At 33.1% G+C, this 144,179-nt stretch overlaps 1 protein-coding gene across 3 annotated transcripts; it reads left to right on the forward strand.

Annotated features, from left to right (window-relative positions):
• Positions 1 to 19,109: 19,109 nt before the first annotated feature.
• LOC126889348 (ionotropic receptor 75a-like) lies at positions 19,110 to 99,742 on the forward strand. Of its 3 annotated transcripts, none has more exons than XM_050657584.1 (9): positions 19,110 to 19,367; positions 43,069 to 43,235; positions 48,817 to 49,137; positions 52,070 to 52,191; positions 53,926 to 54,096; positions 79,864 to 80,099; positions 89,368 to 89,579; positions 95,959 to 96,233; positions 99,365 to 99,742. In XM_050657584.1, the coding sequence occupies exons 2-9, from the start codon at positions 43,095 to 43,097 to the stop codon at positions 99,639 to 99,641; spliced, it is 1,755 nt and encodes a 584-aa protein (XP_050513541.1). In that variant the 5' UTR covers positions 19,110 to 19,367; positions 43,069 to 43,094; the 3' UTR covers positions 99,642 to 99,742. The 3 variants fall into 3 exon arrangements, with proteins under 3 accessions (XP_050513541.1, XP_050513542.1, XP_050513540.1); XM_050657583.1 differs by lacking the exon at positions 19,110 to 19,367 and adding an exon at positions 25,303 to 25,503; XM_050657585.1 differs by lacking the exon at positions 43,069 to 43,235.
• Positions 99,743 to 144,179: the final 44,437 nt, after the last annotated feature.

Consider the following 144,179-nt stretch of genomic DNA (forward strand, 5'->3'; position numbering starts at 1 on the left):
AGAATGGGAATTAACTATTTTTTTTGGAAATCCATTAAGCATATTTAGAAAGATTAAAAATTGGTTTTGAGGAATACTGCGAATGAGAGTTGGTGGTGGAAGGTTGATTTGTGAATCTGGAAGGGATATTTAGAAAGTAGGGGAATGAATGGAAAAGATAGATCAGAATGTTAGGAGCTGTCGAGAAGTGAAGTCCAGTAGTAGACGGTAGTGTACGGAGAGTGAGAAAGCCGGTGTAGTTCCGTGAGTGTGGAGTATCTATCGTGGAACGAGAGGTAGGCCAGGTTGAGAGTAAAAGAACCTCCTTGAGTCAAGAGTGTCCCGGTAGCTGATTGCAGTTTCGAAAAAGGTAGAATACAGCATCACGACAGAAGCAGGAACGAGAGCTATACGAGCTAGTTTTCAAAGGAGAACATTACTGAAAGCCAGGACGAGGTTTTGATCGCAGCCAAGTATAGCAGGAAACGGATCTTGTGTGAAGACATTCTCAGTTCACCAGAAAAAGGTCAGTCTCATTTGTTTGGACATGAATGTATGGGTTTTTCGTATTAAATACCACATTATAAATTGAAGAACATAATAAATAATATCAGAAAAGCTTCATCAAACTTAAATAGAATTGTTGCTAATAAATCCTAATAGTTAAATGTTAATAAAAACTGTCAATTGGAAACCAAAAGGAAATAAGATTCACATTTGTAAATGTTATGTTTAAGAATAATAAGATCTAGCAAATATTAAGCAGTGATTGCCATTTAAATAAAATAAACAATATTTTGATTATAATTGTAACCCATATGTGTGTATTATTTTACTCTTTTCTTTCCTATCCCGATTAGGAACCATTGAGAAATACTTAGAAGCCACGAGAGTAAGTAATTAATTTTATAATTCGCCCTGAGATTGAAAACATATTGATATGTGATCTGGTAAATTAATTAGATTATGATTAATGCATTGATTAAATTAAATGACATATAAGAATATCATCTCATATCAATAATCAAGATCACATCAACTGGCGCCCAACGTGGGGCATTGTAAAGTATTTCTAGTGGCAAATTTGAAGGATAGAAAGAGTAAAGCCGGTATTTGAAAATTTATATGCCTGTGGTAAAAAGTGAGATACTTACATTTGATAACATAAAATTTTAGATCTCTTTAGGTACAAATTTTACATAACTGATTTAATATTTTATTTTTACGATATTTACATTTGATATATTTATTGACAATTTATAATATTTGGGTGAGAAAAAGTCGTCTTGGTAACATACTAGTAAAATTTCATATTTGGCGGGGACAGTACTTTTTGAAAACAAATGTCTGTGACAAGAAGCCAAAGCAAGGACAACAAAAAACAAAAAGAACATTCAGACCAAGAAGATATTTTAGACACGACAATCATGGCATCAGAACAGCAAGAATTATCAGGAATAGATAAACTATTACAACTTATGCAACTCCAGTCACAAAAAATGGATGAAGCAAAACGAACAATGGATAAAAATCAGGAAGAAACATCAAAGAAAATGGATGAATCACAAAAAAAAATGGATGAATCACAACAAAAAATGGATCAAAAAATGGATGAAACACAACAGAAAATGGATAAAGTGGATCAAAAAATGGATGAAACACAACAAAAAATGGATGAAACACAACTAAAAATGGATGAAACACAACAAAAAATGGATGAAACACAACAAAAATTGGATCAAAAAATGGATGAAACAAAAAGAATAATGCAAGAAAATCAGAAGGAAACAAAACAAGCCATAGAAGAGAACAACAAGAAAATGGAGGAACGCATAGAAAAGTATGAAATGAAAATTCAAGATAAAATAAAGGAACTAGAAAATTTGGAAAATGCTATTCAAGTAGACAGAGAAGAAGTGGAAAAAAGAATCACAGAAATAGAAAAACAAGTCACCGAAAATCGGACGCAACAAAATGTAGGAGAAGGAAGAGAAATGGTTATACATAGCACATATGACGTGAAGATAAGGTTTGGCGGGGATGTAAGAAGATTACACCCAGTGCCGTTCATAAATAGCCTGAAAAAGAAAATACAGCACATCGGAAATTTCGAAACAGCAAAAGAAACTATCAGAAACCATCTAAAATATGAAGCAAGCCTATGGTTCGATTGCAAAGAAGAAGAATTTGACAGTTGGCAACAATTTGAACAAAAATTTTTGAATTATTTCTGGGGAAAAGTCCAACAATTGGAAATTAACAACGAATTGCAAAATGGGAAATACAATGATAGGATGGGTATATCAGGAAGGACATATGCATTACAAATTTACTATAACGCAAAACATTTACAATATAATTACTCATCGGAACAATTAGTCGAACTGATTGCAAGACATTTCGAAGAAACGCTGGAAGACCATGTCACATTGCAAAACTACAAAGACATAGATAGTTTATGCCAATTCCTACAAATAAGAGAATCACGTTTAAGAGAAAGAAAATCAAGAAGGTCGCGAGAAGATTACAGGCCCCGAGAAACACAGGATTACAGAGATAGAAATCAAAATAGGAGGGACTATACAAGACGAGATTTTAATCCCAGAAGGGAAAACGAAAATAGAGACAACGGAAGAGGAAATTATGAACAAAGAAATAGGCAATGGAATGAGGACAGAAATCGAGAATACCAGAATAGAAACACCACACTCGCAAATCAAGAAAACAGAAATAATGGTAGACAAAATGAACAGGGATATCGAGAAAACCGAAACAGATCCGACAGACCAAGAGAAAATAGAAGAGAAGTAAATAATACCCAGACAGATGAATATGACGGAGAGAGACATTATGACGAAAATATAAACAACGATGAGCAACCGGCGTCTTTTCACGACGGCGCTCACTAAAAACCAAAAATCAAACAGGAATCTTTTGTAACCCCAAGGAGTTTATTAAATTGGCAAGAAACAACGAAAAGAAAAATGGAGTTAATTTAAAATTTGTGGATGGATTTATCAACGAGAAACCAATTAAAATTATGATAGACACTGGATCTGAAATAACATTGGTCAACAGAAAACTAATAGAAGAAGTTAACTTAACAAATTTAATTTACAAAATACCTAGGGTAAATTTAGTGGGCGCAAACAAACGGACATTGGCAACTATAAATGAAGGCATACGAGTAATGGTACGACTGGGTAAGAAGATGTATGCACTACAATGTGTAATAATGCCAAACATGTCACATGACATGATAGTAGGAGTTGACGAATTGGCAGAAAAACATGTAGTGATAGATTATAAAAATAATACGATGAAACTAACAGAAGAAAAAGAAAAAGAACAGGACAAGGAACATGAGAAACAAAATACGGACGAATCAGGTAAAGAACAAACAGTGGAAATGAATTTGGCAGCGAAGCAAGGACAAAGAAAAAAAAGGAGAAAAGGTCAGAAAAAGATAAAAGAAAATGAAACCTGTGGCTCCTCAAAAGAAGAGTTGAGCCCAGAAGAAGAAAATTTGAGAGTATCAGAAACAAAGGAAACCTGGGATTCCTCAAAAGAAGAGACGAGCTCAGGAGAAGAAGAAATAAAGCTAAAAAATGAAAGTGAAAAGAATATGATTGAAACAGTGGTATTTGAAGAGGAGGTATATGCAAACGAGGATGCAGAATGCACGGTAAACATGTGTGAATAATCTGAGAAAAAAGACAGAAAATTGATATGTGGAGAAGGGAAAGAAAAAGAATTGCGGTTGATGTTAAGAAACTACGAAAATTTGATCAATGAGGAAAACAGAGTGGCTAAAAAGTACGAACATTCATTTGAGGTGAAAAACTTGGGAAATTTTCGATCAAAGACTTACCCGATTCCATACAAGTATCGACAAGAGGTGAAAGAAGAAATAAATAAAATGTTGGAAGATCAAATCATCGAAAGATGTGATTCACCGTATGTTACCCCGATTGTGATAGTAAAGAAAAGCAATGGAGAATTGAGATTATGTTTAGATGCCAGGAATATCAACCAGCACACGGTATCACAATATGAATCACCTCTAAACATCGAGGCCATTTTTGGAAGAATCACCGGGTCACACATATTTTCGAAAATTGACTTAAAACACAGTTTTTGGTTGATACCGTTAGCTGAAAAGTGTAGAAACTACACCGCTTTTTCTATTGATGGTATTGTCTACCGGTTTAAGGTAGTGCCATTTGGATTGCAGAGTGCTTGTGCTGCACTCGTCCGAGCTCTACATACCATTTTGAATCGCCATGAAGATTTCATAGTTCATTATATCGATGATTTATTAATTTTTTCACAAGATACTCAGAGTCATCTGGAACACATAGAAATAATTCTGAAAGAATTGGACACAGCGGGATTGAAATTAAACATTGAAAAATGTCAATTTTTTCAAAAAGAAGTCATTTATTTGGGTTTTCAATTGGACACCAAAACAGTAAGATTAGCCGAAGACAGAGTCAAGCTCATAGATGAATACCCAAGACCAACGAATTTGAAAACATTGAGAGGTTTTCTTGGCACGATAAATTATTTTAAAAAGCTGATTCCCGATTTGAGCCAAAGGAAATCCCTCTGATAAAATTGCTTAAAAAAGGAATAAAATGGAATTGGAAAGAAGAACAGGAGGAAGCTTTCGAAACATTAAAACGAGAATTCGCAAAAGGAACGAAAATATACCACCCCATTTACAATTTACCTTTTATACTCCGAACTGATGCGTCCATACAAAAATTTGCAGGAGTTCTGTCTCAAATACAAAACGACCAAGAAGTGCCGATATGTTTTATATCTCGAGTGACTAAAACACATGAGAGAAAATATAGTGTTACAGAATTGGAGTTTGCCAGTGTACTATATTGCGTAAACAAATTGAGGTTTTACTTATTGGGAGCAAAATTCACAATCGAAACAGACCATGCAGCTTTAGTACATATCATGAAGAATAGATTAGTAAATAATAGAATACATAGAGGCATTCTATTATTACAGGAGTATGATTTTGAGTTCCGATATATAAAAGGGAAAGACAACATAATAGCCGACGCTCTAACAGGGGATGAGGACACCGGAAAAAAGGAAACAATTACTCTACAGGTGGGACTAAATAGATTAATACAAGAAGAAGGGATATATTCGTTAAATGAGATAAGGACAAACCAGGAAGACCTAGAGGAAAGAGAAAAAAGAAGAGCGGAAATAGAAAATAACATATATTTTAAGAGAATAGACGGAAAGGAACTATATTTAGTGACACAGACATTGGCCGAAAAGATAATAAAGAAATTACATGAGGACAATGGGCATATCGGTAGCAGAAAAGTTTGGCTCGTTTTTAGGGAAAATTACATCAGCCGACAGGATTACCGCATTGCAAAGGAAATTACCCAGAAGTGCGATGTATGTCAAAAATATAAGAGTCGAAATTTCAAAAACGAAAATGTTGCCAAAAATATTGAAGCCCGAAACAAACTAGACATTTTAGCAATAGATATGTTAAGCGATCTAATTATGACCACTAAAAGGAACAAACATATTCTGGTAATGGTGGATGTGTTTTCAAAATACATAAAATTATATAGTTGCCGCACCACAAAGGGGGAAGAAATATTAAGAAAAATCGACAATTTTATAGCCATAGTAGGAACACCAAAAAAGATTCTACTGGACAATGCAACGTATTTCCGAAATGATCGTTTCAAGGGACAACTTCGAGAACGAGGAATAGAGACAAATTTTGTCAGCATCAGGCATCCACAGAGTAATCCTTCGGAACGATTCATACAGGAAGTGACGAAATTTCTTCGCATTGCAACAGATGGTCAACATCGCCACTGGGACCGGAAAATGGCGGAAATAGAAAGGTATCTAAATACAATTCCGAGCACAGTAACAAAAGAGACCCCAGAATACATCATGAAGGGTGTACTGCCGATAAGGCCATGGGAAGACCAAGAGCCAAAAGAATATCAACAGGTGATTGAAACCGTACAGAGAAGATTACGGCGAAGCAACGAAAAATATATCCAAAGACAGGAACAAAATAGAAAAAGAAGACCAGTGACTTTCCAAAAGGGTGAAAAAGTACTCGTGAGAGCATTACGAGTATAAAATCTTCCTGGTGGCATTTGCGTAAAGTTGATGCCTATTTTCGAAGGCTCGTACATCGTGAATAATGAAAATGGGATAAATAGTTATGAGTTGAAGCACAGGAACTCGGAAAAGATCCGAGGAATTTATAATATTCACGATGTATACAAATATCACGAATAAAAGACAGAATTGCATGAAGTAGATAGTAAGTTAGGGTATAATACGTAGATTAAAGTAAGGAAATATACAGGGAGTTGGTTTTGCCTCGAGAAAATTTATTTAAAAATGCAGATAAATTTTATCGAATACAAGGCGGGGATTTGTTATATTTCTATTTGATATGAAAATTAAATTTTGATAATTATAAACAAAATTCAATTTAATATAAAATATTTTCAATTTTCTCAACCACGGGCATATAAATTTAGAACAACCTGTATACAACAAATTGTTATATGTAATTTTAAGAATTGATTAGAAGAAGCTTACGAAACTCGGGACAATGCGCCGAGAATAAACAAAGTGAATGGGGCGTACCATTATCGTTGTTCGCGGAAGGTTCGATCATTAGCCTATGCTAAATAAGACTCAAATAGATAATAGTTCATTATCGTTGTTCGCGGAAGGTTCGATCATTAGCCTATGCTAAATAAGACTCATTTGAAGTAGATAATAGGTCATTAAATTTTGTAAATAGTAGAAAGTAATTTTAGAATGGGAATTAACTATTTTTTTTTGGAAATCCATTAAGCATATTTAGAAAGATTAAAAATTGGTTTTGAGGAATACTGCGAATGAGAGTTGGTGGTGGAAGGTTGATTTGTGAATCTGGAAGGGATATTTAGAAAGTAGGGGAATGAATGGAAAAGATAGATCAGAATGTTAGGAGCTGTCGAGAAGTGAAGTCCAGTAGTAGACGGTAGTGTACGGAGAGTGAGAAAGCCGGTGTAGTTCCGTGAGTGTGGAGTATCTATCGTGGAACGAGAGGTAGGCCAGGTTGAGAGTAAAAGAACCTCCTTGAGCCAAGAGTGTCCCGGTAGCTGATTGCAGTTTCGAAAAAGGTAGAATACAGCATCACGACAGAAGCAGGAACGAGAGCTATACGAGCTAGTTTTCAAAGGAGAACATTACTGAAAGCCAGGACGAGGTTTTGATCGCAGCCAAGGATAGCAGGAAACGGGTCTTGTGTGAAGACATTCTCAGTTCACCAGAAAAAGGTCAGTCTCATTTGTTTGGACATGAATGTATGGGTTTTTCGTATTAAATACCACATTATAAATTGAAGAACATAATAAATAATATCAGAAAAGCTTCATCAAACTTAAATAGAATTGTTGCTAATAAATCCTAATAGTTAAATGTTAATAAAAACTGTCAATTGGAAACCAAAAGGAAATAAGATTCCCATTTGTAAATGTTATGTTTAAAAATAATAAGATCTAGCAAATATTAAGCAGTGATTGCCATTTAAATAAAATAAACAATATTTTGATTATAATTGTAACCCATATGTGTGTATTATTTTACTCTTTTCTTTCCTATCCCGATTAGGAACCATTGAGAAATACTTAGAAGCCACGAGAGTAAGTAATTAATTTTATAATTCGCCATGAGATTGAAAACATATTGATATGTGATCTGGTAAATTAATTAGATTATGATTAATGCATTGATTAAATTAAATGACATATAAGAATATCATCTCATATCAATAATCAAGATCACATCAATATATCTGCATGAGATAAACTGTAAAAACGCTCTAATAGTCCAGGAATCGAAGCTTTCCACCTCGCAATTTGTACAGAATTAATCGATTTGCTTGAAAATTTGAGAATAAATAGTGAATAGTCCAAGGATTAAAATCTATATAATGCCGAAAGGCGCTTTTACCATGAGGGTCGTTGCCACCCCATCCCGGGGGTGGAAATTTTTTATTATATTTTGACCGCAAAACTTGATAAAAATATTCATTCTAAGCAAAAAATGTTCTATACATTTTTTTGATAAAATGAATAGTTTTCGATTTATTCGCTATCGAATGTGTTAGTTTTATATCGAAAAAATAAGTGTTTTTCAATAATATACTAATTTACGATTCACTCAATTTTTGCCGTAGAAAAAATTTTTTCAAACCAAGTTCTTGGCAATTATATAACCTAGAATTTCATATTTAAACATTTTTTCGTATCTCTGATGCTGATCTTTCTATTCTGAAGGAATCGACATTTTTACCGAACTACAAAAATTCGTTATTCGCTTTTAACTTCAGTTTTTTAAAAACTAATCTTTCTATACCAGTCAAACTTCTAGCATCTATTAATAATACATAAATAAATAAGAATAAATAAGACCAATGACTAAAAACGCCGCTAAGTTACATTATTATGCTTCCAATTGGATTTCTCCTTTTTTTTTCAAAAAAATATATTGATTTTTTAACCGTAACTTTTCTATTTTTTATCTTAGACAGTTTGGTAAAAAAGAATTTTGTAGGTTTTTATAAGATCCATAGGCCTATGAATATTAATTTTTTTTAAAATCGTCAGTCGCGAAAACAGGTGACTTTGAAAGGGTTGGTAAAGGTGGTTTTTGCATGTTATTACAAGTTTTAATTTTATCAATAGCTCACTCAATTTTTGCCGTAGTACAAATTTTTGCAAACCAGTTTCTTGGGAATTAAATAAGCTACAATTTTATATTTAAACATTTTTTCGTATATCTAATGCTAATCTTTCTATTCAGAAGAAAAGGCCATTTTTTCCAAACTTCAAAAATTCATTATTTGCTTCTAACTCCATTTTTTTTAAACTAATCATTCTAAGCCGGTCAAACTTCTAGAACTTATTAATAATATACAAATAAAGAAGACCAAATAAGGTTAATGACTAATTTTAATTAGGGTGGTGATTAGTAGGTTGCTCCGGATCTCTTTTTCGCTGAAAAAAGTAGGGACTAACATTCTTTTCAATATACGTCACTTAATTTTTGAGCTAGAGACTTTGTTTTTATTTCTGGTGATAGATATTTTAAAATGCTTTAAATTAGTTTAAACAAGTTATCCTCGAAAAGTGCATAGTTTTCCCGTCTTTGGACTTTGAAACTACAGTATTTAGCATTTGACGAAGAAGAGCTAACATTTAATAGTGTATAGCTCGATTACTATTAATTGGTCTTAAAAAAAATTAAAAGAAACGGTTTTGTTTATTTTTTCAAAAGGTACATTTTTGTTAAGTAAAGTTGTTTTGATAAAACGAAAACTTTTTATTACGAAACGAGTTATTAGCCGAAAACTTATTAACAACATTGATTTTTTCGATATAAAACCAACACTTTAGATAGCGAATAAATTGAAAACTATTAATTTTATAAAAAAAATGTATATACCCTATTCCACGAATATACGACTGTATTGGATTATTTCGACAATGAATATTTTATTGTGCAAAATATGAAGAACGAAAATAAATTGGAAATTACATTGCTGTTTATTGGAATAATTATTAGAGCCATTTACTTTCGTACTTCTTATGTTGCACACTGAAAAATTCGTTGTCGCGATAATCCAAAACAGTCGTATGCTGGTGGAATGAACCATAGAACATTTTTTGCTTAGAATGAATATTTTTACTAACTATTGCGGTCAAAATATAATAAAAAATTTCCACCTTCTAGATGGGGTGGCAACCACCCCCATGGTAAAAGCGCCTTTCGGCATCATATATATTTTGATCCTTGGACTATCCACTACTTATTCTCAAATTTTCAAGCAAATCGATCCATTCTGTAAAAATTGCAAAGTTTTGAACTATTTTAAGCTTCACTACTTGGACTATAAATCGACAAAAACCATGTATATCCTATTTCACGAACATACGCCTATTTTGGATTACTTCGACAACGAATATTTTACTGTGCAAAATAAGAAGAACGAAAGTAAATTGCAAATTACATTGTTGTTTATTGGAATAATTATTAGCGCCATTTACTTTCGTACTTCTTATGTTGCACAGTAAAATATTCGTTGTCGAAATAATCCAAAACAGGCGTATGTTCGTGGAATGGCCCATATAAGCGTGTGTTCGATTCAACCGATTGTTCCATTATTACCCTCACAGTATTAATGTGGTATATGCAGGAGGAATCTGGTCTAAATCCGGCTTGATTAGCTCGAAATTTAACTTTGTTAATCTTTTAGTACGATGGTCGTGACAATTTTATTTATAAGGTTATTCCTTTCCAATTCTTGCACAGTGTAAGATTGCGCTTATTTGGAAGCTTGATAATGTTTCCTTTTTTCCAGACAGCTGGAATACGGTTTGTTTCCCACAATCCATAATCTCGTAATATGGGGAGCAGAAGTTCAGTAGTTAGCTGCGGATCAGTTTTTAGGAATCATCTTAAAATAGAGCCTTATTTCAGTTCATTGAAATAGCACTATATTTCACAAAAGACACGAGATTGAAAATCCAAACGTATTGCCACAGAAGAAACCATAGATATAGAGTATTATATATCTATGGTTTCTATATATCTATGGAAGAAACGAGTCAATTATTAACAACATCACATAACGTATAAAGTATTCTCTAGAAAAAAAAATTATACATTAGGTTAAAAATGTAAAAAAATCTGGCATACACAGGATGGTCTTCTAGTAATTCTACAAAAGGAAACAATAATTCTACCATTTCAAATAACGATTTAAGTCAACAATAAATTAAACGTTAATATTAAGAAATATGTATATAGAGTTTTAAAGTTGAAATTTAAAGATTTAAAGTTTATTAAGATTGTTGGTGTGTAAAATATTAATAAAAGCATACATAGTTCGCTAAGATCTTGACACTAAACTTGCTTAAAACTTTGACATTATACTGTTTTTATAGTTCCAGTTGCTCTCTTACCATTACCAATATGAATTTTTCTAATTAACATAATAAGAAAGTATAAAAAATGTGCTAATAGCAATAATATTTTATCTTCAGCAATTTCCTGATAGACGATAACTCGGAAGAAAAATTTTGCAAAGTTTACTAAATAATATGCTCTTATAATACTGATATTTGAAAATATTGGATCAAAAAAAAATTTGGATCTCCTATTTGTCTGAAAATTGGTATGTAGCATCTGCGGGATGTAAGAATAAAACATTTAAGGTTGAATTGTCTTTTTCTTCTTCTCTTTTTCTCGAAATGTAATTTTAAGCGATTTTACAGTGATTTTTTTACAGTATTTAAACAAATTTGCATTTTCTATCGTAAAGTATAATGAGGGGACAAGTAGTACCAGCTACTACAATTAATTGTTCAGGGAAAAATAATAGGTAAAAGATCCATTGGTAGAAGAAGACATTCATGGTTGAAGAATTTAAGAGATTGGTACAATTGCAGCAACCGCCAATTATTTAGATCTACGGTATCAAAAATACGCATAGCCTTGATGATAGCCAAACTTCGGAACGAGGACGGCACCTGAAGAAGAAGAACATCGTAAAGTATCAATAGAAAACATAATATTTTAATAGAAGGGACTCAAAAATGTCATTATATGGCACTAAAACAAGTTATTTTGATTCAAAACAAGTTTTTGATCAAATTGTATAGTGTAGAAAACGTTAAAATACCGTTTTTTACATTTTCCTCCATTCCCGAAATATGTCATAATCTATTTGGCTGAAAATTTGCCCACAGATTGCCAAAACATAGAACTTTAAGCGGTTTAAGTGGTTTAAGGATTTCAATTATATTACAATACTAAAAAAGTTACATGCAATATCATAGTAAAAATTTAGGGTACCTACTGCAAGTACAATTAACTCGGAAAATATTGACCTCACGACAATAATTGTTAAAAAGAAATTGTAATAATTGTAAACACGATTTATTTGAAACAATTTCAGTTCCTACCATTTTTGTCGAATAATTAAAAATGGTGGAGTTATTGAGCAAAAACGGTTCTCCCTCAAAATCAAGATGACGGCTAACATAACAAAGGAATTCATTAGCGATTTTAAATTTAGGCTACTATTGACGCCCCTAAAGATTAGAAAAATAAAATTTTGGACAGCTCGACATTCAAGATCAAATGCTATCCCGACTGGACTAATATACTTTTGAGTCTGATCTTATTGCATGTAACTTTTTTTGTATTGTAATATAATTTAAACGCTTCTAACCACTTAAAGTCCTATGTTTTGGCTATATGTGGGCAAATTTTCAGCCAAATTGATTATGATGTATTTTGGTAATGGAGGAAAATGTAAAAAATGGTATTTTAACGTTTTATGCACTATAAAATTTGACAAAAACTTGTTTTGAATCAAAATAACTTGTTATAATGCCATATAATGACATTTTTTTAAGTCCCTTCTATTATAATATTATTTTTCCATTGATACTGTAACAAAATAATTATTGACCGACCCTCGTATACCAGCTCCCGTCTCCGCACAGACAGAACATTATCGATGTTTCTAGATACGCCGATACAGCGCCGATAAGGACGTGCGAGTGGTCGAGTCTCATGGACATAGCTAGAGATATACCGAACATTCCGGAATGACGGCTAGAGTATATAAATTGGGACGGATTTTGTAAATAGTTAGTTGATAATATAAATTCGATCGGTAACTTGTATAAATAAATGTATAAATGAACTGAGAGTATTATTTTAAACAGTAATCACGTTATATTGATGTCCGGTGTGGGAGTGTAAATAAATGAAAAGACTTTTGAAATTTATTCGTCGGGAATAATCGGAGTGCGTTAATTGTTCGGTATTCGGAAAGACTTTTAAAAGACTTTTGGACTTTATTCGTCGGAAAAAATTAAAGTGCGTTAATTGTTCGGTATACGGAAAGACTTTTAAAAGACCTTGTGATAAGTGCGTGTGTGCCGACCAAAGATGCTGCTACAAGAACTTTCCGTAAAACAGCTCCGTGAACAGCTAGAGAAACGGGATGAAGACAGCAGTGGAACCAAGAAAGTCCTACAAGCACGACTTGAGGAAGTCCTCACGAAGAGCGGGTATGATCCAGAGACGTTCCACTTCCAATCAGCAGAACAAGCAATCTTATCGAAATTTAAAGACGTTTCTCAAAACATCGATGAAACTTCTAAAAAAAGCGACGATAAATTCGAAAATGTTGCTAAAAGATTCGACGAGACTTCTCAAAAGGTTGATGAAACTTTTAAAGAGGTCTGTAGACAAAACAACGAAAAACTTGAAGAAGTTTGTAAACAGAACAATGAGAAATTTGAAGAAGTTTTTAGAACAACCGATAAATTACAGTAAAGTGTAGACTACAATAAAGAATTGTTAGAAGAGAGGATCAAACAATTAGAGACCGTAGAAGGGAAGATCAAAGAATTAGAGAGCATAATAACTAATACGAAGATGCAACCACCAGTTAATGCAGTAGCTTTAGATCCTGTAGTGAAAGATGAACTATCGAGAGACGAAACGTCGCATAACAGGCGATTTAAATTACCACCATTTGATGGAAAGTCACCTTGGTCCATATACCTTAGACAATTCGAAGCTATCGCGACCGCCAATCATTGGACCGAACAAGAAAAGGCTGTTTCCTTGACGGCTGCTTTACGAGGTGATGCTGGAGATATATTACGGTCAATTCCTAAGGATCAAGAAAAATGTTACCAGACCTTGTTCACTCGTCTAGAAAAACGCTATGGAGATGCCCATCTACAACAAGTATACAAAGCACAACTGCGAAGTAGAAGTCAACGAGCAAGTGAGAATCTGCAAGAATTTGAAGCAGATGTGGCTCGTGTGGTGAGGTTGGCTTATCCAGAGGTACCAGACAGCGTTTTAGAAGAAATTGTAGTAGACACCTTCGTCAATGGGCTGAAAGATAGTGAACTACAGAAAGCTTTACGACTAGCAAGACCGAAAGTTTTAGACGAAGCACTTGCTATTGCCTTGGAACATGAAGCAGCTAGCCAAGCTTCACGAAACAATCAAGTACTAACCGTGGAAAAAGGCGATAAGAGAAAAGATGAACGTTTGGTGGAAATTGTACGAAAGGTGATTCGTGACACGATACCGAAGAGACGTGTGAAGAGGGCTGGAAAAGTTCGTTCAAATACAGATGCTTCCTCGATACGGCCATGCGGTGAAAGTTGTAATCACCGGCTTAAACTAGAGGAACAGCTTTGCCATGTGAGACGAACCACCGTAATTAATGAGCAATGGCAGTCCCAACAGTTACAAGACGCCCAGGAGGATGATCCATGTGTAAAAAGAGTATTGGATTGGATGCGGCAAGGTGAGAGACCAAGTTGGCAGAACATTAGTGCATGTAGTCCAGAAGTTAAGGCCTACTGGAGCCAATGGAATTGCCTGGTACTAAAAGATGGTCTTCTGTACAGAACCTTTGAGAACCATGATGGTACAGAATCGAAGCTTCAGTTGATTGTACCTAAAAGTAAAGTGTCAGAAGTATTGCGTCAGTTGTATGACGGTACATCAGGTGGACACTTTGGTATTACGAAGACTCTGCAAAAGGTTCGAGAACGGTTCTATTGGGTGAACTGTAAAGATGATGTAAGAAGATGGTGCCGGAAATGTGAACTGTGTGCATCCGGTAATGGTCCAGTTGGTAAAAAGAGAGCACCCATGAGACAGTACAATGTTGGCAGTCCTATGGAAAGAGTAGCAATCGACATTGCAGGTCCATTTCCAGAATCCGATGCTGGAAATAAGTACATCTTGGTAGCCATGGATTATTTTACAAAATGGACCGAGGCCTATGCATTACCGAATCAAGAAGCTGCTACGGTTGCAGAGGTACTTGTTAGAGAATTCTTTAGCCGATTTGGTGTTCCCTTGGAGATCCACTCCTACCAAGGGCGAAACTTTGAGTCAGCTCTTTTCCAAAACGTTTGTAAATTGATTGGTGCCAATAAGACCAGAACAACACCCCTGCATCCTCAATCAGATGGGATGGTCGAGAGGATGAACCGAACGATGGGTAAACACTTGTCCAAAGTTGTATCTGAACATCAGCGAGATTGGGACCAACACATTCATTTATTCCTGATGGCCTACTGCTCGGCTGTGAGTGAAACTACAGGTCAAACACCAACCTGCCTGATGTTGGGTCGTGAAGTTCATTTGCCCTACGACCTAGAGTTTGGCTGCAGACCTTCCGAGGGACATGTTGCAGGCGAAGAATACGTAGACCGCCTAAAGTTACGAATGAACAACATTCATGAACTTGCCCGACAACACATCCAGATAGCCAGTGATAGAATGAAAGATCAATATGATTCTCGCTGCAAGAATGAAAGCTTCGAAGTAGGTGATCTTGTCTGGCTTTATAATCCACAACGTCGTCGAGGCCTGTGTCCTAAACTGCAAAGAAAATGGGAAGGTCCGTATGAAGTTAAGAAGAAAATAAATGACGTAATTTACAGAATTAAGAAGTTACCAAACGGTAAACCAAAAGTTATTCACATAAATCGTCTTGCACCATACGCTGGCTCAAATGAAACAGAAGAAGTCCGAGTCCTCCAACAGAAGATGAAAGATGCACCACAGCCAAGTTTTAAGGAATTTATGTCAAATTACGCAGAAAGAAAGAGTGCTAGATTCGGCGTGGCCACAGAAGTTCAGCAAGATCTGTTTGGTATTCCAGAAAACGTCTCTCTAGCCCACTGTGTTGCCCAAGACCTCGAGATGACTAAAGGAACCTCGTCCGTATTCAATAGAAAGTTCGGCCGCCTGGACGAGTTAAGGAATCAGCAGCCTAAAATTGGAAGAGTACTACGATTGGAAAATGGTCCTCGATCTTTGCTGTATATGGTGACCAGGAAGTTTTATACGGACACGCCAAGCTACGAGAACATATGGCGTGCTCTAACTAATTTGAAGAAAATCGTGTGTAATTATGACATCAAAGATTTGGCTTTACCAAAAATTGGCCATACAGTAGAAAATCTGGATTGGAAGATTGTGAGAAGCATACTGGAAGTGATCTTCAGAGAAACTGGCGTACGAATTACTGTGTGTTGCATGAACCCGAAGATGTCATACCCTTCAAAGACAGTAGACTGTTACTTCTTTTCTAGGGGTGTATGCAGAGCTGGAGATTCCTGTAGATTCCGCCATCCTGGGCCATCTAGAGTTGCTGATCGGGACGCTCAGATCTTAAGAAGGGAGCCGTGTAACAAAATAATTATTGACCGACCCTCGTATACCAGCTCCCGTCTCCGCACAGACAGAACATTATCGATGTTTCGAGATACGCCGATGCAGCGCCGATAAGGACATGCGAGTGGTCGAGTCTCATGGACATAGCTAGAGATATACCGAACGTTTCGGAATGACGGCTAGAGTATGTAAATTGGGACGGATTTTGTAAATAGTTAGTTGATAATATAAATTCGATCGGTGACTTGTATAAATAAATGTATAAACAAACTGAGAGTATTGTTTTAAACAGTAATCACGTTATAATACTTTACGATAGAAAATGCAAATTTGTTTAAATAAACACCAAATTACTGTAAAATCGCATAAAATAACATTTTGAGAAAAAAAAGAAGGAGATCCAAAAGTTTTTGCCTAAGTGATTTGACAAGGAATGTACCTATAGTGGGTGATCATATTATTAGAGCCACCTAGTAAAATTCAATGTTTTAGAGGAAGGGTATATAATTGAGCTGTATCATATATTAATGGATTTGTTTCCATTTGGCTGTCTTGTTACACTTTATGAAGGTGCAATAATAGTCTGACAATAGTGGCAACAGGCATGTGTGGCAATGCGTCACTCAGATGCCATTGTTTGTCAGTGCTGCCCAGCCTAGCTTGCAACTCGTGTGCGTATTATTGAACTTTGCGAGTTTCGATTGCTCTGTAGTGATATTCTGACAGGCCTATACTGTTTTTTCTGAATTTAGTAAAAATTACGCGTTCGTTACGCTAGTGGTACCAGAACATCATGGGAAATCCAAAGACATCTCACCAAGGAAAATAGCAGAAATAAAAACTTTAATATTCAATAAAAATCCCTCCAACAGAGACATAGCATCCATTTCTAAAGTTTCAAAAGTTGGACCGTATAAAGAAAAAACTTACATACCATTATTAAACAAAAGTAATATAATATTTTCAGAGGTGGCTCTAATAATATGATCACCTACTGTAAATCAGAATTTGTCAAGTTCTCCGAACAGAAATTTTTTTAAGATTAATTTTCTCGAAAATAACATTTTGGTAGGGGAGCCCAAGGGAATTTTTTTAGTTACTCGAGCGCATCAGATTATCACATGGGGAGAAACCTTGTACCCTGTAAATGTAGGGGAGGAGGGGACTAGTTCTAACAATTTTCATAAAATCAAATATATCTTGACAGCTATTTTCCCAATTATCACTAATTAAAGACTCAACGCTAGTTTAACCCTTTCTGAATCAAATTGAACTGAAAATAAGTTAAAAAGACTGGTATTTTTTAATCAACTAGCATTTTACGAAAAAAAGTGCCTTGTTACAACTTACCCCACGCTTGGGGCTAGTTGTAACATCTATTGGGGCAGGTTGTAACAGTATGATAATTTGAATTTTTTGGTATATTTCGAAGAAAATAAGAACGTTGCTTCTTTTCAAAGATGTTGCTCGACTTAATAGCTTGGCTTCCGGTGTTCTTAAATATAAATGTAAATTTGTACGCATAACATTTTGAACCCAATCTCGACCAACTCTATAATTTTGATACTAATAAGAAAGAAGTTGCTTAGCACTGAGTTTCACGGCACATTGGTAAGGCAGTTTTCGCATCTTCATGTGAATTAATCCAAAATATATTTCAGCTCACTTCAGAATATACGAAGCCATATTACAAGATGTTACAACAAGCCCCAACGTTTTGTTACAACATACCGCGTAGCAAAATTTTGTATATTTATTAAAATAACTGTAAAAATATCTTCCTAATCGTAAAATTGTTAAGCAACATCAAAGAATAACTAAATTTAGAAAAGAAATGAACACCAAAAGTTTCATTTCAATTTAAAACAATAGCGAGAACCAAAATTTTATGAGTGTCAAATTTTATATTAATTCATCCAATTGAAGCTAGTGCACAAAACTACTATTTGCAACTATGGGAGGATGACTGGCTAGACGGTGTCATTTGCAGGGCGATAAGAGAATAAGATTGAGCCAGCTAAATTAGTTAACAACGGTCAAATAACCTATGAAAAAGCCGTGTTACTACTTACACCTGTTACAACAATCCCCTTTTTCCCCTACCTATACCATATATTGGCTCTTAATACAGGGGAGTTCGTTAAGGGGGGCCCAAAAAAAATCTATCCTTAGAAAAACTCGAAATCGTCAGATTAAGATAAGGTAAGTTCAGTGCATACAAAACAGTGTATATTTAAAAAATCTGACGATTTGAATGGGGTATAAGGAAATGGGTGAGTCACCAAATGTCATAAAAAACAGCGAATATTTGGCGAAATGAACGTCAGATTGAAAAACTGAAAAATATTTAGACGTATTCAATATTTTTGAAAATTCTATCGAATGACATTAAATACGACCCCCCATGGAGGTGGAGTGGGGTGTTACTTTAAAATCTTAAATAGGAGCCCCCATTTTTTATTGTAGATTTGAATTCCTTACGTAAAAATAAGTAACTTTTTTTCGAGATATTTTTTCGAACTATGGATAGATGGCGCTACGATCGGAAAAAACGATTGTTGTAAATGGAAAATTAAGTTAATAAATGGAAAGTCCCCACTAAAATGGAAAACTTATCTTAACTTTATTTGGTCTTAGGACCGACTTTTCACAACCCAATAGGTCCCCATAACGTTCGAGTAACTGCAAATTTAGCATATTTTCTTTCCCTACTATTTGTTGAGATCAACTTTTTTATTGCCTACATCTCATATATTTCTTATCTTATCGATACAATGTATTAAGTTTCTTCTTGGTATTAAAAGTAAGATAAAATTATTAAACAAATATTGCAATTTCTTTTTTAATCAGTAATATTAACAACTAGTTACTCTCATAAATTTTTAGAACGGCATATTTTCTGAAGTTTGTTACGAGAAAAATGCACAGACCGCACCAATACAGTAATCATTATATACCAAAGATAAAACAGGGAATTAAAGATAAAGATAGAAACCATCAAAACTCACCACAAGTGGAAAGTTCTAAGTGTGTGATGCTATAAACTTTGTGAACTATAGAATGTATATTTTTTTTAATAATCAATGGTAAGTTTTAAATAGTTGGAACCTTTATCCGGGCAACACATTTTACTTACGTAACCGGGCAACTCGGGTCCGTTGGACCCACGACTGTTCGTGAATGTGCTATTAATATTTACCCATATATTTCTAATATTCTTTTTTCATTTTTTACTAAAGTTATATTTAAATTGTCTAGATTAATAAAAAGTTCTACTATATTATGCGGTCTACCTTGAGGGTGCGATCTACCTGAAGGATTTACCATATTTTCATGCCATACTTGTCTGGCTTTGAAGGCTGCTTGAAAGGAGACCTACGTCGATACGTTACAAGTTGCTCATCTACCGTTATGTTTTTTCCTGGTAACTAGTATTTCTGAAAGTTTTGTTTGACTTGATTCCACACATCGCGTATTGCTGCTAATTTGTCGTTCCTTCTTCGTTCAGATCTCGTGTCTTTATGGTCAAATCGAACAAATCTTCGCAAATTTTTGAATCGTTTAATGGATGTTGGCACTCAGGTACCCTGCAGTTAGTAGTAGTCCAATAAAGGCATATAGCTCTGTAGAGTCTCAATATTTCCAGTTATCTATCCCCAGGACTTTTTCGGCTTCTTCATTTGTACACTTCACTATTTCGTTCACATTTTTTTGTCCACAAACAAACAAAAGGAATCAACAGGATCATCTACACTTTGACGAGGGGCTAACATTACTTTGTGCGTTTTGCTTTTTATTATGTCGTTAGATCGCATACGGCCTGTCGGTTGTTGTTGACTCTTCCAGTTAATTACATCCTTAGTTTCAAAAATTACACACTCTGAAATCTGAGAACTTGTAACTACACATTCTTATTCATTATTACTCAATACTACTTGCTGATCATCCTCTTCATTTGCTTCCGAAAAATGATCTTGAATTTCAGAGTCACTTTCAATGCCACCTACTTCAGGAGATTCTTCATCATGGAAATCCCAAAAATTATTAGCAATGTCTTGTAGTTCTGCAACTGATAATGGTTTTCGGGACATTTTATTCACACTATCTACTTTCACTGTAATTCAATATAATTTTAGGAGCTTAGTTGTCGACACTAACATCGATATCAAACGATTGATAACAGATGCATTATTTATTTCAAAATATGTATAGGTACCTACCTAAAAATATTATTGCATTCCAACAATGATTATCAGTTTTTAAAATTAATTTAGAATTGATATAACACCTATTGTAAGCATCTCTTTGATGTTCACACCAAAGAGATATTTACATTGTTTGTTACAGGTTTATACTTTATTATTGGATTTCCGGAATCATAAAAGTCGTTTATATAATCCACGAAAACATTACCTGACTGCCAGATTAACTTCTGTGACAAAGATTTAGACTTTAGGTATAAATAAAAATAGGGCCCGACGGGCCCGTGTTGCCCCTTTAGTGACAAAATTCTTTCGACGCAATAATTTCAAAAATGGTAATGAATATTTTGAATAGCTCATGACTATGTAGAAGTAAACATACTTCTAAACAAATTCAGTGATGCATAAAACTCAATAAAAATTTTTTTATCAGTTTATGATAAAAGAATTGGTGTCTCGGGCCTGTTGGACCCACCTTGCCCGGATAAGGGTTAAATAAGTAAACTAAAAGTCAAACAATTAGGAATGCACGTCATAGATTGATAGATTTAATGACATCATACCCCACCAGTACAAACTTGACGACAAACAAATTCAACCAACGTTTCCTCATATTATTAGTTTTATGCTACCGTTAGGTTTAGCAGGAAAGCACTGTTGCCGAATAAAAAACATATGTGTATTGTGTGTGTTGTAAAACAACTGCCGACTACACTGTTTCTCTTTTACTTTAACCTTTAGCTACCCGCGCATCAAGTTATAACGTAACTACACGCGTGGCTTACTTTATACGACACAAGAAAATACACATAAAAACAGCGGATTTGTTTTTTTTTTGAAAAAATACACTTAGTTGTTTGTTATAAACCTTATTCGGCATCAGTGAATACTTGGAGTTCCTTCTCAGTAAGCCAATTGGGATTTATAACTGGAATCATGGAATAACTGGATTCCATGATAAATAAAATTACTAATAAAAAATTTTTTGAAATGTGATTTTTTACAGGAGAAAAAGTATAGTTTATAAAGAAAAATATATTTTGTGCCATAATGACTAAAAAACAATTGAAATATGTACTTATATTACGACTTATATTATTATAATCGTGGCGTATATTGTCCACCACCGGAAACAACAAATAATAAACTGTAAATTACGATCTTCCCAGAACGCCGACTATAACGAAACTAAAACCAAATTGTAAAGCACATTCCACTGAGAAGTTAGAGAGATAAACAGGGTTAAAAATTAAAATTTTAAATATGTTTCCAGTAGAATCCTTATATCTGGCGTATAAAATACGCCAGCGCGTGTAATTAAAGGTTAAGAGTGTGAGACATAGGTAACGATCTGTAATATAAGTATCGATGTCACGTTGTAATAAAGAAGGCTATGTTAGATTTTTGTTTGCTTATTTTTTTTTCTTCTTCTTTTATAGCCTTTGGGAGCTGTGTCCATTTAGCCAGCAACATTTCTTAAAATTAGCCTAACTAAACCTACCATACAAAAAACTATTACGAACCTAATCGACCAATCAAGGAGAGGGAAGGAAAAAGGTTAAAAAATATACTGTAGCTAAAATAATACACAAAATAAATAAAATATAATTTAAAAACAATAATTTGACGTTATATTTAACCTCCAATATTGCGGCAGACATCAGTTACCATTTACAATTTTTCCAAATATAATGATGACGTCATTATATACTCGTCACTAACTCTACCCAATGAAATACTCGCTGTAATAGGAATGGCATGTCAAAAATATCTGATTATTCTCTGTATATTTTTTCAAATTTAGAATGTGGCAACATGAAGAAACTTAAGTGCATTCCTTATTTTTGACTTTCCCTATATATGTACCTACCTAATTAATAATAAAAAGGAATTTATAATACGTTCAATCATATAATTTTATCTGATTCATCCATTCAAAGTCATTCATTATTGTCCTCATTTGTCCTCATTTTCGGCAGTAAAGTAACACTGTATTGTACTGAAAGAAGAATTTGACTTCTTTGAAGAAGAGGTTGAATGTAATTGGCCGATAGCAGTAATCGATTATTTATTTGAGTGAACTTAAAGTTTATTTACTTTAAATATTAAAAATATTGTACAAAATTTACGTCGTTATTGGTTAAATTTATGCCAAAAAGTGAAACTCTGTAGTATTTTGGAATTATATTTCTACAACATAAATCAAAAATTTACAGATTTAGTAATGAGGTATTCAATATTTTTATCGATTAAACATCGAAACCGGCCATCATGCAAAAGCATTCTGTCATTAATGTCATACGAAAATTTTTATTTCGTCTAAAATTAAAAAAATAAAAGTACTGTTATTATATAAAATTATTTCAATTCAGTTCTTGTATGTTTGTACAATACAAAGAATAAACAAAAAATGACCATTTATTTAGATTTTCTACGATTCATCAAGGGAAAAGCAACTGTGAAAGGCTACTGCTCATAAATAGTGACGTAACTATTAACGGTATTTTTAATTTTTGGTATTATTTTAAGTATTAAAATTAGTTATAATATTTAAATAAACATAGAATTAAACTGTTTAATATACAGAGAGAGTCTGTAAGTTGGAATAAATTCAATATCTCAAATACTAATTGTTTTTTTTAAATAATGCTCAGACCCGTCGATTAGTATTTCAAATCGTCCTTCTTGACATACAATAATAATGTATACCCCAATTAATGTCCCAATAATGTCCCAATTTAGAGATATGACGCCATCGTTGATTTTCTTAAATGGCAACACTGTCATTTTGATAGCTATTTTGATAGGATGTGTAAAGTTTTACACAACTGCAAAATATCACATTTTTATTCTCTACCATTTACAAGATAATAGAAAATAACAAAGTTATATCTGTAATTTGGAATAAATTCAATAATTAAAATGCTAATTGTTTTTTGAAACATGCTTAGACCCGTCGATTAGTATTTCTAATTGTCATTTTTGACATACCATAATAATGTATACAGGGTGTCCCAATTTAGAGATATGACGTCATCGTTGATTTTCTTAAATGGCAACACTGTTATTTTGTTAACTATTTTGATAGGGTGTGTAAAGTTATCCATAACTACAAAATTTCAAATTTTTATTCCCTACCATTTACAAGAATAATTGTGTAATACTTGAATATTTGAATACTTGAATATTTAAAAAAATAACAATGTTATGAAAAACAAGTAATCAAATAATAATTGAATTTAATTATTTCAATTAAGCAAATGCTCATAACGTTGACCATTGACAATTTAACAATAATTGAGCAATAATTTAACAATAATTTAACAATAATTTAACAATAATTTAACAATAATTAATTTTATCAATATTGAATAAATAATTATTTTAAATAATTAAATTCTTTTTATTTAAATATTTATTTTTTATTATCTTGTAAATGGTAGGAAATAAAAATTTAAAATTTTGCAGTCGTGTATAACTTTATACACCCTATCAAAAAAGCTATCAAAATGACAGTGTTGCCATTTACGAAAATCAACGATGACGTCAAATCTGTAAATTGGGACACCCTGTATACATTATTATTATATGTCAAAAATGATAATTTGAAATACTTATCGACGGGTCTGAGCATTTTTTAAAAAGACAATTAATATTATAATTATTGAATATATTCCAAATTACAGACACAACTTTGTTATTTTATATTATCTTTTAAATGGTAGAGAATAAAAATTTGATATTTTGCAGTTGTGTATAACTTTACACACCCTATCAAAATATGTATCAAAATGACAGTGTTGCCATTTAAGAAAATCAACGATGACGTCATATATCTAAATTTGGACACCCTGTATACATTATTATTGTATGTCAAAAAGGACAATTTGAAATACTAATCGACGGGTCTGAAAATTAAAAAAAAAAACTATTAGTATTTGAGATATTCAATTTATTCCAAATTACAGACTCTCTCTGTATATTTATTTCGTTGAAATCATAATAATAGAAGTATGTAGTTGAATATCTCGCGCATATAATGAGAGGTTGCAGATACATGATCCTTCAGTTAATACTCAACGGAAAGATCGACGGAAAAAGAGAAATTTGTAGGAAGAAATATTTATGGCTCCGAAACCTTCGTCAATGGACTGGTTTATCAGCAGATCAACTATTACATACCGCGCAAGATCAAGAACGATATCGGCAAATTGTCGTGGAAGGTACCCGCGCCTAAAATTTGGCACGGTACTTAAAGACGAAGATGGTACTATAGGACAGAGCTAAAAATGCAGAGAGGAGATGCAAGGTGGACTTCACTAACAACTGGGTAAGAAAGAGAAGAGTAGAATGAAACGACCACATAGCCGAAAGAAAATAAATAAAGTAGTAAATACGGTTCTCCAATAGGAGAACGATCAGTGGCAAGACCACATAAATGATGGGATAAAAAACTTACTGGAGGCACATTGAAAAAAACAGACAGGGTCATATCTGCACACAAAGAAGAAGAAGAAAAATAAGTTTCAAATTATTTATGTAATTAATCTAACAAATATTTTAAAAATTTTCTAATTACATTTTTCCGACAGTAATACATAATTAATTATTTTATTTTCAAACATATCAACTATATTTTGTTACGTTGAATTATTATAAAAAAACCCTCTTATCTAAAATTGCTTTACTAAATGGTAATAAATAATAAACCGAGAACTGTCAGGTAAATAAGCCCAAATAGCAGTAAAATTATTCTAAATTAGTCTAATAGCTGAATCAGTTGTAGCGGAAGCTAAGATTGGAGAAAAACGAGTTCCCTCACGCACTTTCATTGTTTCGGTGTATGAAAGTGATTGTCAAAAAATGATCATATCAGAATGTCGGTGCGTTACTTATTTACTATACCTTCTAGTTTTTAATTGTCCAGCACTAGCGTATTTGAACTGCAACCTTATCACAAAATTTAGCGCAGCAAAATATGTTTCCAGAGGCACAATATTTGGATGTTTAAATCCACGAGGTAATTTATATTTTACATACAAAAAGTATAGAATTATTTTTAAGTTTTACAAAATTGGTTAATTCTGTTTGTAAAAAAACACAAACACGTACATATACACTTACACATGCAGTATAATGAAAAGGTATGGAATAAATTCATTATTTCAGAAACAGACGACTTAAAAAAAATTAGCGGAACTCAATTTTTATTTTTGGAAGGCCATCAATTGCTAAATTGCATGTGTTGGACGTTACGTCGTCAGTATTGGCGTAATGACGTATGTAATCGATGATTTTTTTTAAATACAAACGGAAGTCATGGGACACTTCAATAATTTGAAAGGTCTCCTAATAACCTGCTTTGCAGCGATGTATTAGTCTAATATTTATTTCTATCTTACTAGTCACTGCAACTTATTTGAAAACTGTTGGTTTATTATTGCAATTAGCTTATATTAAATGTTTAGTAATATACCTTCATTAAAATCGTTTTAATGTAGGTAATGTGACCGATCATATTACCCGTATGCACGCCAATGGTGAATATAACATTCTTAATTGTATGTCAAAAAATGTGCAATAACAACGTCTTAAAACCCACCAAATTTCATTTGCATATCTCAACCGGTTTTCAAGCAATAAGTAAATCGTCAGTTTGTATGAAAAAATTCAACATCCCGTATCTCGGAAACAAAGCATTTGAGCACATATGTTTATGAAGCAAACGGTTATTATTTTTTGCCCGCTATAACTTCTCCCATGCGTCACGATTCATTTTCAGACAAATTAAGTCAAAACATAAAGTTAAACGTACGCCGATGTGTGTAGTATATAGTATGCAGTATACAAAATGTATTGTTATGATCTGCTTTCTCTTACTTTTATATTATATATATAGTGACTGTACACCCCGATATGGGGCTAAGTCGCGTAAGCTTTCTAGATCCTATTTCTTAGGGAGGATCAGTCCCTTTTGCTTATGTTATCTTCTTAACGATTTCTCTCCATTTTTTCCTATCTCTAGTTTTTCCCCGCCATTCTCTGACTCCTGCGTTTTTTAAGTCTTCTTCAACTTCTTGCAACCACTTTGATCTTGGTCTTCCTCTTTTCTTTCTTCCTCCTGGATTCCATTCTATCATAGCATATGTCACTGCTTCATCTCCTGCCCGCCAGATGTGACCTAACCATCTAACTCTGCATTGCTTTATTTTGGTCACGATATCTTCTTTTAGTACTTTCTTAATCTCTGCATTTGTTCGGCTTCGATATTCATTTTGCTCTGTTCTGATTGGTCCCAGTATGGTTCTCATGATCTTTCTCTCCACTATTCTTAAGTTTTCTTCATCTTTTTTAGTCATCGTCATTGTTTCTGCTGCGTATAATAATATTGGTCTAATTATGGTGTTATACATTCTCATCTTGGTTTTAATAGACAGTATTTTGCTTTTAAGTAGTGTTTTATTTGCAAAATAAGCTTTATTCGCTGCCAATATTTTTTCTTTTATTTCTGGTATTCTTTCACCCGTTTTGCTTATTGTCACTCCTAGGTATTTGAAATGTTCTACATCTTCAAACTCTGAATTTCCTATTTTGGTTTTTCCTTTTATTGCTGGTTTCCCTAGTCTTAATATTTTCGTCTTTTCTTCATTTAATGTGAGTCCCATTGTCTCCCCTTTCTCTTTTATTTCTTCTAGCATTTCTTTCATTATGTTTCTATTTTTTGCAATAATAACAATGTCGTCTGCATATGCAATTATTTGTCCACCTCTTGTTCTTAGGTTTCCTTTGTTTATATTTCGTAGTACATATTCTAAAGCTAGATTAAACAGTGTCGTGGATAAGGCATCCCCTTGTTTCACTCCTTTATTTATAATGAATTCATCTGTCTCGCCTCTTTGCGTCTTTATGCTAATTTTGGTAGTTCTCATTGTCATATTTATTAATTTTCTGAGTTTATATGGGATTTTTAATTTTTCCAGGGCAATCATTAGTTGTTTTCTCTTAATCGAATCAAATGCCTGTTTGAAATCGATGAATAGCATTTCTAATTGCAGTTTGTATTCACTTGCTTTTTCCATTATTTGTTTTATTGTGTGTATAGCATCTATTGTTGGTCTTCCTTCTGTGAATCCACATTGGTACTGTCCCACTCTCTTCTTCGTGATCTTTGACAATCTTTTTCTTATTATCGAAGTCAATATTTTATATGTTGTGCTTAGTAGTGTTATTCCTCTATAATTTTCACAAATTTGTTGGTCTCCCTTTTTATGTATTGTTATTACCTGCCCTATCTCCCAGTCCTCTGGCATCTTCTCTTCCTTCCATATATTTTTCAATAGTGATAGTATTTTTTCCTTCAGTTCCTTTCCTCCATATTTTATAAGTTCCATGTTAATTTCGTCTTTTCCTGGAGCTTTTCCATTTTTGCTTTTCTGTATTACTTCCTCGAGTTCATCTATTGTTGGCTCTTTTGAGACTGCAATGTGTATTTCGTCTGCTTCTTCGTCCACCGTTTCCTCTTCTTCGTACATTTCTTCTCCAGTGTATTCCTCCGTCAAGAGTTCTCTGTAGTGATCTGCCCATACCTGCCTATATTCATTGTCTTCTACAATGACTATTCCCTCTTTATTTTTTATTCCGTTTGTTTTACCTTTGTATTTTTTGGTTTGTTCTTTAATATTTTTATAGAAATGTTTCGTGTTTCTATTTGTTCTTTCCTGTTCTATTTCTTGCATCTTTTCATCTGCCCATCTTCTTTTATTTTGTCTTATAATTTCCTTAGCGTCCTTTCTTAATTTTTCATAACTTTCTCTGTCTTCCTCTTTATCCGTTCGCAGCCATTTAATTCTTGCTTGCACCTTTTGTGCTGTTAGTTCTTTACATTCGTTGTTATACCATTCGTTTTTTGTTTTCTTCTGGTGTTTGCCTACCTGCTTTTTTGCAGCTTCTTCTATTGACTTTTTGATCATATCCCATTCTGATTTGATGTCCTCTGCTTTATATTTCTCTCTTATTTGCACTGTTACTTCTTCTTCATATTTTTTTCTAATATCTGCATTCTGCAATTTATTGACATTCCATTTTTTCTGTTGATTTTTCTGTTTAGTTTGGATTTTAACTTTTTGTCTTATGGTGGCTGCGACCATATAGTGGTCTGAATCCGCACACGCACCTCTGAAAGTTCTCACGTCCTTCATTGAAGATTGTTTTCTTTTGTTTATTAGTATGTGATCAATTTGGCTATACGTTTTCTGATCAGGTGACCTCCATGTTACTTTATGCATTTTAGGGTGTTCAAATTTTGTTGAGCTTACTATCATGTTTGTTCTTGTTGCTAGGTTACATAGTCTTAGACCATTATCATTAGTGTTTTTGTGTACGGTGTGTTTTCCTGCAATTTGCTGTAAAAAATCTTCTTTTCCAATCTGGGCATTGAGGTCTCCTAGTATAATTATAACATCTTCTTTGGGTATTTTTTCCATCTCTTCTTCTATCTTATCATAAAAATTGTCTTTATCGTCTGTGTTGCTTGTTTCTGTAGGTGCGTATAGGTTTAATAGTGATATATTGAATGGTTTATTATTTATTCTTACATACGCAATTCTTTCACATATCGGTTTAAAGTTTATGACTTTTTCTCTTAGCTGTCCTAGAATCATGAATCCCACTCCTTTTTGTCCTTGCTTCTTTCCTCCTGAGTATAATAGTGTAAAGTCTTGTTTATCAATCTGTCCTTGTCCCTCCCACCGTATCTCTTGCAGTGCTGCAATATCTATTTTATACTTTGCTAGTTCTTTGCTTATTTCTAGCATTTTTCCTGGTGCCAACATCGTTCTTATATTCCATGTGCTTATTTTCAGTTCTTTATGTTTTTTATTTTTTTGTTTTCGTCTTGTATTTTTGTTTCCTTGTCTGCTCTTATTTATTTCTTTTTTGTGATACATCAATTTATCTGCACTCATTTCCTTTTTATTTGCCTCGTCCGTCGCCAAATAAGTATTGTCTTGTATTCTCTCATCAGTTGCTAGTTTTTTGAAACGTTTTGAAAAACCTCATCCAACTGATTCTTGTTCTTATTCCATTTCCTCTCCCGTCCATCTATTATCAATTTGTTGTGCTTAATTTGGACGCGTTTTCCTTTCTTTATTTCATCATTTGCTATTTTGACTATTTCTTTTTGTATTTGTAATTCCTCTTTCGTTAAATCATTGTTTATATATATTCTTTCTTCTTTTACTTCTTTAAGTTTTCTTTTATTTTCCATTACTTTTATTTTTTCCTCTTTGTTTGGCAATCTGACTAAACATGTTTTGTTTCCTAATTTCACAGCTTCTTCTATCTTTATATTAATATCTAGTTCTTTTTTCATAAAGTTCTCCATTGTTTCTTTTAGTAATCTTCTATCTCCCGTATCTATTGTCATTCCCTGTACTATAACATTATTTTCTTTTCTTGCTCTATCGAGTCTTTCAAGGCGCACTTTTACATCTTCCAGTTCCTTTTTCATATGTTCATTTTCTCTTCGCACTTCACCATTCTCTTGTCTTAATTCTTCTAATTCAATTCGGAGTTCCCTCATTTCTTCTCTGTATTGCCTTTGCTCCTCTTTAATTTCTTTTACGTGAATTTTCAGATCTTGTGTCTCTTTCGTTAAGTTTGCCATCATATTTAATATTTGGTCTAGTTTGTCTTCCTCTGTGTTTCTTTTATCTGGGGTTCTTGATACTTTTTTGCTTTTCGAAAAAGGCTGCTCTTCATTTTCTCTATATCTTTTCCGATTATCGTCGGATGTGTAATCGTCGGGGTTCATTTTCTTACCGAAATTGCTCGCGATAAAATCACCCTCCCCACCTATCGCGCCGGAGGAAGATGATTTTCTCAAGCAATATGTTTCTCTTTCGAATGTGTTGCCCCTAAATTGAATTAAATTAAATTAAATTATTTTCGTTATTTTGGAGCAGTTCGATTCAAGAGTTGATGATTTTCTCAAGATGATTTTCTCAAGCAATATGTTTCTCTTTCGAATGTGTTACCCCTAAATTGAATTAAATTAAATTAAATTATTTACGTTATTTTGGAGCAGTTCGATTCAACAGTTCCCACCTTTAACTTTCAAAATTCCAGTTTCTGGAGCTTGTAATCAACGTTCTAATGATCTACTTTTTTGGCTTGATGCTGAATTAAATTGTATTTGTTGTTTTAAGTTTATGTATTGTATTTAATATTATTGTACTTGCAGTCTGTTTCAAAAGTTTATTTCTATAACTTCACTTAACACTAATCGTCTTTGACACACTGTAACTAAAATCACTTTAGAAACTATTTCTTATTCGCCAAAAAATTGAATTTTTAGAGAGCCTGATTTTTCACGTGTTGATCTGCCCACACTAGAGATGGGAATCTACTTTTATATTAATTAGTATTTATTTAATTAATTTATAATATTAGTTTATAATATTTAATTAAAAAATCTCAGGGTGCCTTTTTGTCATTAAAAATTAACTAAAATTATTTTAGGTTATACTTATCCTTTCTCGTGGCTTCAGTATCTCTTAGTTGATCCATCGGGATAAAACAGGAAAAGGAAATAAATAGAAAAATCATAAATAAGCACATACAAGTACCTTTATTATCAAAAGCAATGCTCTGAAAATCTATCAATTAAATCCTGTGGGCATACTTGTCCAAATGAAACTTTTACCATTATAATTAATCTAATTTAAACAAATATTTATCGCTTTGTTCCTGATACCATTTATAAAATAAGCCAAACAAACAAATTAAGGTATTTGGAAAACTGCTATACTTCCTATTAAATTATTGAAATGTTGGAATTTTAATTCATATGCTTTTACGAAAATATTTTAACTTCTGATTATAAAGAACATCTATCACATAAGTTATTGACTGACCTTTTTGATTCACACACAATGATGTCTCCTCTTGACCCAAACAGCTCTTCCTTGTTGATTATGTTAGGCTACCAATCAAAGCCCTCTCCGTTCTCATCATCAATCCAGCAGCATACCAGCAACTATTTCTCCAAAACACAAGCCAGGCCGCTTTTGACCAGTACTCGTTCAATAAACTCCAAAACTCTCTCCTCTCTTTCTCTCAATAATAATCTCCTGAGACCCAAGTATCTTTTTTACTTGGTGCCACAAATAATTTTAATAACTATAGTTCTTGTAACTTACTCTCTTGGACTTTACAGAATCAAAGAGGTTTTTCTTCTCGATTTGATTTGTCTCTTGTTCTACTTTTCAGCTACTCTCCACTATCAAACAACCACTAGTACTTGCTTCTGAACTATCCGCGAAAACTTTCGACTGCCTCTCTCGGATGCCGGCCACACAATGATTTTTCTTTTCCAAACTGTCTCAACATTCAAACTTCCCGTTCCCCATTCTAAATTGCCAAGCCAATCAGAAACATTTCTCTTTCCACATTCATCTTTTTCATTAAAAAAAAACCAGGCATTCTTTCAAACAATACTTCTACTCATCCTAATCACTTTCCGGAAATTATACAAATATTCTGGTGCTTAAACAAAACAGACTTAAAATTCCAAATATATCTACCTTTATTTTCCTAAAAACTAATAATTACAGCTAGCTGTGGATCTTACCTTTCCCGTAACAAACAATCTTTTTAAATTATAATCCGAAATAAATTGTATTTTCACTTCACATTGTTTACAAATGTCTTTAAGTCTTCAGGGAAAAACTCATTAGGATAGACCCACTGCGTAAAAGCTACCTTCTACTAAATAGTTACAAATCAATATACAGGGTGTATCAAATTTATGTGCCTGCGTTATAATTAAAAAAATTTAATTTTTACTCTATCTTTGATTGATAAAGTGATACATAATATTATATACACACCGACGTTCGTTTCACTTTATGTTTTGACTTAATTTGTTTGAAAATGAATCGTGACGCATGGGAAAAATTATAGCGGACGAACTATACCTTTTCATGCAGAATTACCCCTTAAAGTTTCTCGCACTTATTTAGAAACACTCTGTACTGATGAAGAACATGTATAGTTGTTAAAGTACCTAACTTGTGTATTAACCAACATTAGCGAATGAATCAAAAAATAATATGTTAATAAAACCTGAGGCTACAGTTAGGTTTTAATTTTCGTATTTTACAAATGCTAGAATATTCCACAGGGTGTTGCGAACTTTGAGATAAAAACACAGTTTGATTCGTACACCCGGTATACAATAAAAATGTATTTACTTAGCAACAATATTATAACAGCGATATTGATAAAGAATAGCGCTATCACATATTAAAAAAATACTTAAATCGGACAATAGGTTAAGGAGATACGAGACATCAAATATGACCCATTTTTTTGGGGTGCCCGTTTTCTCTGACGTGTAGCGTATTTAAAAAGGAAAGCTTTCAACCAGTGCATTATATCAGTCCCCATTTACGGAGCAGAAATCTTAACTCTCACCAAAACATCAAAGGAATTAGAGATATAACGTAAAATGGAGAGATCAATTCTTGGAATAAGCTTAAATAAAATTAAGAAACAAGAAAGTTCGTAAACGAACCGGAGTGCAAGGTATTATCGGACGTTTTATAGGGCAAAAATGAAGTTGGGCGGTACGTGCTGCAAGAATGAAACACGACAGCTGTACAAAAAACTGCTTGAATGGAGACTACTTGCAGACAAGCGAAGCCGGGGAAGCCCTAACGCGATGGCCCGACGACCTCAAAATAATTGTGATCTTTTGGATTTCAGAGGCACAGAACAGAAGAAGATGGAAATATCTGGAGGAAGCTAATCTTCAACAACGGACAAATCAGGAATGAATGATGATGATGATAATCGTTACTTTCCATATACTTATAAGATCCAAGATTGATCTAGAATAGTTGCGATTTAATACAAACTGGTTTAACAGCTCAAATTTTTCTTATAAAAAATATTGACCTTTTTCTGGCCAATTACGATTAGGAAATCGTTAATAATTTAAAAATTATTTGATTTTGGTCTATGCTTTCGTGACTTTTAGTAATATATTTTAAAACTTCAGTATAAAAATGACATTATTATCATAATTCTCATCATCACGTAATAATATATTATATGTAGGTATAAATATGGCATTAACCTTTAAAAGACGACCCCGACTTATTCAACTAATAGTACGAGATCAGAATATATAGACCTGGATCCCGCGTAAGAAAAAAAAGTTGATTAATAGCAAGCTGAAAATTTGTTAATAGCTTAACGGTGTCTAGTCGGACAAACATTGATGCACGGGAACACTGGAACAGGGGAAGTTTTAACGGTGGAACATGATAAACGTGTCGTCCTGACAATTTTATGATGGTGAAAAATAGCAAGTTGTTTTTAAGTTTATTCAATAGCCAACGTTATATAATATATGAAAAAATGTTTATCCGACAAAAAGATTGGGCATTTTAACGAGTCCGACACGTAGAACATGTCACATCACAGGAACTATGTTGGTGATGAATAGCAGTCTGATTTTTGCATGAGAGTTTAATGAAAGGTTAAAAAAGCAATTGAAAGTTCTGTCGGACAAAATTAATGGGAAATTTTCCTAGTCGGACATTCTAAACATGTAAGATATAGATAAAAATGTTGGTGATAAATAGCAAGCTAATTTTGATTTGTTTATGTACAAATTATATTTTGTAACGCAAAAAGTTATATGTCGGACAAAAAAATTGGGCAAGTCGAAGGAAATAAATAAAAAACATTTTTTCAGAATGACTTAGTCACATATTGATAAAGCTATTTTAGTTGTATATTATTATTTATATTCACATATTTGCATGTGCATATATATACATGCACACTCCAAAAACAGTGAGGTAAGTATCAATGCATGTATATATTGCAAAACAATTATTTTTTGGGTGGAGTTTGTTCTAGATATTCTCAAAATGACAATAAAAAATGGCAAATAAGATGTGAAAGCAATCTCTTAGGGTTTTCTAATTAGGCGCATCAGAAAGTACGGAAAATTTCCTACAAAAAACGTTGTATACATTTTTTTCCATACTCAAATCTTAACCCTGTAAACGACATTGAAAAATGTGAAGAGTCTAAAACTTTGGTGCTTATAAGAATATACGTAAATATGACACATTATGCTTAGAAGTATGTATTAGAAGGCTGCATTTGTCAGTGTGACACTTTGTGCTATACAAAGTAGTATTTGAAACTACATGGTCTCTGAGTTTCTGTTTGCCACGTGTGTTGGAAATTAAATTTTATATTAACTATGGAGTGTTTTTGTGTCTATTTTTGAGTGTCAATAGTTTAAATTTTAAGTCGCCAAATCAAAAGTTAAACCATTCAACGGAACATTTTTGAGTAATTTTCGAACATTTTACAAAGTTAGTAAAATACTTGGTCATCAATTCAATGATATTCAGTTGCCAGATAAGATTGAAAAAGGGTACCTAAATAAATTATTACTAAAATTGTATAACGTAATTTTTCTCAACTTTCTACAAATGAAATAATAATGTAATTAATATGTCACATGGCTAGAAATAATTTGCTGCCAAAATAAATCGATTAGTTTAAATTTGAAGTTAGGATTGCAATCTATTATGAATTATTGTCAAAAGTGACAGTTTTTCTTAAATGGAAATGTATTCATAGACATAAGGGTAGACAGGGAATACAGTGCAAAAAGTCGATAGGTGGTCTATCTATCTCTTTTAACCAAGCGATCCCGCGCATGTGGCAGACAAAGATAGCTAGACCACTCAATCCATAATATAATTTGCCTGATCTACTATAAATGTATTACAGTGAGGTATCTAAATGTTGTTGAGATAAATCGAAAGAAATCGATTGTAATTGATTGCAGGTACTTTTGACATAGAATAATCACCCCTTATTGAAATTCCAAAAATTATTTTTTTAAATTGTCCGACTACAAAATCTACCCCTTATTTTTTTCCGACAACAGTCATTCTTGGTAAGGAATAATTTACTTAATTAAATTTCGTCTTTGTTGGAAAGCTATTTATCACCAGCATTTTTGTCTATATCTTACCTGTTTAGAATGTCCGACTACGAAAACTTCCCATTAATTTTGTCGGACAGAACTTCCAATTGCTTTTTTAACCTTTCATTAAACTCTCATGCAAAAATCAGACTGCTATTCATCACCAACATAATTCCTGTGATGTGACATGTTCTACGTGTCGGACTCGTTAAAATGCCCAACATTTTTGTCGGACAAACATTTTCTCATATATTACATAACGTTGGCTATCGAATAAACTTAAAAACAACTTGCTATTTTTCACAATCATAAACTTGTCAGGACGACACGTTTATCATGCTCCACAGTTAAAACTTCCCCTGTTCCAGTGTTCCCGTGCGTCAAAGTTTGTCCGACTAGACACCGTTAAGCTATTAACAAATTTTCAGCTTGCTATTAATCAACTTTTCTTTCGTACGCGGGATCCAGGTCTAATAGGTCGACCTGCACCCATGATGAAACATTTTTTTTTATTAAATTTAATACATAGACAAATATTTCTAGCATGGGTTGCCTACCAAAATCGTATCATAGCTATCCTTAAGGGGGGCCGTAGGGGTTGAAATGAATAACTCAAGCACATTTTTTTTAAAGTGTGGTAGAATTATTTTATTTTTAAATTAAATAGGCATATTCAGTACAATCCACAGATTATTCAAGAAAAAATTCAAGGAAAAATATTGAAAAATAAGCCAACGATGGCAAATTTTTAGACACATTGAAAAACAATGAATTTTGCGATCAGAACTTATCCTTGGATCATGGTAAACAAAAGATTCAAAAAGGTTTTATTAGCTTATGTGTTTCTCGAGGTAACGCTGTTGAGTTTTTTGAGTTTTATTGAATTTTGACTTTTTGATATCACTCAGAATCAAAACAACGATTTTTTTGCAAAAAGGGTGAAAATCAACATATTTATCATTGTTAAACAAAAAATAAGCACAAAACCAAAAATATCTCGACAGCGTTACCTCATAATTACAGCTTATTTAAAGCAACTAAAAAATTAAAGCAACCCAAAGATCATATTCCACCGATAAGGAAACCTGATGGAAGTTGGACAAAAATAAATAAATAGAAAGCAGAAATTTTCGCTGCACATCTTGAAACAGTTTTCAAACCTCTCTCAACAAGAGAAGATACAGATGACGAAATTATAGCGTTTCTTGATGAACAAATACCATCAGATGAGCAAATACAACATATTACACCAAATGAGGTACGGTGCATTATAAAAACAGAGCTAGACCCTAAAAAAGCTGCAGGATACACCTAATCACTGGAAGAATTATGAAAGAACTACTGCGAAAAGGAATACTTATGTTAACTTACCTTACTAACGCCGCCGCCGTCATAAGACTCAAATATTTTCCTGCGCAATGGAAGGTAGCGCAAATAATACTAATCCCTAAACCTGGTAAACCTCAACACGAAACAACTTCATACCGACCAATAAGTCTACTGCCTGTCATGTCGAAAATTATGGAAAAATTATTAGCTAAGAGACTGATGAAAATTATTGCAGAAAAAGAACTTCTACCGATACACCAATTTGGATTTAGAGTCAAACATTCAACAATTGGACAGATCCATCGACTGGTAGAATTAATCCAAAACTCTTTTGAAAGTAAGCAATATTGCTCAACTGCATTCATCGATGTGAGTCAAGCTTTTGACAAGGTGTGGCATCAGGGACTACTCTATAAACTAAAAAGGGACCTACACCAGAACATGTATAACATACTATACTCATACCTAAAAGAAAGATATTTCCAGGTAAAATATGAAGACGAGATAACCGGTCTACATCTCATAAAGGCAGGCGTTCCTCAAGGTAGCGTTCTTGGGCCGATCCTGTATCTACTATTTACCTCCGATTTGCCTACGAACAATAAAGTATATACAGCCACATTTGCAGACGATACTGCAATAATGGCGGTACATTCAGATCCCGTTGTTGCAGCAGACCAACTCCAAGAAAACCTAAATAAAGTCCACAAATGGACTAAGAAATGGAAGATAAAACTTAACGAAGCCAAATCAAGTCACATAGTATTCACTAAATTTCATAGCGATTCTCCTCAAATATCACTCAACAATGCTCCCCTTCCAACGGTAGTTACTGTAAAGTACTTAGGCCTACATATGGACAAGAGACTCACTTGGAAAACTCATATATGGAAAAAAAGAAAAAATCTTGATACCATATATAGAAAATACTATTGGTTGCTCGGAAGAAAATCCCAGTTGTCGTTGAGAAATAAATTACTAGCATACAATGCCATACTCAAGCCAATTTGGACCTACGGAATACAGTTGTGGGGCACTGCTTCAAAATCCAATCTAGCAATCATAGACCGGTTTCAAAACAAGGTGTTACGAGCAATAACTGATGCGCCGTGGTTTGTAAGCAACAAAGACATCCTACAAGACCTTCAAGTGCCAACTGTGAGTGAAGTGATATAATAGGGTCACACAGTGATAAATATTTACAGCGACTAGAAAACCACCCAAATGTGTTAGCGCTAAATTTATTAGACAATAGTCAACAAATTAGACGCCTTAAGCAAAAATTTCCATTAGATTTACCAGGAAATCTTCATCAGGATTAACTTAGGAAACACTAATTGTAAACGTAATTTTAATACTCATGTAGAGTAAATATTTATTGAAATATTTCTCTTCGGGCCATTGTAAATTTCAACAAATGTGTTTATGGTCTGTTTTTTTAGACTGATTGCACAGTAAACAAACAATAAAAAAAGCGTTATCTCATGAAATGTCTAATGAATATATATGGATAATTTTTAGGCAGATCGGTCTCGTAGTTTTTGAGTTACAATGTCCATCGTCTTTGAAAAAAGCATTTTTGTGAAAAACACTTTTAAAGTATTGTCAACTTTTATTTTCAATTTCATTTTGTCTGTCAAATCGTAAAGTGATGCACACCGAATATTTTTTTGAATCTCGGAGTAATTTACAAAAGAAAATGAGAACAGCTGTTGACCGTTTCTCACTATGCTCAAGTGCACTTGTGCAAACTTGCTGCAAAGCGAGTCGAAGGTAGGGAGATAGGTAGATAGTGTTGAATATCCCTACCGTCGACTCGCTTTGCAGCAGGTTCGCGCCAGCACGCTTGAGCGTAGTGAACAACGGTCAACAGATGGTCTCATTTTTTTTGTAAATTACTCCGCGATTTAAAAAGATATTCCAGTGTGCATCATTTGACGATTTGACGGACCAAAGGAAATCAAAAATAAAAGTGAACAATAGTTTAAACGATTTTTCCTCAAAACTGCTCTTTTCAAAGGCTATAGACACTGTAACTCAAAAACTACTTTACCGATCCATCTGGAATTTTGTACATATTTTCTTTAGACATTCCTTGAGGTAACGCGGTCGAGATATCTTTTGTTTTATGCTTATTTTTTGTTTAACAATAATAAATATGTTAATTTTCACCCTTATTTGCAAAATAATTCGTTATCAAAAAGTCAAAAGTCGATAAAACTAAAAAACCTCGAGAGCGTTACCTGGAAAAACTCATAAGCTAATAAAACCTTTTTGAGTTTTTTGTTGACCGTGATCCAATGATGAGTTCTGATCGCAAAATTCATTGTTTTTTGAGGTGTCTTTAAAAATTTGCCACCGTTGGCTTATTTTTCATTATTTATCTTTAAATTGTTTTAATATTATATTCTTTGAATTGTACTTAATATGCATATTTAATTTAAAAATTATATAATTCTACCATACTTACAAAAAAAAATGTGCTTGAAATATTGATTTCAACCCCTACGGTTCCCTTTAAGGGGATGGGTACGTATTTTCGGTTGCAATGGTATTTAAATGGGGATTCATTTTTTTCGAATCCTGAGAAAACGAATAAGTATTTTTGAAAAATTTAAACGCAGAATGAAAGATTACGTTCTTACCGAGGGCCGAAAGTCCCTGAAAACTTCTATGATGTTTATTTTAATAAGTTACAGGGGTGAAAAACTAAGAGCAAATGTAGTGTGATTTTTAATTTCAAATATTTCCTTCAAAAGAAACTTTTTATTCATTCTAAGGGACTTTCAGCCGTCGGCAATAAAGTAATCTTTGATTCTGCGTTTATATTTTTCAAAAATACTTATAGACCAGTAAGGATCTGTTTTTAGGTGGATGTGAGAGGTGGCATTCAGATTTTTGCGGATAAAGTTAGGTGATAACTATGTCAATAATAATTCATTTATGCTCCTTCTCAAATATGCCCGGAACATTAATAAAAAAATAAAATATTTAAAAATTTCAAAAAATTTCGTTTTTTTTCTATTTTTTTTTTGCTTATAACTTAAAAACCATTCATTTTAGAGCAAGGTCCTATAGGAATAAAACAAAGTTAATTAAATTTTCTATTAGATGCGATTGGTTAAAAATGTCTTAATTTATCACCCTTGCTACAAATAGCAATAAATATAAAATAAGGGGGCAAAACAAGCCTGTCTTTATTCAATGATTTTACATCACTTAGGTTACACTTGGAACCTTCCTAATTCGCTTAAAAAATTTTTGTAATGTGCTAAATCTGTACACCAAATTTCGTTAAAATTGACTTACTAGATTTTGCATAATAATTTTGCAATCTAAACTTTTTTTAAAATCTTGCACAACAAAAACTAGAATATACGAAGATTTGTCAATGTTTTAAAGTTATAAACAATTTTTTGGCTTATAAACAAATTAGTGCTGTGGCCAGAAGGGGGTGCTACGTGCTCCTTTATTTAGATGGGCTTACCCAAGTTATTTTATGTATTTTGACCCGTAGAACACGAACCGATTTTTCGCAAAAAAAAACATTTTTTGTTCTTGGGTAATTCTAAGCAAAAAATGTTCCTACAAGTTTCTTCGTAAGATGCATACTTTTCGAGATAAACGAGGTGGAACTTTCAAAAAATTGAGAAATTGCAATTTTTGAACGCGAATAAAGTTTGATTAAAAAATAAAATAGCAATTCTGCTGACAGCATTTGCAAGTTTAAGTCAAATTATACCGGTTTTAATTATTTACATTGCTAAAAATTAGTTTTTTTATTATTAAACAAAGCTATTTTTTTATAAGCCAAAAAAATATTTATAAATTTAAAACATTGCTGGGGCCCCTTAAATCATCCGATTTTAATTCTGTAAGGTGTATTAGATAGGTAGAGCACCTCTTTATATGTAAAAAAATTAGTCAACTTCTAAATGGTCTACTTTTTGTTCAGAAAGATTTTAAAAATTTGAACTTTTTTAAAAACATTTAGACTGCAAATTTATTATACAAAATTTACTCGGTCGATTTTAATGAAATTTGGTACACGATTTAAGTATGTTACAAAAAATTTCCTAAGGGAATTACTAAAGTTCTAAGTGCCACCAAAGTGGCTAAAAAATATTGAATAACAACAGACTTATTTTGCCCCCTTATTTTGTATTTATTGCTATATTGCAGAAAAGGTAATACCTTAAGACATTTTTTACCAATCGTATATCATATAAAATTCAATTATCTTTATCTTATTTCTCTACAACTTTGTTCCAAAACGAATCGTTTTAAAGTTATCAGCAAAGAAAGCAGAAAAAAATCGATGTTTTTCGAAATTTTTAAATATTTTAATTTTTTTATTAATGTTCCGGGCATATTTGAGAAGGAGCATAAGTCAATTATTATTACTGAAGGTATTACCTAACTTTATCTGCAAAAATCCCAATGCCACCTCTCACATCCAAAAACAGAGGTTTTTTGCAGATCTTTACTGGTCTATTATATTATTAGTTTTCTCAGGATTCGAATAAAATGATTACATCTAAAATACATTGAAAATTGTGACAGGCGTCAAAATGTTCCTTTCCTCTTAAGGATACCTATGACACGATTTTGATAGGCAACCCATGCTAAAAATATTTGGCTATGTATGAAATTTAATAAAAAAAAAATGTTTCATCTGGAAAACAGATGGGTACATATCGACCTATATTCGGATCTTAGACTACAACGAGGCATTTTCTGACGCGATCGATATCAAATTGTAGATAGATAATGAGATTTATATAATTTTCATAATTCTCTAGTTGTTATAGGTTGTAGCAAAGTTATTTTAACTTGTTACACTTGTCTAAATTAGGCGATAGTTGACTAGTTCACTGCTCATGACTCGGATCCGACTCGGCTGTGTTTATTTCTGTATGCTAATGACTCGTATCCGAGTCGACGGAAGACCCGAATTAAAAGTATCAGTATTCTTTTAGCGTTTGAGTAAGATTCTTGTATTTTGACGAGCGTGTTTGTATACCCTTCTACAATTTAAAAGTGCTTTTCGTTTGTGAATCGTAATATTATAAATATTACGAATATGGATGAACAGCAGCCGGGTCCTTCGGGAAATAAAAAATCTAAATAGGCGAGAGGCAGCAAACTCTAAAATTACGTTATCCCGACCACGAAAATCAGCTTTCAGGTGAATGACCAATTTTGGTGGTTCTTTATGTACGAAGAGAACCATTCTCGTTGGAACTTTACCGCGCTGAGCAGATGGGACGTGAATTATAAATTGTAAAATTCCCTCATCTTCTTTAATCTCCGCATCCGTTATGGCTTGCAAATTTTAGAAGCCTCGGATGTGTAACCAGAGAAGGTTCCCATTGTTTTCAATATGGTGGGATAAAGGGTAATATTTTTAATGTTATTTTATGTGCTATTACTTACTTACTTAGTCTTTTGCTAGCAGTTGCCGCTAGGGCATCGTTCGTTGCGATCCGTAACTGCTTGGGGTTTGTCCTGGTTGGGTCAGAGAGAGCAGAATATGTGCCTCCTGATGAGAGACTAATAAGTTTCGAAACCGGTAGAGGTGCTTGCTGCACTCTCTGATTGAACTATAATATAATGCTGCTATAGTTTCATGTTACAACGAAATTAAAAATGGTTCTTCATTTTTGAGGAAAATTAAAGATTTTAATTCTAGAAAGAACGAATTTGCTTGTCACCACAACTTGATTCCAAGAGTAGAATTCTTTAGATTTTCGGATCTAAAACTTCTAATTATTATAATTAGATGTCGCTACATCGTTTAAAAGCAAATTATTGTTTCTAATTTTTCTTAGAGACAGTTTATCTTATTTTTGATATAGAGCAGATCATAGGCTTCTATGAAGATCTCAAAAGAGTGAAACGCACATTAGAGGATGAGGGTCGCCTCGGGAACAGAATGAAATGTTAAATGTCTTTCATTTTCTATTAGTTTTACTCTTATCTGAGTACAAGAAACCAAGATTTGATGGAATTTTACCTAGATAAATAAACGGGTTGTGTAATACAATCTTAGATTACCCCTAGTCCTCTTCTTATTTATCATTCGTTTGACTTGCAAATTTTTGAAGACACACTGGGGGAAGTACAAACAATTTAATTTCACACGGCCATTTCAAATTTTGCAATATTTTGGTCCGTGTGTATTATTTAACCAAAATGTCTTTTAGAATCTTTACTTTTAAAAACCTTTACTTTTAGAATCTATCGAGTTATCAAAATGTTTGATGAGCCATTATTTAATATTCTTTGTGATAGATATAAAACATGTAGATGATAAATTTGAGAAACTTATGAGAATAACTCAGTCACACTTGGGAATTGTATTAGATGGAGATTGTAAAAATTGGACTTCAATTATAAACCAGGTAAAATTAAAAAACATATTACTATTTATTGGTTATATTATATTATTATATTATTGGTTATATTATTTGGTTATACTTTATACCATCATCAGTGATAGCCACTGTGATACACCATGCAAGTAATTGCGAAATTTATTGCACAAGTTCTTGCAGCAATAGAAATTGCATCGTGTCATACGAAAATTGCACAGAAAAGTTGCTGCAACTTATTGCATCAAGAAGTTGCAGCTAAATAGAACCTGCGCTATTTTTCATGCATTTTTTTCTCCAATTTGATTATATTTTAGGAACTTTTTCTTTTAACTTCTGTCAACTTCTGATGACATTGACATTCTGTCATCCTACCACGCTTGATCGTTTACCAATTTTATTTTAATAAGATTGTAATAATAACATAGGTAACGATGAAAGTGCAATAAACTGTTAAGTAATCAATATAAAGTTACATTTTTAACCGTTATTTAAGTAACAATTTAACAATATTATGGTAATTATGGAAAAAAGGCGGCTGACAAGGAAATGGAACAAATGTAAATAAAAGCAGGTTAAATTAAATAAGACTTTTGGAGTTTCTCCCAATGAACTGTCCAGATTGCGGCCAATATACAAGTGAGAGGTCCTAGAGAGAGACAGAGCTTGTTAGGGAAAATTTGTTACAACACACCATCAGAGTTGCCAGATGTGATTTTATAAATCCCCGACTTAGAAACTGATATTCCCTCAAATTGAAGCTCAAACCCCTTAAATTTAAATTGTTGTCGCATTTTAATAAATTAGTAGTCAAATGTAGAGAACAGTAAACCAAAATTATACTACTTATCAACAGAAGGCCCTGGAAATAATTCATAGGTCCTATCGTCTTCGATTATATGAGAGTATAATTATACAGTTCTATGTATATACGCAAATTTAATTTACCATGACCCCTTAAAATATCTCATAATTGTCTCTTCCCAACCAATTCTGCTTAGAAAAATTCCTCTAGACGCTTTCAAATTACTCCAAAATTATGGAAAAGTACCCCAAGCTGGCAACCCTGACTACCACTATCAATTTTTTGTTTACGAAAGATGGCGATTATCTTCCTTCCTTCCCTGACTAGCGCTATCTCATCCTGGCGGCATTAGATTCACTTCTTGCCCATTCCATCCGTATTGACACTTCATTGGTTTCTTCTCTGTTAACTGTCAAAGAAATTTCTGTCTATTTCATGTCAGTTTGTGCAATTGTTTGCACCGTGTAATCACTTTATTGCAAAAAGTTAGTTGCAATTTATTACAGAAGTTCTTGCACAAGAAATTGTGCAGTTCGTGTGCTATGATAGCTTCAAAGTTATATGATGAGTTATATTTAAAAAAAAAAATAAAAATGTGAATTTACAAAATTGAGATTACATATAAAATTAAGTAAATGTGAGTAAATCTCATTTAAGTGGCTATTGTCAGATTTTGTGTTTAGGGTTTTATCAGTTTTCCAATATTTTTTTTTTTCGATATATTTCTATTATGGAAATAAATCTATTGTACATTCGATGAACATAGAAAAAAATTAGATCGAAAATAAAATAAATGGGATGGCTAGCAAATGAACTCGGATTGCTCGATCAGAAGTTAAGAGTCGTAACCAGTAAACCATTTCGTCGATAAGTTCGGCGATAATGGTTTATGCTGTTTATGCAAAAATAAAATGCTGGTTTTGTTTTAAAAGATTTTTCCATAATATTTGCTAAATTTGAAGTAAAACGCGCCACAAAAAAGTACTTTTGATAAAGTTTACAGTTTGAGACTCGTTTAAAGCGCATTTTACTTCAAATTTTGCAAATATTCTGGAAAAATCTTTTAAAATAAATCAAGAATTTCATTTTCAATCAATGTAATATTCATCTCAGTTATTTTGTAGCTGTAAAACTGTTTGATACTCATTTTTAGCGTATTTAGCGGTGTTTTATTCTTGTATCCATCGTAATTCTTATATTACGCTTCTGGTAGCTTTATTTTAGCGATTATTTTAATTCTATCCATGAACTTTTAGAATAGTTGATACTTACTTACTTTCCGTGTCCGGAACACCAACAACTTTAAATTCTGTATTTCCAATAGTTGGCCACATAGATGGCCCTGTCATTTGCTATAATTAAGTCTTGTTCTGTGCAGGTCTCTCTCATCTCTGTGCATGATAGTAGATGCCGGCTGGTCTGAATCGCGCCACAGTCGCAGGTATCGTCCTCCTGGTATCCCCATTTTCTCAGGTTACTAACACAACGTGAAACGCCGGTTCTTAGTCTGTTTAGCGCTTTCCAAGTCGGATACGGTAAATTGTGTCCAGCAGCCACTTCCTCCGAGGGAGGAAAATGTGTCGCGGTAGCTGACGCTTGCCATAGGTGTATTCGGCGCGTCTCTGGCGCTTCGGGGATGGATCTTGATGTTTTCAGGAAGCTTTTCCGAGATCCTAGTCTGCTTGGCTGAGTTTGGTGGTCATATAAGGGGTGTCTTCGGTCCGTCTCCTGCTTTTTCCGTTCTACCTCTGACGTGACCTTCCTCCTGATAGGTGGTGGAGCAATTCCAGCAATGGGGTATACCTCTTCGATAGGTGTCGGTTTCAGGCAACCCGATATTATACGGACCGTTTCATTTAGAGCCACGTCGACGTTATTTGCGTGAGCAGAGTTTGCCCATACTGGTGCTCCAAACTCCGCGGCCGAAAAACATAATGCCAAGGCAGAAGTGCGGAGAGTGTATGGTTGTGCTCCCCATTTTGTATTAGTTAGCTTGCGGATGATATTATTTCTGGCACTTACTTTCTTCTTGACATCTTGACAGTGGTATCGGTAAGACAGCGTTCTATCCAGACGGACGCCAAGGTATTTTGGCGTCTTGTTGTGTTCCAGCATCTGACCACGCCATTCCACCTCCAGCGACCTTCGGGCATGCTTGTTTCTCAAGTGGAAAGCACATACCTGGGTTTTTGTGGGATTGGGTTTCAGATGGTTTTTATCATAGTATAGAGCTAAGTCTCGCAGGGCATCTGTCAGTTTCACTTCGACTTCATTGAAGGTTCTTCCCTGAGCTGCCACCGCTGTATCATCAGCGTAAATAAATTGCCTTGTTTGTTGGTGTATGGGTTGGTCGTTGGTGTATATGTTGTATAGAATCAGCGCGAGGACACTTCCCTGTGGTAGCCCATTTTTTTGGTCCCTCCACCGACTGTTCTTGGACTGGAGCGTTACGTAGAAGCGTCTATTCTGGAGGAGACATTTCACTAACCTTGTTAGTCGGAAATCCTTTGTAGTTTCGTAGAGTTTTGCGAGTAGCCGTTGATGGTTAACTGTATCATAGGCGGCAGTTAGGTCTATGAACGCTACTCCTGTTATTTCCTTCCGTTCAAAACCATCTTCAATATGTTGGGTGAGATTAAGAATTTGACTGCAGCAGCACTTTCCGGGCCTGAATCCTGCTTGTTCTGGAATAGTTAATACCTACACTTCTTACCTTAAGAGGCTACAGCAGCGCGTCGTCAATATTTTTTTCGAAAGTTATGCGTAGTTTCAATAGTGCGTCAACATTGTGTCGACAGTACGTGACACTATCAAAAACGAAGGCACAATATTGTGTTAATAATTATACTCAGAGGCGCGCTAAATTTTGTCAAGTCAGCCAGTTTGATTTCTTGTGATAGATAACACAGGCCTACAGAAAAAATAAATTGTTTTGGTGCCCTGAATCCTTAAGCTGATTTTTACTATATTAGGGGCGATAAATCGAAATATGGATTTCGTTTTTTTGTATCAGCTCTAGTTTTATGGATATGACAAAATCCGAAATTAGAGCTTTAATATTTGAGATAATGAAGAATGTGCTATTCAAAGGAATGTACATTGTTAATTAAACTTATTCCTCAGTATATATTTGTTGTCCTCACTGTATTGTGCCTTATTTATACAAGAAATTTGTAATACTTTAACATCGTTACATTAAAATTTTATAAGGAAATAAAACAGCTTGGAGAGTATTTTTAAACTTTTAAAATGATACATTTACCACTTGTAAACCCATTCAGCCTCCACCTAATAATGGCTCATAGCCCGTGGACCATGCTCCGCCTACATAGGAAGGAAGCTTCCCCAGATATGTATGGAAAAACTTAAAGCTGGAATTTTTGATGGACCACAGATCAGACTTTTTACAGAGGATCCGGCTTTTGTGGGGTCAATGAATGAGGTAGAGAAAAAAGCTCGGCTTCCGTTTGTGGATATTATGAAAAATTTTCTGGGAAATCACAAAAGTGAAAACTATGCTGAGCTTATAAACCGTTTGCTGAATAATTTCCAATCACTTGGATGAAATATGAGCATCAAAGTCAACTATCTTCACAGCCACCTGTACCGTTTCGCTAAAACTTAGATGACACAAGTAATAAACAAGGTGAGAGACTTCACCAAGAGATAAAAACTATTGAGGACCGCTACCAAGGAAGATGGGGCATGGGCAGCCTATGGAAAACTCAAAGACATCTTTAAAAGCGATGTACCAATTTCTTTAAAACGTAAAACATGTGACCAATGTATGTTGCCTGTGGTGACTTATGGTGCCGAAACTTTGACATTGATAGCTACAACTTCTAAAATGCTGCAAATAGCTCAGAGGAAAATGTAAATGTCAATGCTGAGAATATCGCTTCGTGACCGAGTTGGAAATTAAGACTTAGACGAAGAACATGAGTTACCGTTGTAATTTCCCGAATTGCCACCCTGAAATGGAACTGGGCCGGGCACGTCGCCCGAATCAGTGATTGGAGGTAGACAAAGAGATTACTTGAGTGGAGGCCGAGATTAGACTAAAGAAGTAGAGGAAGACCCCCTACTCGTTGGACTGACGATCTCAAGAAAATGTCAAGAAATTGGATGCAAAGTGCTCAAAATGGAGCACAATGGACAAAAATGAGGGAGGCCTATGTCCAGCAGTGGACGCAAAGGGCTGGATGATGATGAAATAGCTTAAAATATACGTATTTTTTAATTGTTTGGTTTTTATTTTAATTAAGTATATCCATATCAGCATATTCGTATTTTAATGCATAAAAGCTGGCATGACCTACGTTATCTTGGAAACCAGAGCTGATAGAGCAAAACTAAGGCCATATTCGGAATCAGCACCCCAAATATACCCAAAATCAGCTCTAAACACTTCGGCACCAAAAACACTGTAGGCCTGTGATAATCAATTTTAGTAATTCCAATGTGATACAATATCTAGGCATGGGATAAAAAAAGATTATTTGAAGAAAGTGTTTTGTTTTGTTCTTCTTAATAGTGGTACAGACTCGTTTTGTCATATTGTATTTAATTATATAGTAATTTCCACATACTAACATATTTCTCAAATTGGGCTCTGTTCTGCCATTCTTCACTATATTGCGTACATGTGTGCCCAATGACTCGACAAAATATTTAAATTAAAGCTGCAATCTTGGAACGCGTTTTTCGCGCTCTGATCTAGCCTCTTAAGGTTAATTGTAACTTGCATCAATATATCTAAATATTAATTTACTAACTTATTAATATTGATAACTACTCTATTTTTAGGAAACAGATAAAAAATACTTTTATGAAACTTATCACTGGCTAGTGACAAGCACTTCTGAAAATGTTACTAATGATCTAAGTCAACTAAAGTTAAATATCAACTCTGATATGCATTTGGTAACTTTGGACAGCTTCAACGAAACCAATGAAGCTTATACAATATACGACGTCTACAACCCTGCATCGGACCATGGAGGAGAATTCAAGATGTTTAATATTGGATTTTATAACGAAAATGTTGGTTATGTCCTGACTAACTTCGAAAATAAGTACTGGAGACGAAGAAATATGACCGGTACACATTTTAAGTCTGCTGTAGTGGTAAGATATTATACAAAATTATAGAAGGTAGAATTTTTTCATTTAAACTAATGATCATGAAATACCTACCCTACTGAATATTTTCTCTAGGATAAAATATTATGCTGCAATTGCTTTCCCATTTTTTATAGTCCAGGAACCGAAGCTTTTCACCTTACAATTTTTACAGAATGTATTGATTTTCTTGAAGATTTGAGAATAGGTAGTGGATAGTCCAAGGATCAAAATTTATATGATGCCAAGAGACGCTTTTACCATGGGAGTGGTTGCCACCCCATCTCGAGGGTGGAAATTTTTTATTATATTTTGACTACAAAAGTTGGTAAAAATATTAATTCTGGACAAAAAATGTTCTATACATTTTTTTGATAAAATTAACAGTTTTCGATTTATCCGCTATTTATAGAAAGTGTTAGTTTTATATCAAAAAAATCAATGTTTTTAATCAGTTTTCTGCTAATAACTCAAAATTTTTCGTTCTATCCAAACAACTTTATTTAACAAAAATGTACCTTTTGAAAAACTAAACACAACGGTTTTTTTAAGACCAATAGTAGTCGAGCTATACTTTATTATATGGTAGCTTTTCAAAGTCAAAAGACGGAGAAACTATGCATTTTTCGAGGATAACTTATAGAAATTAATTTAAATTATTTAAAAAAATATATCTCCAAAAATAAAAAAAGTCTCTAGCTGCAAAATTAAGTAACTTATAATGAAAAGAATGTCAGTTTCTATTTCTTTTTTCAGCGAAAAAGTGATCAGACACAACCTTATAATTATCACCCTAATTAAAATTAGTCTCTGACCTTATTCGGTCTTCTTTATTTATGTATTATTAATAGATTCTAGAAGCTTGACTGGCTTAGAATAATGATTTGTTTTATAAAATGGAGTTTAAAGCGAATATTGAAATTTTGTAGTTTGGTAAAAAATGACCGTTTCTTCAAAATAGAAAAATTTGCATCAGAGATAAGAAAAAATGTTAGATATGAAATAATTGTAGATTACTTAATTTAATTCCCAAGAGCTTGGTTGACGAGAATATTTTCTACAGCAAAAAGTTGAGTGATCTATTGACAATTAAAACCTGTACTAACATGCAAAAACCACCGTTACCAACCCTTTCAAAGTCATCTCTTTTTGCGACTGAGGATTTTAAAAGGGTATAATATTAATAGCCCTATAGACCTTATAAAAAACTATAAAAAACATTTTTACCAAACTTTTTAGGATAAGAAATAAAAAAGTTACCGTTAAAAAACCAGTATATTTTTTTGAAAAAAAAATGAGAAATCCAATTGAAAGCATAATAATGTAAGCTAGTGAAGTTTTCAGTCATTGGTCTTATTTAGTCTTCTCTACTGATGTATTTTTAATAGTGTCTAGAAGTTTGACTGGCTTATAATGATTAGTTTCTAAAAAAAAACTGGAGTTAAAGCGAATAACGAATTTTTGTAGTTTAGTAAAAAATGCCTTTTCTTCAGAATAGATAGATTAGCATCAGAGATACCAAAAAATGTTTACATATGAAAGTTTAGGATATTTAATTCCCAAGAACTTGGCATCTGGCAAGATGTCACTTCACCCAGTAAATGGCGTATAAATCTGATAAGTTTGGAATTACATTCTGGCTTACAGGAAGCTAATGTCTAGTCCAAATATTTATTGAACAAATTTTCTTACCTAGGAAAAGATAAACAACGACCAGACAATCAACTTCTAGGGAACATGTAGTTGTCCGTCTAAGAGGACCATTTATGAATAAAGGAAGAAATGTCACGACGCATAAAAATTATTACGAAAGAACGCTACCAGCAATGTTGGAACAATAAACCGAGCAAGAAAGGACATTCCTCGGTCAATAAAAAACGAAAAGATGAAGTTGTACAAATCAAAAACTTTCATATAGGAAGACTGGAGCTAACCAGGGAAGCCAGGTGTACCAGAGAAAAATGATCAAAAATGTTCTAGCGCTGAGTTCTCTATACTCAAACAATATTGAAATAGGTGTAGGTAAAAAGGAGAAACCAGAAGCAATGACCTACTACAACCACACAAAATACGGAATAGACGTTGTAGATCAGATGGCCATATAGTGTTCAACCAAATCAGCTTCAAGACGAGGGCCGTTGCAGGATATTTTAATATCATAGATTCGGCTGGAATAAATGCTTGGATTGTATATAAGGACGTTACTGGCTGCCAAATATCTAGGCAAACTTTCCTACTTCAGTTAGCAGAACAATTGCGACAAGATCATAATATAACTAAAGCAGGACAACGTCAACGGATACAAATCAATGATACAACCTCAATCAAATAATAAACGTAGGCAGTGGCAAACAGGGAACTACAACAAAAATAAAACATGTGAAATTTGTCATATACCTATGTTAAAAATTTGTATGTAGGTCTTGTAGACGCAAAATTAAAAAATTTGCTACTACATAAATTGTGCTTAAGTAATTAAACAAGTTATTTAAATTAACTAAATATGTCTTTCGTTAGTAGGTATTAACTCAGTATTATAGGTTTTTCTTAAGTAAAAAAGGATACAAAAATGACTGGAGATAGAAATGTCTAATACCCTTCATCTTGACCGCTCAAGTGCTTTTAGGTATGCAAAAATGCTGGTGCTTCTAGTGTTAAGGGGATTCCACGTGTACAGCTTTCTAGGTGGTAATTTGAAGAATATATTGGCGGCACCTATTAAGTTCTGAGTCTTCTGCAAATTTTAGAAGGTCTCCTGTCTAAAAGCTCTAAACAGGAACAGATAATACTGGCGAGCTCTGCCATGCCCCGAAGGCTAGACGCCTAGCTTTAAGATAATCCGCCAACGCAATATAGGTGCAAAGCACTATGAGAAGAATTACATAGTACATGAACTTTCTACTGTATTATTGAATATCATATAACATTTAGTTTTTAGGTTCCAGTGCTTAACCAATCCTTACACTCATATCTTGCAAGTGATGATAATAGGCAGATAGATTCACAACATAGATTTCAAGCAGTAACTGTTCAACACTGTAGACAAATGTACAATTTTAGGTCAGTACCTTTTATTGGGGTTTCAATAACGGTTTACTGTAAAGAGGCCGAAATCTTTAGACCCAAAGCAGTAGACCGAACTCATTAGACCGAAAAGCACTTTACCGAAACCTCACTAGACCGAACAGTAGGAGACCGAAAAGCAGGAGACCGAAAAGCATTAGGTACATAATACAGAGTGCTCAAATAGCACAAAGTATTGGCGAGTTTAGAGGTTGTTCTTTTTTTGCTTTGTTTATTTTTTTGTTTTTATTTTGATTTTGGTTTATTTTTTATTTAAACTAAAAGGGAAGTTCCCTAGGTTGGCTGTACACCATATAGTTAAAAAACTCTAACATGAAGTAAAACCACTTCTATGTAAATTGGTATATTTATTAAAACTTAAAAAATCCCAATGGATTGAGTAAAATATGTTCAATTCAGAACGTTTTCAGACCTATCGGTCCATCATTAGTGAATGTGCATACTTGCTAAATAGCCCCAGAACCAAACAATTTGGTTCTGGGGCTATTTAGCAAGTATGCACATTCACTGATGATGGACCGATAGGTCCGAAAACGTTCTGAATTGGGCATATTTTACTCAATCCATTGGGATTTTTTAAGTTTTAATAAATATACCAATTTACATAGAAGTGGTTTTACTTCATGTTAGAGTTTTTTATTTATTATTTATAATACTAAAAATTAAATGCAATACTATTCTCTCTATTATATTGTATTATAAATTAGATTATATTAACGTCACTCCACCCTTAATTTATTTTTACCTTCACTAATTTGTTTAACGGGTGAAAATTATTTCATATCAGATTGTACAGAGTAACAATTTACACAGTATATATTATAAAATAATATAAAAAAATACAACAAACCAAAAGACATATATACAAGATCTTAGCATAATTTACTGCATTTTTTTTTAATTTATGTACCATTTCGGTCTAATGCTGTTCGGTCTAGTGAAGTTTCGGTAAAGGGCTTTTGGGTCCAATAAATTCGGTCTACTGCTTTCGGTCTAATGATTTCGGTCCAATTGTCGTGTACCTTCAATAACAGATAGGATATAGTTACAAGGAAAGTTAAGCTACCCGCCAAGAGGTAGGTATGGAGTATTTTTAATGGCAGACTAGATGTCAATCAGCCAGTCACAACAATAGAGTTAAGAGTTTGTATTTGGAAAGAAAAATGTAGTGAGTTTTATAAAGGCCAATAGACTCAGATGGGTAGGGCATGTAGACTCAGATGGGTAGGGCAATGCGTTTTGTAATAGATGGGAGAAGGTGTCTAGGATAACCTAAAAAAGTTGAAAAAAACAAGTTCATTCCATGTACTCGAATTAACTATCGTTTAATAAAGTTGTCCTAGGAATGCAAACTCAAAAATGTTGACAATATATATCAATTTAAAGTCTTCTAGTTTATGTCTAAAAGATGTCTAAATTGTCATTGGGAATGAGTCAGATATTGTAAAATTAAATTATTATGAGATTTTTTTACCAAGTAACAAAAACAAAATTGGTTTAATTTGTTAATTAGCATTAATATTAGATAATTTTCCGTATAAATCGGAAATCTGTGAAAAGTGGAAATCGAAACATCAAATAAACTTATTTTATTAAAGTAAAACTAAAAGTAAAGTAAAGTAAAGTAAAGTAAAGTTCTGGTTTATTCCCAATAAAAATAGTATTACTTAGCTGCTGTTCATTGGTATGTATCTTGAATTTTATTTTTAGTTTAAAAATGCAAAGAACAAACTCATGGGGTTATATTCAAGATAATGGTAGATTCGATGGTTTAGTAAGTTTATTAGAACGGAGATTAATAGATTTTGGAAGTTCTCCATTATTATTTAAGTTAGACAGAATGCCGTTCGTGGATTACGGCTATGGAAATTGGATCTTAAAGTAAGTACATTGCATCTAATATTTTGATTTTTTAAGTTGACTTGAATGTAAACCTGACGTAAGATGTAAGGCTGATGGTTTCATCGATACCACTAAATGTATTAAAAATATGTATCAAAGTGAGTAACTAGCAGCATCTATTATAAAAATGCCAACTTGAACATATTTATTCAAGCCACACATTATTTGACAATAATTATTCTTTTACTCATCTAAATACAGTAATAATAAAAAAATACATCTCTGAAGGTAGAGCTCTACAACAGGTCCTGACAATTTGTTCCTGTGCTCCCGCCAAAGTTTTAAATAAACAAAAATTGCCTGGTAATTATTTAAATACGCCATCCAATAGAAGCAAGAATAGGTATTACCTCCGAATTCTATCCTACTGCATGGATTTTAATGAAATTTTGGGCCTAGCCTTTACTTATTTCCTAATTCAAAGTCTACCCTATGCCGATGTGTGCTTTTATCTTGGGGGTGGCTCCCACCCCTTCTTATGGTTGGAAAATTTTTTGATTAAAATTACCACGGAATTCGCTAGAGAACCTAATTCTAAGCAAAAACTGTTCTATAATTTTTTTTTTGAAAACTCAATACTTTTTGAAATTTGGCCATTTTCATTGAAACATAATACCTTTTCGAACGGTTTTTTGCGAATTGCGAATACCTTAAAAACTATGCATCTAACTAAAAAAAAACTATATTAAACCTTTTTGTAGGTTAAAAAAAAACAAAGAGACACTTTCCTTCATTAATCTTCTCGTTATACTCGTAATATAAAAAGAGATATGGTAGGTGAAAATAGTTTGTTTTTTGGTACATTCTCAAATTGGTGTATTCAACTTAAAATAACAGAGAAACGGTCGATTTTAGGTGTATAATGCTACTAATATCTTTTGTAGTGCTTGAAACGACCCTTAAAATTAGCTATATTAAAGATCCATTGCGTTAAAACTAAGCAATAAATGCTGCAAACAAAATTGATAACTAATGTATTTTACGAAAAAATGAGAAGTAATTTTAACCCCCATCCACCAAAATATAAATGCATCATTTTCCTTCCACAATGCCTTTTATTATAGGTTATTTCTATGTTCAGAAAGTTGAACGGGTTTAAAATGAACGGTTTTGAAAAAAAAGATCAAATAGTAGAGCGCATTTTTAAATTTTCTTAAAAATCTTCCTTTTTCTCCATGTAACTTGAAAATGATAAGAGATACGGTAATAAAAAATCAAAAGCAAATTTTTATCTGAAAAAGCCATACATTTTTGTGTGGTATCTTTTTTTTTCGTATCTCTTATCTTTTTCGAGTTACATGGAGGAAAAGAAGATTTTTAAGAAAATTTAAAAATGCGCTCTATAACTTGACCTTATTTTTTTTTCAAAAACCATTCATTTTAATCCAGACCGAAACTTTTTGAGCATAGAAATAACACTATAATAAAAAGTATTGTAGAAGGAAAACAATGTATTTCAATTCTGATGGATGAGGGGTTTAATATACTTCTTATTTCTTCTTAAAATACATTAATCAGCAAATTTTTTGCAGAATATCTCGCTTAGTTTGAATGTAATCGACATTTAGTATTGCTCATTTTAAAGGCCTTTTCAAGAACTACAAAAGTTATTAGAATCATTATACACCAAAAATTGACAGTTTCTCTGTTATTTCCAGTTGGATACAGCGATTTGAGCATGCAGCAAAAAAATAAACTCTTCTTACCTACCATATCCCCCTTTGTATTTTAACTAGAAGACTTATGATGGAACGAATCTCTTTTTTTTTTCTATAACCTACAGAAATATTTTATACATATAGTTTTTTTGTTAGATGCATAGTTTTTAAGGTATTCGCAAAAATCCGTCCGAAATGTGTAATTTTTCAATTAAAATGGCCAATTTTCAACCACGAAAACTCAAAAAGTATTGAGTTTTCAAAAAATAATTATAGAACAGTTTTTGCTTAAAATTAGGTTGTCTAACCTCTTCCGTGGTTATTTTAATCAAAAAATTTTCAACCCCCAAGAAGGGATGGAAACCACCCCCAAGATAAAAGCGCAGGTCGGCATAGGGTAGACTTTGTTTCTTGAGCTATTCCCTACTTACTGTGAAAATATCAAGTAAATCGATGTAGTAGGATGGAATTCGGAGTCAAATACCCTCATTGACTGCCCTAAAAAAATAATGCTTTTGTCTAAAATATTATTTTATAATTTGGCGGGAGCGTAAGAACAAATTGTCAGGACCGGCTGTAGGGCTCTGCCTTCAGATCTATTTCAAAATAATAATCATTACTGTATTTAGACGCGTAAAAGTAAAATAATAATAATTGTGAAATATAATGTGTGGCTTAAATAAATAATTTCTAGTTGGTATTTATATAATAGATGCTGCTAGTTACACTCTTTGATACATATTTTTAATACATTTAATGGTATCGGTGCAACCATCAGCCTTCTTATTCAGGTTTGATCAACATGGAAATAATGTGTCTATTTCTAGGTACTGTAAACATTAATAGTTTACTTTTCTTGTTCTTCTTCTTTTTCTTTTATCTAGGCAGTACTGCCTGTCTTTCTTCAACGGTGCCTTTTATTCTACCCCTAAATTGTCGTTTCATCTTTTCCTTGGCGTCCTATACTTGTTTTGCCTAACGGCGACTTGTTCCTGACTATTCTTACTATCCTTGATTCAGACATCCTGCTTATTTGTTGATTTCACTCTTCTTTTCGGTTCTTTACCCAGGTATTTATATTTTCTACCCCACATATGCTATGTCTATGATTTCCTCACTTCTTAGCCTGTCCTGTAGTCCTTTTCCAGTAATCATTCCAAAGATATTCATTTCCTTGGTCTCCAGATGTCTTTGTGTGTTGTTTGTGTATCCTGCGTGTTGCTTGTAAATCCTGAGAACAATTGGTACAGAACGACAACTGCTATACACAATTAAACAGAGAAAAACGGCATACCTGGGGCACCTAATTAGAAACGAAAGATACCAGTTTCTGCAAACCATAATTGAAGCAACGATCGAAGGAAGAAGAGAGTGGGCAGGAAGAAAATGTCATGTCTCCGTAATGTCAAACAATGGACAGGACTAAGAAACATAGGAGACCTAATACATACTGCAAGGGATAGAGAAAAATGGTCAAACGTGATCGCGAACATCCATTAGTGGATTGCATAAGAAGCAGAAGAAGAAGTTGCTTGTGCCTGGTCTTGTTTCGGCCGTGTAAGTCATAACTGGCCTAATAACTGACTTATATATTTGGGCCCTTGTTTCCACTCTTAGGTGTTTGTTTTTCCAGATTGTGTCGTTTAGGCATCCAGCCGTTCTACTGGCTTTAATTATTTGGTCTTTTACCTCTTCTTCGATATTGTTATCGGGTGATAGATTAATTCCCAAGTATTTGAAAGTCATTACTTGTTGTATAAGTTGATTGTCCAATTTGCATCTTTTTGGTTCTTTGGCTATTACAAAGCTTTTTGTTTTTTGGGCTGATATCTTCATACTCATTTCTTCTGCGTCTAATTCCCAAGTATTTGAAAGTCATTACTTGTTGTATAAGTTGATTGTCCAATTTGCATCTTTTTGGTTCTTTGTCTATTACAAAGCTTTTTGTTTTTTGGGCTGATATCTTCATACTCATTTCTTCTGCGTTAATGTTGGATTCGTGCAGTACCTAATCTTTGTAGGTCGTCTTCGCACTCTGCTACTAACACGGTGTCATCAGCGTAACAGAGTATTTTTATCTCTCTATGGTCCATTTTGTAATCTCTTTTTTTCTTCATATGTTTTTTTACTGCTCCCAACATTATGTTAAACAGTAGAGAACTTAGTGGATCTCCTTGTCTGATTCCTGTGCTTCTTCTATGGGTTCTGTTATTATTCCATTGACTTTCATTTTTATTTTAGTCATTACATATATGTTTTCTATCAGTTTTATGATATCCAGTGGTAGGTTTTTGTTATATAGTTGGGGTACCACCAGTGGTGTAGTGGTAAAATTAGCTGTGCCGGAGCTATACCTCTACCGGAAAATTTTTGAAAATTAGCCTACTACCCAAATCGTGAGTTTTAAGGCCCTTTGGCAAATGTTTTGAAAAGTTTAATAATTAAACTAATTAATGATCTTTTAGAGTGATAGTAGTTACAGTAGGGCCTCCTACACATTCTCCTCCAAAGAATAATTTTAACTTTAAAATATGGTAAGACTTTCTTAAGGTAGATTATTACAGTTTGATACCTTAAAAACTGTTTTTAAGGTATCAAACCATAATAATCTACCTTAAAAACTCTATAATTTAAGTTGGAAGCCTTGCTGACAAAAATTAAAAAAACACTGGTGTAAGTTAGGCAAATATTGTAAATGACTATGTTTTCATTTTCAGTAGTATTAATTTATTATTGTGAAAAAATACACCCACAAGTTACATTAGTATATATATTTTTTATTATTTAACACACACAAACATTATAATCTGTGCCAAAAAAATTAAGAATTATTTGAAAAAACTACATACAGTACAAATAACTTGTGTATTTAACAAAATACATATAATAAATACATCAGATTAATTATAACATACATACTCAAAGTAAGTGCCAAAATGCATCCTTCTTTGCGTTCTTTTTTGGGTTTTCTGCAACTCTTGTCCTGGAATCGTCTGCAGACCGGTGGCTCCTCAGCCATTTAGTGACGTACGTCTCAGGCTGCCATTCTTGGAGAGGTGGACCTTGGATTTTAATGAACATCAATGATGATACATGAGCAACAGTCAAAGCGTTTCTTGATGGTGTAACCATATTGTTCATACAACTGAAACCCCGTTCACAATCAGCTGAGCTGCAAGGTATTATTTTAGTGCAGTTTAACAGTTCTTGCAATCCATCAGGCACTTATCGGCTGCTGTCCAAATAGTCTCTGTAGGCAGAGACAGCTTTGTTGACGTTCAATTTAAATCTCTTGCACAGTTGCTCTACTTGAGTTTGACCAAAACTTGGTGGAATGCAGGTTGGCCAATACTCAGGTTCTAATACTTTAAAAGAGTTTATAAGATCTTCATATTTGGCTTCCCCATCAAATGTGGTGACAAACATTCTTTGCTTTAGGTTATTTATAACACTAGAAATAAGTTGCTGTCCATTGAACGATACAATTTTTGGATTAGTTTTTAACACAACTGATGCAAAATTTCCTTCTTTTATGGCGATTTGTGCTTCCAGAACTTTCGTGCCTGGCTTCTCCTTTAAGTGCTCTAAATATCTTACGGATCTGTTTATCAGTTTGTCTGCATACACAATAGAAGTGTTTCTATTCTCTAAGCTCTCTGATAACAAAGCCAATTCAGCAAGAATGTCAAACATAAAGGCCAAGTTTAGTAGAAAACTCTGAGATGTTAGCCTATTTAATAAACCACTATATTTGCTTTTTTCAGTCGATGTTCTGTCAGGATCGTTTATGGCTTTAGAGAAATGGTTTGCCAAAGCTTGAAAGCCAAACCACACAGCCGAAACGGTACGAAAGCTACTGGCTACCCATCTTGTGCTCAACACTCTTCCGATTTTGTTCATCTGAATGTCAAGTTCTTGTGCACAGTCTTTTAACTCACGCTTGTTTTTTGGAGAGGCGCTGTACAGCGAGTACAGTTTGTCCATAAATATCTGGAAATGATTCACTCCGGCCACTTCGCTGACTGCGTCCCCAATAGCCGAGACGCAACTACAACTGAGCAGGATTAGCATGGCCGGGTGGGCTGGAGATGCGCAGTAGCTACGGAGTGGATTTCAGTGGTGGGGGAAGCGACTCCGGCGACTCAGTCTGTTGCCGCTCTCACTGCCGTGTGTATCGCTCCAGTCTACAGTGTACAGGGCCAGCTCGCTCCGCTACCGCTCCTCGGGCGGGGCGCGGGTGATCGGAGCGTCGAGTGAGCTAGAGAGAAATCGAGGGGGAGAGGCGAGAGATAAGAAGGACACAATATTTCAATATTGTTGTGGCTATTCCTCCTTCCGTGGTGGGGGGAGGGTTGTGGTGACACGGACACGGTAGTGCTGGGCGCGGACCGCTGAGATGTCTATCATGTCTATCCATCAACTATCCTGTCTGCCAGTCGCTCGCTCAACTTTTGCGCTTACAATTACGAACTACCTAATCGTAGCTGCGTATGCCTTAACTGATTAACCACGATAACTAACGTGTAAAAATTACTTAGTAAAGGACAAAACAATATTTTCTAAATAAAACAATTTCAGATCTATTTTTGTCCTATATAAAAAATTCGATTGAAAAAATCGTAGCCGGAGCGCCGCTCCCCCTTCAAAAGCTGTGCCGGAGCGACGCTCCGGACCGCTCCGGCTCCACTACACCACTGGGTACCACCCCAAGAAGCAATTGGACGTAATATTACGACGTCTTAACGTTGGATTAAATGCCCCAACGTTAATACGCGACGTTGCGACGACGGTCAGAAAACTGCTATTTGCACCTAAGTGGGGAATAGAAATACGGGTTGCCTCGACGTCCCCCTCTCGACTTCTCAGCTTGAGATATTTTATCGTCAAATTACGTTAGTTTTTAGGACTTTGGTCTTGTAAAGTAATAGCATAAAATTCTCTACCACAGAAGTACGGCCGACACACTTCATTTTTACCAAATAGGTTAATAATCTTGGAGGATATTAAATCATCAAAAACTAAGATGCATGACGGCCTATTGATACTTATTTAACCCTAGGATGCATACGCAAATTTTTCTACGTTATGGCATAACATGAGTCTCGCAGACTCGCTTTGTAAATAAAGTACTAAAATAGATATTTTCTTTAATTGTTGTTAAATATTTATTTAATATTTCTTTATTTATAATAATATAAGCATAAACAAATAATAAATACCTGGTAAGGAACTACTCAATAAAATTCTTGCATATTAAAACACTGTGTTCTTTGCAAATTGGACACTTACACTTCTGACAAATTTGTGTGCTCATTCTTGCAATGTGTGAAGGGCACTCGGAACATCTCCTTTTCTTTCTATGAGCCAAATCTATCCCTAAAATTTCTTGAGGAAACTTGATAAAATTACCCATATGTCTTCGGATTGTGTTTGTAAGTTTAGGGTTTCTAGCCCTTCTTTTCATAAATGGTAAAACTAACTCATTTACTAAATCTTTGAGAAAATATCGTCTTTTATTGGTTTTTCCTGCAGAAAAATTTTTATTTTGATTTGTATAAAGGAGAAACGCGTTAAGAGCTGCTACATCCATAATATTGTACCAAACGACAAGAGGCCAACGTCTAGTTTGACGCTTTACCGTGTAGTTACCGATTATCTGGTCCATTTTATCAACCCCACCTTTTGTTTGGTTGTAAAATTTGATAATTTCGGGCTTCTTTGCTTGACTCTCAATATCTACAGATTGATCATGGTGCTCAACTAAGAAGAATGACAGCTTTATTTTTCTTGGGCACGTAACTTACCAAAGTCAAATTATCATTGAATCCAAAAATAGAGGAAAAAACGCATCTTTCTTTTGAAGCTTGAAATTCGTAGGGGACCTCTTTCTTATTTTTTCGTAATGTCCCAACACAAATTATTCCTATAGACAGTAAATGCTGTGCTAAAGGGATGCTAGTAAAAAAGTTGTCAATTGTCAAGTTGCGACCAGAATTTTTTATGGAAGCGGTCAAGGACCTTACAACTTTTTCCCTACATTTTGTTGAATATTTTTACCAGGTTGACGACCTAAGTATATCTGCCCATCAACTGCATATCCTGTTTCACTTTCACAAAGCCAAAAAAATTTAATATCATATTTTGCAGGTTTCGATGGCATGTATTGAATAAAATTACAACGACCTCTAAATGCAGGTAACTGTTCGTCAATGGTTACATCCAATTCTGGTACCATAACTGTTCGGCACTGTTTCACAAACAACTCCCATACATACCGGACATAAGTAAATTTGTCAGTTTTCAACCTAGTTGAACGTGTTAGTCGGTCGTCAAATCGTATAAATCGTCTTATATTTTCAAAACGATTTACTGCCATTGTAGCTTTATACAGTGGACTTGATGATTTATCTAAGAACAACTCTCTGACAGGCGTATCCCAGATTTTCGCGACACCAGCCAGTAGCAGCAGGCCAAAAAATGCGTTCATTTCGTCTTTTTCAATTTTTGGCTATACCTTTCCCTTTATCTCCAATATTCGGTTGGCTTCTCTATTGGTATATATTATTATTTCTTCAACCATTTCAGCAGTCACAAAATTATCCCAAGCATTTTTCGGAGACAACATTTCGTTTCTTACTTTCGGTCCCGCCGTGAAACGATATAGATTGTGAATTTTTGTTCTTCCTTGCAAAAGAAGCGTGGATCTCCATTCAAAATTGTTTCTGCTAATAAATGATGTACCTGCTGTTTCAATTGTTGAATTATTTTGATTCAAGTTCATATCATCATTACTCGAAGAATTTTCGGAATACTCATCTGAACTATCTTTACTGCAGGCTGCTCGTATTCTTGATCAGCTTCAGATACTTCACTTTCACTAGTCATGGAATCGTTGTCATCCTCCTCATACCACGTACGTAAGATTTCCTCATAACTATTAGGGAGTTTTTGTTGCTACGTGACGTAACGCATCTCCGTATACGTAAAGCAACTAACGTGTCGTAGAGGATGAACGTTAAATAGGTAGTTTTTGTAACTGCCTTAACGTAACGTAAAGCAAATCGTAAAGTCATTTTTAAATTCGGTTGACATTAAAAAAATAAAACAATGTTCACACAATATACAATTAATATACAAATGTAAAAAAAGATAAATGAATGATGAAATTGTATGGGTTTAATTGCTTCTATTTAGATATAAAAATATTATTTTTCCTTAGGTTAAAATTTTTTTATTTTTGTTTATACCTACTTTTTAGTTGTAAATTATTGTACCTACATCAGAATTCCAGTATAATGTAAATAGTTTGGTCATATTTATTTGAAAATTTTACTGAAACTAGGTCATTTGTTTATCTAGTTATTAATTGTGGTGATCACTGTATTTCTTAAATTAATACAAGATTTGTTTGTTTTGCTTTATTAATAGACAACTTAAAAACAATAAAATTTTAAATCTATTATGAAGTTCCAATTTCCAACTAAAAACACAGAATAATTTTACTCAAATAGACTAAACCAATAACCAATATAACCTTAAAATGTTTATAAACGGGTAGTACGCTGATGAAATGTTCATTTGGTAGGTAATCGGGCAAGATCCTGGTGTGCATTCGGTGACTTTCGTCTCGATAGGGATGCGTTCTCACGTACGTATCAGAGCGTTACTTTAGGTAATACGTATCGTGATACGGGAGTTCAACCATTAATGCGCAAGCGTATATGTCAAAAAGATGCGTTACGTTTACGTATTTGTGTGCACAAAAACTCCCTATTATCGTTGGGGTGAACGGATCTTTTTCTACTCGAGGATGCCATAATGCTGGCCTGAAAATATAGAGTATTTTACTTGAAAGCCACCTTTTGCATTTGAAAATACAATTTTTGTATACTACTTCTGTTTTGATAATCTGTAAAAACAAAAACACAGAAGTCTGTCGCGAAAGAGCACTCGTTATATAACATGATTTTCCTTTTTTGATGAAATGTGTGAATGAATTTTTGTATACTACTTCTGTTTTGATATCTGTAAAAACAAAAACACAGGAGTCTATCGCAAAAGAGCACTCGTTATATAAAATGATTTTTCTAAGAAGTGCGCCCAAAATATTTTTATCAATATTTATTATCCATTTTCTACTACCTCACTTATAAAAATAAATTTTACTTTTTTATAAAAATAAAATTGTGGATGAAACTATTGACTAAGTAATAAACTGATCCAAAATTAGTGCATTTACTTGAATAATGATGCGAATAACACAAATATAAACTATGAAAGAAGACAACGTACTAACGCTAATACCTTGACACTTCAAAACGTGACTAAATTCCTTTTTCTTAGCTTTACAGTTTAGGCAATAGATAAATATGCGTAATGGAATAGTACCGAAGGATCGCGGTGATTCACGACAAACCTTTGACCACTAATTCGATAAGAGTCTCCCGGACTCATGGTATGCATTATGGGGGTATGAATGGAAATTATTTTTTTTTTAGTTTTTTTGTGCATACTATTTAAATTTGTATACACTAACAAACAGTCATACATGTCAAAAACGAATTCCTAAATCGGAAATGATTGGTATGGATTTAATCACATTTTACGAAGATGTAAATGTACGCTCGAGTCTCTTAGACTCATGTTATGCATCCTAGGGTTAAGTAGGTTCCTACTCTATTCAGAATATAACCTAAGTGAATTATTTTATTAATCATCTGCCTCATTACATAATGCGGTCGAAAATTTACAAACGCAAGAAAGTGTACTGTTAAACTAGGTATAAAAATTGCTAAAAACTGAAAGCGCCTCAGAAATTTACAGGTTAAATCGAACAAAACGGTAAAAATAGAAATAAAAACCATCGTAATTAAAAAAAACATATTATTATGTCTAGACCCATACAAAATTATCCTTGATTTATATATAAATAAAATTCGTTAATTAAAATCAAATATTCATTAAAATCTAGCAAAAAAATTGCCAAACATTATGTTTCAAAAAATGGCTGAACCATGGCGATCTTTCATTAATGGCGGATTTGACTCGCGACCTAAATTGCACTACATTTTAACTGATTTGGACAAGGACACCCCCTGCCGACCTTTAGTATAACCTATTTTTACCTTGCACACCTCGAATTTACCTATTGGTATACCTAATACGTCCTAAAGAAAAACCAAGTGTAAAAAGTAAGGTTATGGTATGCAATGTAATATCTGTCATATTATAGTCATATAAGTCAAGATGAGTCAAGTCAGATAGGCCCTAATCAGCAAATTTTTACGTCGTTTTGTAGTTGGAAACTAAACAACCAATTGTCGAAAATTTACTTTACGACGTTGGATAGTCGTCGACGTTTTTTAGTAAATTACGGGTATCTTATAAAAAAACCTTGACGTCAGGTTAACGTATACAACTTTACTTAAGTACTACGTTGTTATTACCTACGTTGTATTGTCGTTCTTACCTTCCCGCAAGTACACGCAGCAATCTACCATATACCTAGTGAGAAAACACCCAACGTCTCCTGAACGTTGGGTTCGATACTAATAAATACTCTGTAATCCCCGACGTTGAGCAGTCGTTAAATGTCTTCCAGTAAATTACATTGTAGTATAGAGGTTATACCCGACGTCAGCTTAACGTTAAACCTTAACCTAATAATTAACGTTGGTATTCTCAACGTTGGATTGTCGTTGTCGTCTTCCCGAAAAATACGTCTACCATACTCGATAAAATACCAACGTCCTCTGAACGTTGGCATCTATCCTAAAAAATACGTTGTAATTCCCGACGTTGAGTAGTCGTTGATGTATGCCACTTAATTGCACTTATACTACAGATAGGTTAAGACCGACGTCAGCTTAACGTCAAACCTTATCCTAATAATTGACGTCGTTATTCCCAATGTCGGTTGGTCATCAGATTATATTACTTATTAGCAGCAACGTTGGTCCATAGGAAAAACAGACGTTGTCCTTGGTTAAGGCTTATTGTGAACCAATTTTGTCCTTAAATTTAACGTCCCATTAGGACAAAATTGGTTGCAGGTCGTAAAATTGCTACTTGGGACATCTTTTAATTGTATTTAATCAAAAGCTTTCTGTAGGTCTATGAAACAGAAAAAGGCTGGCTTATTATATTCTAATGATTTCTGCGCTATTTGCCTTATCACAAAAACTGCATCGTTACATGATCTTCCAATTTTAAATCCTTGTTTATCATCCGATATATTTGTGCACGCCATTTTTTTCTCCATTGCACGCATGGAGCAAAAAATATTTTAATTTTAATCATGTAAAATTTATTATTTTGCAACAGCTATACTTAGTTATTGAAGTTATATTTCTTTACGATCGAGAGGGAAATTTTATAAATGCCGGGCGCATGCGCACACAGACAGCATGTAGTTCGTTGCTAATCTTTCAAGATATGTATGTATCAGCGCTGTCAGCGCAAATAAGTCATTAAAAGGATATATTAGTGTTTTTAGTAAATGTATTATTTATTATAATTTTTGTGTCTTTGGATTTGTCTTCCTCGGGAATAAGATATTGTATAATAATAGTAAGTATATTTAAAGTATTTTTGTATACTTTACTTGGTCTATTAAATTTGTCAGTATTTATGAGAAATCTTGTAACCTGTTAAAGCGAAGGGAATATAGCTCAGTGGTAGAGCGTGTGAACCGGAGATCGAGAGGTCCCGGGTTCAAATCCCGGACGATTCATATTCTTTTTTTTATTTTTGGTATCGTTTTAATAAAAAAAAATTTTAAAAGTGGTAGGTAAAAAAGTTAATTTAAATAAAACGGGATAATACCCGAAGGTTTGCTGTATACCGTCTAGTTAAATAAAATTTAACGTGAAGTAAAACTCCCTGGTGTAGTTGGTATATTTAATAAAAAACTAAAGAAAAATTTAAAAATCCAAAAGGATTACGTTCAGAACGTTTTCGGATTTATCAGTCCATCATCAGTGAACCTAAAAGTAAGTAATCCCCCTTAACTGTATTTAGAAAATAAGTAAAAGTTAAAAGTAGTAAAACAAGAATAAAGTTGTAAAGTTAGCAATATTGGAGTAGCTAGAAAGTTAGATGTCTGAGATTAAATTTTTGAATTTTAGAGATAAGTAAAAAGAAAGAAGACCTGTATAAAAACAATTAAATTAATAGAGAAGTAAAACAATTTGGAATAGACCAAAGAACGAAGTGAAGACCCAAGTGGCGAATAGGCAAATAAATAAGGTCAATGATCTATAAAGGAAAAGTAGGGTAAGAAAAGGGGCCAAGGGTGAGTTAGTTATGTGGATGTTACAGGGGGTCTGTACAGTAAGACTGATCAGTGTGTAAGGAGATTTTGGAAATAGAAGGGAGTGAAGTATGAAATGGAAGATAAGTTAAAGGTTTATGGGTAAAGTAAGAAAAGTTAGTATGTATGAAGGATAAATTGAAAAAAGAAGGAATTTAGGAAAATATCTGGCGGTGAATGGGAGTAAAATTACAGTTAAGGGAGGTTTGTCTATTCACACATTTGGGACTGGACCTCAAGTCTCGGATAATCTCCAAATCTTCATACAAGTCCAATCGGAGTGTGCTTTTCTGCTGTAAATTGTGCACCAACTGGACACCCTCAGGAATCTTAAGTTCCTGTTTATTGACTTTAAGCTGATGTGAAAAAGAGAAAGTAGTATCACTCTTACTATGTTCTAGGGATCCGGTCGTAAGAGATCAGCAGGTTCTACCGATGTAGATAGCATCACAATCTAAGCAAGAGAGTTTATATACACCACTACGCTTCATGTAGTGGATTGGATCCTTAGTATTGGTCAAACTCTTGTTAAGGGTGTTATTAACTTTAAAAGAAATTTTTATGTTTTCACAGGAATTGGTAATAATACAATTTAACTCTTTCAGATAAATTGGGGTTATGGAGAGGTAATGAAGCATAAATCGGAATTATTGTAGATGAAGTAGAAGAAAAAGCGGACTGTTGAAGTAATCTGAGCTCTCTTTTATATTGGAGTTTATGGATGATATCTGGGTCATAACCATTGTTCATAGCAATCTGTTTAATGATGTTTAATTCGTTGTTAAATTCAGTAGATTACGGAGCAATAGAGTTTAATCTGTGGATAAAACTACGGAATGAAGAAAGTTTGTGAGAAAGAGGATGATTAGATGATGAATGAATTACATGATCTGTCTGAGTGGGTTTAGGGTAGATCCCAAAGTTGAAATGGTCATCTAGTCTGGTGATAGAAAAGTCTAAGAAATTAATGGAGTTAGAAGTTTCTAATTCCATAGTGAAAGTGATTTTTGGATGGATTTGATTAATTTTATGAAGTAAATTGTGTGCTGAATTGGAATCGCCCGAGATAAGAAGTAAACAATCGTCTACATAACGGAACCAGTGTAAAATCTCAGAATTTTTTGTGATATAGTTGGATTCTAAATGATCCATAAAAACATCAGCTGAGAACAGGGATAAGTAACTACCCATTGCTAGACCATCAGGTTGTTGGTAAAAGTTGTTACTGAAAACAAAGTAATCTTGAGATTGACAAATTTTGACAATATTTATGATAGAAGAAGTGGTATTAAGAGTGACAGATTTATTTAAAAGAAGTGAGTTAACCAGACTAATAGATTCATGTTTGGGTACTGAGGTAAATAAATTGCTAACATCAAAGGAAAGCATAGTAATATTCGGATTCAGATTAATAAGTTGAGTTTTTCAACTAATTGGCGAGAATTCAAAACTGTAAATTGGTGAGTGAAGTTTATAAAGTTCTTAATAATTTTTAGAATGCATTTAGATAAAATGGAAACTGGGGTGTTTATGAAACTATTAAGTGGGATTACTTACTTTTAAGTTCACTGATGATGGACTGATAAGTACGAAAACGTTCTGAACGTAATCCTTTTGGATTTAAATTTTTTTTTTAAATTCTTATTAAATATACCAACTACACCAGGGAGTTTTACTTCACGTTAAATTTTATTTAAAGTTAGTTTAATATTTAAGTAAAATACAAATAACCTGTTAGGTATATTTATTTCTTTGAAATTATATAATAGAAGTACAACTTCTTACGTGCGTACAAAGTACACACACATTCTTTTTTTTTTCTTAATAAGTCCAAGGCATTCAAGTTTTTTGAAGTTATATGTCTTTAGACGCGATTGAGAGTAAATTTTTATTATTCTGGGAGCATAAGCACATAGACAGTGTGGAGTTCTTTGCTAATCTTTTAAATTATAGATGTTGCAGCGCAAATAAGGTATGAAAATAATATATTAGTGTTTGTAGTAAATATATTATTTATTATAATTGTTGTGTCTTTGGATTTGTCTTCCTCGGGAGTTAGATAATATAAGTATCTACCTATTATAACATCTATATACTTCACTTGATCTATTTGTCACCGTGATTTGTAATTATGTCCGAGATGGCACATAAACAGAGCGATGATACATTCGTTGGTAGAGCATTCTACCACAGATCGAGGGGTCCCGGGTTCGAATCCGGACGATTCATATTTTTTTTTAATTTTTAGTATTGTTTTAATAAAAAATTTTTGAAAGTGGTAGGTAAGTATTAAAATTAGTTTAGTATTTAAATAAAATACAAATAAACTGTTTAGTATATTTATTTCGTTGAAATTATATAATAGAAATATAACTTCTTACGTGCGTACAAAGTACACACACATTCTTTTTTCTTGTTTCGGGTGTTGACTATTTCTTTCGGATGTTTTCAAAACTTCTTCTTCTTTTAGTTCCTATTCGTTTCGAATATTGGCGATTATTCTGGCTATAATTATTTTATTAACTGATGCTTTAAATAGATTAGTTGTTGTTGTGGAGAACCATTTCCTCGGGTTCTTTAACCATGATATTCTTCTTCTCCCAATTCCTCGCTTTCCGAATACTTTACCTTGAAGGATTACCTTCAGTAATCTGTATTTAGTGCCGTTTCTCATTATGTGTCCGAGAGCCTCTAACTTTTTTCCTTTTAATGGTATACATCATCTCTCTTTCTTTGCCCACTCTTCGTAATACGGTCTCGTTTTCAAAACAGTTGTATCTTATTACATCTGTTAGTCGATACTATTTCTAATATACTTTGACAACATCAATTCTCTAACCTCTTAAATCTATATAAGTCGATCGCTTATAGAGTCCATGTCTCCTAGTCGAATAACAAGGTTGACAACAAAAAACAACATATATGTACTTCCACTCTAACTTTTCCCATGCACGAAATTATTCACGAACTACTTTTTAACTCTTTTTAACTCACAGAACTCTAGGTCTCTTTTTAACTCACAGAAACTAGTATTGCAAAATTAAGCCGCTTTTCCATAGAAAGCGCAATAAGTTGAAAGAGGATACACAATATCGAATGTCTTTGATAGCTTATGAATTTTGAAGTTTATAATTTTCAATGACAGACAGTTTTTTAATTTATTTATTGTTTATTTGGTTTTATAAACCAATAAAGTTTTATTTATTTATCAATACAGTTTATTTGGTTTTATATTTATAAAAAATAAATATAATATTTCAGTGAAATAAAGGAAGAGTTGCGGGACTGACTTTTGGGTCCCCAGACAAGAACGAGTATTAGTAATATTGTAGTGTTGATAACTCAATTTGTGAAGAATTTGAATTTGTATCACTGTTTCCCCAAAAGTTTGATATATTAAAAATATTAATTGTTTTTAATGTAATTCGCTCGATAGTTTTGTATTTTTCAACCTTAGGTAATAATAAATCTTCTGAACAATAGTAGCTTTGTTGCTGTGACTTTTTTAAATTTATTTATTAGCGTTCCATATTTATCTTTATATTCGTAATAGTCTGTATGGTGTTCAGGCTGTTTAATGTTGAGTCCATCAATCTCCTCAATAGTGAAAAAAGATTAAACACTTCAGTAAATTAACTTTGTTAAATACGTTCACGCGACAATAGCAATTTCCTAATTATTATCACTGACACTCTGACAGTAACTATCAATACGAAACATCGACGTACGTTTCACTTTATTGTTTTATTCAACTTGTTTGAAAATTAACCGTGACGCATGGGAAAAGTTGGAGTAGAAGAACATTATTGGCATTGAGCAACTAAGTCTTGGATTATTATTTCTCTCTGCAGAGAAATGACTTAACCTTTAACTACACGCGCTGGCGTATTTTGTACGCCAGATATAAGAATTCTACTGCAAATATATTTAAAAATTTAATTTTTGACCCTGTTTATCTATTTAACCTATCACTGGAATGTGCTTTACAATTGGTTTTAGCTTCGTTAAAATCGGCGTTCCGAGAAGATCGTAATTTATTATTTGTTGTTTCCGGTGGTGTATAAAATATGCCACGATGTTAGTAATATAAGTACATCTTTTAATTGTTTTTTAGTCATTAAATCATCTTGGAGGAGACTACTAACTCAGTGAGAGCTTTATGAGTGGACTGTTTAGCATAGGGTGAATTTAAAATAGAATAAAAAAAATAACAGTAAAAAAACCAGACCTTAAAGTAAATTGTAATAAAAATATTTCCTACCTTGTCATTTCTCGTTGCACAAGCTGGAGCAGGCCTGCTATTTTTCGTACTGCTATTGCTGAGTAGTATAAATCACTCGCGAGGACTATATTGAGTTTCTATACACTTTTCGGAATAATTGTAAGTGACTGTTAACCAAGAGAGTTGGTTGGCGAATTGTCTTTTTAAAATGAGGCGAGTAGGCAGGTAATTACATACAAAAAACTTTAAGGTTTTTACTTGAAAATAATGATAAAAATTAATACATACTCACTGAATTAGGTATTGGCCTACTCGTATATACGGGGTGTCCCATAATATTGAAAAGAAAATGAATTAAAATATTCTTTACAAAAACAAGAAAATTAAAAATTGTTATTCCTACTTATGTGGACGAACCACAACCGCCCACCACAATACGCAGTATTGTTACGGCTCAAAAGGCAAAGGACATAATTTTACTATAGAGCGTTTATATATACCACTATTAGTTTTCACTGTGGCCACTCTAACTATACCATCAGATCCAGGATGAACCTCAATTATACGGCCCAAAGGCCATTGTAGCGGGGGAATATTATTTTGGCGGATTACCACTAAGGTACCTAGTTGGACGTTTGGAGACGGAGAATTCCATTTAGCCCTTTGATGAAGAGTTTGGAGGTACTCCTTAGACCACCGTTCCCAAATCTGTTGGTGCAACTTATTTAATAATTGCCAACGATTCAACCGATTGTGCGGAACATCGAGCAACGTTTCTTCGGGCGGAGCACTCAAAGGCTCCATGGTCAAAAAATGTCCTGGAGTTAACGCACTAAGATCGTTTGGGTCTGAACTTAACGGGCATATTGGCCTCGAATTCATGATGGCCTCAATTTGAGAAAAAATAGAATAGAATAGAATAGAAATATGCTTTATTGTCATGAAAAATTTAACAATTTTATAGACAAAGCTTACAAGAATCATAAATAAGAACAATAACAAATAACAAATACAATTTACTAAAATATTATAAATCGTCCATATAAATAAAAATAATGAAGAGAAACAAAAAAAAAACAGTAACAATCTATTGCAAAATTTAAAAAAAAATTTTTGCAAATTGCATATTCTACTTTAAGAAATGTAATAATTTAAGTTAAGCTGCTGCATATGACACTCAAATATACATTAAGATTATACTTATAAATAAGAATACTGTACTTTTTTAATAGTATATAACTCTTCAAAAGTTAGTACTTGTTCTCCAATTGTGCGAATTAAATGACCCTTTACCGTCTTAATATTAGATTCCCATAAACCTCCAAAGTGTGGAGAAGAAGGGGGAATGAGATGCCATTGAATAGATTCATGAGAAGCAGCTTGTGATGCCAATCTGTTAAGTTCTGCTCTGGCTCCAACAAAGTTAGTGCCATTGTCACTATAAACATGTTGACATCGGCCTCTACGACTGACAAATCGCTTAAACGCAGCTAAAAACGCGTCAGTGGATAAATCAGATACGAGCTCTAAATGAAGAGCTTTTGTTGAGAAACAAATAAAAAACGACAAATACGCTTTAAGAGTTTGAGACTTTCGAAGTTTGGAAGCTCTTATAGGAAAAGGGCCCGCAAAATCAACTCCAACATTACTGAAAGGTTTTAGTTGAGATATTCGAGCTAGCGGTAGATTTCCCATTAACGGAACTGGAGACAAAGGATTCACCTTAAAACATTTAACACATTTAGACAGTACTCTACGAATGGCTCGTTTGGAAGATATAATCCAAAAACGCTGAGAAATTAGGTATTGAACAGTTTGAAGCCCGGCGTGTAGATATTGCAGATGAGTAGATTCAATAATCATATCAGTTAATTTACAACTGTTAGGAAGTAATGCCGGAAATTTGCGATCATACGAAATGGGCGCATTAGTTAGGCGACTACCTACACGTAGAATTCCCTTTGCATCGATAAAAGGTGAAAGCTTTCTTAAATTTTTTGGAAGCAGCTGTTTATCTTGGATAAAATTTATTAAAGTATTAAAAAAGATCTGCTGTGTTCGTTTAACAAAAACCAGTAAGGAGTTATGTTGCTCCAATAAACTTAAACAACCTATTTCCAGATTACCATATCGGTTTTTGGTTACATAATGGAAAAAACGAATAATGTAACACAAACATCGAACACACCTATTTAAAGACGAATGACGATCCAATAAAATATCTAAAAAATTATTGGGAATTTCAGCAATCAATGCGACAGTCCGCACTTCCAAATTTACATTAGTAGACTCCTTTGAATTAAGTTCAAAGAACGTTAGCGGATCAGATTGTAAGTAGGTTGGCCCCACCCACCATTTGGAACAGTTAATTAACTCAGAGGGTAAGCAACCCCTTGAACCAATGTCAGCAGGATTTTCTTCAGAAGGAACATAGTGCCAACATGAAGAAGTTACTCGATCCTGCACAAAAGCTACTCTATTGCTCACAAAAGTTTTCCACTGATGAGGGGAAGATTGTAACCAACGTAATGTAACAGCAGAATCAGAATAACAGTATATTTCCTTGATTTCTACTTAATCTTTAATAACAGAAGAAACAAAGGAGACTAGTCGAGCCACTAAAACCGCAGCAGACAATTCTAATCTGGGAATAGTAAGTCCCTTATTAATGGGTGCGACCTTAGATTTAGCTATAACAAAAGAAACAAAAGGTTGGCCTGAAGGTGATAAGCATCGAAAGTACAAGACAGCGCAGTAACCTTTCTCGCTAGCGTCACCAAAACAGTGAACTTCTAAGCGTAAAATATCGTCAATTAATAAACCACGAGTTAAATTTAATTTACTCAAATATGCTACATCATCAATGTATTTTTTCCACAAACGGATAATTTCTTTTGATGGAGCATCATCCCAACCAATCTTTTGAGTCCATATTCTTTGAATAAGGTGTTTAATTAGAAATGTTATTGGAGATAAAAATCCAAGAGGATCAAATATTTTTGCTAAATTGGACAAAAGATGACGTTTTGTACAAGAAGAGTCTAAAACTTGAACTTTAAAAGCAAATGTATCCGAAGAAGCGTCCCATTCCAACCCTAATACTTTAAGTGTTTTGGACGAAATATCATCATTAAATGTAAGAGGTTTTATTGCTAAATCTGATACAGCTAATCCTTTCAATAAATCGGGTACATTACTGGACCATTTTTTCAACTCAAAACCTCCTTTGGCAAGTAAGGCAATAAGTTCGTCTCTTAGTGCTAAGGCATTTTCGAAACTAGGACAGGAAGAAACGATATCATCAACGTAGGTTCCAGTTTTAAGTGCCTCGGCTGCTAGAGGAAACGAATCCCCGTCATCATTAGCCAACTGATGTAGACATCTAATAGCAAGATAAGGAGAACAAGAGAGACCATAAACAACTCTGTTGATACGAAGATCTCGAACAGGTTCAGAATTATTAGAACGCCAAAGTACTCTTTGATAATCTGTTTGAGTAGGATTAATTAAAATTTGCCTATACATTTTAGAAATATCGGCCGTAATTACATAACCATGCAATCGAAAATTAATCAAAATTGTACAGATGTCAGTCTGAAGCTTAGGACCAGTGAATAATTTGTCATTGAGTGAGGGTTGATTTGGAAGATGCCCGGAACCATTAAAAACGACCCTTAATTTACTTGTTAGACTTTCAGGTCTTAAAACACAATGATGCGATAAATAGTAAACATAAGGTGAATCGAAGTTATTCAATGGGACAGGTTCCATGTGACCGAGCTCAACAAATTCCTTCATAAAGGTGCGATATTGGTCATAAAGTTCAGGAGATTTTTGAAGCCTTCTTTCTAATGAATAAAACCTACTAAGAGCAAGTGATCTAATATTAGGAAAGACAGGATTTTCTTCCTTAAAAGGTAGATCTACTACAAAGCGTCCTGAATGTTCACGCGTATAAGTATTCATAAACATATTTTCCACTTTAGCGTCATTAGGAGCTAAGTAAAAAACTTCAGGGACTGCTTCTAATTCCCAGAATTTCTTTATTTGCTGATCCAAAGAAACCGTATCTTCAACTTGGCAAAATAAAGACGTAAGAGTAGGTGCCTTTGAAATATTTACTTTTCCCATAAGCACATAGCCAAATATAGTATTAATTGCATCAGGTTCATCTTGATTGCCGTAAATACGTCCATCCAAAAGAATTGTAGAGAATACATCAGCTCCTAAAAGAATGTCTATGGATCCTCTACGAAAGAAGTTATCATCTGCTAACTTTAAATTAGCAATATGGGGCCAAGTATTAACTTCTAAATTACATAAAGGCTGATCCTCACATATTTTTGTCAAGACTAACGCATCGGTTGTCAAAATAGGAGAAGATTTACGTACTGGTTTAAAAGAAATGGTAACCCCACCTAAATTAGTGTTCGACTGCATAGAACCTAATCCTTGGATGTTAGCTGAAGTTTTCATGGGACGTAAACCTAAACGCCTAAGGGTCTTTTGACAGATGAAGGACGTCATGCTTCCCGAATCTAACAGACACCTAACAGGTTGGTAGTTACCGTGACAATCAAGCACCTCAATACATGCAGTGGAAAGCAAAGTACTTTTATCAGCGGAAGAAAAACACACAGAAACGGATGATCCAGTCGTTGAATTTAAAGTGGATGCCGCCGAATCTTGAACATTCTCTTCTTTCTTAGAAGAGGAGAAGCAAAGTAGTGTATGATGTTTTTTATGGCACGAGTGACAAGTCCATGTAGATTTGTATAGGCTAGAACGATGTGATCCAAGACAGTTAATACACATCTTGTTCTTTTTTATTAATTGAAATCGATCTACAGGAGATTTTGCCAAAAAAACGGAGCATTTATAAATGGCATGGGTATCATTAGTTTTACAGATAGAACATTTTGGTTCAGGTTCTGTTTGAGCAAGCAATGATGTAGATTTGGAAGAATTAGGTTTTTTAGAAAAGTTAGATTTTGGTTTAGTGTGAAAATCAATATTATCTAAAGCGAGACAACTTTGATTTAAAAAATCAATCAGTTTTTTATAGCTTGGGATGGTTGAATTATTATGAAAAAGCTCAAAACGTGTTACTAAAGAAACAGTTAATCGTTTTAAAATCATTTGAACAAGTATAAAATCCCAATGTACTGTGGGTAGTCCTAGCTTATTTAGAGATGCCACATTTTTCGAAAATGTATCTAACAACTTGCGTAGTTCTTTTGGATCTTCTGAAGTCAGTTGTGGTGAACTTTCAAGGTTATTCCATAAATTGGCAGCGATTACCCTAACATTATTAAACCTTTCACAAAGCAGATCATAGGCAATTGGATAATTGTTTGCTGTGATATCAATATGATCCACAGCATCGCGCGCTGCACCCTTTAAACACGATAGTAACAAATTAAATTTGTCAATTGGTTGTAAGTAAGTAAGAGTATGAACGCGAGCATCAAACTGATCTATAAAACTTCTAAATTCAGTTATTTTTCCACTGAAAGATGGCAATTCCGGTTTCGGTAAATTAAAATAATTTATAGGTAAAGGATTTTGAGACTGTGAAGTTGATGTAGTTTGCTGACTTGATGTTGAAGATTTTCTAAAGGCTTGCACGTATGTTAATTTAATTTTATAATATAATTTGTCAAAATTACTACGGCAATCATCTTCGACTTTAAATAGCGCGTCCTCATTATCTTGCTCAGAAACTAACATAATTATTTTATTATGAAGATCATAAAAATTGTCACGAATTTTTTCCAATCCTTCATACATAACTTCCAAAACCGGGTAAAAATTCTTATCGTCAGCAGCTACCTTTAAAGCAACAGCATGAATTTCAGTCATTTGTTGCACTTCAACTTGTCTTAAAGATTGATATTTTTTAATTTTATCTGCCATTTTGTAAATTTAAATGTAGAATTAATAAATTTAGAAAAATATGAAATTAGCGTTAGGAAATAAAATAGGTTCACCACACGAAAATTAATAAAATACAACCGAACTTTGTGCTAATAAAATAGAAAACTATGTCCTCTGCTATTTGAATATTTATAGACAAAAAATAATTATAAAACATAAACCCTTTAAATAAAAATTACTGTGTAAAATAAACACACAGTTTCATCTATAATAGAGTCAACCTGTATAATAATTATTATAACAAAATTTGTCTATTGGCCGACGTTGACAATTTAATAATAATTACTTTTACATTAATGTGTTCCTTTTTTACTTAAAAAACAACATTAACTGAGGTATAGGTACCACTAACGATCGGCACAAACAAAAAACCAATTTACTAATTGATACGTGATTTTAATTTTGTAAAGAATATTTTATCGCCTTATGTTAAAGAATAACAAAAAAATAAAGTCAAAGGAAATGCGGTTAAATAACCTGAATTTGATTCTGATCTTTGTAAATTAGCAAAGTATGACAATAAAATCAAACAATTCAGGTTTAAAAGAAACTTTCCCCGACTATATTACCCTCTTAGAAAAATGAAAAATGCAAGAAAAAAATATAGAAAATGGATCTATCAGGCTCGTAACGGATCAATAAATCATCTTGGAGGAGACTACTAACTCAGTGAGAGCTTTATGAGTGGACTGTTTAGCATAGGGTGAATTTAAAATAGAATAAAAAAAATAACAGTAAAAAAACCAGACCTTAAAGTAAATTGTAATAAAAATATTTCCTACCTTGTCATTTCTCGTTGCACAAGCTGGAGCAGGCCTGCTATTTTTCGTACTGCTATTGCTGAGTAGTATAAATCACTCGCGAGGACTATATTGAGTTTCTATACACTTTTCGGAATAATTGTAAGTGACTGTTAACCAAGAGAGTTGGTTGGCGAATTGTCTTTTTAAAATGAGGCGAGTAGGCAGGTAATTACATACAAAAAACTTTAAGGTTTTTACTTGAAAATAATGATAAAAATTAATACATACTCACTGAATTAGGTATTGGCCTACTCGTATATACGGGGTGTCCCATAATATTGAAAAGAAAATGAATTAAAATATTCTTTACAAAAACAAGAAAATTAAAAATTGTTATTCCTACTTATGTGGACGAACCAGTCATTATGGGACAAAATATATTTTTCTCAATAAACAATACTTTTTCTCTCATGTAAAAAATCACATTTTAAAATTTTTTTTTATTAGAAATTTTATTTCTCAGGGGATCATATTCCAGTTATAAATCCCAATTGACTTACTGAAAAAGAACTCCAAGCATTCTCTGATGCCGAATAATGTTTATAACAAACAACTAAGTGTATTTTTTCAAAAAAATATAAACAAAACCGTTATTTTTAAGTGTATTCTCTTGAGGCGTATAAAGTACACCACGCATGTACTTATGTTATAACTTGATGCGCGGGTAGTTAAAGGTTATTCTTTATTTGATACAAATATTTATTTACTTTCTCTGTAACTGCATTATAAACTACAAGAGTTTCTTTGACGAGTTTTTTTTCAATATTATGATTATGATAAATTTAGGTTTTTGCGGTTATTTTTTGAACTGTACACATTGCATACATTTTTTAATATTTGAAGCTGTACTTGCAGGTCCTCAAAATTTGTTCTGAAAATCGATTCTCTATATAAATTGACTAAAAGTAGAAAGAGTATACAGCCTTGACCGGCGACTTAGGACCTCTTTTTTTTAAGTCAGTCTGTAATTCTAACCCTTGTTATTTATTTGTTTCCAATAAAGATCAAAGCTATAGAGAAGACATGTAGACACAGATTTATATCCAAGTTTTGTGATAGTAAATAGCAACGGTTAAAATTCTTTTATTTGCGGTAAAGTTTGTTTTTTGTATACTCCCTGTTTTAATATATGGCTCTCAGACATGGACGTTTACAAAAGAGAATATGGAAAAATAGCAAAGACAGAAGGAGCCATGGAAAGACAAATACTGAACATTAAACTATCAGACAGGAAAAGAAACGAATGGATCCGTAACAAAACAAAAGTGAAAGATGTCTCTACCCAAGTAGCAAAGCTTAAATGGAAGTTCGCCGGACACACCCTACGGCAGAAGAATGAACGATGGACTAAGATGATTATACATTAGAGACCGTGGAACCACAAACGAAAAAGGGGAATGCCACAGATGCGATGGTCAGATGACCTGACACCAAGAAACACACTGGGTCAAAATGGATGCAAATTGTCCAAGATAAAGAGGCATGGAAGAAGGAAGAGAAGGCCTATATCCAAGGATGGATGTTTAGGGCTGATTAGATAGATAGATAGATAGAAAGTTTAAGTTCGCAAAGTAAATGGTTGTCCTTTTATTTAACAAAAATGCTTTAAATATTCTGCATTTTTCTAAAAAATATTTTCATCCTAAAAACTAAGACTGAGGGTACTTTTCAAAGTAGATTTATTTTTATTCAAATATTAATATTGAAAGTTATATCTAGTTTACCATATTTTATTTATTATACACCTACGAAACAATAAGATATTTATATATACATATATATTTGCTTACCACAGTAATCTACCGTTTGTTTTAGATCGTTTTTTATATATCAAAAACCGAAAGTGACGGCAAGTTCGTATGAAATTTTTTTGAGGCCACTGGAAACCAACGTTTGGCTTTTAATCATCTTAACTGTATGTGTTATTCTTATACTAATGAAAATAGTGTTTTCCAGCGAAATGATTCTATTACCTGATAAGAAAGTAAGAGTTGAAGAAACAAATTTTAGTTTCTTGGTATTATTTGCCATGGGAGCATTTTGTCAACAAGGTAACTCAGTTTAGCTCTATTATGTTTAATTTTAAATATATTAAATACAGTGCAATTAGAACGAAAACATGCATTGTTTCGGAATAATTCAAACAAGGTTATATTTTTCTAAAACTTTTTTTGTTAGTTTATATACATGTTAAAGTAAAAAGTTCTACTCACAGGTTTTGCCGCTAATTGTTTATTAATTGTTGAAAAAATGACAATTTTTTTGTATAAGTAATTCTAAAAATATCGTTTAATTCATCATTTTACTTTGATCAAATATGTTTCTATTTTGTTTTTGATTATATTGAATCCGAATATGGCAATACAATTTGAAAATTCTTATACACTAGATCTTATACAGCATGTCTGCGTAGCTAGGAACCATATAGGAAACATTTTTATTATCAATTTTACCAAAAAATGTTATTTTCCAAAAGTGCTCTGCATAGCCTAAAATCTAAAACTCAACCATCGGATATCAAATTTTATCAATTTTATACGAGGTGTCAAAAATATGAATTTCGTTAAAGACTAAAGTACCTTTATATTCCAGAATAATAAAAATTGTTGTTATGAAAAGTTATTTGTAATTAAAAACTATGTTTTAATATACAATTACATCCTTGTAATTAAAAAAAAAATAAATTTTTTCTCAAATTACACGATATCCATCATCATTTTGTTACATTTATGATAACTATTTTACTATCAATTTTACGAAAACAAGTTATTCTTCATAAAATGCTCTTCCTGGTCTAAAATCTAAGATACAATTATCAGATATCAAACTTTTTCAATTTTATACGAGGTGTGTAAAAAATATGAATTTTTCTTAAGACTGAAGTGCCTTTATTATTTACAATATTTTTATTAGAAGGATGTAATTGAACACTAAAACATATTTTTTAATTAGAAACAACTTTTTTTATTAACGATTTTCCATATTGTGAAATATAAAGGTATTTTACTCCTGAGTGAAATTAATATTTTTTGACATACCTCATATAAAATTAATAAAATTTGATATTTGATGGTTGCATCTTAGATTATATACGTTGCAGAGTATTTTATAAACAATAACTTTTTTTCGTAAAGATGATAATAAAAAAGTTATTAGTAGGTTCCAAGTTACGCAGACATACTGTATAAGAGCTAAAAAAAATTTTTTTTGTTGAACATTTATTATTATTGAAGCTTATTATTAAATGTATTTTAGGTAAGCTTTACAGAAAAAAGTTTTGATCACTTTGTATAAACATTTTTTTAGCTGGTAATTTTCGGTTTTTGTATTACATTTTCTCAAAAAGAAATAGATTATTTCATTTCTAAAGTAAAATAATTTTGTGCATTTTATAGATTACAATCTAAGCTTTAAAAAATCACCTACAAAATTGTAATAAATCTGTTCAAACTTACGTAATACCGTCTTAACATGGTGATAATTCTGTAATACTACGAAGTTTTCAAAAATTACATTTTTTGAGACGTCATATCAATTGAATTAAATTTTTGAGATTTTTTTTGAACGAAACATCGTTTAGTAAGATGTTTGAAAGGTAAGTTGTACAAAATTGAGAGTTTTATAAGAAAAATTGTATTAGTTACACATTTTTAAATCATTTTTAAACAAAATTTATATAACTCTGATTTTCCGCCCAGACTGTACTTATGTCCACAGGCTTTACTTCTTTTTATTATAACCATAAGATAGCTTAATTATTCTTCTTTCATGTCCAATTTGTAAAATTTCATTTGATCAGTTAGTTAAAGAATTACATTAAAATATCTCAACCGTGCACTTCTCCTAACGCTAGTTTACAGTGCGCCAATGTTTGTGAAAAGGGTGACTTTAACGTTATAAATAAAAAATTATAGAAGCTACAGATTTAATTTTAGAAAAATCTTTATGTAAGATTTTTTTTGTAAAATTTTCTGAATTTGTCAATGGTCAAGTCAGTTTTTTTCTAAAGTTTATATTTTCGGAGTTACTTAAAAAACATCTAATTTCGCAGTTCATTTGTTTAATAAAAAATGAAGCACCCACTTCTCGAGTAGAACTTTTTGATATGTTGTTTATTAAACATTTCTTAATCAAATTACAAAAAGTTCTATCTTATTTGATTTTTTCCGAAGTGAAAATCTATATGCACTCCCCTAAAATTTAAACAAACATTTCAACTAAACTAAGATTAAATAAAATTGAGTACTTAGGACAAAATTATGTGATGAGAGGGCAAAATTACTCATTATTATAACTTATTATGCAAGGCAAAATTCGAGAAGAATATCGTGGCTTAAGGATTTAAGACGTTCGCTGCCCATGGCGCACGAGTAGCGTCACGAATGTTTTATCACAGGTACCGATGACGCATAAGTGGCGTCAGTAGTACTGTTTACTAAATGGACGATTTAAGTACGTGGTACCAGACCAGCCAAGTGGCGCTTGCTCAAGATGGACACCGAAGGTGTTAACAGGATTCGCAAAGCCATGATGATTTCCAACCTTTGATAGAAGATGGAACTTAAAGAAGAAAAGAAAAGTAAAAAAAATAAAGTATAATAAATCAAATAAAATTACTAAATCCAGCGATTATAGTTTTTAAAAACAAATACAAGCTTATTTATATCGTTTTTCCTTTTTTACTAAATTTTCATTTAACAATTTCTTTATAGTCTTCTTGGTTAAACATTAGTTTCCCTCTTGAGTATGTTTTCTCTATTTTAATGATTTTTTGTACGTTGTTAATAGTAATCTAGTAAATTATCACGTAAGTGGTGGTAAAGAACATCAAATAGGTGGAGCAAAAATTGTGCAAATAATATAACTCGATAAAATAACAAAGTATTACATGAAAGACTAACCTAGTCTTTTTAAGTCTATTAGTTTACGGTTTCTAATATACTTTGACAACATCAATTCTCTAACCCCTTAAATCTATATAAGTCGATCGCTTATAGAGTCCATGTCTCCTAGTCGAATAACAAGGTTGACAACAAAAAACAGCATATATGTACTTCCACTCTAACTTTTCCCATGCACGAAATTATTCACGAACTAGTTTTTAACTTTTTTAACTCACAGAACTCTAGGTCTCTTTTTAACTCACAGAAACTAGTATTGCAAAATTAAGCCGCTTTTCCATAGAAAGCGCAATAAGTAAAAAAAGGATACACAATATCGAATGTCTTTGATAGCTTATGAATTTTGACGTTTATAATTTTCAATGACAAACAGTTTTTTAATTTATTTATTGTTTATTTGGTTTTATAAACCAGTAAAGTTTTATTTATTTATCAATACAGTTTATTTGGTTTTATATTTATAAAAAATAAATATAATATTTCAGTGAAATAAAGGAAGAGTTGCGGGACTGACTTTTGGGTCCCCAGACAAGAACGAGTATTAGTAGTATTGTAGTGTTGATAACTCAATTTGTGAAGAATTTGAATTTGTATCACTGTTTCCCCAAAAGTTTGATATATTAAAAATATTAATTGTTTTTTTATGTAATTCACTCGATAGTTTTGCACTAGATTGTACTATATTGAACTATGTAAGTCATATTAAATTTTGAGCAATACATATATGTAGTACATTGTTTCACGGTTTTTGCTTCAAATTTAAAAAACCGCTTGGATTGACATGAAGTTTGGCATACACATAGGTAGCATGTCAAAGAAGAAAAGTGATATTGTGATGATGTGTGCTTTTGCCCTTGAAGTGAGTTTCACCCCTTTTCGTGGGTGAAAAAATATATGTTCAAAATAAGTCCAGAAATGGATAAACTGACTAATTCTAAGCAACGTTTGTTCTGTTTCCTTTTTTCACTAAGTTAATACTTTTCCAATTATTTGCGAATAAATATGTTCATTTTTCTACAAAAAATATACACGTTTTTTGGGCGGTTTTTTGCAAGTAACCCAAAAATAGGGCAGTCGATGAGGGTATGTGGCTCCGAATTCCATCCTACTATATCGATTCACGTGATATTTTCACAGTAAGTAGGGAATAGCCCAAGAAAAAAAGTCTACCCTATGCCGATGTGTGCTTTTGTCTTGGAGGCGGTTCCCACCCCTTTTCGGGGGTGGAAATTTTTTTGCTTAAATAACTACGGAAGTTGCTAGAGAACCTAATACTAAGCAAAAACTGTTCTATAATTTTTTTTTCGAAAACTCGATACTTTTTGAGTTATTCCTGGTTGAAAATTGGCCATTTTGCTTAATGCATAGATTACCTTAAAAATTATGCATCTAACTAAAAAAACTGTATAAAACATTTTTGTAGCTTATAAAATAACAAAGAGATTCTTTCCTTTATGAATCTTCTAGTTATAACACAAAAAGAGATATGGTAAGTGAAAAAAACTTGTTTTCCTGGTGCATGCTCAAATCAGTGTATTTAACTTGAAATAACAGAGAAACGGTCGATTTTAGGTGTATTATGCTACCAATAACTTTTGTTGTGCTTGAAAAGATCTTTAAAATAGGCAATATTAAATGGCGATTACATTCAAACTATGCGAGATAAACTGTAAAAAATTTGATGACTAACGTATTTTAAGAAAAAAAATGAGAATTTTATTTAACCCCTCATCCACAAGAATTTAAATGCATCGTTTTCCTTCTACAATACATTTTACTATAGTTTTCTTTTTATGTTCAAAAAGTTGGGCGCGTTTAAAATGAATGGTTAAAAAATAAGATCACAAATTATAGAGCGCATTTTTAAATTTTCTTAAAAATCTTCCTATTTCTCCATGTAACTCGAAAATGATAAGAGATGTCAAAAAAAGATGCCATACAAAAATGTAGGTTTTTTCTAGATAAACATTTTGATTTCAATTTATTATAACGTATCTCTTATAATTTTCAAGTTACATGGCGAAAAAAAGGAAGATTTTTAAGAAAATTTAAATATGCGCTCTATAATTTAATCTTATTTTTTTCAAAAACCATCCATTTTAAACCCGCTCAACTTTTTGAACATAAAAATAACACTGTAGTAAAATGTATTGTAGAAGGAAAACGATGCATTTAAATTCTTGTGGATGAGGGGTTAAATACACTTCTCAATTTTTTTCTTAAAATTCATTAGTCATCAATTTTTTGCAGCATATCTCGCTTAGTTTGAATGTAATCGACATTTAATATTGCTTATTTGAAAGGACTTTTCCAGCACAATAAAAGGTATTGTTAGCATTATACACCTAAAATCGACCGTTTCTCTGTTATTTCAAGTTGAATACACTGATTTGAGCTTGCACCAAAAAAACAAACTCTTTTTTGCCTACCATATCTCTTTTTGTGTTATAACTAGAAGATTGAAGAAGGAACGAATATCTTTGCTTTTTTATGAACCACAAAATATGTTTCATATAATTTTTTTAGTTAGATGCATATTTTTTAAGGTATTCGCAAAAAACCGTTTGAAAAGGTGTTATATTTCAATGAAAATGGCCAATTTTCAATCACGAATAACTCAAAAAGTATTGAGTGTTCGAAAAAAAAATTATCAAACAATTTTTGCTTATAATTAGGTTCTCTAGCAACTTCCGTAGTTGTCCAAAAAATTTTCCACCCCTGAGAAGGGGTGGGAACCGCTCCCAAGACAAAAGCACACATCGGCATAGGGTAAACTTTGAATAAAGATATATTTTTAGGCTATTCCTAAAATTTCATTAAAAGCCATGCAGTAGGATAGAATTTGGAGGTAATAACCTGTTCTTGCTCTCATTGACTGGCGTATAAGTATTTTATCGAAAAAAACATTCTCAGCAAAAACATAACTTCTATAAAATTAAAAAAAAAAACGGTGTATGCATGAAATCTCTAGAACCAGTAGAAGGAAAGTTGTAGCTAATGAAAAAGAAGTTCATACATCAATTTTGAAAGGGAATATTTTAACGAAAAATAACCAAAAAAAGAACTTTTTGGGCAAAACTCATTAAAACTTTTTTAAAGTGTTTAAAAAATATTTATTTTTGCTTTTTAAAAACGTTTTTAGCATCAAGAGTAAGCAAGTTACGCTCAAAATGATGTTGATACCTTTTTTGGTCAATAAAACTTCCCCACAAAAAAGGGGCGGAAAATCACCCCCTAATTAGCATCTTAAATAAAATTAATCGTTACCGCTTCACAAGTTACTTTACTTTTTTATTATTTACATGATCTATAAAGTTTATCGGTCAAATGGCTTATTTTTTTTGTTTGGTTTTGAAATAAATTTATTTTAATTTTTAATTTTGAAAAAATTATTTTTGTTTTCAAAATAACCTAAAATTTTAGGTCTGGATCCCGCGTATGAAAAAAAAGTTGATTAATAGCAAGCTGAAAATTTGTTAATAGCTTTATATATGGGAACACTGGAACATGGGAAGTTTTATTTGTCTGACTAAATAGCAGTCTGATTTTTGCATGAGAGTTTAATCTCTGTTCGGAGAGTTTAAGTCTGTTCTGTCGGACAAAATAAATGTGCCGTTTTCGTGGTCTGACCGTTCCAAATTTTTAACCTGTTCCACAATTAAAACTGCCCCTGTTACAGTGTTCCCATATATCAAAGTTTATCCGACTAGACATCCTTAAGCTATTAACAAATTTTCAGCTTGTTATTAATCAACTTTTTTTCATACGCAGGATCCAGACCTATTTGTTAGTGATAGCAAAAATAAAATAAGAGCAAAAAAAGGAAGATATTGCTTTTCAGAATATATTGGATTTTATGCTTTTCTGTAAGACAAAAATTGGAAGATATGGCTGTTCAAAATTTGCATACACTCGTGATTATTGACTAGTTCAAGCCCTTTCAACTAGAGCCCCTTCAAAAATAAGCACTTTGAACCAATGGAACTTACAGATAATATAAACAATATATGCATGAGTAAAGCAACTTTTGAAGTGGTAACGAGTAATTTTAGTTGGGATGCTAATTAAGGGCTGATTTTTTTGCCATAAAAACTGGAAACATTTTTAAAAACAAAAATAAAGTGTTTTCCCCAAAAAATGCTTCATTTTTTGGTTATTTCACGTTGAAATATTCGATTTGGAATTTGGCGAGTATGAACCTATTTTTCATTAGTTACAACTACTTTTTTACTGGATCTAGAAATCTCATACATACATCATTTTTTTAACTTTTTTATGGGCTATATTTTTGCTAAGAATATTTTTTTAATAAAATCCTTTTTGAGTTATTTACAAAAAAAACCGTCTAAGAACGTGTTTCTTTGTTGAAAAATGAACATGTTTGCTCGCAAATAACTCGAAAAATATTAACTTAGTGAAAAAATGCTATAAAATAAAAGTTGCTTAAAATTAGTCAGTTTATCCACTTTCGGACTTATTTAGAAAATATATTTTTTCACCCCCGAGAATGGGTGAAAGTTACCCCTATGGCAAGAGCACAATATCACTTTTCTTCTTTGACATGCTACTTATGTGTATGCCAAATTTCATGTCAATCTAAGCGGTTTACATTTATACGTTTTAACTTTTAACAGGGTGTCCCGAGAAGATTGGTCATAAATTATACTACAGATTGTGGGATCAAAAATAGGTTGACTGACCTACCTATGTATATACAATAGTGTACACAAAAAAGTTACAGCCCTTTGAAGTTACAAAATGAAAATCGATTTTGTTTCATATATCGAAAACAGAGATTTTTTATTGAAAATGGACATGTGGCAATATTATGGCAGGACCATCTTAAAAAACACAACAGTGAAATTTGTACACCCCATAAAAAAATGATGGGGGTTTTGTTCCCTTAAACCCCCCCAAACTTTTGTGTACGTTCCAATTGAATTATTATTGTGGTACCATTAGTTAAACACAATATTTTTAAAACTGTTTTGCCTCTCAGAATTTTTTCGATAAGCCAAGTTTTATCGAGATGCGTCTTCTTTTTTAATACGTTTAAATAACAATTTTATGGGGGTTTCGTTCCTTTAAACCCCCCAAATGTTTATGTACCTTCCAATTAAAATTTTATTGCGGTACCATTAGTTAAACAAAGTGTTTGTAAAACATTATATATAAATTATAAATTTTTCATATTATTACCAGGTCTCTATAACCGTACTTAACCATATACAAATATGTGGTGTATTTGACAAATATTCAAAATACAGTGGAACCTCGATAAGTCGGCCCCCGATAACCCGGACCGATTTTCATCAGACAAACATTTCAACAATAAAAATGTATGTATTATGTTAAAACATTTTATCTGTAGCCGCTTCTGGAATGTCTTAAAAATATCGAGTTTCATTGATAAAACTTGGCTTGGACCATAATATAATATTTGAGAGATAATGGGTATATGTATGTGTAATTTGAACTATATGGTAAAAATGACTCATGGCACACGGCGGCAGCGGCGGCAGAGCGACGATCATTATCCATTATCAGGCTATCGCAAACAACAGGCACCTTTTATTCCTTTATTTATTTTCAACTGTCTTTTAAAAAATTATTTTTAGAACAATGGTCTTTTAAACTTTAAACAATGAAAGAGCCACTGTTCTTAAATAACATAACATCGCGATGGCAGACGAAATTGACACAACCGAAACTGACTAAGTTTTTTTACCTAGAAATGAACAATACTCTATCTATACTGTCTATACTATACTCTATACAATATACAACTATAATAGGTAAGTTAGATGTGTACTGTGCATATATATTTCATGTTATTTTAATTATAACGGACTTTATCTATAAGTATACCGTATTTTATTAATTTTTACAATGCTCTCCGGCTTACCCGGATTTTCGATAACCCGGATCGGCCGCGGTCCCGATTAATCCGAGTTATCAAGGTTCCACTGTATCTCGATAAAAACCGGCTCGAGAAAGTACTAACAGGCAAAAAAGTTTAAAAACAGCATGTTTAACTAATAGTACTACAATAATAATTTAATAGGAACATACACAAAAGTTTAGGGGGGTTTAAGGGAACAAAACCCCCATAAAATTCGTATGGGTGCACAAATTTCACTATAATGTCTTTTTCAAGATGCTCCTACCATAAGAATGCTACATGTCCATTTTCAGTAAAAGATCTCTAGTATTTTTCGATATATTGGAAAAAAAATTTTCACTTTGTAACTTCAAAGGGCTGTAACTTCTTTTATATGCACATTTGTACTAAGGTAAGTAAGGTTCAATCAATCTATTTTTGAACCCAGAATCTGTGGTATAATTTATGACCAATCTTTTCGGGACGCCCTGTAAAAATATGTACCTACTGTTACTATATTTATCTTTAACTTTTTAGGAGCTGCTTGTTCTCCGTTTTTCTTTAGTAGTCGTATACTGGCATTCTTTGTTTTTCTATTTTCCATTTTAATTTATCAATTTTACTCCGCCAGTATAGTCTCATATCTTCTGCTTGATCCTCCTAGAACCATATTTAATTTGAAAGATTTAACTGAAAGCCAACTAAAAATCGGAGTTGAAGATATTTTAATAGATAGAAACTATTTTGTGGTAAGTAAGTTAAATCAATATGTCACATTACTTTTAAATTCTATATAAGTACCAAGAGGGGCAAAATTATGGAATAAATTCATTTTATCTAAAATGGATGATTTTGGAGGAAAATCCCGAAATAGGTCGTTTTTTATTTTTAAATTACAATTTTTTGGTATATATTTCATACTAGTGACGTCCTCCATCTGGGCGTGATGACGTAATCGATGATTTTTTAATGGGAATAGGGGTCGTGTGGTAGTTCATTTCAAGGGGTGTTCAATCCTCTATTCAGTAATATAAATATTAATATTTATATAGATTTATACAGGGTGGCCAAAAAAATTATTTTTGAATTAAATTAATTGACGCAACAAGAAGAATGTATGTAATTTATTTAACTCAAAATACATTCTACTGCTGTCAGAAAATAGAGAAAAATGTTTATTTGGCAAATAAACATTGCCAGTCGCTTAAATTAAATGTGCAAACTGTCAAGAGGCAGGTGAGACGTTGTTTGTAATTTGATTTAAGCAAAAAAAAATGTTTTTTTATGAAATAAACTTTTTTTTCTGATAGCGCAGCAGTAGACTATATTTTGAGTTAAATAAATTACTGATATTTAATTACTTTCAATTAATTTAATTCAAAAATTATTTTTTGGGTCACCCTGTATAACTAGTGATAATAGTGTTCATTAGTATTTATATTACTGAATAGAGAACACCCTTTCAAATGAGCTGCAACACGAGCCATATTCCTATTTAAAAAAAAATCATCGATTACGTCATAACGCTCAGATGGATGACGACACTAGTATGAAATATAATATACCAAAAAATCGCAATTTAAAAATAAAAATCGACCCGTTTCGGGATTTTTCTTGTCGTTCATTTTAGAGAAAATGAATTTATTCCATAATTTAGCACATCTCTGTATATTATATACATTAAGTAATTTGTATGGGAAATAAGCCACAATTTTACTAAAAAATGAATTTATTATTATATACATTTTACTTATTACCTGCATTCTTTAAAATTCGTTTCCGAAAAGTGCAAAACTACAAGTTAAAATGATTTTTATTAATTTTGCAGTATATTTGCGCAATTCTTCCAATTAAACCTTCTCCCTTCGTCCTTCTTCGCACGTCCTCATTTCGTATATATATTATCTCACAGAAACTCCTAACTAGTTCGATGGCCCTCTGGGTTGCTCTTAACCTATTGGCTGATGACTTTGTAAGTGTCACGGTCTCCATTCCATTTTTCATAACCGCTAAAATACAATTGTGGAATACCCATTTATTTCAATTTATTGGTATCTTTTAGTTTCTCAACACAACACTAAGTCTTCCTACTGCTACCCAAGTCATTAGAATTCTTCTAGTTATCTCTGCCGTTTAATTCTGCTTACCTAGTTTGATCGTGTGACCTAGGTATATTATACTCTTCGACACTGTAGATGTCACTCTCTAGCTCCACTGTTGTACATACTCTACAACAGTGATCTTACAAACCAAAATATCCCAGGCACTAGTCTCTTTCTCCATGCTGACGACACGGCTCTACTCACAACAGCTACACGATACAATCCACAACTCATTGAAAGAAGAGCTCAAGCTCTGTTAGACGCGGTCGAGGAATGGTGTTATAGGTGGAGAGTTACGCTGAACGCGAATAAAACAACAACAATTGTGTTTCGCGCCCGATCGTGTCACTCAGATTCATCAGAAATGAAGACGACCAATACCCACTGAGAAAGATGGGAGAAAGGCTTGTGCTCAGCCCAACTGCAACCTATTTGGGAGTTCTGTTTACCAGGACTCTCAACTGGGATGCAGATCTAAAAGGTAACTTTAGATAGGGTAAGAAATAGAGTCAGACTTCTCAACCCTCTCTCAGGGAGAATTGGCAAGACACACACGAAAACTCTCATCCACACTTACAAGACCTATATTCGACCCATTATTGAATACAGAGCAGATCTCTACAGCCTTTTCAGTAGAGCACAAAAAGTGAGGTTGTTGCGAGTGGAACGTAGAATCCTGCGCAGAGCAAACTACGAGCACTAGAGATTCCCGTCTAATGAAATTCATAACCTTTCTAATATCCACACAATTATCGAGAAAGTAAACCCTCTGAACAGGAACTTCACATCTAAAATAATCAACGGTCCCCTCTCTGACACACAATAATCTCTAAAATGTTCCTGTTCTTCTCTTGACCACGTATTCTGCCACCGAAAGCCCAAACGGAAAAAGATTCACCCACCGTCCGCTCTAATGCAAACATGCATTGACGAACTCCCGGCAGAATACGAAGAAATCCTTGAGGCTTCCCCGCTAGCCTACCGTACCCTCCTCTTCTAACTCCTCTTCCCTACCCCGAATAGGAAGAAGTTGTTTTTTGCGGTTTTCCAACTTCATTGCACAATTATACCTGTTCGACCTAAGAAAATAGCCGCAACTATTTTCTACCATTTGAACTCACACTGTCCACACAATGCCCAAAACCACCTCCTGACCGCCGACGAAGAATGCAGGCTTGCCTGTCCATTGTACAATGGTTTCTAGTGAGCTTGGTTGAGGGCAAAGCACGGACAGTACACACATTTTTAAATGGAACCAACACCAATACCATAAAACTTTCTTCTCTGATCTCTGACAGTCAGCTGAACCATCACCGTCTGGCAACAATCACGCCCAGGCCAACCACACCTTGCCCCAGTGTTTTTTCGGACTGTTTGCTTTTTCTGCTACACAAACAAAATTCAACACGTACCCTGAAGAGGACAAAATCCTAAACAGAGACCACTCAATGAAATCCTTACAAATAAAGTAACCCTTTATCCTTTCACGAAACCCACATTTAGTACGTAGATCTCACTTCTATCTAAGCCGATTGTGATATTTTGATTTGTCATCACTTTTGTTTTAAATATTTAAATTAATTTTTAAACTGATTTTCGCAGATTCTTGTTTAAGCTCCTTTAGCATGTAGATTAGTTCCTCTATATTCTTGTTTATGAATATTATGCCATCGGCAAATCTTAGTCATCACCATTCTCTTTGCCTTATCCCTATGCGAGGTCGGCTTCCCTAATCGCATTTCTCCACACAATTCTATCTTGGGTCATATCAATGTTAATCCCCTTTACAAACATGTCCTGCCTTATCGTCTCCCCTAGGTCTTCTTTGGTCTTCCTCTCCTACTCCTTCCAGGAATCTGCACTTCAGCTATTCTTCGTATTGGGTGATTAACGTCTCGACGTTGAACATGATCAAACCATCTTAACCTATGCTCTCTCATTTTGGCATCAATTGGTGCCACACCTAGACTTCCCCTAATATACTCACTTCTAATTTTATCCTTCTTTGTCACTCTACTCATCCATCTAAGCATTCTCAATTCCGCCACATGCATTCGTTGTTCCTCTTTCTTTTTCACTGCCCAACATTCAGTTTCGTACATCATAGCCGGTCTTATGGCTGTTTTATAGAATTTTCCCTTCAGCTTCATTGGAATTTTTCTGTCACACAACACACCACTCGCTTCTTTCCACTTCATCCATCCAGCCCTAATTCTACTGCATGTATCTCCATCTATTTCTCCATTACTCTGTAATACCGATCCTAGGTACTTAAAACTATTGCTTTTCACAATCATTTCACCATCCAAAGATACCATTTTATTTGTAGTAACTCCATCTTTAACTGAACATTCCAAATACTCTGTTTTTGTCCTACTAAGTTTTAAACCTTTTTCCTCCAGAGCTTGTCTGCACTGTTCCAGTTTTTATTCTAAGTCTCTTCCACTATTATCCACTTATTAACCCGCCAGTGGTCGCTATATGAGATTTTCTCTCACGGTTTCAGAAAATTGCGCACAACTTTTTTTCTGGGAAAATATACGCGCTGTAGTTCCTTCTAGTCTCCTAACTATCCTCCCTCTACAATCTAATAGACTCGTCCACTCAGATAGTGACTCAGTTTACTTATTATCACCATATTGTTGAGTCAGTGCGCTTCATGTGAGAGATTCTCTCATCAAGCGACCACCGGCGTCACCAACTGTGTATAAAAATTAATTTTATTTTTCCCGTTAAAACCTGAAATAATATCCTTTTATGATGTAATAAAAGGCGCCGTGGATGTGGTCGATGATAGGAAAATCCGATATTCTGTTTCACTGGTTAGTTGTAGATGGTCACTTACCATATATTTTTCAATGTTAAATATTGGCGGCATCAATAGTCACATTTTATATAAAGATAATAATAATAAAACCGAAAAACGTCGTGTTTTTTAAAGCAAATGGCTTTATCGTTGATGAAACCTCATCTTTTTTATACAATTTTGTAAAGAAAGGCAAAAGTTGGATATGTGAGAGAAAATCTCACGCGCGACCACTCGCGTAACAATTTACCTAGCGACCAATGCCGGGTTAACACTACATCATCAGCATACATTAGGCACCATGGAATGCTACCCTGTAGTTTCGCTGTTATATGGTCCAAAACTAATGAGAATAAATAAGGACTAAGCACCGAGCCTTGGTGCAATCCTACTTTCACCTAAAATTTATCTGTCTCTCCCACACCTGTCCTAACACTGGTCGTTACTCCCTCATACATATCTCTCACAATCTTTACATATTCTCCAGGGACTCCTTTCATATTGAGTGCCGACCACAGAATCTCTCGAGGAACTCTATCATATGCTTTCTCAAGATCAATGTATACCATATGAGCGTTGGTCTCGTTATTCCTGTATTTTTCATCAGTTGCCTTACAATGAAAATTGCATCTGTTTTTGATCTGCTCTGCATAAAACCAAATTGATTATCGGATATTTTGGTTTCTTCACGTATCCGTCTATCAATTACTCTCTCCAATATTTTCATGGTGTGGCTAAGTAGTTTTATAGCCCTGTAGTTTGTACATTGTTGTGTGTCTCCCTTGTTTTTGTCGACAGGTACTAAGATACTTCTTATCCATTCGTCTGGCATTTGTCCAACTTCCATAATTCTATTAAATAGACCTGCTAGCCAACTTATTCCTGTCTCTTCCAATGCTCTTCATACTTTCCCAGGAATATCATCTGGTCCGACTGCTTTTTCTTTCTTTATTTTTTGAAGCGCTTGAGCCTCGTTTGTTATTTTGGCAACCATAGCTGTTACTGTCTCCGTTAACTCCATAGGCTGTCTGTCAAATTCTTAATTTAATAAACTGTCAAAATACTTTCTCCATCTCTTTTTTTGACATCCTTTTCGTGAATTAGTATTTTATTATTTTCATTTCTGATACATCTAATATGATTAAAATACCTTGCTTTCTTTTCTCTCTGTTTGGCTATTTTATATATCTTTGCTTCGCCTTCCCTGGTATCAAGTTGATCGTATAGGTTTGAATACGCTTCTGCTTTAGCTTTTGCTACTGCTACTTTCGCTTCCTTTTTGGCGACCATATAGTTTTGAAGATCTATGTCCGATCTGGTTTCTTGCCACTTTTTATATAATTTTCCCTTCTCTTTTATTTTCCCTTGTATTTCATTTGACCATCACCAAGTCTCTTTAACCTCAAACTTCTTTCCTGGCGTTTTCCCAAGTATTTCAATAGCCGTCTCTCTAATAATATTGGCCATTTTTCTCCAAATTGTGTTAGGGCTTCCTTTCGTGTTCCAACATATTTTTTACTATTCTTTCCCTGAATAGACCTTCTTTCTCATCTTTTAGCATCCACTACTTGACCTTTTGTGGTCCTCTCCGATATTTTTGTTTAGTTTCGCTTTCTACTTCGATGTCCAGAACAAGCATCTTATGTTGTTGGCTTACTGTCTCACTAACTATTACCTTGCAGTCCTTGCATTCACGTATGTCTTCTTTCCCTATCATGAAGTAGTCTATTTGGGATTGATGTTGTCCACTTTTGTAGGTAATAAGTTGAGTTTCTCTCTTTTTAATGAATGTGTTAACAATCGCCATATCCAATGCTGTTGCTAATTCAAGCATGCCATTTCCAGCTTAATTTCTAGTTCCAAAGCCTAATCCCCCATGTATTGTTTCACATCCTGTCTTTGCTTGGCCCACATGTTCATTGAAATCACCTCCTATTATAACTTTCTCCTCTGCTGGAATATCACTCAGTACGTCTCCTAAATGGTCATATGAAGCTCTTCTTTCATTCTCACCCAGACCTGTTTGAGAGGAGCATACACAGCCTGTCCAGCCCTGTACTGCCGACGCACTGTAGCCGCACTGTTGAAAGTTCACAGAACTTTCGAAAACCGAAAATATTGATGACGCGCTACTGTTGCCTCTTAATTTAACTTTGCACATACGGTATAAGTAATTGGCATCTAGCATAAATAAAATGTTTTTTTTTTGTTTGGTTTTAGCAAACTACTGATCCCGATGCCATCGAACTATTCGAAGTTAAAATAAAGAACAGCAATAACAATTCGGGCTTCTATTCACCGACAGAAGGTTTGGAATTGGTAAGACAAGGAGGATTTGCGTTCCATGTAGAAACCAGCACGGCGTATCCAATAATTGAGGAAACGTTTTCCAATCAAGAGATTTGCGAGTTAGAGCAAGTGCAAATGTATAGAACTCAGCCTATGCATACAAATTTACAGAAGAATTCACCTTTCAGAGAAATGATGAATTACTGGTAATCATATTTTTCATTATGTAAGGAGATATTACTCACCATACTAAGTGAATAAGGTTTGATATTAACACAATATAAAATTCAATATAATGTGAGCTCCAAAATCAGTTTGGGAAACGGAGCTCATTAAAGAAAGTTAATCCACTAACATCACACCTTATTGCCCTCTGGAGATCTTCTGTTCTCTTAAACCATCCAACCGTGCTATAGAGTGAAATGATTCCATTATGTTTAATTTTCCGTACGCATATGGCTTGGGTTCAAATCTGCAGCAACTTGCCTAGTGACCAACCTTCTTCGAGTTTGGCAATTGCTCTTGTTTTTTTGCGCGTCATTTAAATACATTCTATTTAGGTAGGTATTTTGTAGGGAATTTGTAGAGATAGTGGAAGTTGTTGAAAATAAACGTGGACGTTGTAAATTCTGTTAATTTAGGAAAACGCATGTTTCGTTCCGTTTTTATAAACATTTATACGCATGAAGCATATACGTACTCGTAGTACCTATTAGTATGATACAGTTGATCCAAAAAAAGGCATAACCCAGACATCCAAAGTAACAGTTTTCCTTCAACACCAAATTGTGCTATATAGTCCACATATTGGTTAGTAAAAGGTTACATCATTTTGAGCGTCGGGTTCCGGAGGGGGGGGGAGGTGGGGGAGAAGTCAGTAAATTAGGAGCTTTTTACGTTTTTCATCAATATTTCTTAAACTATGCGGTTTAGCGTAAACAATGTTCTATACAAAAATGTTCTACACTAAATTTTAAATAAAAAAGGTTGTATACATAATCCTTCTAAAATGAACCGTTTCAAAGTTATGGAGGTAGTACCGTATAATTGGTCCAAAAAAGGCGTAACCACGTCAGCTCAAATTAAAGTTTTCCTCCAACACCAAATTATTCTATATGGTTCTCATATTGTTCAATAAAAATAACACTATTTTGAGCGTAGGGTTTGGGGGGAGGTGGAGGGAAGAAATCAGCAAATTAGTAGTTTTTTTCGTTTTTCGTCAATATTTCTAAACCTAAGCGGTTTAGCGTGAACAATAGGGTCTAGGACATTTGGCCGTCGCCGTTTCGCCGTCGCCATTTCGCCGTAGCCGTTTCGCCGTCGAGCCATTTCGCCGTCGCCGTTTCGCCGTCGAGCCATTTCGCCGTCGCCATTACTTGTATATAAGTTTTGAATGGTTTTCGAAAGATTATTTTTCGAACACTTTTGCATAATGAGTTTTTTATTTTTGATACAGTAAAAACAATTTAAATTGAAATCCCTTTTCTCAATATTGTTTATTTCCGGGAATCTGATAATAGTCGTATTTTTAATACTGTAAATATTTTATTTTTCAGACGAAAACAATGTATAGTTGAATACGAAAATATAACTTGGTTTAACTACCAACATCAGCATTTTATTTACACTGACTTTTAGTATACAAAAAGTTAGTATGTTATCACGTTCTTGTAAACTTAACCAATGCCGGGATGGCGACGGCGAAACGGCCGACGGCGAAGTGGCTCGCGAAATGGCGACGGCGAAACGGCGACGGCGAAGCGTCCCAGTCCGTGAACAATATTCTATATAAAAATATTCTACATTAAATTTGAAACATAAAATCAACGATTCCGGAGTTACAGAGGTTGTAAAGTGGAGATTTTCCATATTTTTTATATTGTTTGGACAAATTATAATATTATTACTGAAGAAACTAATTTTTTAACAAAATTGTGTTTTCTAAATATAATTTGCTAGTTCATTGACCGGTGGTATGTTACTGATAAGCCCTTAAAGGAACGTTAACCTCACCAAGAGGCTTCTACTCTACAGGCCTAGGTCATATAAATCTTTGGTACGGAGAAACCCAATCTGAACTTTCTATGGACAATGTCGCATGAATATCTTTCCAACAGTAAAATTTCGTTTCCAATTTAATATAGAACATTTTTGTATAGAATATTGTTCACGCTAACCTGCTTAGGTTTAGGAATGTTGACGAAAAACGAAAAAAACTACTAATTTGTTGATTTCTCCCCTCCACCTCCCCCCAAATCCGACGCTCAAAATGATATAACTTTTTACTGAACAATATGTGGACCATAAAGAACAACTTGGTGTTGGAGAAAAACTTTTATTGTGGATGACGGGGTTAGGCCTTTTTTGGGACCAATTATACTATACTACCTCCGTAATTTCGGAACCGTTCGTTTTAGGGGGATTATGCATAGGACCTTTTTGTTTAAAATTCAATGTAGAACATTTCTGTATAGAACACGGTTCACGCTAAATCGCATATTTTTAGAAATATTGACGAAAACCCTAAAACACGCTTAATTTACCGATTTCTCCCCCATCTCCTCCCCAAACACGACGCTTAAAATGGTGTAACTTTTTACTGAACAATATGTGGACCATATAGAACAATTTGATGTTGAAGGATAACTTTCACTTTGGATGTCTGGGTTTGGGTCTAGTTATACCATACTATAAAATATGTGCAATGAAATTATCTCAACAAACTTACATCGTGTCTGAAATGAAATGTGTTAAGAAAACAGTTTGCTTTTAATGGCTTATTAATTTTATGTTAAAATGTTTCAGGGTGTTCTTTTTAATTATAGTTAACTTTATTTTGGTAGTTTTAAGCGAATTATGTTATCTAAATGATTCTAAGTGATTCCGAAAAATGATACATAATTTATGTGGGTATTTGAGGCCCATCCTTCCATTCTTGTAAGTTTTTATCACGTGTCTTTTGCAGGGTTAATGTCCTTCGATCTGTTTCGGTTATTTTGCTTTTTACTACATTTTTACGTCTTGTGACAACCAGAACTGTAGTAATATATCTTCTGATGATCTTCTGACTATATTTTTTACACTATAATTTTAACAGTTATTTTGAATGTTATTTTTCAACTTTGTTTACTTAAGGTTCACAGATGGTACTAGTGGTATCTTTTGTAATTATTTTAATAATTACACCAAAAATAAGAAAGATATAATTTCAGTTCAGTGCTTCTATGGATGTGCTCTGAGTAGATTCATGAAATCGAAATGCGCATAAGCACATAGTATAAGTCCCTAAATCTCAATAATCTTTTACTTAATAAAATAAATATTCTTCATATTTTAGCATGTTTAAGCAAATGGAGAATGGGAATATAGACCGATTGAGAAAACATTGGGACGCAAGACAGCCAACTTGCATTGAAGGAGCTAAAAAGCAAGAATTTAACGTGAGCTTTAAAGAATTTTCCTGTGGTCCAGTAGCAGTTGGTTTGGGAGTGTTGGTAGGGGTAATATGTCTATCAATTGAGTACCTAAAGCTTAATAAGAACAAAATATTACACTCACTGAAGAATGCATGGCAATTTAAAAATAAAGGAACTACGTACCCGTTTGTAAATTGATCAAAATAATAATATTATTAGTACATAAATGTAATTTTCACTACAAAACATTATTATTAGCAAATATTGTAGGACACTGAATAAACTTCAAAGCATTTAAATGGTATTTTATTTATTAGCTATTTCCTCTTCTTCTTTGTGTATCTCATCCCTTAAGGACGTTGGCATTCATTAAGGCGGCTCCACACGCAACGGAAAAACCGAAGGCATGCCTTGAGGCGCCAGGCCTTGATAGTCCAGAGAAATAGGGTTTTTGTCGGGACACTTGAGCAGCCAGATTGAAAATGGGTTTTTTGGGTACTATATACCTAGTACATTATAAATACAAAAATTCCCGTCACAGTTCGGACGTGAATTTCAGTTATTAACAAATAAATGTCAAAAATGGCAGTTTTTTCGTCTAAACCGCTACAGGTAAAATACTCCAGTCGGGTTAGACGAATAACAGGCCTAACCTTGCATATTTTTCTAATCTTTAGTAAGGGTCAATAGTATTATAAATTTAAAATCTCGACTGAATTCCACTGTTGCGTTAGCCGCCATCTTGATTTTAAACGAGAACTGTTTTTGCTCAATATCTCCGCCATTTTCAATTTTTTGACAAAAGGTGTAGAAACTGAAATTGTTGAAATAGCGATTTTCTATAATTTCATTTATTATAATTTTTTTCGCGCGGTCGATATTTTCCTAGTTATGAGGGGAAAATAGTGAGAGTTGGAGCATAATTATTGAATTATTGAATTATCCCGTTTATTATTAGTTTTACAACAATTATGTACCTATACAAAAATGAAGAGAATTAAATTCTACACAATTTTGATCTCTTTCATTTTTTTGCTTAAATTAATATTTAAAGTAGTACGTATGCGGTAATGGCGCGAGCGTAAGACCGGATTGATTTTATAGCAATTGTTTTTGTTCAATATCTACGCCATTTTCAACTAAAATTGTTCAAAATAAAATTTCCTACAATTTCTTTTTAAAAATTTTTTTCATGCAGTTGATATTTTCCGAGTTACATGGGAAAATAGTAAAAAGTGGTGGGGGAAGCTTAATTATTGAATTGAATTTTGTTTCCGAGCTACCCCAAATTTTATAATTCTATCGTTTAGGAGAGATTAATAGTAGTGTAAATTTAAAATCTCGACTGAATTCCGAGGTTGCATTAGCCGCCATATTGATTTTAAATTAGAACTATTGTTGCTTAATATCTCCGCCATTTTCAACTTTTCAACATAAATAGTGGGAAAGAAAATTGTTGGAAATGCAATTTCCTACAATTTCTTTGGCACAATTTTTTTATAAAATCAATATTCTCCGAGTTAAGGGGGAAAATAATGGAAGCTGAGGGGAAGCATAATTATTGAATTGTCTCATTTATTATTAATTTTACGACATAATTGTACATAAAAAAAATAAAGAGAATTATATTTTATACAATTTTTGAGACTTCCAATGAAACATCAACCAAACTAAGTATATAAAAGACATAAAAAGACATTATATGCATTAAGTTCACTTAATTTTATTAACTAGCGGGTTTGATTGGTTGAATTGGTCTGTCGATATTTTAAGTTTTATGTCAGCTAATATATCGTGATGTTTCAACAATTTTTTTTAAATTTTGGACCCTGTTGGGGGAGAATTTTCCCATTTCCCCCCTTGTAGACCCGCCACTGGTTCATCGAAAAATTTTAGTAAATCGTAATTGCAACAATTTCAGTTCTTACACTTTTTGTCGAAAAGTTGAAAATGGCGGAGATATTGAACAAAAACAATTGCTACAAAATCAATCAGGTCTTACGCTCGCACTTTTATCACATACGTACTACCTTAAATATTGATTTTACCAAAAAAATGTACGGCAACAAAATTGTACATAATTTAATTCTCTTCATTTTTGTATAGGTATATATTTGTTGTAAAACTAATAATAAACGAGATAATTCAATAATTCAATAAAGATGCTACAACTGTCACTATTTTCCCCTCATAACTCGGAAAATATCGACCGCACAAAAAAAATTATAATAAATGAAACTATAGAAAATCGCATTTTCAACAATTTTAGTTTCTACACTTTTTGTCAAAAAATTTAAAATGGCGGAGATATTGAGCAAAACCCGTTCTCGTTTAAAATCAAGATGGCGGCTAACGCAATGGTGGAATTCAGTCGAGATTTTAAATTTATACTAATATTTAGCCTCCCTAAAGATTAGAAAAATAAAATTTGGGGCAGCTCCTAATGCAATGTCAAATGCTATCCCGACTAGGCTAAAAATAGAGTAATTAAATATCTTATTTAGAGCATTCGCCTTTTAGTAAATGAGCAAAGGCAGTTTTTCAATTTTTGGTTCGATCATTTTTTTGCTTCGCTAATTGCAAAATAGGACTAAAATTTCGAAAATAAAAAATTTGCTATAACTTTTGCGAAAATACACTTAAGCCTTTAATATTGCATAAAAAGTTGAAACAACCAGTACGTACTATTCACAAAAAATTTCAAGACGGTTCGTCAATTAGTTTAAATTTTATTCAATTTGATTATTCCAAAGAGGATTTTTTTGCAATGGTATTGTTCAGAAAATAATAATGATGCAGCAATTATGTGGAAACCACATGAAAGAAGAACCCTTATATTTTCAAATCATTTAAGAAAATCAATAAAAAGTCATTTTTGTCACTCCGAAAACATTTTACTAAAGTAAAGTCATTTTTGGCTTAAAACAATTTGAATTAGCTTTGTTAAGGAGGGGGTATGGTTTGAAATCAACATATCAAACACATTTTTGTGAATTTTTTTCGAAACTATGGTAGAATTATTTTATTTTTAAATTAAATAAACACATTAAGTACAATTCAAAGAATATTTAAGAAAAAATTCAATCCAAAATATTGAAAAATAAGCCATTGGCGACAAATTTTGGCAGGCAGCTCAAAAAAAATGGATTTTGCGGTGGACATCAGAACTCATCACTGGATTATACGAAACAAAAAATTCAAAAAGATTTTATTAGCTTATGAGTTTCACGAGGTAACAACGTCGAGTTTTTTATTTTTAATGATTTTTGAATTTTTGGTATCACTCAAAACTCAAAAATACGAAATTTTTGATAAACATTTTGTGAAAACCAACAGATTTAATATTGTTGAACAAAAAATAAGCACAAGACGAAAAATATCTCGACGTTGTTACCTCACGAAATGTCTAAAGGAAATCTGTGCAAAATATCAGATAGATCGGCCGAGTAATTTTTCAGTTACAATGTCCACCGCATTTGAAAAAGCAGTTTTGAGAAAAATGCGTTTAAAGTTTTGACAACTGCATCTTCATCTTCTTATTTGTCTGCCAAATCGTAAAGTGATGAACATTGGAATATGTTTTTTAAATTGGGGAGTAATCTACAAAAGAGAAGACGAACAGTTGTTTAACGTTTCTCACTAGGCTCAAGCGTGCTGGCGCGAAGCCGCGGCAAAGCGAGTCGAAGGTAGGGATATTCAACACCCTGTATCTCTGGTAATTTTACTCCGATTATTTTGAAATTTTCAGAGTATTCTTGAAAGTATGCACTTTTATTTGAAATAATAAAAAAAATTAAATATTTCAAACCATACCCCCTCCTTAATATTGACTGTAGAGTAAATCTACTTTGGAATTTCAAAAGCTGGTATTTTTACAATAATTTTTAAAGAATCAAGTTTTCGCCTAGGTTAATTGCTGTCAATGTTAACCACTTTTATTATTTATTTCACAGTTACTTCAATATACATAAAATTCTCCTGTAACAGTGTTTGTTATCATACTACTCCGAAACGGTTTGACCGATTCTTATGAAATTTTACACGTATGTCCTGTAGGACTGAGAATAGGTTTTAATCTACTTTTTCATACCCATAAATTATAAGAGGGGTTGCCTCCCTGACATTGTTTTAAATTTTTTGGACAAAATTGTTTACCTTAATTTTATATGGTGTAGATTTAAAAAGTAAATACAACCCTTAATTTTAACTCTTCTATCACTATCTATTTTTTATTAGCCATCTATATATTTACATATATAAAATTCTATGTCACAGTTTTTAGTTTACATACTCCTCGGAGACCGCTTGACCGATTTTTATGAAATATATAGGTATATTTGTTAGTTGTTAGTATCGGTCGTAATCTATTTTTCATATCCCTGAGTGAAAAGGGGGTTCCCCTAACATTTTGTAATGTTAGGTGGGGATAGGTGTACATAACGTACTCTGCAAGATTACGAGTACATACAAATTAAAAAATTATGATCAAAATCCATCAACAAGCTCCGGAGATATTAATCGCAGCATATGTTTGAAGAATTAATTTAATTTTTTGAGCGCACGGATTTTTATAATTCCACTCCACCAACCACGAATCGATTTCGTTGGGACGTCATTTTTGAAGCTTTATTAACCACTTTGTTGAAGTTCAAAGTTTACTCAAACTTTTATACACAAACTATATACCTTGAACTTCAAAATGGCGCTAGTTATGTTGCTTAATTATTATAAACAAAGTAGCTTTAAATTAAATAAAAAAAGTGGCTGACTTTGACCGTAATTAACATAGGCGAAAAGTTTTTCTTTTCTAATTTATGTAAAAATATCAGATTTTCAAATCATAAGGTAGTTTTAGTGTAGATTTAATATTAACAAAGTTATTCAAATTGTTTATAGGCCAAAAATGACTCCACTTTAGTAAAATATTTTCGGAATGATAAATATGACTTTTTAATGATTTTTTTAAATACATTAAAAATATAACTATTTTTCTTTCACGCGGTTTCCACAGAAGTGCTATATCATTATTATTTTCTAAACAATAATATTACAAAAAAAGCTCTTTGAGAAAAACAAGTTGTAAAATTTAAAGTAATTGACGAATCGTCTTAGAATTTTTTGTGCATTACGAGTATATGGACTGTTTGACTCAACTTTTCATGCCATATGAAACTTTTAAGGTCATTTTAGCAGAAGGTATAGCAAATTTTTTATTTTCAAAATTTTAGTTTTATTTTTAAATTTCCGAACAACAAATGATTGGACCAAAATTCAAAAACTGCCATTTTAAACCTTTGCTCATCTACTAAAAGAAGGATACTACAAATAACATGTTTAATTACCCTATTTTTACCTGTGGCGATTTAAACGAAAAAACTGCCATTTTTGACACTTATTTGTTAATAACTAAAATTCTCGTCCGAACTGTGACGGGCATTTTTGTATTTATAAAGTGTTATGTATACAGTACCCAGAAAACCCATTTGCAACCTGGCTGCTCAAGTGTCACGAACATGGTATATTTTTGCCTTATTTCCCTGGCGTATGAGGCGAACCAAAAAATGTGCTGGTCTCCACACACTACGGAATTTACGAAGGCCAGCCAGCCATAAGGCACTCCAGTGTGTGTATTCTCGCAATGGTGTCAACAAATGATGCTTCTTTGATCTTTTTTAATTCTTTCCGAAAACTGCTACGCATAATATTAATTTTTTTAATTACACAGTCCTTGTTAGCTAGAGGTTCCACTTCTCTCATTTTCTTTCGCTAAACTTTGGTAAGCAACTTCATTTTTTATACGATCATGATAATCTTTTGATGTAGTTTGTCACAAGCACGGCGTATCTCTGAGCATATCTAAAAAATCATCTTGATTTTGCTTTGCACGGGCCATAATTGTATGATAAAACTGAATGGAACAACAAACACAACTAATACACTTGAAAACGAATCACCTTGAGGCCTATCTCCCGACCCCTCCACACAGTCCGATCGGTCTCGAGACGCGGAGGCCTTGAAACAAGACGAATAATATTTTGTATTGAAATTTCCGGCCTCCACGCATGAGATCTGCAGGAATACCTCAACAGAATTCTCCATACACACATAGAGATTTTCCTTGAGGTCTTTCGCCTCAAGGCATACCTTCGGTTTTTCCGTTGTGTGTGGAACCGCCTCCACATTTTACGGCCCATTGTACTCTGTCTGCAGCTGTTCTGAAGAGTTCTATTGTTTTTTCCTCCACTGCTTTAAATTTTTCAACCAGTACCTGCGTCGTCTCCCCAGTCATCTCTTTCCTTCCACTTTCCTTTGTATACCTAATTATATCAACTCATAGTTTTCATTTCTTAATATGTGACCAAAGCATCTCATTTTTCTTTCCTTTATAGTGTTGAGCATTTCTAATTCTTTTTTCATCTTTCTTAATGTTTCCGTATTTGTTACGTATTGTGTCCACATTCTTCGATAACATCACATCTCAACCTGGCAAATATTTTTTCAGTTGCGTCCATAATTGTCCAGGTTTCAACTCCATATAATACTTACTTACTCCGTGCCGTTACAACCCTTCGTGGATTTTAGCTGACTCGACAACATGCTTCCAATGTTTTCTGTCTTGAGCAACTTCTATTGAATTCTCCACAATCATAGCTCAGGCATCCTGCTATATTATCTCGCCACCGGAGTTGAAGGCGTCCGCGTGGTCTTCCAGTTGGGACTTCCTCCCACACCAACCTTACTGTTCATTGGTCACAATCTCTTTTGAGGTGTCCTGCCTATTGGAGTTTTCTGGACATTATTTCTTTTATGAAGTTGGCGTCTGGGTAAAGTTCTTCGAGCTCTTTGTTCGTTCCTATACTATATTGTCCTGATTCTTCATCCAGCATGGGCCCAAAGACTTCCCTTAGGATTACGGGTCACAACGGGTCGTATGATTGTTTTATACACTTGTATCTTCGTACATCTTGTTAGTTGTTTCGATTTGATAAGGTGTTGAGGGCAAAAAGACATCTGTTACCGGCCTGTATCCTATTGTTTATTTCTTGTGATCCGTTATTGTTTTTAGTTATTGTTGTTCCAATATACGTAAATTCTTTAACGCGCTCAAAGTTAAAGTCATCGATGGTGATGTTCTGACCGATTCTCTCTCTGCTTTGGTTATTGCGGCTTATATGCATGTCATATATTTCGTCTTCTCGTCGTTGATTAGGAGCTCCATCTTCTTTGCTTTCTCTAGAACCTCACGAAAGTCTACTTCATCCTTAATCGGGTTCTTCCTATTAAATCGATATCGTCTGCAAAAACCAATAGTAAATTTGGTCCTTCTCCATGAAATACTGTGTAGTCAGTTTTTCGATTCTTGTACTTCTGATTATGTGTTCCAGAGCTACGTTGAAGAGTTGTGGTGAAAGTGCATCTCCCTGTTTTAGTCCATTGTTTATTTCGAATGTCTGCGAGTATTGTTGTCCAATTCTCACCTTACATCGTAATAGTCCTGTCGCCAGGGGGGGTACAACGGCCTCGTTAATTCAGATGGACTTACTCAAGTTTTTTTTATGTATTTTGACCCGTAGAACACGAATTTTTTGGGTAACAGTTGATCCGGATGTCGATAAGATTGTTATAGACCAAGAACTTGAGGAATCAAATAACAGCGATTTTTGGCAAAACAAAACAATATTTTGTATTTTTTGGGCCATTTTAAGTAAAAAATATTTCTACAAGTTTTTTCGTAGGATGCACAGTTTTCGAGATAAACGCGGTTGAACTTTAAAAAAATCGAAAAATTGCAATTTTTGAACCCGAATAACTTTTGATTAAAAAATAAAATAGCAAGTCTGCTTACCGCATTTGAAAGTTTAAGTCAAATTATATCGGTTTTGATTATTTGCGTTGGTAAAAATTTATTTTTTTATTGTTTAACAAAGCTATAAACACGTAGGGTTTCCCGTGCTTTTACATGCGTTTTAACGCATGTAACGTAGAAATAGTCTTGATTGCACTAGTACCTATTCTACCTACTCGTTCGATTTTAAATGAGAAATCATAGAAACATCACTCACGCACTAGTTGTTTGTAGCTTTGTTTAACAATAACACAATAAATTTTTAGCAATGCAAATAATCAAAACCGACATAATTTGACTTGAACTTTCAAAGGCGCTAAGCAGAATTGCTATTTTATTTTTTAATCAAAAGTTATTCGGGTTTAAAAATTGCAGTTTTTCGATTTTTTGAAAGTTCAACCGCGTTTATCTCGAAAACTGTGCATCCTACTAAAAAACTTGTAGAAATATTTTTTGCTTAAAATGACCCAAAAAATACAAAATATTGTTTTGTTTTGCCAAAAATCGCTGTTATTTGATTCCTCAAGTTCTTGGTCTATAACAATCTTATCGACATCCGGATCAACTGTTACCCAAAAAATTCGGGTTCTACGGGTCAAAATACATAAAAAAAACTTGGGTAAGTCCATCTGAATTAACGAGGCCGTTGTACCCCCCCTGGCGACAGGACTATAACCGTTCCATACAAATCCGTATCAACCTGACTAGTTTTTTTTGGAAGCCAAGTTCCTGCATCGCTGTCCACAGTCTAGCCCTACATACACTATCAAATGCTTGTTTAAAATCTATGAACATCTAATGAAGCTCACGATCAAATTCCCAGCATTTTTCCATAATCTATTTTATTGCGAATATCTGGTTAATAGTAGAGCGGCCCGGTCTAAATCCGCATTGATAAACCCCAACGATTTCTTCTGTGTTTGCAAGGATTTTATAGGTGGTGTTTACGAGTGTTATTCCACGATAGTTAATACATTGCTTTTTGTTTCCTTTTTTGTGTATTGGTACAATAACCCCTTCTTTCCATTCATCTGGCATGGTTTCTTCTCGCCAAATGTCTTGAATTAGCTTGTATGTATATAGAACTGTACAACGCTTCTCCTCCATGTTTTAAGCACTCTGCGGGTATACATCGCTACCTGGTGCATTATTATTTTTAAGTTTTTTAATTGCCTGTGTTACTTCTTCGTATGTCGGGTATTGGTCTTCTATTTGAGCTGTATGTACTTCTATGTTTGACGTATATCTGCTAGATTGGTCGTTTAATAGTTGATGGAAGTATCCTTCCAGGTTTTTAGGATTTTCTTGTCGTCAGTGATAAGCTGCCCGCTGTCGGTTTGAAGAAGGTTTCTTGTTCTTGCCTGGTAGCCGGTCTTGATCTCTGAAACTCCTTTGAAGAACTGTCTTGCTTATTTATTCTTTCTTTTTTCTTCTATATCTTTGATTATTTGTTCCTGATACTCCCTCTTCTTCCTTTTCATTAGTTTTCTTTTCTCTGTTCTTCTCTGTTTATACGTTTCATTGTTGTTGTGCCAGGGGTTTTGTATCATGTTCCTTCTAGCCATATTTCTCTCTTATGGATTTCAGACAATCATCGTCGAATCATTTTTTTGTTGTTTTCTTCTTGTGTCCTAGTATTTCATCTGATGCGCTTGTCAGAGCTAATTTTATATTTTTCCAAGCTGAGTCTATCTTGTTATATAATAAAAAACATATAATAACTCCATAGAATAGGACAGAGAATACGTACCATCTAAATAAGTACTCTACTAATTTCTTTTGCATAATCCTGCTTTTATCTTATTGAAAGCGCTTCTGGCAATTTACATGAGTCGTTTTATTTCAAGGCTGCGGTCCCATTGTTCTTACTTATCCCAAGTAGTTTTTTCTATACGTTCTTAGATTGTTTCGCCTTCAATCTTGTTCTTACTGACAATCATAATGTTTGAGACGCACCATATAGTGCGTAACACGCGGAGATGCGGCTGCTTAAAAGTCGAGTTGGCGCGCTCAATCAACAATTAAAAAACAACGGTGTAAATTGAAATAAGCCTCGGTTTAATCTCCACTCCAACTCCATCAACAATTTCCATATGAGTTTTTTAAACCTCTAAAGTGGGTATTTTCGCATTTTTTAGATTTTAAATCGCGTATAACTCAAAAACTACGTATGAACTTTTGAGAAAAATGATGAGACGGGAAAAATGTAATACCATTTTTGTTTAGAATGAGCCAAAAAGCCTAAAAAATATTTTCCGGGGTAAATAAGAGATCTTTTGAATCTTTTTAAATAAATTGTTTAAACAATAATTGCAATCGACAATTTCGCGCGCTCCCTTCTGATTTGTTTAAATTCTTGTAAGTATATTTTTGTACAGGAATCCGCAAAAAACTGAATCAGAATTTGTTTTTATTACTACTATTTGTACAGACTATTAGCGTTTATTGATGTATTGGGGCCAATATTAATATTTCAATCAACGCTATTAGCTATTTTTTGTTTTTTAACAACTGAATTGTAATTGTGCAAAAAATAAGTGTGTAAGAAAAGATATTTAAACAAGATTTCCGTAGCTTCGTCTAGTGCATGATAGATGGCGGCAACATGTACTAAAGCTTTATTATTTAAAATTTCTATTTTATAACAGATTAACTTAAAAAATGATTTTATTGACGTTTTGACTTCCACCTACAAAATACAAAATATTATTAAATTAAACAAAAACGTTGTTGCTTAATCAAAAAATAATAATTCTTCTAATAATTTAGTTTAATCTGACTTATTCATATCAGCAATTCAGACATAGGTATTCTATGTTAGGTACAGGCGCGGATCCAAGGGGGAGTCAATGGGGTCAATTGCCCCCTCCTTGAGACTTCGCCTGGTGTCGCATTTTTTTAAGAAAGAGATAAATACGATTGAAAATAAATAGTGAGTTTTGTGTCCTGTTGACAATTGAATGACGGAATAAAACATAAAACAGAATTCCTTCTCCAAAGTACGTGTTCTCGGTCTTACTGTATGGTGTCGAGTCTTGAACTGTGAATAAAATCGATCTACTTACCTAAATCGCCTTGAGGCTTTCGAAATGTGGTTCTATAGAAGAATTTTAAAAGTATCTTGGGGAAAGAAGATTCTAAACTTCACAATAATAGAACGTCTCAGCAAGACTACTGAGATTATAGAAGGCGTCAATAAGAGAAAAGTGGAGTATTTTGGACATGTAATGAGAAGTTTCAAATATAGGCTGCTACAAAATATTATGCAAGTGAAAATAGAAGGCAAAGGCAGTCCAGGATGAAAAAGCACTTCGTGGTTGATTTAGGGTGGTAGTGAATAAAATTAAGATAGCTGTGATAGTAACCAACGTTCTCAAAGGACATAGTACATAAAGAAAAATAAAATAACCGCCCATACCGAAAAAGAATCCTACGTACGCGAGTGACGAGAAAATTTTTATTTCTTTGCCCCCTCCTTGCAAGGTTGCTGGATCCGCCGTTGGTTAGGTAACTAACTCATAAACAGGCACGTAGCCAAGAGAGGGGTCCATTGGGTCCGGACCCCTCCCAAAACCCCTCCCAAAACAAGGCAGCAAGTTTATCCCCAAGTTATTATTAACATTTTTGAAAAATTGAACGTAATTATTATTATTTTTTACTAGGATTTCTTCTGTTTTTATTCAGTGTACGGATCAACTTACATCCAATTTAAAAATCAGATTTAAACGAAAATATTTTATCAGCAATTCAAATTCTTTTACCTTCATTTGCCTCTACATAAAAAGCAAAATTGCTAGAAAATTTGGCTGCCTATTACTCCCGCGACACTTCCCGTGCAGCAATAAAAGCTGAATATGTATATGTTATGGTGTAACTGTAATACAATATCATATTTGGAACCAAATACCGAAGTTCTCCATGTAAAAGCTTAATGAAACATTGTAATAAAGATCTGTTCTCTAAACATTTACAAATTCCTTAAAATTTTGGCAACTATACCTGTCATAACGGCCAGTGTAGAACCTTCGTTCTCAACAATGAAGCTAGTAAAAACTGTACCCAGAAACAATATCGGAATCGAAAGACTCAGTTTATTGGCTCTTTGTTCCGTTCATTGGAACGTCGAAAGCCAGATATATAGATATCAAATCATCATCACAGATGTCATAGAGCGAATAGCAAAGCTGAGGTGGAATTGGGCGGGTCATGTAGCCAGAATGGAGAACGGTGGTGGACCCAAAAAATTACAATGTGGAGACCACGAACGGACAGAAGAATTAGAGGTAGACCACCTACACGATGGACAGACAACGTCAAAAGGGTTGCTGGGAATTGGTTGCTGGAAGCCCAAGATCGACAGAACTGAAAGAAATTAGGGGACGCCTATGTTCAACTTTGAATGCAGAAGTCTAGATGATGATGATATATTAAATAACGCAAAATTATTGAGTAGACAGCTGAATAGAAAACCAGGTGTACTCTTTTCTACGGAATTCTATATTTCGTTAGTAGTCACTAACATCATCAGGAAAGCTAAAAAGATACAATGGTGAAATTAGCTATTAAAAACAACTTACTTTACTAGGGTGAGATTGTCATCATATAGATGATATATCTTAGTAAAGTAGTAAACACTTGTTATTGCAATTTTTAAAATATCAAAATAGTTTTTTTCAAATTTTGCAAGTGGATCTAAAATTTAGTCTAAATATTTTTTTCAATACCTTACCGTCTAACCTAACAAAAAATTTGAGTTGTATTTGGACCCCCCTCAAGAACATTTCCTGGCTATACGTGCCTGCTCATAAATATTGGCAATATCACTTTGCCTTTACAACGTTGCGTTCCTGGGACAACTTTATTGAAAGCTAGTTCATTCGATTACCTACATGAAATCAACTCAAGAATATCCGTCACCAAAAAATCATAGTACCTATGTGATTTGTTTTTCAAAAGACAACGACAGGCAATGGTGGCAGTAAAATTTTCGTGTTAGTGATTGCATAGTAAATCACGAGGAAAAACCAGGAAAAAACTTCATGATACTATCCCGACATTGTAAGTATTTGGTCTTACATTCAGTTTACTCAAAAAAATTAACATCAAACTCTGATTGTATATTTTATGTATGTTATTTTAAATTATGAATAATATTAATAATGCACAGATAATATATTATAAATAATACTAAAATATAAAAAAAAATACCAAGTTTCTTGTAAAAGGTATTTATTAAAATACCGTAAATAAGGGTCACAATACAAAACGTTTTAGGATTAAGAAATCCATCATCAGTGTTTAAAAGCCCTAAAATTAAGTATGACCTAATTAAATGAGATAAAAGTTAAAATTGACAGAGGTTTTCAAGAACAAGAGGCCGTACTTACAAAATTTGCATGCCTGAGCCACCAAAATGTATAGGGTAAAAACCCTTTAAATGTAAATAATAAAGATATTTTACATATTTACATAAAATTCATCGGATGTTATAGATAAACCTGGATGTTACCCAGGGCAACACAGGACTCCCCCCACGTGGTTGGAACTTTTTTTGGAGAAAACCTCACATATTGGATTTCAGGTTTTCTCCAAAAAAAGTTCCAACCACGTGGGAAGAGTCCTGTGTTGCCCTGGGTAACATCCAGGTTTATCTATAACATCCGATGAATTTTATATAAATATGTAAAAATCTTTATTATTTACATTTAAAGGGTTTTTACCCTATACATTTTGGTGGCTCAGGCATGCAAATTTTGTAAGTATGACCTTTTGTCCTTGAAAACCTCTGTCAATTTTAACTTTTATCTCATTTAATTAGGTTATACTTAATTTTAGGGCTTTTAAACACTGATGATGGATTCCTTAATCCGAAAACGTTTGGTATTGTGACCCTTATTTAGGGTATTTTAATATATACCTTTTACAAGAAACTTGGTATTTTTGTGATTTATGGTATACAGCCAGCTACAGGAAGTTTATTTTCCTCGTGGATTTTACTAAAATATAAATTATATGCTACCCTCGATATGTTATTGACTTACTAATCGTGGTATTTTCTTTCCATTGACTTCCTCTTTTAGTGTGAGTAACCACATACTACTGCATTCTACCGAGGAATCTGCGACACAATTGGTTTCACTTAGCATAATTAGAGCCGCTTCTTTGATTTTTCTGTTTTTACTATCTGTTTCTTTCTGGACTATCTGGAATCTTTCCACTGAACTCTATGTTCATTGTCCCATGCGTGTTGAAATATTTGAGATCTATCAAATTCTCTATTTTTAACCCGGCATCCGACAGATAGGGTGTAGTACACCCCAACATTGCTGAAGCGCCTAAAACATAAGGAAATTTTGCATGTATGTAGTGGCCACAGCGGCTAGATAGCTTTCTATTGTATATTCATCTATGCGATTACACATAGTTTTTAGTCGTCTGTTTAGTTTCAGAAAGTACATTTGGATTGAAAGTGGTCACCCCCACGAGTCGGATTTTGTACTTTCACTTTCTGCAGAATTTGCTTTATTTTGTTTTACTCCTATAAATAAGTAAATATAGGTAAGTGAATAATACTTATTACAGATTTTAACATATTTTTTTATTAGTCTAAGCTAAAATGAATTACGAACGAGAATCAGCACGTCTTCAGGCGTTTTGGGATGAATCAGACAGTGACGAATGTATTGACAAGAGTGATGCGGAAGTAAGTGAAGAAATAGACAATGTTAGTGTAAATAGTGGCCATTTTGAGCAGCTTCAAGATGATGACGTGCCAGATATCACAGACAACTAAACGTAAAGATATTTTTTGAGATTCTTTAACTATTTCAATTGCTGTTGGTTGTCACACCCCACCTGTCTGTTAGTGTCAAAAAATTCACCTGTCGGATGCCGGGTTAATATAAGACTTTTAATGGTCTTGGTGTTCCAACCAAATAAAATTTTTCGCATTCACAAGTTATTTTATAAATACAATACATACTTTGTTCTTTCTTGTTCATTGTTAGATTTAGTTTTAGATAAAATAGATCTCAATGTGTTTGTTGTCTTGAACGTTGTTGAAATGTTGAATTTATTTCCTCTTGCTTTAAGTTTATTGGATAGTCCTATTATATATAGTATTGATATCTTCCCCGTATTATTTCTTGTGAATCAGGGGCGGCCCGTCGGGGTAGGCAAGGTAGGCGCCGCCTACCCTCTTCAAATGTAGTACAATAATATAAATTATTAATATAAATTACTTATTTCAAAATTGTAATTTATAAATTTTGACACAATATCTACAATAAAATAGCAAAAATTATCCAAATTATTTTTAAAAATATCCAAAAAATTTTCTCCGTAGTTATAATTATTGTACGCTCCTTGTAGTATCAGTAGTACTGTATAGATTCTATATTCTCCTTGGTCAGGCACTCGGGAACGTAGCCTGAAATAGAACGACGCCAACACCGAATTGATGTGCGATCTCTCTCTGTTTACGCGAGCAGGCCTGCTGCAGGTCTGCTCGTAGCGACCGTATTCTACGATTTTGAACGGGCGGATAGGCACAACGTCTTATAGCCGGACCTACAAAATTTTATCAGTTGCTTCTCTTGTGTCTTGTGAAACTGTTTTAAAATAATTGTTTTTTTTTATTTTGGCTGTTATTAGTAGGTTAAGTATTGAATAAAACTGGGTAGGACAATTTAAATTTGTTTATGAAAACTGAATAATGTGTTATTAGATTATATAGATAATTAAAAATTTAAAGTGAGGTTAATTGTTAACTTATCAATTTATTCGAATAGTAAATTATTATTTGATACATAAATAAAATAAGTAATATTTGACGTTGTTGAAACGTAGGTGTGTTAGTTTTATTGGTGGAAAAACTTTAGTCATCGAATATGAATATTTTAAACGATGTAATATACAGTTTGATCGAGACGCCTTTTTCAAGGCGCCAAAATCAAGAAAGATTAGTAGTTATTTCAATGGGTAGTATTTCAATTAGTAGTTATTTCAAATTTTCAATTTCCTTTACAAAATTTAACAATTTTATCCACAGATGGTAAGACAAAAGACAATCAACCATTTTCGAGATCGTTTAAAACAATATGGTATGAAAATCATAAATGGCTAAGCGGAAGTTATTTTAAAAATTCACTTTTCTGTTGGCCTTGTCTGTTGCTCTCAAATTTGAAGCAAAATGTTTAGGTGAGTCAGGGATATTCAGATTTGAAAAATTTATCAGCTAGTGTAAAAAAACATGAATCTTCGAAAGAACATTTAAACAATTGCTTGGATTTAAAACGGTTAGAAAAAAATAAACAAAGTACTGACAGTGCTTTCGCTGGACATATTTCTCTATCTAATAAGATATATAACGAAGAAGTTGAAAAAGATTGAAAAAGTTGAAGAAATTGATGTTACAATTCTTTTAGCAAAACAAGAACTTACATTTCGCGGTCGTGATGAGAGCCATAATTCTTCAAACATGGGTAATTTTAAAGAAATTTTTAATTTAGTAGTTAAACGCGATCAGGAAATCCAGGATCATGTTAAAAAATAGAAGGGGTGTTCACGGGTTTGTCAAAAACAATACAAAATGATTTAATAGATTGTCTTGCCGATTACGTAAAAAATGAAATTTCAACAGAAATTAATGAAAGTCAATTTTTTTCTCTACTAGCTGACGATACTACTGATATAACCGAAAAATCACAGTATACTTTAACAATCCGTTTTGTTAACAAAGTTGGTCAGGTAACAGAAAGATTTTTAGGGTTTTTTGATGTTAGCGATAATAGATCTGCAGACGCTCTATATAGTTTAATTTCAAACGTGCTTGAGCCATATGATTACAAAAATAAATTAATTGCTCAATTTTACGATGGTGTAAGTGTAATGGCTGGCTCTTTAAACGGATTACAATCAAAAATTAAAGTAGATGCTCCAAAAGCAATTTTTACACATTGTTGCGGTCATAGATTACATTTAGTATTGCAAGACGGCTCAAAATGTATTACAAACTGTAGGATATTTTTTGTCGCCTACCCGAAGTATATGTGTAGCCTACCCGCATACTGAGGTCACGAGCCGCCACTGTTGTGAATGTTATAGGATTCCGTTCTAAGTTGTTCTATTCCATTCGATTCAATGTCGAATTGTCGCATGACGATTGGCGATGGCATAACGTCGCATGAAGATTGTAAGATTTTCAAACTCTTTCCTACGTTTAACAAACTATATACCGCATTTACACTAAGTCCTGTTGGACAGGGAATTGGGCAGGTAAGTGGGCAGCGTGAATGTGTAAATAGCTCACTCGCGCTGCCGCTGCTCATGCCACTGCCATTGCACGGCGCTCCACAAAAATTCGGTTTTCGGGAAGCAAGTCAAAGGACTGGCAGAGCGAGTGCGATTGAGTATTCACATTCAAGTACTCTCTCTCTCTCTCTCTCTCTCTCTCTCTCTCTCTCTCTCTCTCTCTCTCTCTCTCTCTCTCTCTCTCTCTCACTTGCCGCCGGCAAAGCGGCAAGTGAGTAAGTAAGCAAGACTATGCTGTCGTCACATTCCATTCTTGAGAGTCGGTAAATGAGTTGTGAGGACATTGGCGAGGAACTGATGTGAACACCTCACTCGCGTCGATATCGTATTTCGGGCAATATTTCCAGCAGCGGTAGCAGCAGTGGCAATGGCTGAGTATAAATCCGGCAATACAAGTATTTGCCAGCATCCAGGAAGAGAAAGACTCAAGGGTTTGACTCATATATGTCAATAAATGATAATTAAAAAATCGAATAAATTTTGTATTTTACATTTTTTCCTAATTCTGTAAATAAAGCAGTTTACAAGGGGGTCAAAATATAGTGAATAACCCTGTACATTCATTGGGTCCGACCGACCTGCTCTGTCCCGTCATACAGCTGACCGACTATAATAACTTTTATTTATATTCAATTTAGAATGTGTGTACTGATTTTCAGCCTTAGTAAATGGATTTAATTACCTTCGTAGGAAAGCAACTTTGATACCCTCTCAGTAACCCCTCTTCTACGTTTCGCTTGACCGACCGCAGTATGTTTCTCTACACGATCACAGTAATCAACTGTGAAAAATTTAGATTTAGTAAATTCAAAGAGTTTTTCAGCGCTGCCTCTCCGTCTATATGATAGCATGAGAAGGAATAAAATATAGCAACCACTGAACTTATTGGGCATACCCACAGAACTGGCTAGACTAGTAAGAATGACTCCTAATACAGTCGACTCTCGTTAATTCGAAACTCTAGGGACTCTTAAAATATTACGAATTATTGAGTGTGAAATATCAAATGGTTCGAAATTTGTGAGAGAAAATAAATAAAACTTCGAATTATTAAGTGTTGATTATTTATCAACTGCTACTTATTCTATAACGATGACCAAAGTTTAGAGGTACATTCGTGTATATACATACATCTTTGTATTCCTAATGTGAATTAATAATCTTTGGAAAGAACTGTATTATACTGGTTTGCTTCAAAACACATTGCTGCTGCTCAGACTGCTCAATAATTTTTTAAGAGAAAAAGTGCCTGAAATGCTTTTTCATCACTTTCGTTTTGTAGACAGAAGGTTTGTAAAGTATCGAATGAGGATCTTGCTTCCTTAACTGACACCTCTGCCAAAGGTTCTTATGTATCGTACTCATCTTTATCGTTACTTTTTTCATTCGTATCTCTCGCAGATAAAATTTCGCCATCGGTTAGTGAACCTGAGACAGCAACATCTTCATCCACTTGAACAAAGTCAGAAAAACTCACACCGCTGATGTCAACTAATGGTTCTATTGCTGGTTCATCATCCATAAGTAGTTCTTTTCCGTACTCCAGCATTTTGAACAGCATTAATTTTCTCCTTGTGCTCTATTATGGTTGAGAGAGTACTCAGAGAGTTCTAAAATTATTTTGCAACACCACTTTTCTTCTCACCTTCCTCTACTTTTTGGATTAACTTCTTCTTTTCAGCAATCGTCAAACATTTATACTTTCTAGGGCTCATGATTAACAAAATTTTAATCTGTATACCAACGAAAGAGTACCTAACAGTAACTAAAACTAAACAAACCAATTCGTGAGAAGTGTGTATCAAATCGTCAAATTAATCATAACAAAAACAAAGGCGCGTTGATTCAAGTTTGAAAACTGTACTTACTACAATTTTTCCGCCTCTTTCTGTCTGCAACTTTTTTGTTGCTAAAACCAGTGCCAATAAAACACAAACACACACACACACTCTCTGCAACTTTGAATTGTCGAGTGTTGGACGCCGATAAGTTCGAATTAACGCGTCGTTTTGTTATATAGCAATGATATTTTTCGTTCGAATTACCAAGTGTATAAAAATGTATTGATTTAGTTCGAAATATAAAGAGATTTTGTAGGGAACTCGTGATAACTTTGAATTATAGAGAGATTCGAATTATCGCAGGTTTGAATTAACGCGAGTCGACTGTAGCACACGAAATTATGTAGTATGGAGAGGAATCTCATCGGAGTCTGAAGTGAACAGAGGTCTTAGAAAAGGGGAGCCATTATACAAGGTGCTTTTTAATTTGGTATTGGGAACAATAATCAGGAATAGCCAAGTTAAAACGACCGGAACCATCTTCAACAATCAACATCAATGTCTGATCTTCGCTGATGATCTTACTATTCAAATGAAAACAAAAAAATAATTAGAAAATGTTATAAAAAGGTTAGAAAAGAAGGCAAAATATTTTCATCTAGAAATAAACCAGGAAAATCAAAGTACATAACATTCGGCAATACAGAGCAAAAAGAAGAGAAACAGTTTACCATCATATCTAATGATTCATTTCATTTCATTTTACATATCTGGAGGTCATTATAGATGAGAAAGGTCAGGAAGAGTGAGATCTGAATGCCAGATTGGCAAAGGGAAATAAAAAGATGGGAAGTCTAATAACGCTGATGAAATCCAAATATATATGGAGCTAAAAAGGATATATAAAATGGTAATAAGGCTCGCAGTAACCTATGGTAACGAAGTATGGACAATGAAAAAAGTAAATACGAAGAAATTGGAAAGATTGGAAAGGAAAATGCTTAGAGTTATAGGTTATATATGGAGGAAAAAACACCGGTGTAAGGTTGGATGCGACAAACAAACAGGGAGCTAGAGGAACTGCATAACGAACCAATCATCACTTGATTCATTAAAGCACAGAGAGTGGAATGCATGGGGCATGTGATAAGAATGGAAAGGAAAAAGATGCCAAAGATAATACTAAAACGGGGTCCAATCACCAAAATGAGGGCAGATCAACCCAGACAAAGATGGTTTGATAGCTTACCGGAAGAAAGAGCAACAAACAGGGCTGAATGGAAAATAATAGTAAGTCAATTTAGTAGGCAATGAGCATGATTGTACAAGAAGCTACCCCATTTAATACTTTGTAATATATAGGTATTATATTTTGTAATATATACAGAGTGGGCCAAAGAAAACAGCCCACCTCGATATTTGGCAGTGTTTATTAGATTTTAAGGAAATGAAGAAAGAAGTCGATGTTTAATCTAAGGGGGACACATTTTTACCATACATACATTTGTCATTTGTCAACCCCCTATCTTCCATTTCCCCCACCCCTTATTTTTAAATAGGGAGTAGGGGTCGTGGCCTACCTCATTTGAAAGGGTATTCAATTCGATATTCAGTAATATTAACCAATATTGACCCAATAATTTATACAGGGTGCCCAAGAGAAATTATGTTGAATTAAATTAATTAACACAAAAAGAAGGATGTACGCAATTTATTTAACTCAAAATACATTCTACTACGGACAGAAAACAGATAAAATTGTTTAACAAATAAATATTGTTTTTCGCTTAAATTCAATATTCAACCTACCAAGAGGCAGATGGTGGCAGCTTGAACATTGAAATTAAGCGAAAAGCAATGTTTATTTATCAAAAACATTTTGTTCTGTTTTGTGACAGCAGTAGAATGTATTTTAAATTAAATAATTTACAGACATTCTTCTTTTTGTGTCAATTAATTTAATTAAAATAGTTTTTTCTTGGACACCCTGTATAAATAATTATGTTATTGTTTATATTACTGAATAGAGAATTCAATAATCTTTTACATGAGCTAGCACGCGACGCATATTATCGGAAGGACGTCGAAGATGACGCACCTAAGCAAAATACATTTTATTTAAGGGTAAAAAATATTTAAGCTAACTTTGAATGCTACGAGCCTGTAATTTGGACATTTCTATAACCAATTTCTAGGATTATTTTTAAATTCAATAAAAGGAAGTATTTTTTATGCGGCTTTAAAAAAAAAACGCTTTTGCGCCATCTTACCTTCCACCGAGGGAAAGATGACGCACAGTGATGGTGAAGATGGCGCACGTAGGTATCTATATTAAAAGCGCAAGTGATATGAAAAGAAAATTTATTTTTTAATACTGAAAATAAGAAAATGTAAACAAAGCTTTTTTAACATATTAACAAAAGTCACAAATGTAGTTTTCGGGACTTTTGGCTCCACTGCATTCTTTATGCACCCATTGTCCACAACTTGTGCATCTGAACCATGTTTCCGTCTTTTTGCCGAAGTCTCCACATAATATGCAGATATCAGTTTCACCTCCCTCGTTGATTATGTCATCCAACTCATCGTCATTGCAAAGACCTTCTTCATCAAAATCGCTTTCTTCAGTATCGCTATCCTCCAAGATTTTTTTGTTTATTTTTTGTTTGATTATTTTTTGTACTTTGGCTTTCCCTTTATTTTTATTTAGTTTTAATCCTGCATCATTAACCAATACTTGTCTGGTTACTTTTTTCTTTCCTTCTTCCGACTTCGCCAGTTTTTCTTTTTTTTATTCTCTTTTTCTTCTAAGAATTGTTTTAAAGGGGTGCTTGTTAGAATTTCAGAATGTTGCTTTTGTCATCCATATTTTCTTTTAATTTTTTTATTGGCAAAGGAACTGGAGAAATAAGTGAAAGAGAAATATGTGGACGTTTGGTTATTTCATTTTGTTTTGTGGGGGTTGTGTGACGACTTTCAGGAGACTGTCGGCTGGTTGATGGACGTGGTAATTCTGGTTCTCTTATAGATGGTGTTGTTATTAGTGGAGGTGTTCCCTGAGGTGCAGGTTCAGGAGAAACATCTCTATCCAAGCTATCATTGTTTAAATTATCAGCAGGAAAAAAGTCATCTTCTGTGAACTTATCAGAGTTTAACGGAAAAATTCCGCACGTTCCGAAACCAGAAACGGCCTTATCAATATTTGCCACCTGATCATATGCTAACTTAAAAATCTCGGCGACATCATATGGAGTAATTTTATCTTCAAACTCTGAGTTGCTGGTCTTAGATTTTAGAAAGGAATTGCAATGGCGACCATACGCATATTTTAATGCAGAAAAAAATGACACATCAAGAGGTTGTAATTTGTGGGATGTGTGGGGTGGAATACTAACCATTATAATCCCATTCTCTTTGCAGTAATTATAAATATCCAGTGAAATATGGCTCGAGTGATTATCTAATACTAACAGCACGGGATTATCTGGACTAGACAGGACCTTTTTTTGGAAATGCTTCAGCCATAATAAAAACATAGACGTATTACTCCATCCATTATCCGTGCAGTTGTAAATCGCACCGCTTGGTCCATTTTTCTGAAGCTGTGGGCTCATCCTCTTCTTGGGAAATATAAATAATGGAGGTATGTAGTTACCGGAGGCACTGAACGCCATTATTACCGTGATATTCTTCCCTCGTTCCCACGAAGAAATGATTCCAAACTGCTTTACTCCTTTGGGTCCAAGTCTTTTACATGATTCTTTAGGAACCGTAGATATATCGGTTTCATCAACATTGTAAATGCGATCTGGCAGAAATTTATATTTTTCTTGCACTGTTTCCAAATTTTTAAAAAAGCGGTCTACTTCTATTTTATTGAAGGCTGTTATTCTATTAATGCTTGTAGCTTCTGGCTTTCTCAAGGAAATTTGAGGATTTCGTTTTATAAATCCTAGATACCAGTCTTTTCCAGCCATTTATTTATTCTTATTAAAATTGTGTTTAATTTCATTGCGTTCTGCATAAGCAAATGCCATGGTTCTCAGCTCTATGCAAGTGATACCAAAAAATAAATTGGCCAGCTTGAGAACATGATCTAGTATCTCCTTTTCATGATGTGCCGAAAACAATGGGGCTCTACCAAGAGACTCTGATTTGACTTCCTTTAATAAATTTTTAACCTTAAGTTTTCTCCTCAATGTAGCTTCTGGTATTGAAAATGCCCTTGCCACTTCCCGAATTTTACGACCATCTCTACAAATGGCATTCAATGCTGCATTAAGAGCTGCTGCAGAAAATGATCCTCTCTGTGTTTTTCGTATATATTTTCCCATTTCTAAAAAAGAAAAAGATGCCTCAAAATGCAAAATAGACACTAAATAATAAATATTCTATACTCCATTGTTATTTAAGGTAATGAACTGAAAAGGCAAAGATGACGCACTATAACAGCAAAGATGACGCAGTCTGCGTCAACTTAGCCTGTTCAGCATAACCTACAAAAAATGGTTATCAAAATTATCCATCATCAAATATTTAACAGATAAATCCTCGCTAACTGAAAATAAATATCACCTACTTCCATGAATATGAAGAAAATCCAATGGAACCATTTTTAAACAACTTACCATTAATATTCGCAGTGTCAAAAATAACAAGAAATCAACGTGTATCGCGTTACTCTGCCTCACAGATACTAAACAGTACGAAAGCTGACCGATGAAGTTTTAAAGTAATAGTAGTTTCTAAAGGAGGGCGCCACGGGTATAAAAACTGAATTTAGTGAAGTACTTGATAAAATACAGAGGTGCGTCATCTTAGACGCTGCGTCATCTTCCCCGTCCTTCCCCTACCTATTTAAAAATAAGGGGTGGGGAACGTGGAAGGGAGGGGTTGACAAATGACAAATGTATGTACCGTAAAAATGTGTCCCCCTTAGATCAAAAATCGACTTGTTTCGTCATTTCCTTAAAATTTAATAAATATTGCCAAATATCGGGTAGACTGTTTTCTTTGGCCCACGCTGTATAATGTATTTAATTATTGTATTTTAGCCTTTAAGGCCTGTAACAGGCCTGTTGTTCTTTGTAAATAAAACAAAAAAGACAATTACAATGTGGCCATGTCAATAACTGATATTGTTATAAAATCAATGGGAAAATCCCAATAGTTGGCTGTAAGTATACCATAGTTTAAAAAACTCATACAGAAGTAAAAACTTCAAATTGTATTCTGGTATAAAATCATTTATTAAAAACTATCTAAAATGTCATCCAAATGGATTGCAAAACGTTTTCGTTCTAATTCAGAACATCTTCAGTGCATAGAATGAAGTATTTCCACGTTAGATTAAAGCAAAAAAGTTAAAATTTTGACTGTTAGAAAGAAAAAACATGGAAATACTGCTAAGTAGTTTGAAACTAGCACACTATTTAAAGTGGTAACCCCATAATATATGGTTTACATATTATATTTTAATAGAATATGGTGACTACAAGTCGATGTTAGAAATAATCGAATACATGCTCAAAGGGAAACATGTTTTTCCTGCTCGAAAATGCTAGGTACTTGCCAGTTCAATGGGCACAGACCAACTGAGAAAATAGGAAATGGACATTCAATATGAGAAGAGTGACATGACATGACAAGATAAAGCCAATTTTTGGTTAAAGCTTAATAGACCAGTAAGGATCTGTTTTTAGGTAGATGTGAGAGATGGCATTCAGATTTTTGCAGATAAAGTTAGGTGATAACTTCGTTAATAATAATTGATTTATGCTCCTTCTCAAATATGACCGGAACATTAATAAAAAAAAATAAAATATTTAAAAATTTCAAAAGATTTCGTTTTTTTCTACTTTTTTTGCTTATAACTTTAAAACGATTTATTTTGAAACAAAGTCGTACAGAAATAAAACAAAGATAATTAAATTTTACATCAGATGCGATGAGTTAAAAATGTCTTAATTTATCATCCTTGCTGCAAAATAGCAATAAATATAAAATAAGGGGGCAAAACAAGCCTGTCCTTATTCAATGATTTTCCATCACTTAGGTTACAATTGTAACCTTCCTAATTCGCTTAGAAAATTTTTGTGATGTGCTAAAACCGTACACCAAATTTCATTAAAATTGACTTACTAGATTTTGAATAATAATTTTGCAATCTAAACTTTTTTAAAAAAATTAAATTTTTTTAAAATCTTTCACAACAAAAACTAGAACGTACAAAGATTTGTCAATTTGTTTACATGTTAAAAAGCACTCCACCTATCTAATGCACTTTACAGAATTGAAATCGGATTATTTAAGCAGCCTCAGCAATGTTTTAAAATTATAAACAATTTTTTGTCTTATAAACAAATTTGTCCTGTGGCCAGGAGGGGGTGCTACGGGCTTCTTTATTTAGATGGACTTACCAAAGATTTTTATGTATTTTTTGACCCGCAGAACACAATTTTTTTGGGTAACAGTTGATCCGGATGTCGATAAGTTTGTTGTAAACAAAGAACTTGAAGAATTACATAACATCGATTTTTCGCAAAATAAAACATTTTTTGTATTTCTTGGGTAATTCTAAGCAAAAAATGTTCTTACAAGTTTTTTCGTAGGATGCATAGTTTTCGAGATAAACGCAGTGGACCTTTCAAAAATTCGAAAAGTTGCAATTTTTGAAGGCTAATAATTTTGATTAAAAAATAAAATAGCAATTCTGCTGACAGCATTTGAAAGTTTAAGTCAAATTATACCGGTTTTAATTATTTGCATTGCTAAAAATTAATTTTTTTATTATTAAACAAAGCTATTTGTTTATAAGCCAAAAAATTGTTTATAACTTTAAAACATTGCTGAGGGACCTTAAATAATCCGATTTTAATTCTGTAAAGTGTATTAGATAGGTAGAGCACCTCTTTATATGTAAAAAAATTAGACAACTTCTAAATGGTCTACTTTTTGTTCACAAAGATTTTAAAAAATTTGAACTTTTTTAAAAACATTTAGATTGCAAATTACAAACAAACAACAAATACAAAGAATTTCCTAAGCGAATTACTAAGGTTCTAAGTGCCACCAAAGTGGTTAAAAACATTGAATAACAACAGGCGTATTTTGCCCCCTTATTTTGTATTTATTGCTATATTGCAGAAAAGGTAATACGTTAAGACATTTTTGACCAGTCGTATATCATACAAAATTCAATTATCTTTATTTTATTTCTCTACGACTTTGTTCCAAAACGAATCGTTTTAAAGTTACAAGCAAAGAAAGCAGAAAAAAATTGACGAAAAGTTTTTCGAAATTTTTAAATATTTTAATTTTTTTATTAATGTTCCAGGCATATTTGAGAAGGAGCATAAGTCAATTATTATTACTGAAGGTGTCACCTAACTTTAGCTGCAAAAATCCGAATGCCACCTTTCACATCCAAAAATAGACGTTCTTTCGCAAATCCTTACTGGTCTATAAAAAGTGTAGTTTGATTTTGGATTTTTAGTAAAATGTAAGGTTGTTAATAAATATCTGAAAATGCAATTTAAATTATTTAAATAGTATAATCTATTGTAAAGTTTTAATTAGCAACTCTCTGTTCCAGAAAAACTTTAACAGACATAATTAATCAGTACAATAATAGTATGAGATAATAAATTTAACACACTAAAATATAGCCTAGGTGCCAAATAGAGGTCACCGTGTCCTTTTCAATTCTGACGGACAGACTCAACGGTTTCTTATGGATTTTTGGCTGCTGATTACGAATTTCGAGTTTGGATTTCGATCCGAGTGGTCAAAAAATTGATATAAACAATTTAATTGTTTATAAATTGTTTATAAGGCTCTGGCTCATAAACTATAAGAGATAAAAAAAAAGTTACAAATAAAATTTGTTCCTTACTAAAAAACGAAGAAAAAACGTTTACTAAACTTAAATCCAACAGTTAGAACTCAAGATATTGTAAAATTAGTGCACAATGCAAATTGAAAATTGCAAAATAAGTATTTTTCGGAGCTTTATTGATCGTCACTCGACTTTTAGGCATACAAATGAGCCTTAGAAGGTCTCATTTTAAAGGTTTATTAATGTGCTTCCCAAAAAAGTTTATTAAATTACGTTATCTTTATTTGTTTTAAAGTAATACCCGTTTGAAATTTAATTTTCTTAAAAAAATTGTACATTAATTTGTTTATAAGGGTTTCAAGCAAATATGAGCTATAAACATTTACACTTTAATTAACAATAATGATAGAAGAACTCAAAAGAAGCATTTCGAGCTTACGAAAATGTTTGTAACTTTATTTTTGGCCAAGATATCGATACTTTAATAGCGCAATCTCTGAGGCACAAGATCGACTCACAGCGTAAAGTTGTTCTAAAGCTATTTAGTTGCGCCATTAATTATTCTAAATGGAAAATAAGCCACAATTTAACTAAAAAATTATTTTATTAACGTTTTGACGTCCAAATCGGATGTCGTTGTCAAAATAAAAAATATTAATAAATTAAATAAAAATGTTGATGCTTATTACAAAATTCTTCTAATAATTTAATTTAATCTGACTGAATTCAGACATATACATCATTTTAAAGTAGTTTAAAATGATATTGCCAACATTTATAAGTGGCGTTCCTGGGACGTCATTACTGAAAGATAGTTCATTCGATTACATGAATCCAACCCTAACTCAAATTTTTCATTAAAGATTTAATGAACTATCTTTCAGTAAAGTCGTTCCAGGAACGCAACTCATAAATATTGGCAATATTATTTTGTAGTCTTTTGAGTCAGATTAAATTAAATTATTAGCAATAATTTGCTAATATTAGCAAATAATATTTTTCTAAGCAACAACATTTTTGTTTAGTTTATTAATATTTTGTATTTTGACAACGACGTCTGATTTTTACGTGGAAACGTTAATAGAATCATTTTTTAGTTAAGTTGTGGCTTATTTCCCATTTAGAATAATTAATGCCACAAGGAAATAGCTTCAGAACAACTTTACGCTGTGAGCCGACCTTGCGCCTCAGTGCTTGCACTATTAAAATATCGATATATTGGCCAAAAATAAAGTGAAGAACATTTTCGTAAGCTCAAGATGTTCCTTTTGATTTCTTCTATCATTATTGTTAATTAAAGTATAAATGTTTATAGCTCAAATTTGCTTGAAAACCTTATAAACAAAATAATGTACAATTTTTTTAAGAAAATTATACCTTCAAACGGGTATAACTGTAAAACAAATAAAGATAAAGTAATTTAACAAACTTTGTTTGGAAGCCTATTAATTAAACTTTAAAATGAGACCTTCTAGGGCTCATTTTTGTGCGTATAATCCGAGTTACTATTGATAGAGCTTCGAAAAATACTTATTTTGCAATTTTCAATTTGCATTGTGCAATAATTTTACAATATCTTGAGTTATAATTGTTGGGTTTAAGATTAATAAACGTTTTTTTTCTTCGTTTTTTAGTAAGGAACCAATTTTATTTAAAACATTTTTTTGTCTCTTTTAGTTTATGAGCCAGAGCCTTATAAACAATGGATAAACAATTAAATTGTTTATAACAATTTTTTGACCGAGGGTGGATCGAAATTCGTAATCAGCAGCCAAAAATCTATAAGAAACCGTTGAGTTTGTCCATCAGAATTGAAAAGGACACGGTGACCCCTCTGGCGCCTAGACTAATAGTCGCTTTCTGCATATACTGTTTATCTCACATACTCGAACCCTTACCACTTGTTAGGCAACCAACAGTACATCTCATAAAAAACTCTTAAAATTCTGAATTTTCTCACTTCTGAAGTTCTCACTTACAGATTCTTGGTATGTCACTCATAGATCGGCAAACAAACGAAGCAACCCGAAACAAAACCAAAGTAAGGGATGCCGTGGAACAAGCAGTTACATAAAATAGAAATGGGCTGGACATAACGAACCTCTCGAAAATGGTAGATAGAGCAAAGAAGTTGGAAACTGGCGACCGTACGAAGCGAAGAGACCAAGAGGAAGACCTCAAATGCGCTGGAGCGACGACATCTAAAGAGTCTCAGGACCAATGTGGAAACACAAAACAGGGATGAATGGCGAGAAATGGGATAGGCCTTTATTCGACAATTCGAATAGAAATAAAAAAATATGAAAAAATATTTTTAAAAAACACTTTTCTTTAGTGACGAGTGACTAAAATTAAACATATAAAAAAATAAACTAAAAATCGAAATATAAAAAAATTTAAAAATTCTAACACATGCGTCAAAGAAAAGTGTGGCGCGTCTTCATCGAATAAACGGTTTTCGCACCACCATTTTCTTTAACGAATGTGCTAGATGTTTTAAATTTTTTTGTTTTTTACTTTTTAGTTGATTTTTTTATGTTTAATTTTAGTCACTCGTAACTAAAGAAGAGCGTTTCTTAAAAATAGTTTTTTCCATATTTTTTTATTTTTATTTTTAGTCTTACACTTTTCAAATATTAAAATATATCGTCATGTTTATTAAAATATGTATAAAACATATGACGATGGATTAGTGTGAAAACCTCGTATCTCATTAAATTACAATTTTACAGGACAGGCAAAACACTGATTTTCTGCATAATATAATCTAAAAACAAAAACTACTGTTACATATTTTAATTTGAGCACATTGATACATTTTTTTTTTGTTTTTTGCTTTTTAGTTGATTTTTTTATGTTTAATTTTAGTCACTCGTAACTAAAGAAGAGCGTTTCTTAAAAATAGTTTTTTTTCATATTTTTTATTTTTATTTTTAGTCTTACACTTTTCAAACATTAAAATATATCGTCATGTTTATTAAAATATGTATAAAATATATGACGATGGCTTAGTGTGAAAACCTCGTATCTCATTAAATTACAATTTTACAGGAGAGGCAAAAAACTGATTTTCTGCATAATATAATCTAAAAACAAAAACTACTGTTACGTATTTTAATTTGAGCACATTGATACAATTATCTGATCTTGGCCCAGAGCTGAAAGTGTTAAATGTTGTTATTAAATTGAGAATACAAATGTTAACTATGAAAAACACGTAAATATCCTTGCAGTATATAGAGCCTTTGCCCAAGTAACTATGATAACCTCGTATATCTTGATATACGTGTTTTTCATGTAAAATGAGGTTGTGCTTATGATTATTTACGAGGTTTTCATTTTTCATAGCTTATTGCACACCTCCAAATACTAGGTTGATACAGTACAAATCTTTTGATTTAATGTTTATAAAATGTTTCTATATGCCGGACTACCTATTGTTGTTCACAAAAAAACACTTCTCCAAGTCGAATTTTTTAAACAAACACTCTAAATTAAGTACCAAATTCTTGGTTATAAATATACGTGGTATTCACACTAAATCAAGAGAGTAATTGATATACGTGGTTTCTTTTTTCGACTGTAGAAAATAGTCTGGTGTATTTGGATTTTTTCTAACAGTTGTAAATCGTGAGATAAAAGGTTTTCAAACTAAAACCACCAAAATGTCATTTTCGAAAAAAAAAATGAGATACGAGGTTTTCACACTAAGCCGTCGATGATGTACAAACATAAAAAGTTGAATCGGAAAAAAATTTGAAACTTTATTGTTTAATTAGGAAGCATAACGTAAACAGTTAACGTAAAAAGTGAAATTATGTATAGTTCATATAATTAGCTACAATCTGTAAAAGTTTCAAGTTTCTTCATTGTAAAAAACAAGAGAATTTAAGCATTTTTTGTTAAAATCGTTTTTATTTATTTAAGCAATTAATAAACAAAAAAAAATTTTATTGACTATTCGTGTATTGTTCCCGTGAATGCATATGTCTGCAATTTTTTAGTCATTTGCGTTGAAGAAAAGGCAGTCAAATTAACGTCCAAAGATTTGACCCAAATAGTGCAGTCACTGAAGGTTTTTACCTACGATTTCGTTGAACCTCCATCGATGTTCGTGTAAATTGGTGAGCAGTTAGAGGATACCTCAAGGAACAAAGGTGACATGATGCTAACTTGCGCTTTCACCCTGGGGGTGGGTGCCATCCCTTTCCTGGGGTGAAAATATTTTATTAAAAATAATACCATAAATCGATAAAGGGACAAATTCGAAGCAAAATTTGTTATATTAGGTTATTAATATAAATCAATAATTTTTGAGTTATTAAAGATCAAAAATTTTATTTTTTCGTAAAAAATGCATGTTTTAAAGCTGTTTTTCACGTATAACCCAAAAACTATTAGCTTTTACAAAAAAGTTATTCTTGCCAAAATTGAAGACAATAAAAATTGAATACAATATTCACTCAAAGTACTAAACTAATGTTAATTCAAAGTGAGCTCAAATCTAAGTATTCAAGCTTAAATAACAGAAAAATTATGCATTTTATAAAATATACCTGTTAAACCTGTTTATCAACACTTTATGTAACACTTATCAAAGTACTTCAGACCACCTAACAAATGAGCTCCAGCAGAAGTTAATAGCATCAAAATTAAGCAAGTTATGATGAAACTAAGAGAACCCTTTCGAATTTTTTAGGAAAAAGTGAAAAATAAAACATACGCCATTTCCACAAAAATTCAAATTTATAGTAATCCTTACAAACATTTGTTTGTATTAGCATAAGTAATGATTTTAACAATTTTCACCGGTTTAGGATGCATATTTTTGAAGAAAAGATATGACTTAAAAAAATCAGAATTTTTAAATTTTCATTTTATTTTGATAATAATTATAAAAATACTCAATATATGTAAAAAATGGTAAATAACCATATTTTAGTTTTTTCTATATTAAATACTATAACTTTTTTACAATTTCTGTAGGGTGAAAAATAACCGAGATAGAAACGTTTAAAACTTAAATTTTGCTGCGAGAACCATGTAACCATGGCCATTTAATTTTAATTTTTAAAAAGTAAGGGGTTTGAAAAATTAAATTTAACTGGTTTTAATAGCCTTTGGAATTACTTTTAAAACCCTTTTTAGGTTAACCTGATATCTTAAAAATTAACGGAGTTATTAAAAAAAAACGATAACATTTTTTGGAAAATTTTTTAAAAGATAAGGTTTGAAAAATTTTTGGAGCATAAATTTTAAGGCTATTAACTTGTTCGGTATCTTATTTGATAGATATTTCGAAGTACTTTCACAAATGGTTAATAAGTTTATGCTATAAAATGCATAATTTTCCCATAATTTAAGCTTGAATACTCAGATTTGGGTACTCGCCGAAAAAAATATGCATTCAATTACCTATAACTCACTTTTATTTAATATTAAAACGGTTTTTTAGTAAGGAGTTTATTAAATTTTTTATTAGCTTCAATTTTGCTAATTATAACTTTTTTGTAAAAACTTATAGTTTTTGGGTTATCTATGAAAAATCGGTTAAAAACATGTATTTTTCTTACGAAAAATTAAAATTTTTGATCTTTAATAACTCAAGAAGTTTTGATTTATTTTAATAACTTTATATAACAAATTTTGCTTAGAATTTGTCCCCCTATCTAATTATGGGGTTATTTTTAATAAAATAATTTTCACCCCGAGAAGAGGTGGCATCCACCCCAGGGTAAAAGCGCAAGTTGGCACCATGTCACTTTTTTCTTGAGATATCCTCTAACCACTCACCAATTTTCATGCAAATCGATGGAGGTTGAACGAAATCGAAGGTAATAGCTCATATCCACCTTCAGTGATTCCACTAAAACGATTGAACTAAAGAAAAGCTTTTAATTAATTACTACGACAAAACCAATTCTAATGTTTATTGTAGCACAAAACGTCTCTACCGGTGGTTTTTCTAAGACTACGATAAAAACACGAATTTTTTGAATTCGAGTTTTGGTTGAAGTTTTGTTTCGTATCGTATTGAAATTTGACACGAATAAACGCCGATTTAGATATAAACAAATATATGAGCGTTTAAAATTTGAAACTTTATTGTTTATTTATGAAGCATAACGTAAACAATTAACGTAAAAAGTTAAATTATGTATAGTTCATATCATTAGCTACAATCCGTAAACGTTTCAACTTTCTACATTGTAAAAAACAAGAGAATTTAAGCATTTTCCATTAAAATTGTTTTTTTTATTTAAACAATTAATAAACATAAAGAAAATTATTGACTATTCGTGTATTGTTCCCGCGAATGCATATGTCTGCAAATTTTCATTCATTTGCGTTGAAGAAAAGTCAGTCAAATTAACGTCTAAAGATTTGATACAATCTATTGAAGTAAAGAAAAGCGTTTAAAAATTGCCTATAAGAAATTGTTCATGGGTTTATTTCCCATCAATCTTCCAATGTTAATTTAAAATTACGTGTCAATTTTTAGAGGACACTCGGTGCATGACAAAAATATCACCGATAAGACCTCGCAAAATCTAGGAAATGCATGTGAAGTTCATTTAACATTGCTTCTACTTTCTTATCTACGATCATGCTTACGTATTAAAGAAATGCATTATTTAAACGCTAATTAAACAATCAGCATGCTGTAGTTTTACTATATTGTTTATATTTTTAATCATTGACTTGTGAAGGTTAGTCGATAACAATAAAACTTGATCACTGTTGATAAAAATAGAAACCAAAAGGTCGAAAATAACTTGCAAAAATTACGGTTTTTATAAATTATTTTATAAATAATAATTATAGACGAGCGATCTAAAGAAAAACTGCCTCCAGAGAATGATGATCCCCAAAAAACGCTTATTTTTCGAGATACTGACCACGGGTGGTAAATGCCTATTTTTGGTCTTACTTTATGTACCTATTTGATAGTGCTGAAAACAAAAATGAGGTTTATTTTGAATTATAGGTGGGGAAACATTGTCAAAATCGCAATTTTGCCTAAAAATTAAATAAAAAATAAAATCACGTTTTTCTACATTTAACTCGCTACATCTCTGTTTGATTTTAGTATTTTTTCTGAAATTTTTATAGTATATATTTCTCTTCTTCTTCTAAAGGTGCCTCTCTTCTGGAGATGTTGGTGACGACATTGGCCCATCTTATTCTATTCACCGCAGCTCGAAATAGATCAGTTGACGTTAGACCAGTTCACTTCCTTAGATTGGCCAGCCAGGATATACGTCTACATCCAGGGCCTCTCTTGCCCTCAATCATGCCTTGCAGAATCAACTGTAGAAGTCCGTATTTATTATTACGCATAATGTGGCCGAAGTAAGCCAACTTTCTGTTTTTACGGTTGTAATTATTATTTCTTTGCCTTTTCTTAGCCTCTGGAGAATAGTTATGTTAGTTATGTGGTGTATATATGAGACCCTCAACATACGTCGGTAGCACTACATTTCAAACGCCTCTAATTGTTTTAAGGCATCTTCTGTAAGACTCCAGCTTTCTAGTCCGTAGAGGAGGACACTAAAGACGTAACATCTAAGAATTCTTATGCGTATATTTATACTTAAAGATAACTTGCAGGAAATTAACCTAAGACTGTTAAAAGAGCTTCTGGCTTTTTCAATACGAGTTTTTATTTCGTAGCTATGATCACAAGTATTCTTAATGTTGCAGCCCAGATAGCATATTTTCTGTACTCTCTCTAGGGGTGTATTGTTTACGGTAATTTGGGAGTTTATGTTGGTGTTCTTACTAACGATCATTATTTTTGTCTTCTTATAATTTAGTTTTAGGCCGTATTTGTTACATGCTTCTACAACATTATCATCCTTTGGGACCCCTGCGCACTATCTGCCAGCAATACTGTATCGTCTGCATATCTATTGTTTATAAGTTGTCCATTTACTGCAATACCATCTTCTGATTCGTCCAAGGCCTCTTTAAAGATGTTTTCAGAGTGTATGTTACATAATGCTGGTGACAGTATGCAACCCTGTCTAACTCCTTTTCCGACAGTGAAGATTTCGGACAGTTCATTTTCGAATCGAAATGTTGCTTTTTGTTCGAGATATAAGTTTGAGACCAGTCTTACATCCTTACCATCGCGTCCTGATGTTTTTAGGCTATCGATTAGTTTCCCATGTGGGACTTTATCAAATTCGTTCTCGAAATCTATGAAACATGCATACGCATCGCAGTTGACATCGCTGCTCTCTATATTAGAACTTGCAAATTGAAAAGTTCTTCCCTTGTTCCGAGTTCTTCTCTAAATCCAAATTGAACTTCACTCAGGTGTTCTTCTAATTTGGTGTATATGCGCGAGTGAATGATAGTAAGATAGTAAGAAGTACATGACTCATCAAACTGATAATTAATCTATATTATATTATATATTTTTCACATAGTATCCAGACGAAAAATCAAGATTTGGATGCCAGTCAGGTGAAAAAATTAAAAAATTGGTTTCGGAAAATGTCCCATTGAACACGCAGAGGTCCAGAAACTCTATTTGGACCCCATTTTCGGAGTCCCTACGGGTGAGAAATTTTATGCTTGAAAGATATACTACCCATAACGGAACTATCAAAAATTCTCGAGGATTATGCCATTAACATGAAAAAAGTCAACGGCGTATACTATAAAGAGTCGTCTGTAAAGTCAATATGGAATACTACAGCAAAAATGGTACAAGAAATAGCTATTTGTATAACAAGGGAGGAAAGTGCTACTTTTCCTCCCGAGAATGAAGTTTACTGCCCGACGCGTAGCGGAGGGCAGTAATCATTCAAGGGAGGAAAAGGCACTTTACTCCCATGTTATACATATGGTTTTTCCACCTTCCTCAAATAACAAGTCATTTTTTCATTTTTACTTAATTTATTTATGTAACTAACCAACAAAATTTATTAGAACTACAACCTAAAACTAACAAGTACGTACAATATAACTGTCAACTGTCAAATATAAGTCAAATTAATAATGTAAACATTGTTAAATCAAAATAACAATTTACTGTTTTTTACCATTCTGCAAAATACAGAGTGTTTTATAAATAAACGTTAAAATGTATAGAAACTTACGTAATACAAAATAGATATTGTACAGGGCGTCAATAAGTTACATTTCATGAGTGAAATACCATGACGTCACTTTTACTTTTCCTCCCTAGGGAGGAAAAATATTTTCCTCCCTAGGGAGGAAAAGTACAACTTTGCTCCCTAAAATCAGGTCCGGAAAAGTATACTTTCGGTAGAGGTAGGTGGAAAAATATTTTTCCACCTACCTCTACCGAAAGTATACTTTTCCGGACCTGATTGTAGGGAGCAAAGTTGTATTTTTCCTCCCTAGGGAGGAAAATATTTTTCCTCCCTAGGGAGGAAAAGTAAAAGTGACGTCATGGTATTTCATTCATGAAATATAACTTATTGACGCCCTGTACAATATCTATTTTCGATTACGTAAGTATCTATACATTTTAACGTTTATTTAAAAACACTTGTATTTTGCAAAATGGTAAAAAACAGTAAATTGTTATTCTGATTTAACAATGTTTACATTAATAATTTGACTTATATTTGACAGTTGACAGTTATATTGTACCTATTTGTTAGTTTTAGTTCTAATAAATTTTGTTGGTTAGTTACATAAATAAATTAAGTAAAAATGAAAAAATGACTTGTTATTTGAGGAAGGTGGAAAAACCATATGTATAACATGGGAGTAAAGTGCCTTTTACTCCCTTGAATGATTACTGCCCTCCGCTACGCGTCGGGCAGTAAACTTCATTCTCGGGAGGGAAAGTAACACTTTCCTCCCTTGTTATACAAATAGCTATTTCCACCTACCTCTACCGAAAGTATACTTTTCCGGACCTGATTGTAGGGAGCAAAGTTGTACTTTTCCTCCCTAGGGAGGAAAAGTAAAAGTGACGTCATGGTATTTCATTCATGAAATATAACGTATTGACGCCCTGTACAATATCTATTTTCTATTAAGTAAGTGTCTATACATTTTAACGTTTATTTAAAAACACTCTGTATTTTGCAGAATGGTAAAAAACAGTAAATTGTTATTCTGATTTAACAATGTTTACATTAAGAATTTGACTTATATTTGACAGTTGACAGTTATATTGTACCTACTTGTTAGTTTTAGTTCTAATAAATTTTGTTGATTAGTTACATAAATAAATTAAGTAAAAATGAAAAAATGACTTGTTATTTGAGGAAGGTGGAAAAACCATATGTATAACATGGGAGTAAAGTGCCTTTTCCTCCCTTGAATGATTGTAGGGTAAACTTCATTCTCGGGAGGAAAAGTAGCACTTTCCTTCCTTGTTATACAAATAGCTATTTCCACCTACCTCTACCGAAAGTATACTTTTCCTGACCTGATTGTAGAAAGCAAAGTCGTACTTTTCCTTCCTAGGGAGGGAAAGTAATTTTCTTCCCTAGGGAGGAAAAGTAAAAGTGACGTCATGGTATGTCATTGATGAAATAAATTATTGACGCCCTATACAATATTCTATAATCTATTACGTAAGTATCTATAAATTTTAACGTATGTTTATAGAGCACCCTGTATTTTGCAGAATGGTAAAAATAGTAAATTGTTATTTTGATTTAACAATGTTTACATTAATAATTTGACTTATAATTTGACAGTTGACAGTTATAATGTACCTACTTGTTAGTTGTAGTGCTCTAATAAATTTTGTCAGTTAGTTTCATAAATAAATTATTTAAAAATGAAAAACTTACTTGTAGTCCGTTCTTTAACGGCAAAATATTGCAAAACTTCTAAATTTTAAAGAACCGCTTGGATTGGCATGAAATTTGGCATACACATAGCTAACAAGTCAAAGAAAAAAAGTAATATTGTGTCGATATGTGCTTTTGCCCAGGGGGTGGTTTTCACCCCCTCTTGGGGGTGAAAAAATATTCGTCCAAAGTAAGTCCGGAAATGGATAAACTGACTAATTTTAAGTAACTTTTGTTCTATAGAATTTTTTCGCTAAGTCAATACTTTTCGAGTTATTTGGCAGTAAGTATGTTCATTTTTTCAACAAAATAACCACGCTTTTAGACGGTTTCTCGCAAATAACTCAAATAGTAAGTATTTTGTCGAAATAACATTCCTTGCAAAAATATAGCCTGTAAAAATTAAAAAAAAATTGGTGTATATATCACGTCTCTATATCTAGTAGAAGCAGAGTTATAGCTAATGAAAAATTGGTTCATATTCGTCAAATTCCAAATGGAATACTTTAACGTGAAATAACCAAAAATGAAGTATATTTCGGGGAAAAGTTATTACAACTTATTTAAAGTGTTTAGAAAAAGCTTCATTTTTGTCTTATAAAAAAAATTTGTAGCATCAAAAGTAAACAAGTTACGCTTAAAACAAAGTTAGTCCTTTTTTTTTGGTAAGAAAATAGGGAAAATCACCCCCTAATTAGTATCTCAAATGAACTTAATTGTTAAAACTTCACAAGTTTTTTGACTCGTGTATGTATTGTTTATATAATCTGTAAGTTTCATCGGTTCAAAGTCATTGTTTTTGAAAGGGCTGTAGTTAAAAGAGGTTGAACGAGTCACTGATCACGAATGTATGCAAATTTAGAAACACCAACTCTTAATCAATTTTTGTCTCACAGAAAAACAAAAAAATACATGATATTCAGAAAAGCAATGCTGACTTTTTTGTTTTTCGAGATTTTTGGTATCTCTAACAATTTTTAAATTATTGTGAAAAAAATCATATTTTTCAAAATTAAAATTTTTAAAAATTTTATTTTAAAACAATTTTTTTTTTAAATAAGCACTTTAAATCGACGAAACTTACAGATCATATAAACACAACATAAATAAAATAATTTGTGAAGCGGTAACGATTAATTTCATTTAAGTTGCTAATTAGGGGGTGGTCTTCCCGATTTTTTTTTGTTAAAACAAAAGGGACCAACTTTATTTTGAGCCTAACTTGCTTAAATTTAATGCTAGAAACTTTTTATAAAAACAGAAATAAAGCTTTTTTTAAACACTTTAAAAAAGTTATAATGGGTTTTCTACAGAAAGTGCTTAATTTGTTGGATATTTCACGTCGAAATATTGTATTTGAAATTTGGGGAATATGAATCTATATTTCATTGCCTATAACTTTGGTTCTACAAGGTCCAGTGACCTAACGCGTACACCATTTTTTTACTTTTTTTTACAGGCTATATTTTTGCTTACAACGTTTTTTTCGACAAAATACTTACTTTTTAAGTTATTTGCGAAAAACCGTCTAAAAATATGGTTATTTTGTTGAAAAATGAACATATTCACTAACAAATAGCTGGAAAAGTTTTGACTTTGCGAAAAAGCTCTATAGAACAAAAGTTACTTAAAATTAGTCAGTTTACCCATTTCCGGACTTATTTTGGTGTATATTTTTTCACCCCCAAGAGGGGGTGAAAGTCACCCCCAGGGCAAAAGCACACATGGGCATAATATCACTTTTTTTCTTTGACATGTAAGGTATGCGTATGCCAAATTTCATGTCAATCCAAGCGGTTCATTAAAATTTAGAGCAAAAACCGTGAAAGAATGTACTATTGGTATTTGAGGAAGGTGGAAAAATCATATGTATAACATGGGAGTAAAGTGCCTTTTCCTCCCTCGAATGATTACTCGAACGAGTAAACTTCATTCTCGGGAGGAAAAGTAGCACTTTCCTCCCTTGTTACACAAATAGCTATTACGGAGTACGGCATAAAAATCGACCCTTTTACAGATATATCTTTGAAATGTGCGAGATTGGCCAGAGATATCAAGCTGAGGCAGCTTCAAAGTGTTAAAAAAAAACTGAGTTCAAAAGCATTATCCACCGAAGAACTATTAAAAATCATCCAAAGCTACGACAAGGAAACCCCCGATGGCGCACAAAAAAATTTTTTCATCTTTGCTCATTTGAACTTGTCTGGAGAGGCAACGAGGCCGTAAACTGCAAGATTCTCTTTTTCCAGAAGGAATTTGATGGTATAGGAGAATTTATGGGCATGAATTGAATACAACAGCATTTTTTCCAAAACAAATCAAGGCGGTTCGAAAAGTTTGGCAAGCAGCAAATGGCTGGTAAGGAATTCATCAAACGAAAATGTATGCCCACATTAATGGAAAAAAGGAAACCAGAGATTTTATCACACAGGCTCTTTCTTACCGTTCAGCCAAACTGGAAGGATGGATCTTGGTTCAAAAACTGTCCACTTGGAATCAACAACGTATCTAACTGGACAGAAATGTCAGCTGAAAAAATTGGAGTAGACACAAAAAAACATAAAATAACAAACCATTCTCATCCATCTTTAGCTGTTTTAGCCTTGTTCAAGCAAGGTGTTCCTAAACAGGAATTAATTAAATTAACGGGTCACTCAAATGCAAGCTCTCTAAAACCATATCTGCAGCTGGATTCCAGTCACCACCAGAAGTTGATCGAAAATCTCAGAACAACAAATGAAGCTGGACCTTCGAGTTCACAAATGCTACAGGTCAATAATACACAAAATCATGCTTTGGTAGAAAGGAATGGGCAAACTAATATAGCTTAATAATTGTACATTTAATATTGTTAACAAATAAATAAAGATTATGTTTCGTTGAAAATTCCACACCTGTAATTTTGAACCAATCAAAATACGTTATTTTGACAGATCACCATGGCAACGGAGGTATTTTATCGGAAATTTTTTGCTCGTGGGGTACCCAACAGCGAATTATAGTGGAAATTTTTTGACGTTTACAATAACAGAACATTTTTGACAGACTGGTTTTTATTTGTTTACATAATTTAGTTTTGATTCATTTTCTATCACTTGTAGTTACTCAAAACTTATGTAAAATTGAAGAATATACTATTTTCTATCTTGAAATGGTATTCCCATGCAACTACAATGAGTAGAAATTACGAATTTGAAAGCCTAAATAATTGCTGACAAAGCTATGGCGCGCTATTAATCTGTTCATGCAGCTTTGGATTTTCAAATGCAAATTTGGTGTGGAATTTTCTTACCGAATACCACGCGAAGTCAAATTAATATCCGGAAATTTTTTTTGATCATGAATATTTTTAGAAAATTTCCCTCGTCTGCGACTGGGGAAATTTTCAAAATATTCATGATCTCAAAAAAATTTCCGGAAATAATTTGACCTCTAGTGGTATTACTAGTGAAAATTTTTTGCTCAATTAGAAATCCAATGAAATCAATTAATTTGTGGTCATCTGATTGAATACAACCAATAAAACCAACATTATACTGAAAACAGACCCCATGGGCTGTTTTCACTCAATCATGTAGCTATGGATACCATATCGATTTTGACATTTCAAATATTCAATATTTCAAAATGTCACGATTTGGTTGTAATACTGATGAGAATATTAATGAAATTATTGAATCAAATATACCAAAGAATACTGTTTACAGTAAAAAATTTTCTATCCGAATAACCCTCGAACATTGATAAATGCTCAAAAATTTTTTAACAACTTTCTCAATCTTGTTGCTTACAGGCAACAGACCTCCGCCTACGGCGTCGGTCTGTTTCCAAGCAACAAGCTTTCGAAATCTGTTATAAAATTTTTTCGAACAATTATCAATGTCCTTGGGTTATTACTACTGATAAGTGCATTAATTGTCTCGTGAAATAGTCTTGTCGAATATCATTCGAGAGAAAATTATTTACTGGCAAAATTTTCTTCCGGTTTTATTCACGTTTGTTGCCTTTCAGCAATTTTCGCTTATGAAATTTTGACAAAATTACTGGACTGACGTCTCGTGATTTAACTGTCAAAATTTAATTCGCGAAAATTGCCAGGCAACAAACTTTCATACCAGTCGAAAATATTGCCGGCTAAAATTTTCTCTTTTATGATATTATATGTATACGAAAATTTTGCCGGGTCCTTTTTCCTGCCTGAGAAATCACGGGCAGGAAGGAGTTTTGTCAGTAGGAAACGTGGCGTTGCTATAACGTTTCATCAGTTAAAAATAGTCTAGTGAAATAGTCTCTCTTATGATATTATTATACAGTGCGTCCATAAAGTAACGCATAAATTCATTATTTCGTAAACCAGCGATGTTAATGGAAAATCCTGAAACGGGTCGATTTTTATTTTTAGATTCAGATTTTTTACATATATATCATACTAGTGACGTCATCTATCTGGGTGCGATGACGTAATCGATGATTTTTTTGAATGAGAATAGGGGTCATGTGATAGCTCATTTGAAAGGGTGTTCAATTCTCTATTCACTAATATAAACATTAACCTAATTATTTATACAAGGTGTTCAAAAAAACCTTTTTTTAATTAAAATAATTGAGACAAAAAGAAGAATGTACGTAATTTATTTAATTCAAAATACGTTTTACTGTTGTCAGAAGACAGGAAAAAAATGTTTATTTGAGAAATAAATATTGTTTTTTGCTTAAATTCAATGTTAAAGCTGCCACCCACCTGTGGCTTGGCAGTTTGAACATTTCGTTTAAGCGAAAATCAATGTTTATTTGTCAAACAATTTTTTTTCTCTTTACTGACAGTAGTAAAATGTATTTTGATTTAAATAATTACATTATATTCTTCTTTTTGTCTCACTTATTTTAATTAAAAAAATGTTCTTTGAACACACTGTATAAATAATTATATTAATGTTTATATTATTGGATAGAGAATTGAATACCCTTTTAAATGAGCTATCATATGACCCCTATTCTTATTTTAAAAAAAATCATCGATTACGTCATCACGCGCAGATGGATGTCGTCAATAGTATGATATATATGCCAAAAAAACCGTAATTTAAAAATAAAAATCGACCTGTTTCGGGAATTTTCCTTAAACTAACCGGTTTATGAAATAACGAATTTATGCCTTACTTTATGGACGTACTGTATACGATAAAATTTTTTCCTCGCTATCTTTTCTTTAACTGATCGCAACTGATTTGTCGCAAAAATAAAAAAGATTAGAAAGTTTATTTCTGTGTATTTAACTTTCGTTTGTTTGTAATTTTTAGTCATCTCGGATTGTTTTTGATTTATCCAAAAAATAAAGAAAATAACCCGTGTTTTAAATAATTGGGTACTTTGAAAAGATCGGCAAGTACAGAGATCTGGAAATTCAAATACGAAGACAATGGAGGATGCAAAGTACCCAGACAATACCTATTATAGTATCTACTACTGGAGTCATAGAAAACATAAAAAACATGGATCTGAATGAACATCTCTATAAGAACATGAAGAAAGCTGTACTATTCTCGACGGCCAGATGCGTACGAAAATTTTTGGGAGATACTCTTACATTCCAAGTCACCTAGGGCTCGATAACATGGAAAGAGTCCCACCAGAGCTCAGTCTTTTTGATACCATAGGTATCTGGGATAAAAATTTCCTGTAGTTGGCTGTATACCACTTATTACAAAAAACCATGAAATCCTTTATAAAAGGTATATTTGTTAAAATCCCTATACAGGGCTACATCATAAAACAAACAGAACTAGTTTTCAATCGGTTGACCGATCATCATCAGTGTTTCCTAAAATGTGTATAACCTGATAAAATGATGCAAAGTATTTAAAATTTTGACTATTATTTTAAAAAGTTATAGATTATACTCACTTGAATCAAACATGTTAACCACCAAAGTAAAAATATTAGGGTAAAAACCCTTTAAAATTAATCCGTCATAGGAACATATAAAAATTTATTTATTTTTATTTAGCGTATGGCTCTATCACAGTTTTTGTATAAAAATAAAGATCACATTTCACATTTACCTCGTGGATGTTGTTCTTGGTAGAAGTAGAAATCAAGGCTGCATTTTCTATGTCTGTACGTACGTAAGTTGCTACACCGTAGGCTTTGTCGTAGGTAGCACCCAGTAGATCATAGCCGGGGATTTTTCCTCTTGAACTCAATTGAAATTCGTTTTCTATATGCGTTTCTTGTAATGCGACCAGATAAAAATGATGTGACTTTACACATGGATGTATAAAATATCCAAAGTTTCACGCTCGAGGTACCATTGAGCTAAATTTGATTTGTTCACAGCATGGCTGTGTGGAAGCAAGTGACCTTGATAGCGGAAACCCTGAATGGTGACATGACAGAAATGACAGTTCCACAAGAAGATAAAATTTCCCTGTTGGTTTTGTGATATCTATTGTAAAGTTTGTTAAATTAGCGACTGTTTTTATTGTTAATAATTTAACAAACTTTACAATAAATATCACAAAACCAACAGGGAAATTTTAACTTCCTGTGGAACTATCATTTCTGTCATGTCACCATTCAGGGTTTCCCTATCAAAGTCACTTGCTTCTACACAGCCATAATGCGAACAAGTCAAATTTAGCTCAATGGTACCTTGAGCGTGAAACTTTGGATATTTTATACATCCATGTTTAAAGTCACATCATTTTTATATGTTCCTATGACGGATTAATTTTAAAGGGTTTTTACCCTAATATTTTTACTTTGGTGGTTAACATGTTTGATTCAAAAGTGAGTATAACCTATAACTTTTTAAAATCATAGTCAAAATGTTATATACTTTGCAACATTTTATCAGGTTATACAAATTTTAAGAAACACTGATGATGATCGGTCAACCGATCGATTGAAAACTAGTTCTGTTTGTTTTATGATGTACCTATAGAGATTTTAATAAATATACCTTTTATAAAGGACTTCATGGTGTTTGAATTTTTCCCTTAGAGGGAGTGAAGGCCGTATGGCTAAATCTGGATAATAAGTTTAATAAGATAATAAGTAAAAGGCGGCACGATTTTCGAACCGGACGACTGATTAGGAAGAAGGAATAGAAGCCCCTAAAGAAAGTGAATTTAGATAACCATTTAGATAACCATTAGATAACCATTTTCC

This window comes from Diabrotica virgifera, chromosome 8, assembly GCF_917563875.1.
Source record: "Diabrotica virgifera virgifera chromosome 8, PGI_DIABVI_V3a".
Taxonomy (NCBI): Eukaryota; Metazoa; Arthropoda; class Insecta; order Coleoptera; family Chrysomelidae; genus Diabrotica; species Diabrotica virgifera.

Coding starts and splice junctions, on each gene's coding strand:
- LOC126889348 (XM_050657583.1), top strand. CDS start 25,347: ATGATCATATCAGAATGTCGGTGCGTTACTTATTTACTATACCTTCTA. Junction 49,138..52,069: donor ATTTTAAGTCTGCTGTAGTG/GTAAGATATTAT, acceptor TTTAGTTTTTAG/GTTCCAGTGCTTAACCAATC. Junction 80,100..89,367: donor GGGAGCATTTTGTCAACAAG/GTAACTCAGTTT, acceptor TTAACTTTTTAG/GAGCTGCTTGTTCTCCGTTT.